The sequence below is a fragment of the Cydia amplana genome, chromosome 11 (genome assembly GCF_948474715.1).
Source record: "Cydia amplana chromosome 11, ilCydAmpl1.1, whole genome shotgun sequence".
NCBI classification, from domain to species: Eukaryota; Metazoa; Arthropoda; class Insecta; order Lepidoptera; family Tortricidae; genus Cydia; species Cydia amplana.
Window position 1 is genome coordinate 8375280 of NC_086079.1, and position 141207 is coordinate 8516486.

A 141207-nucleotide genomic window follows, 5' to 3' on the forward strand; every position below is an offset into this window, starting at 1 on the left:
CTCAAAACAAACTGGATCGACTGGTAGCATTAACAATAACTTTTCATCTAGCCCCGGCCTATTAAAACAATAGTCACTGACCTTATACTGATCGAGTAGCTCCGTAGAAAGAGGTCTCGGTCCTGTGCTTTCTCGAGATCAAATTACGATGCAAAGCACATGTATAGGTACAGTACAGGATCTCATATAGTACCTTCTTTATTTTAATAGCAAAGTCTATATCCATACTTCCATACTTACTTAATACTTAATTACTTAATAATATTATAAAAGGAAGTCTGTCTGTCTGTCTGTCTGTTACCTCTTCACGCTTAAACCGCTGAACCGATTTAGATGAAAATTGGCATAGAGATTGTTTGAGTACCGAGGAAACATAGGATAGTTTTTATCCCAGAAATCATCCCTTAAACGGGTGAAATTTTTTCTAGTGGGGAATGAACAACAACTGCATAACAAACTTTGTTGATAGGAACTGTCCAGCACCGCCCGCGCCCCGGCGCTGTTGCACATTTAGTTAAAATTTGGTAGGTATAGAGAAAGTTTGAGTCCCGGGGAAGGACAAAGGGTAGTTTTTATCCCAGAAATCACCCTTTAAGGGAGTGAAAAGGGGGGTGGAAGTTTGTATGGGGAATCAACAAAAAGCAGAATGGATAAAATAAATAGCTACCTAAATTGCTAATTCCACGCAGACGAAGTCGCGGGCAAAAGCTAGTATAAATAGTATAAATGCGAAAGTGTCTGTCTGTCTGTCTGTTACCTCTTCACGCTTAAACCGCTGAACCGATTTAGTTGTAATTTGGTATGGAGATACCTATAGTTTGAATCCCGGGGAAGGACATACAGGACGAGTAGTTTTTATCCCAGAAATCACCATTTAAGGGGGTGAAAAGGGGGGTGGTATATGGGAAATCGATAAAAAGCAGATTCGGTAAAAATAAACTACCCAAATTACTAATTCCACGCAGACGAAGTCGCGGTCAAAAGCTAGTGTATAATAAGTGGCAGCCCTTATACAAAATATTTGAAGCTTATTTAAATCAGAACAAATAATTATGATAATTACGCTATACTCTAGTAACGGTACTAATCAAAATTCTGCGGCAGCGGAATTACAATTGATCTCAAAGCAAAACAAAAGCCGAGCGCAAAAGGCAATTTTTTTTTAACGCCCGTTGTATGTTGGAGAACATGAAAACGTAATGGACGGACTATTTTTTACAAAAAAAAACGCATTTAAAAGTTTCATACTTCTCATCGTTTCCCTGACTTTATAATATTACTTTGGGTTGAATCCCAGCACCTCCACCATGTCCCGAACGCCCCGACTTGGCCCCGACCGTAAACACATACAGTGTGTTTAAATTAGGGATGTACCGACTAGTCGGGAAAGCCCACTAATCGGCCACAATTGTAGTCGGCGATTAGTCGGCGACTAGTCGGCAAAAAAGGCCGATTAGTCGGCCTATTGTTAATTACAGAAATCATGAGATAAATAAAATAATATGCCAATATTCATCAAATGTTACATGCCCGTTTTACTCAAATACGTATTTAGGATACAAAATGAGCTTGTGTTCATATTAAATTCATGTATAGGTAATGGTACATATTAATTACAAACACAATGGAGAAAAAAAACTAAACGTTAAAATTAAAACTAAAATAAAACAAATCTTAAACAAAACTTATAAGTAAAAAATGCTCCCCAGGTCACCTTCATCATGCGATATGGTGCCCAGAAGGCTGGCAGCGTTACCTTTTTGGATGGCCAGGCTTATCCTCTGTCCGAGGTAGCTGCCAGCCCTCCGATCACCTGAGGTGTCAATGAGACGCTGGGACATTTCCTTAAAAAAGCTTTTTGCGCTAGGCCCCCACGGTCCCAGAGTCTCTACGCCAAACGGCGCAAATATGTAGCCCTCGCCGAGGACAGCATATTTGCGCCGCTTGCTAATAGGTATAGGTAATCGAACGAGCGAGCGAAGCGAAGCGAAGTTCTTACATTCAACTTTGAACACGCGGCTGGCTAGCGGCACGTCCCGGCATTTCGATGTTTTTAAGCTGAACTGTCAGAAGATAGTTTGATACACAATAACTTAAGTAAATTTGTTGTAATTTAAATGAAATTGGGTAAACGTGTAGTCGAGGGCATTATATTTTAGTCATTAAATTATGAGCAGGCTCGATCAAAGGGTTATTGAGCTAGAAGAGCTTAGAAGGCCAAAAAGCTGTTTGTGAGGTGTCTTGCTATTCTGGTCATTTTATTTGCAAGAAAGTATGGTCGAGTTTGGTATCAAATGAAAGTGCTCGGCTTACACTTTTATAATATCGTTTTTAAATTTACCATTTTGAAATAGTTAGCAAGATAAAAATAAAATAAAATAAACATAATATAGGTATTTGACATTTGACAGGAAATATTTCGGCTTACCACAGATACAGTATCAGTTAAGGGCTCCACAGACCTTGAAAAAAATCGTACGCGGTTTTCAATCCTTTGACGACTGCATTCAATTGATATTTTTGGCGAACCGCGAGTTCTCAGTTCGGGGCGAACTACTAGTTATGTGGGTTTATCGTCGCAGTAGCACGGAACATTTTTCAGTTGATATTGAAAGCGCGACGATGCAAGGAGCAAAAAAAATGTTTTTCTAATGCATCCGAACTTGTATAAAGTTACTACAGTTACCATACGAATATAATCTTTATCGGGAAGTAACGATTATGAACTTGGCCGACTAGCCGACTAATCGGCCATCCGAGCGCCGATTAGTCGGTTAGTCGGCCAAAACCATAGTCGGTACATCACTAGTTTAAATCCAACACGGGCGAATATTTAAACGGTTCCCACCGTTACCTCGCATAGGACCTAAGAAGTACATTGAAATAGATTTAGCTTCGAAATAAAATAAAAATATTAACCATACAAAATAATTCGTCTCGCAAAGTAAGGGCTGATTTAGACGGCGCGCGAACTCGCATGCGATTTCAGTTATGGCTCCTCTACACGATGGGCCAACACCAGCCACTCCAAGGGACGCATTTATGCGTTAGAGGGAGCAAGTGGTATTGCTATCTCATTCTACCGCATGGCTGCGTCCCTTGGAGTGGCCGGCGCTGGCCCATCGTGTAGAGGAGCCATTACATTGCGGACTGTTGGTTACGTCCAATTCAACCGACCGATCAAAACCCGTAATGTAATGACACTCGCATGCGAGTTCTCGTAAAAAAATACACTTCTAAAAACTATTGTTTTATTGTAGGGTTCCAAGTATTTCGCTTTCCAAAAGGGTTCCGTCAAAAAAAAAAGATTGAGAACCGCTGGTCTAAATGAACCCTTATACCTTGGAGGAGCCTTATACACACCACAAAGCTACGGGATACGAGCTTTTTAAAGTAAATGTCAACGCTTGTCTACAAAAATAATGTAATAATAAGCGATGTGTTAATAAACCCTCTGAGTGCCCTAGGGTCATTATTTGATTTGGTGTAAATTGGCATGTCCACGGTAAAAATTTGGTCAACCAGATCTTGACAGTAGAAAAGGCGGCAAATTTGAAAAATGTAGGCGTGGAGGGATATCGTCCCATAGAAAATTTGAATTTCGCGCCTTTTTTTACTGACAAGATTTGGTTGACCAGCTATATCTGTAGGACTGTTTTGTTTATGGTGCGGCGATGGTGCGACGCACCAAGGTCGCGGTGCGGTGCGGTAGTCTGTTACGGTTATACATATTGCATCTATGCCACCATCTGTCAAAAATGTCAGTAAGCGAAAGTAACAGCTATACTTACTTTACTCTTTGGTAACAGCTTTTCGCATTTGTCGGTTTCTGTGATTTACGGCGGTTAACTGTTTTCTGCAGGGTTTATCCACAAAATAAACTTATCTAGGCATTTATGAGGCTACCCTAAGCCTTTATACTTCAATTACATTCAAAAACGTTGTAATATACGACGAACAGCTGCAAAGAACCTCGAAAATGCGTTTAAGTTAAACAACCAATTTGTCGAAGTATTTTAACAGTAAACATAACAAATAAAAGAAGCATGGCAAAGTGGAAATTATGTCGTCATATGTTTGGCACAGAGGAGTTTACTTTGGAGGAAGACACAAAAATATCAATTGGAAGAGGATACGACAATAAAATAACGTTGTCGAGCATAGTAATATCGAGAAATCATTGTGTTCTAGAAGCACAAAAAGACCGCATTTTAATTACAGACTTAAAAGTAAGTACAAACGTACTTTTTTGTTATACTTTGTCTTCATATTTGATATTAGAGTAAATATATTTATTCTAAAATCATTAACCTGTCCCACGAGAATTGACTTAAAATGATAGTTGCTTTAATAATGTACGTATGGCCCTATCCATTTTTGACCCAGATTTTGAGCCTTGGGAGAGGACAGGTTAAGTAACATACATTGTAACAAGTATTTACTCAAAAGAAACATATTTCAATGCATGACTAGTTTAAAATACATACAAGTCCTCAAGCGGCGCAAGTATGCAACCATAGATAGTGGTTGCATATTTGAGCCGTTTGGGGTTGAGACAATGGGGCCTTGGGGAAAAAGCGCCCACAAGGTTTGTAACTAATGCAGCCGCAGATTCGTTGAATTGACGCGTGACCAGAAGGCTGGGTCATATCTAGCACAGCGGATCAGCATTACCATACAATGTGGCAATGATGCCAGCCTTCTGGGCTATTAAATTTTTTATTTATAGTTTAGGCTTAGGTTTTAATTTTAGTTATAATTTTTATTATTATTTATAGGGTTTTTATTATTTGTTACTTGTTTTAATCTTTAGTAAAAAGGTATGTCAATTTGTGAGCGCCTACATACATAGTTGTAGCAGACAAAGGAAATACCTAAATTAAAACCAAAGTTTTTATAGTTATTAGAACAGTTAAGTATATAACTAACAGACAATAAGTATTATGAACAAAAATCACATTAACATGTTTTATTCCCTTTTCTTAGTTTTTAAACTATGTACATATATGGCAGGTAGGGGGGAACAAAATATGAATATTACTTCCATTGCTTTATTGTAATAAATTCATATTAATTACCTACTTAACATCATGTTTAAATTGAGCTGTTTGCGGATCTTTATAACTCCATATGTGTTGTTTCCTGGCAAAAAGTCCCCCTTTGCCTCTCTAATCTGGCAGATCTGTGCAACATTTTAAATTCTTCTTTTGGTTCTGGAAATGTTTCGATTATTTTTTCAGAGCTCTAATGGCACCTACATTGGAAGTAAAAAAATACTGGTTGGAGCTACATTATCTGCAAAGCATAATGATTTGATAGGTTTTGGATGGACCACTGTGGTCAGCTCGCTTCCGTCCATCACTGACAATGACAAGCATGTTTATAAACTAGTCAACGAAAACTACAATGAAACTGTGTTCAACAGAGAACCTACATCTAGCAGAATACAATATCTTAGTGACAGTGATGATAACCTAGAATCGAAAATTTCTTCCATGGATGCAGGGGAGGCCAATGCTAAAGAACTTGTATCTAATAAAGTAAAAGCAGAGTCTAAGTCCTTGAAAAGAAAATCACTTGATAAAATTGATGCTGGTAGTACAAAAATTAAAAAAGATGATAATCTAACTGATTCTAGTTTATACAATCAAATAACAAAAAAAGAAGAGGACCTTCTTAAACAAAGCACAAATGTCATCAACCTTTTATCAGATAGTGATAGTGAAGTGACAACCAAAGATTCTAAAAAGAGCTTACATGACACTAAGAAAGTTAAAATGGATCCTATCTTAGAGGAACAGCCAAAACATGAAACTAAGAATATTGAAAAAAATCCAATTTTGGAGGAACAACCAAAATGTGACACTAAGAAAATTAAAATGGATCCAATTATAGAGGAACAACCAAAATTAACAGTCAAAGAAGAAGTAATGAATACTGAAAATGAAATATCTGATTATGAAGTGTTTGATGTAAAGCAAGAGTATTTAGGATTTGACGATAATGAACCCATTCAAATAGAAGATAGTGATACTGATAGTGAATCAGAACAATGGCTACTAAGACTTTCCCAAAGCTCGCCTGGCAAACCATTCCTGAGACGCAGCAGTGACATAGTTCCTCAGCAAGAAAACACATCATACAGTCAGATCGATCCTATTATTGACTTAGACAATGATGAAGAATTCTATGATGATATAATAAGTATTCCGCCGCCTCCACAACCTAAAGAATCGGAAAATAAGATAAGTCCTAATAAAACGAAAGATGATATAGCTGCGAAAAATAAGGAGTTTTTTGGGGAAATAACTGATGAAGAAGACTTTTTGAATGATATGATAAGCCTCAGTGCACCAAAAACTCCCACTGCACATGAGGATTTGGAGAAAGGTGAAGACATAGTAGATGGTTGTTCTACAGTTCCACCCAAACCTGCTACTGAGAATCAAAATGAGATTGGAAAGAAAACACAAATGATTGAACCGCTTGTGCAGTTGCCAAAGAGGAAATCACACTATGCCACTAGTCCTGAAGGTACATAGTATTCATATATTTTTTATGATCTTTTATTTAATTTAAATTGATATTCATTTTTTACACATTTCTTTATTTTATTTTTTATGTAAATCAATCGTTTTTTTATAGGTAAATCAAAAGTTGCTACATCATCAAGAAGTACTTCTGTAAAACCATCTTCATCTTCTTCCTCAAAGAGGAGTAAGTCATCAAAACACACCTCATCTAAAAATCAGATTAGTGTGGCACTAAAAGAAGAACGTAGAAAGAAATTAAGGGAGATTGCTACAAAAGATAAGCAAACAGAACTAAATTCTAGTAAAACTGATATTTTGGACAATCAATCCAATAAAGCAAAGGTTAATGTTAAACAAACGTCTTCCAACCGGGGGGCATTCTTGACAGAGGAACAAGTAGCGCAAGCAGTTGTAAAACCTACGGCAAGAAAAACTAGTCCAGAAAAATCTCATAAAACGAAAAGCAAGAAAACAGAGACATCTCGAAAAAGTTCACATAGCCGGGAGGCGCGTTCCGAAGACATTGAGAACTCAAACAAAAGAAAAGAAAAAGATACTAAAGAGCCAGAAAAAAATGAAACCAAAACGACTAAGAAACCATCTGAGCAACGGGTACCACTTAAGAGCCTTAAACCACTGTCGGAAAGTGAAGAAACAAAGAAACCAATATTAAAAGTAGATCCCATGCCCCCTAAAAAAGCAAAGAAATCGGTCCGTTTTTCTGATGCACCTCCTCAAATTGTCGAATTCGAAATAGAGCCAGGAAACAAACTGATTAAAACTGGCTCTATAAAAACTGCACTAGTAGACACTGCTCTACGTATGCCGGCATTCTCTTTAGAAAAATTAACTTTAATTAAAATTCTGAGGTGGAATCCACATTGGCTACATGAGCAAATTAATAATAATGACCCGCCTCCGATATTAGGACATAATAATATTCCCTTAAATATTTTCCAAGCATTTGATAATCATGATCAATATGTTGGGTAAGTTAATGAAAATTTGTTTAATAATAATCAAACATTTAGCTGCCCTGAAATAAGATGGATGTATGTGTATGAGCAACTAATAATAATTGACTTAAGCGTTTTCGAAGATCTCCGTTTTAAGTCGGGCATTTTGCTTTCGGATGTTCGATCCAGTTATTTTTTTTATATGAAAATTGGCATAAAGGACTTAAGTAGCAGTCATCACTGCTAGCAGTCATCTTATGAGTATAATACAACTGCTTTATTTTTTTTAAAGATACAAGTTCCGATCATCTTGATTGAAAGAGGTATGTTTTCATTTACAATAATAACTCTTTTTTTTTTAAATAATAACTCAATTTTTTTTAAATAATAACTCTTTTTTTTTAATAATAACTCTTTTTTTTTGCTGCAGCTGTAATAGAAAAAGTAATGTATGCAACAGCTCATAATTGGTTCTTAAAATTCTCGGGTCTTTTTTTACAAAACTCGACTACGTCTCGTTTTGTAACTTCGACCCTTGAATTTTAAGAACCCTTATTATATCACTGTTGCATAAACTACTATTGTATCCTCAATCAATGTATATAACGTTTACAGGCAAGTTGGTGACCTGCTTTTGATGGAGATCTGGGAATGTGTAACGCAGGGCTACATGAGGGTAAGGGATCAGAACACCGGTATCCCCATGAAAATTACTTCACTACCACCTCCACCACCCCAGGAACGCGTACACGACTTATTCAATATTACTGTAGAAAGTAAGTGAAATTCCTAAAAGGTAGATTTTTGAAAAATGAACTTGTATCAGGATTTAGGTTGTCTGCTATTAAATTTATTTCATTGTCGAAGGCGAGGCGATTATAGCCCTTTAGAGATGTAAGAATTATTAATTGTGTAAGAAGTGTTAAGTGTAAGAAAAATTTGTGTACCCTAGTTTGAGCGCCATAAATTTTAAGGTCACTGGATTATCAGAGGTCAACTTTTGACCACCAAAGTTACCGCCTCATGTACAGCGCCATCTGCATCAGCGAACTAGAAGCATGAATTTATCTTAAATGTACAATTCGTAAATTTTTACAAAAGTACATACGGATATACACATTTCAACCTACTAACTATTGGGGTAGCAATTAACAAACGATTTACCCTACCAGATAAGAATCATATAACATTGTGATTAATTTCAGTTGCTGTGCCAAGGTCTGAAACTAGAAATGTACCAAGAATGGGAGACATAATGATTGTCTATTTCGGACCAGAAAATGCAAAGAATTCAAGATTTCTCTATGTGACTAATGTCCAACAACCAAGTAAGTACTGTAATTATCGGATAGCATCATGGACTTTTCTTAGAATTGAAATTATCAACAACACGTCGGAATGAACTCAAAACAAAAACGGCCGTTTTAACTTTAGACGCATAGATTGACGAATCCAGCAACATATGTAAAAACTAGTTTGATATATTCAAAAGGTACTTTAATATAAGATACAGTACGTAGCGGCCTTTTTTAAATATCTTTCGTTAAATTTTCTAATTTATATTTATTTATTTATTTTTTTATTTTGTGATTATTCTTAATCACGGTTATTTAGCAGTAGCGCTAGTGTGCACGTTGATGGGCTCTTAATATATTGTAGAGCGCGGACAAGTGGTGATTTGCCATAGGACGTAGTGCGTGTTTTAGGCACAACTTAAAACGTGGTCGCAAATTAAATTAGGCCCTAGCCATAGATGGAACGAACAGGCGTACGAGCTGTGCAACCAGTTCAGGGCAGTCCGAGTTCCCCGTAAGACATTAGTATGACCGTAATAGGTACTAATGCATTCTATAACCTGCAACTAATTTTCCTAATTAATTATTTCACCTTTCAGATAACAGACGACCTTGTTTCACAGTAAATCTGCATGCAATTTTCACTGACAAGATGAGGTCAATGCACCCTGGCGAAGTGATGATCGGGAAGACCCTAGCGTATATTCAGAAAGAACTGACCCTGTTTGAAGCCATGGCGTACCTGGCGGGGTCGCCACTTAGCGAGGCCATCTTAAGACCGGAGCCACAACACTTCCCGGAAGTACCACACCATCCGGAATGTAATATGAACTCAAGGGTGTGTTTTTTTTTATCTTTCCAAAGTTAATAATTTATACATTAAAATCCCCTTTCTTCCTAATCAGTGGGATTGTAAATTCTCTACCGTAATATGTTGTACATATAAAAAAAAATGCAAATCATCCGATAACCTTTCAGGTACAATCCCAATTTAACTGCCTATCGTTACCATACTATATACGTATCTTAAATATTTTATAATTATTTTGGACATTTTTATTTTTTATATTCTTAATTAATTTGACTGATTTTTACTTTACTGTTTACTCATTTCTATTTTATAGAAAGTGGTCGTTGTATATTATATTATTGTTTTATTTTTTAGATTATTATTCTATTAATTATTATTATTGATATTGTGTTGTGACGATCTTTTTGTGAATGCATTTTATTTTGACATGTAAAATTTAATGTACATTTTCAATAAGAAATAAATTAATCTAATCTAATCTACTACGGGTTCTCAGCTCTAAATAAAGTTCATTTTTTTTGTATCTACATGAGCGTGTATGCTAAGTTAGATTCATGCTTTCGTCCGGATGGGACTATGCTTTTCAATTTTGATGGTTGCTTTAGCTAGCGCTGCACGCCGCTGCACCACACGATGTGTAGTGCCTGGATTGTCAAATGTTCCAAGATGCACCTTCCGCATTCCCATCTCGGAAATACAGAAGCTCCTACGAGTACTCGGAATGTACGTGTATTATAAGTAATTTGCCTAATATGTAATATTGTGTGTTTGTAGTGGGTACAGGGTCTAAACGACAGCCAAAAGGCGGCCATAAGCGCGTCCGTGTCGGCGGCGCTCGGAGACCGGCCGCGCATACAGATGGTGCAGGGACCTCCTGGCACAGGTGACTAATGAAATTCAATATCCTTTATTATTAGGCGCATAAGGCTCATCGATACATACCTTAAAACTATACTTATTACAAACATATTTAAGTTACAAATATAAACACCTAGGACTGCAATTTGTCACCCAACACCCTACCAATTTTATAGAGATCCATTATCCAGGCTATGGAGTTATTTTATTGATTATATAAAAGTAGTAGCCTGAGAAAAAATATGCTTCGAATTTGACAGCTCATTACTTATTTGGTAACTCCGGATGGAAAATTGGAGTTTGACATTTACCACAACATTTTTGAACAGAGCGCCATTTATTTCAATTCTATATTCTATTTTTGTCTTAGAATTTGTAAATCTAATAACTCGTTCATAGCGGTAACGAAGGTGTAACAAGATAATTCGATACACATATAAATAAATAAATAAATAAAACGTTTATTCAGAAATCTTGCTTACAACTAATTATATTATCCAGGCTATGGAGTTATTTTATTGATTATATAAAAGTAGTAGCCTGAGAAAAAATATGCTTCGAATTTGACAGCTCATTACTTATTTGGTAACTCCGGATGGAAAATTGGAGTTTGACATTTACCACAACATTTTTGAACAGAGCGCCATTTATTTCAATTCTATATTCTATTTTTGTCTTAGAATTTGTAAATCTAATAACTCGTTCATAGCGGTAACGAAGGTGTAACAAGATAATTCGATACACATATAAATAAATAAATAAATAAATAAAACGTTTATTCAGAAATCTTGCTTACAACTAATTATATTCTTCTGACAAACCACAGAGGCTCCTTTATGTTTATGCAAGCTAGGTAGTTGATATGTAACTTAAACTTAGGTATCTACTTAACCCTTTACCGCAAGCGCAGCCCTATATGGCAACTATCAAAGTTCATTTTAAACAAATATTTTTTATTTATGACATGAAGTAAGGGCTTAACTCTATATTCTTAGCGTACAGAATAAAATGTAATGTATTATGTATAGTTTATATAGGTTGTATTTGACTTTTTATTTTGTTTAATAAAAAAATTGCTTAGTTTCTTTTTAACCCTTAAATACATGATTTTTTCGTTTTGCCCGAAATTAATATATATATCACATAATTGTTTGCCGTTTCTAGGAAAAATAGTAAAAAAAATATATCATCGATTTTCACTGGGAAATCAGTGTTAAAAGTTGCATAGTCTAAATCATATTTTTGGAAATATATAGCTATTAGTAAGGGGTATAGGAAAAATCTTAACTGCCAACAGAAAGGTACACTATTTGTGATGTTCCTATGATAAAATTTGTAAATATAAAATAATTACAAACCCCGAAAAATCTGCCCAAAATCACATACTAAAAATCATCAACTTCCAGGTTTTTCCAAGTTTTCCGACATTTCGTCTATAAACAAATGTAACTTTTGTAAATTAAAATACTGCGTAAATTTATGTAATAATTCGGAAAATTTATTAGTTTTACTATTGAAATTGTCGAGCGTAGACTGTAGCTTTTTTCTTTATATTTGTTCTCCGAAGTGAAGAAACGCAAGTCAGGAACGCGCCGGCCGCTATGTTGCCCAGAAGTCCGCTTTACCTCCAATTTACCACCAATTACCGGGATGTGTTTATGTGGAATAAAAACACATATTTAACTTTAATAATACTGGAGAGTGTTCAAGCAAAGTGCTTGGGTGGGTGAGTAAAACTCTCTGAATAAGCAACCAAGATCGGGGTTTATATAGGCAGAATATCCCGTCGTAGGTACTTTTCCAGCAACTAGGGAGTGTTACATGGAGAGTCAGTTTTATTTATTTCGACCAATCACCTTAATCTAATACATTTTATTAAATACAGTGATACAAGACTTAAAACTAGGCACATAACATTCCACACAATACATTAACATGATATAAACGGTAAAAAACACATAAAAGTAAAATTACACGAAATTACACGTAAAATCAAGATTAAACTAAAACATGCATGATTAAGAGCTATTCACGACAGTCTCCCCCACGTGTGCCAACACCGTCTTCATGTGAGGAGTGGATGGGTATAAGCCGGGAAACTGGGCGGCGGACGTCACCTGCGCGGGTGCGAACAATGGCCACTCTTACATGGCCATCCGGGCCGGAAAAGAGCTGGACGATTACGCCTCTGGGCCACGTTCCTCGTGGCATGGAGCAGTCGCTTATTATGACGCTGTCGCCTACGTGAAATCTCTGTATGTTGTGATGAGCGTCGGGTATATTCGTAGCTGCAGCGTTAGATGATAGTGGATTCGTTCGAGGCCTTTCTAATGGTAAGTCGCCCACGGGAACCTTGAGGTTGGCCCCGCGACAGGTTCGACACCATTGGCGCTTACCTGATCGATAACGAATACTACCGCGCAGTCCGACTATGTGATATTTTTGTTTTAACTCGCTTATCACTGTCGAGTGGTTGCCGTTGTACAGAGCGTGAAAATGATGAATTCTTCGAAGTCTTCTTTAGCGTGTAAGACGGGTACTTGCTTACTTCCGCCGTCTGTCACGATGACTCCGTATTCGTCAAGTTTTACTGCTATTCTGCGTAGCGGAGATTTTTTCGGTAGCGCATGCCCAGCTTCCAGGGACTTTACTTCCTCTGGATAGGCTTCATATTGGCTCCGTTTGATTAGCGATATCTCAGCTAAAATCAAATTCCCCTTGATCATTTCTGTGTCTGTATTCTTATATGGCAACTTGGCGTTATTTACCTCGGTGGCAACCAGAACTCTAGCCGTGGCCCTAACTAAATGCGTATATTCGGAAAAACTGTTTACCTTAGGTAGGTACTCGAATTTACTTTTAGTTTTCTTATTTGAGCGCACGGATTTTGACGCGCGTCGTCGTGTATGACACGTCGCGGCGTTGTCGGCGACGGGCGCGAGCGTTACAATTATTGACGATCGCGGCTTATGGTCGCTTTTAGGTTCGGGTTCTACAGCCCACCGGGAGGTTGCTCCTACTTGAGCAGGTTTGCCTCGGTCAAACGTCGACGCGGGCCGCGTTGTGGCCAATATCTGCGCGGTGGGCACGTCTTTGGGCGGGCTTAGAGAGCTTTCGCTCCCCCCGACGAAAGACGTGTTGCCTTTTCTACCTACGCTAGATGTTATCGCGGACTTGTTTGACGTGAAGCTAACTGTGTTTACGGCTCGTGCCCAGCTAACCTTAGTAGCAGACGAGGCCGTGTGCAATCCGTGCAGCAGTCTATGATGACTTGCTTCGCATTCGCCTACGCCGCATGCTACGTATTTGCATGTATTCGGCTGATGAGGCGCGGATTTTAAACACTTAAAACACAGCCGCGCACCCTTTGCTAGTTCCCATCTATCAGAAATCGTTGCCGCCATAAACTGTGCGCACGTGCTAACGAAGTGATCCTCATTACAAATGGGGCACGTATTGCGCGGCGGGACAGAAATGGACGATTCCTGATCGAATCTAGCTCCGGTTGACGCGGGTTTTTTTCTACTATTACTATCGCGGTGCTTTACCTGTGCGATAGATAGACTTACTGCGTGAACTACTTTTCGAATCGCGTAAGTAAGTTTCGTGGGAATCCGTGCTAGAGTCGCTGGAGGACGCGGGGGCGCGGGACCTAGCGAGAGCTTTGCTCGATCGTCTGGGTTCGCGCTCAGAAGAAACCGTGTTCCCTACATTTCGCGATCTATTTCCCGTATCACGTGTGTATGTTTCGTGGGAATCTGACTCCGAATCCGAACTATATTCACGGTAGAACGCGGGGGCGCGAGACCCAGAGAGAGCTTGGCTCGATCGTCTCGGCTCGCGCTCAGAGGACGCCGCATTCACTGCATTCCGTGATTTCGAATCCGACCTACAGTCACGGAAGAACGCGGGGACGCGAGACCCAGAGAGAGCTTGGCTCGATCGTCTCGGTTCGCGCACAGAGGAAACCGCATTCACTGCATTCCGTGATTTCGAATCCGACCTATAGTCACGGTAGAACGCGGGGGCACGAGACCCAGAGAGAGCACGGCTCGATCGTCTCGGTTCGCGCACAGAGGAAACCGCATTCACTGCATTCCGTGATCTATTGGACGGCTTATGTCGGTTTACGCGCTTGGCCGCAGTGCTAATTTCGTTAAGAAACTCGGATATCGCAACTAACCCGGGTGATTCTACGTTAGACTGCCTGTATTTGGCCCATTCATAGCGCACTATCAGATTTAACTTATCCACGATTTTATTCACAAGCTCAGGCGCGTGTAAATAGTTTTCTTGACGCAACGATCGAATGGTGGCGACGGCGTTCGCGATATGCGCGGCAAATGAGGCGATATTCGCATTGTCTTCGGACAAACGCGGCATGCGTTTGATGTTATGTATTTCCGTAAGAACAATTTCCTCAGGGTCGCCGAACTGCCGTTCTAGCGCTTCCATTATTTCGTACGGATCCTGAACCGTATACATGATTGATTTTACGGCGGTCCGAGCTTCGCCCTTAAGCGCGCGCCTAATCCGACTCACGTTATTAACGGCACTAAACATGGGCGACGTATCCTCGAACTCTGCCCTAAATGATATCCACTCGGTGATATCTCCGCCGAATGCGGGTAATTCTGGCGGTTTATGGTACATTGGCGCGTAGGTACCGTGCGGTACCTCTAAAAAGCGCGGTTGAGGTCTGCTAGCCCGATCGGTGGCTGCACGCGGCGCGGTCTCTTTCGGCGGCGGGATTTTAACGTTTTCACTCGCGATCTCGCGCTGTAACCTAGCTTGTCGTTCTACCCAACTTCTAGTCCGTTCTTCGACGGTCGCGTCACTGCTGCCGACAGACTGCGCCTTCAGTTGCGCAACCTGCAGCCTTAACTTTGCAGTGTCGGACTCTGCCTTAGCAACGGTTAGAGTGGCTTTATGAACCTCGAGCTCGGCCATTAGCACGGCTAATTTTTTATCGCGTTCCCTATTTACCGATTCGCGATTTCTTTTTGACGATTCGCGATCAGACGGCGCCCTCGACGGCGGCGCGACATCGGTGTCTTTATGCACTAGCGTATTTGACCTACTGCGAACTACTACCGTATTGTCGAACGCTTCCGAGTGTACCGACTCGTTCTCACCGGTAGTGTTCCGGTTGCCACTGGTGCCCTTGCTCCACGTATTGGTCTCGCCGGACGTAGTCTTTCCGGACGAGGGGGTAGGGGTGTCCATGTTCGGTGCGGGGGCAGGCTGGCCCCTGGTGCGCGAGCGAAGGCTTCGTGCTCCCTTTTCGGACATCTTCTTCTTGGAACCACTTCACTTTACACTTTACACACGCGGGGGGGTCCCTAACTATATACCTGCCTACGCCTATGATCTGACGTTACTGAGCGCAACGTCGATGCCCTAAGCGTGGATCCCTCGTGGCACTGAGTCTCCCGCAATGGCAAAGTGCAATGCCTAGAGCGTTTGAAAGCAGTGTGTTGGTATCAACCATGTGACACATGCAACGAAAGTTGCCAGGACACGTGAGCGGAGGTAAACCTACAACACTGCACGGTCCGTCCGGCAAGCCGGTAATTGGGGTATGGAAAGGTTATTGGGGTAGGGTCTGAACCGAAGCGAACTTCTAGGCTCAGCGCGTACTTTATTCTTTCTTGCCGTCTGAGTTAAGCAATAGTTCGCTTGAAACTCAGCGCGTACGTGTTTCTTTCTTCATTCGGCAGCGAAGGACCAAACTGTCGAGCGTAGACTGTAGCTTTTTTCTTTATATTTGTTCTCCGAAGTGAAGAAACGCAAGTCAGGAACGCGCCGGCCGCTATGTTGCCCAGAAGTCCGCTTTACCTCCAATTTACCACCAATTACCGGGATGTGTTTATGTGGAATAAAAACACATATTTAACTTTAATAATACTGGAGAGTGTTCAAGCAAAGTGCTTGGGTGGGTGAGTAAAACTCTCTGAATAAGCAACCAAGATCGGGGTTTATATAGGCAGAATATCCCGTCGTAGGTACTTTTCCAGCAACTAGGGAGTGTTACATGGAGAGTCAGTTTTATTTATTTCGACCAATCACCTTAATCTAATACATTTTATTAAATACAGTGATACAAGACTTAAAACTAGGCACATAACATTCCACACAATACATTAACATGATATAAACGGTAAAAAACACATAAAAGTAAAATTACACGAAATTACACGTAAAATCAAGATTAAACTAAAACATGCATGATTAAGAGCTATTCACGACAGAAATAATATACAAGAACAAATAGAATTTGTTTAATAATGCATAACATTTGATGTTTATGTTGTGTGTATAAATGCATCACTATGCATTTAAGGGTTAAATGTGTGAATCCGCAACCTGTCCGGCAGGCAAGTCGGTGGTGATCACGGCCATGGTGATGGCGTACTTCTACGACCCGGCGGAGCGGCGGCTGCAGAAGCGCGGCAAGATCCTCATCTGCGCCACCAGCAACGCCGCCGTCGACGAGCTCGTCTGCCGGCTGTTGAACATCAGGCAGACGCTGCCCAAGAGTATGTCTTACTTACATTTTTTTTGTTAACCTCCGACGCAAACAGAGGGTAAGTTTAACATGTCTATCTGTCTGTGGTATCGTAGCTCCCAAACGGATGAACCGATTTTCGTTTAGTTTTTTTTGTGTCATAGATAATTTTATCCCGAGTGTTCTTAGCCATGTTTCATGAAAATCTGTTCAGCCGTTTGAAGATCATCAGCTCTTATAAACAATGATCGGAATAGGTAGTGCCATTTGGGGTGAATGACCTCAAACATTGTACTTAACATGGATAAGGCTCGGGATTCCAAGACTCTTTATTTTTAGGGTTCCGTACCTCAAAAGGAAAAAACGGAATCCTAATAGGATTAGGATCACTCGTGCGTCTGTCTGTCCGTCCGTCTGTCACAGTCAATTTTCTCCGAAACTACTGGACCAATTAAGATGAAATTTGGCACACATATGTAAGTTTGTGACGTGTAACGTAAATAAATGAATTTTAAATATGGAGGCCATTTTTGGGGGGTAAATGAGAAAATTAAAAAATAATGTTTTTCAAACTATATCGCGTTACATATCAAATGAAAGAGCTCATTGTAAGGATTTCAAATATATATAGGTATTTTTTTTAATTTTAGGAATAATAGTTTAGCAGTTATTCAAGAAAATAGTCAAAAAATGACTATCCCCCCCCCCCCCCCCTTATCTCCGAAACTACTGGGTCTAAAATTTTGAAAAAAATACACAAAATAGTTCTTTACCTATAGATGACAGGAAAACCTATTAGAAATGTGCAGTCAAGCGTGAGTCGGACTTAATGTACGGAACCCTTGGAACGTGAGTCCGACTCGCACTTGGCCGGTTTTTTTCACAAAAATATTTCTTGGCATGTCTTTAATTAAAGTAGGTAATATGAAATCCCGGGGTGAAAAGGTATATCCATACTAAGCTTACGCACCGAAGTCCCGTGAAATGGCACTACCAATTCCGATCACTGCTTATAAATCTTATATTCGGGGGGTTTTGTTGATTTTTAATTTTGGTTAGGTTAGGTTAGTCATAATAAGGTACTTGCACTTGGCGTCATAAAGCAATTGTAAAATCCTACATGAAAATAAATAATATGATGATGACTTGTAAAAACCTCTCTTATTCGAATCGAAATCGTGTATTGGCAATGTGCGAAGTCGGTGGAAGGGGAAGTGGCGCTGATCATCACAAACACAAGTAATCTTATGGAATGTCCGATATTAGTACTAGCGGCACCCGCTTGAACAAATTTTACTCCATAAGATTTAACGTAGAAAGTCCGATAAAATGAGGACAGCACCAGTCGTGCACGTGGCGAATACCTACTACCTATAGGTATAGGGACGGTGGGAGGCTGATACAACTTTTCAACCGAAGCTATATCATGACGGTGGGAAAGGCAGTTGAGGGATCAATCGTTCGAAATGCTCACATATAATAGAAGTATAGTTCGAATTTAGCTAGGGGGACTGATGTGTTTTTTTAATTGCCTCGCAATAACTTTATGATAAAAAATATTGGCTCCTGAATTTTTATTTTCTTCGATTAATTGGAGTCGTTTATCTCGTATTCCAGACGAGCGGTTCCGCATGGTGCGCGTGGGCCGCGCCGAGGCCATGAACCCGCGCGCGCGCGACGTCAGCTCGCAGGTGCTGGCGCAGCGCGACGCGCGAGTGCGCCCCGACCCGCAGGCGCCCGCGCTCAAGGAAGAGGTATTATTGACCGAAGCGTAAGCGAAGGTCTACGTTTTGACTCGGGCATTTTGCTTTTGTATGTCCCGATGTTCTCCTCTACAGGTCACAATTCTCAACCGATTCTTGTGAAATTTTGTGACCAGATTCTATGAGTAAATAATTTTTTTTTTGTCGATCCCGTTTTTGGAAATTTTCAAAAATGGAGGAGTTGTGATACCTCGCGCTTAAACAAATAGTCGTATCGATATCATAAGAGTATTTTCTTTTTGAGACATATTTACATAGTAAATGGCAAAAAATGCAGAAAAATTGTATTGCTGGTTTAGGCGGTATTTAGATATTTAGTTTGTACTCGAGAATGAGTAGCCGAATTTCGTCAGCTTAGCTAAGAACTATCATGGCGCATTTTGTAAACAATCGCTTTTTTTGTTAGCACACAGAAAGTCTGGGTTCGATCCCCAGTAAGACATAACTTTTTGTATTTTTTTTTTCACTTAAACTTCGTATTTTTTTTTTAATAAATTAAAATCTTTGTATTGTTGATTGATCAAACCGCTGTGTGGCGCTGTCATCGTGCACGGTTCCAATAAGCTATGCTCGCGAGGTCTACAGCTCACAGAGCCACTAGTAACTCACAGGCGAGCGGCTCCGGGTGGTGACTCCTTGGAACACAGACAAGACTGAGCATAATAGCGCTACCCCCTCTGCCACAAATATACAGTAGTTTTACTCCATTTTCGAGTCAAAGTGTTTTTGTGTGACGTCCGTGTCTTTGAACGGACCAATTACGGCACTCACCTCGTCCCCCGCACCCCAGTATTTTTGGCAGCATCGGGTTCATGGAATAATTGCTCTAAACTCCGTCTAGAGGATTCCTAGTTGCCTTGGAATCTCCATCATACATCTCCAAGCCGAGCGGCCAACGGAATGTTCGACAGGGTAGGCAACGTGGTAGAGGGATTTATGCAGGATTTTAAGGAGAAAAGGCCCCGGGCTCTGTAAATGTTATGATAAGGGCATGGACAAAATGAGTCTCTGAGCTCGGACCCTTTAAAGCATATATCCACACTTCTTTTTTCTAGTTCATTCAACTGTCGCGAGCGTTGAAACGCATTCAACTAACCTTTCACATGAATAGTTATTGACCATTTTTTTTAAACCGAAACTTTAACAAATAACATAAATACTGACATGACAAGTATGACTCGCACGCCATGTTAACTGCGCTACGGTTCATGTCTTTTTTGAACAAACCGGGCCAGGAATAGAAACATATTTATTGTATATCTTTTTGTTGCAAATTTTGTCCGCTTAGCGGGTGTGGATATAGCTGTAAAGTGATTGTAGCCTTTCTGCGATTCTACGTGTCATCGCGTTTAGACACACTTCTTACTTTGACAGCTAGCCCCGAGCACATTCGCCTTATTTGCTCTGTCTCTTACACTTTTCAGTCTGGTATTAGTCCGACTTTAATAGGGATGTTGACAATTTTTTGGAACTGGTTTCATTTTGTAGATAGACACGTAATAATTCTGAAAAAAATAAAAAAAAATATATATATTCATTAATTTTGAATAAAAAAACATGTATAATAAGTTTCGTGTTTAAATTTTGCGCCTAAACGCTCCAAACTGTCACGTGACCTTGATGACGTAACGGCGTTTTAAACAAACTGCTGTCAGTCATTTTTTTTATTCTTTATATGGCAACTGACAAATTTTTTTTAAAGCCTTAACACACTACCGCATCGGACAGCGACCTTCTTTCTCGCTCTAACTTATAGCTGCGTCCTTAACGCACCACCTTACACACTATCGATTCGTGCGCCGCTCCGCACCAAGATCGCGTTTCGGTACGATAATCTGTAGACACTTAGGCAGGTTTTATAACTTGTCTTTGGTGATTCCACTGTGATTACGTCACGCGCTCCGATTGGCGTTTGCAGTCACGTGATACTGGCCATTATTTTAAATACTTTTGATTATTTTTAATTAATTTATTACGCATATTTACACTTGCAAAATATGATTTTTAGCGTTCTAATATTCCCTGCTATGGTAAAAACATAACATGTTATATATTCGCGATTCATGTCAACATCCCTATTAACCCAGGAAAGTAAACGTTAATTAACGTCCTCACAAGTTATTCCAATAGTTGAATTAGAATCCGTAAGTTTAATCCGCTGATAAGTATTTTAACTATAATTCGACGCCGAGACGCTGGTAAAAATTAGCGTCCCGAATCGTTTCAGCTCGTTTTTATAGTTAACTTAAGCCATCAATGTCCCTAGATATCAAGACTGACTGCCAAAATCAACAAGTGGAAGAGCGCGAGCCGCGACGCCAAGGACCCGTCCCGCATCGCCTACTGCGAGGAGCGCGTCAAGCACTTCACGCTCAAGAGAACACAGGTAACTGAACCAACGAATCTCTTTATAATCTAACTAGCGACCCGCCCTAGCTTCGCACGGCTTAACAAATTATACATAAACCTTCCTCTTGAATCACTCTTATTTATTAAAAAAAACCGCATCAAAATCCGTTGCGTAGTTTTAAAGATCTAAGCATACATAGGGATAGACAGACAGCGGGAAGCGACTTTGTTTTATACTATGTAGTAGTGACAAACACTTGTCGCTGTAGAGCGAACTGAGGCACCAATTCCTGTAGCATGCGACCTCTTTGATTTTAGGTATGATATTAACATTTTACAACCTTACTAACAAGTTGTCACACATTCTTTAGAACATTATATTATCATTAACACATTCATTGCCACCCAGTCAAACAAGACATCCGCGCCAGGCGACAAAAAAACCGTCATATAAAACTGTAGTACCACGATCCCGACTATCGGGTCGTCCGGCCTGGTGTAATGTGGCAAATGTCCACTTTCCGTGTTTAACAGTAACAGTTTGGTTTACTGCGACATAAACGCATATTGCTTGTATCAGCGACAATCTACTTGTATAAAATAGGACGTTTTACTAATAAAGAGGTTCACTACTTAAACTGCGCTGGTAGTTATCATTTAAACTACGCAATACCCCGATTCTGCCCGTCCTACGCTCCGCAACCATCAAGATAGTAGGTTTCACATTACACTGGGAACGAAATCATAAAATACCCGATAGTCGGGTTTTCGGCACTGAATGTGTTTATCCGCATTTTATTTGGTACATACTTTACATTTTTGGTCATACTTCTGGCGATCCTGGGTTCACATCCCGGCAAGCAGGCATATATTTGTGTGTTGGGCATAAATTAATTACGTTTTTTTTATACATTATTTCTTTAGATATAGGTACGCACATTATTGCCTACTTACTACTACATCCATCAACATTTTGTTTTGTCTATTAGAATACAAACTCGTTAATTTAATGGCCAATCAATTTTTACTTTATTAACAAGAAATTGGTATATTTTTGTTGAGATTAAATCGGCGCTTTATCCTCATTAGATCCAGTGTGGCTATCGTTGGATAGGTCTTTCAAAACGAATAGGGGTCTTGTGTCCCCCCTCTAACTTATGAACCATGGGTCCAAAAAATATGAAAAAAAAATCGTAGAAACAGAGCTTAAAAAAAAAACCGGCCAAGTGCGAGTCGGACTCGCGCACGGAGGGTTCCGCACCATCAACAAAAAATAGAGCAAAACAAGCAAAAAAACGGTCACCCATCCAAGTACTGACCCCGCCCGACGTTGCTTAACTTCGGTCAAAAATCACGTTTGTTGTATGGGAGCCCCACTTAAATCTTTATTTTATTCTGTTTTTAGTATTTGTTGTTATAGCGGCAACAGTAATACATCATCTGTGAAAATTTCAACTGTCTAGCTATCACGGTTCGTGAGATACAGCCTGGTGACAGACGGACGGACGGACGGACAGACAGACGGACGGACGGACGGACGGACAGCGGAGTCTTAGTAATAGGGTCCCGTTTTTACCCGTACGGAACCCTAAAAAGACGTTAAATGAAAACTATAGCGAACATGATCACATTAGCCGTTTTTGAGTTATTAAAAATCTCCTCTTAGTAAAAATTCGTACAAAGTGCTGCGAAAGTACTGTCATCCTCATTATGATGAGTGTTCCAGTTGGGCGGGGCGGGCCCGGGCTCGGGCGGCGAGGAGCCGCGGCCCGAGGACGTGGCGCGCGCCGAGCGGCGCATCATCGAGTACGCCGACATCGTGCTCACCACGCTCGCCTCCGCCATCAACCAGAAGATGCGCGGGTAACTGCAGCTACACTCTTAACTAACTAACTAAGGCCCTGGTCTCCTATTTTATGCTATACGCGGCGTCTGACGTTAGCGTCAACGTTCCTGACCAAAAAAGACGTCAACGTCGACGTGTGAAAGAGACCACACCAATACATCTCTATAGTAAGTATTATGACGCAGACGCCGTAAGCGGCCGATAGCGTTTATAGGAGACCAGGACCTTACTAACTATTACGGCTCAGCGACCCAAAGAGGATCTTGGCCTCCGAAACGAGAGCACACCATTTTTCCCGATCCTGCGCCGTTTCCTGCCAATTATCGGCTTGAAGCTGACGCAGATCCGCTTCCACACTGTCTCCCCAGCGGTATCTGGGCCGACCTACCGGGCGGCCACCAGTCGGCCTTCCCAGGTACGCCCTCTTGGCAGCTCGGTCACAAAATAGATACAGTACAGAAATCAATCTACATACAAAGTGCGCTCGAGCAACGCACACATAGACACTGCTCACGGACACGATATCTCGGACCGGTTGGGACCAGTGCGAGCGCGAGTGCCATCCGCTTGAGACACGCGTCTGTGAGCTTTTTTGTGCAATAATGGAGAAACAAAAAAAAATGCGGCCAAGTGCGAGTCGGACTCGCCCATGAAGGGTTCCGTATTTAGGCGATTTATGACGTGTTAAAAAAAAAACTACTTGCTAGATCTCGTTCAAACCAATTTTTGGTGGAAGTTTACATGGTAATGTACATCATATATTTTTTTTAGTTTTATCATTCTCTTATTTTAGAAGTTACAGGGGGGGGGACACACATTTTACCACTTTGGAAGTGTCTCTCGCGCAAACTATTCAGTTTAGAAAAAAATGATATTAGAAACCTCAATATCATTTTTGAAGACCTATCCATAGATACCCCACACGTATGGGTTTGATGAAAAAAAAAATTTGAGTTTCAGTTCGAAGTATGGGGAACCCCAAAAATTTATTGTTTTTTTTCTATTTTTGTGTGAAAATCTTAATGCGGTTCACAGAATACATCTACTTACCAAGTTTCAACAGTATAGTTCTTATAGTTTCGGAGAAAAGTGGCTGTGACATACGGACGGACAGACAGACGGACAGACAGACAGACAGACATGACGAATCTATAAGGGTTCCGTTTTTTGCCATTTGGCTACGGAACCCTAAAAAGTTATTATAACTGTTCAGTGGACGGTTATTTAAATTCAACATTAAACGGTGAATTGTCGTTTTTTAAGCTACCAGTGGTTTCAGAGAGGTAAGTAGGTATCTGCTTGTATTTCGATGGTTCGTTTTAACGTTAAACAGAACAGTTAGGTAGGTAGATATGCACCCCGCCCCGGCCACTACTAGATACGAGTGCCACTATCACGATAGTTTTTTGTGCATAAATCATAGTTGACAACCCTAGAACGACCGCCGAGCGTAGGTATGAAAAGTGAAGTACATACATGTGATTGACTTCTGTACTGTATCTATTTTGTGGCTCGGTCCTCTCCCATTCTCAATAGGAGCCAGAACCAGCGAAGTCTGTGGGATTTCGTTTCGCCGATGATATTGGGTCCGGCCACCAACTCCTCGATTTCGAGGATCCAGCTGTGGAGCTGCTACTTTTTTTTTATTTGTTTATTTATTTCTTTAATCCATAAAATCGAGAGTACAGTGTTATAAAAGCACTTATCTGCCAATCTGCAGAACAGTTTGTTGGCAGAAAACTAAGTCTACCCTCCACCATATACTAGTATAATACATTACATAAGATCTACATAATAAAATTATGCTATATTGAACCTTAACGAGTGGAGTCTGTTATTGGACACAGGTCATTCTATTCTATCTCAAGTTAACAATAACTAGTTTTGTTTGATGCTTTGTGGTTCGTGTGGTTGTTTAGTTGTCGTTCCTCGTAACTGCGCTTTTAGGTGACACTCCAAGCTCCGGCCTTACGCGGAACTCGACCTTCGAAGCATCGACGCTTCGCTTATCAAAACAACTTGGGTCAAGCGTTCTAGCTTGGCCCTATACTCTCGCAGCTCGGCCTTCGGTCTCGCTTTAAACTACTTGAATGACACGCTTGGGAGCTCCGGGTGAAGGCTCCAGCTGCAGATAGTAATATGTCTGCAGTTAGTCATTCAAGTTGATTAAATTAAAATTAAAATACGGGATAAAGAATATAATGTTGACTGATATTGTGCGCAGGTTAAAAAGACGTATCGCGTTGTGCATCGTGGACGAGGCGGGGCAGGCGATCGAGCCGGAGGCGCTGATCCCGCTCACGCTCGACGTCACGCGGCTCACGCTCATCGGCGACCCGCAGCAGCTGCCCGGCTACATCTGCTCACAGGTCACTATACATATACAACACACTGATAGTTATGCATCGTGGACGAGGCGGGGCAGGCGATCGAGCCGGAGGCGCTGATCCCGCTCACGCTCGACGTCACGCGGCTCACGCTCATCGGCGACCCGCAGCAGCTGCCCGGCTACATCTGCTCACTGGTCACTATACATATACAACACACTGATAGTTATGCATCGTGGACGAGGCGGGGCAGGCGATCGAGCCGGAGGCGCTGATCCCGCTCACGCTCGACGTCACGCGGCTCACGCTCATCGGCGACCCGCAGCAGCTGCCCGGCTACATCTGCTCACAGGTCACTATACATATACAACACACTGATAGTTATGCATCGTGGACGAGGCGGGGCAGGCGATCGAGCCGGAGGCGCTGATCCCGCTCACGCTCGACGTCACGCGGCTCACGCTCATCGGCGACCCGCAGCAGCTGCCCGGCTACATCTGCTCACAGGTCACTATACATATACAACACACTGATAGTTATGCATCGTGGACGAGGCGGGGCAGGCGATCGAGCCGGAGGCGCTGATCCCGCTCACGCTCGACGTCACGCGGCTCACGCTCATCGGCGACCCGCAGCAGCTGCCCGGCTACATCTGCTCACAGGTCACTATACATATACAACACACTGATAGTTATGCATCGTGGACGAGGCGGGGCAGGCGATCGAGCCGGAGGCGCTGATCCCGCTCACGCTCGACGTCACGCGGCTCACGCTCATCGGCGACCCGCAGCAGCTGCCCGGCTACATCTGCTCACAGGTCACTATACATATACAACACACTGATAGTTATGCATCGTGGACGAGGCGGGGCAGGCGATCGAGCCGGAGGCGCTGATCCCGCTCACGCTCGACGTCACGCGGCTCACGCTCATCGGCGACCCGCAGCAGCTGCCCGGCTACATCTGCTCACAGGTCACTATACATATACAACACACTGATAGTTATGCATCGTGGACGAGGCGGGGCAGGCGATCGAGCCGGAGGCGCTGATCCCGCTCACGCTCGACGTCACGCGGCTCACGCTCATCGGCGACCCGCAGCAGCTGCCCGGCTACATCTGCTCACAGGTCACTATACATATACAACACACTGATAGTTATGCATCGTGGACGAGGCGGGGCAGGCGATCGAGCCGGAGGCGCTGATCCCGCTCACGCTCGACGTCACGCGGCTCACGCTCATCGGCGACCCGCAGCAGCTGCCCGGCTACATCTGCTCACAGGTCACTATACATATACAACACACTGATAGTTATGCATCGTGGACGAGGCGGGGCAGGCGATCGAGCCGGAGGCGCTGATCCCGCTCACGCTCGACGTCACGCGGCTCACGCTCATCGGCGACCCGCAGCAGCTGCCCGGCTACATCTGCTCACAGGTCACTATACATATACAACACACTGATAGTTATGCATCGTGGACGAGGCGGGGCAGGCGATCGAGCCGGAGGCGCTGATCCCGCTCACGCTCGACGTCACGCGGCTCACGCTCATCGGCGACCCGCAGCAGCTGCCCGGCTACATCTGCTCACAGGTCACTATACATATACAACACACTGATAGTTATGCATCGTGGACGAGGCGGGGCAGGCGATCGAGCCGGAGGCGCTGATCCCGCTCACGCTCGACGTCACGCGGCTCACGCTCATCGGCGACCCGCAGCAGCTGCCCGGCTACATCTGCTCACAGGTCACTATACATATACAACACACTGATAGTTATGCATCGTGGACGAGGCGGGGCAGGCGATCGAGCCGGAGGCGCTGATCCCGCTCACGCTCGACGTCACGCGGCTCACGCTCATCGGCGACCCGCAGCAGCTGCCCGGCTACATCTGCTCACAGGTCACTATACATATACAACACACTGATAGTTATGCATCGTGGACGAGGCGGGGCAGGCGATCGAGCCGGAGGCGCTGATCCCGCTCACGCTCGACGTCACGCGGCTCACGCTCATCGGCGACCCGCAGCAGCTGCCCGGCTACATCTGCTCACAGGTCACTATACATATACAACACACTGATAGTTATGCATCGTGGACGAGGCGGGGCAGGCGATCGAGCCGGAGGCGCTGATCCCGCTCACGCTCGACGTCACGCGGCTCACGCTCATCGGCGACCCGCAGCAGCTGCCCGGCTACATCTGCTCACAGGTCACTACACTATACAACAATGGTCGGCAACCTGCGGCCCGCGAACCTGTCACTTGCGGCCCGCGAGCCTCCCTGGATATTTTGTATGTAATATTGACAAACAAATGCTATGTGGCCCTTGGCTGCTAAAAGGTTGCCGACCGCTGCTATACAACAACAACACACTGATACTTATTCAATATCCGGATGATTGTATCTCGCGCTGACGCTCAACGCAGTGCAAAAGTCGCAATAGGTATGAAAAAAATTAAGAAACGTTCTTTTTTATCTTGACATCATAAAACTTCGTTGTGTACCGGGTACGTCTTTACGCTGATGTGATATGACGCCTTTGGATCAATATCAGTCTTTATGCCACCAATTACTATGGACTTTTTTTGGCGAAGTGGTTGCCTGATAAAAGTCCCTGCTTATCAAAATCGTCCAAAAAAAAAATTGGCGTTCAAAACCCGGCCCTTTAACTTAATTTAAAACTTTATTTGAACTGTTTTATAACAGCGCGCGAAACGTCACGGCCTAGGCGAGAGCCTGTTCTCCCGCCTCTCGGGCAGCGCGGAGATGTGGCCGCGGTCGCCGGTGGTGCTGCTGGACACGCAGTACCGCATGCAGCGCGCCATCGCCGAGTACCCGGTGCGCACGTTCTACGCGGGCCGCGTCGCCTGCGCGCCCGCGCCGCGCCCGCCGCTGCCCGTGCCGCCCTACTGCTTGCTCGCCGTGGCCAGCGGCGACAAGGGGCAGGGTGAGTGTTCTACACTACTAATACTAGTAGTTCGCCCCGAACTGAGAACTCGCGGTTCGCCAAAATGTTAGATCATTATTTTAAAATTGTAAATTTAAACTTTTACTTTCTTTTGATACCAAACTCGACCATATTTTCTTGCAAAAAAGATGACCAGAATAGCAAGACCCCTCACAAATAGCTTTTAGCCTTCTAAGCTCTTCTAGCTCAATAACCCCTTGATCGAGTCTGCTCATAATTTAATGGCTAAAATATAATGCCCTCGACTACACGTTTACCCAATTTCATTTAAATTAGAACAAATTTACTTAAGTTATTGTGTATCAAACTATCCTCTGATAGTTCAGCTTAAAAACATCGAAATGCCGGGATGTGCCCCTAGCCAGCCGTGTGCTCCAAGTTGAATGTAAGAACTTCACTTCGCTTCGCTCGCTCGTTCGACTAAGTACCCGGATCAATCAAAAGACAGCTTTTAACACTGAAGACTACATTTTCTCTTCACCACATACTATAAAAACAGAGTCGCTTCCCGCTGTCTGTCCCTATGTATGCTTAGATCTTTAAAGCTACGCAACGGATTTTGATGCGGTTTTTTAAATAGAAGTGATTCAAGAGGAAGGTTTATGTATAATTTGTTAACCCGTGCAAAGCCGGGGCGGGTCGCTAGTATTAAAATATTACACAGACGGATGTTAACCGTGGGAGTTGACGAAAAAGAAAGATTGAACGCGTGAATGATATAAGAGTTAAACTATTAGGTCTTAAGTGAGGTTCTCACTAACACATATAGATGGTCAAACCAATTTGTCAGTAAATAGAAACAAAAAAACTATACTCAACCTTTTCTTTTGGGTGCTAGTGCTAGTGTAAGACAAGGATAGTATGACTCTCTCTGTATATGTTTGAAATAAGACAGTCCTTTGACACACTATATTTCTAAAATTAGTGAATTCTTTTTTTGTTTTATCTTCTGCGGATCGCTCCTCTTTTCAAAATGTCGTCCCCTAACCTAATCGTATTATATCCAGGTGCATCGGGCAGCAACGACATGGAAGCGTGGGGCGTCAGTCGCCTCGCAATCGCACTGAGTGAGGTAGCGCGGCGCCTGAACCTCAACATGGCCATCATCACTCCCTACAACGCGCACAAGGAACTCATCAAGAGGAACCTCAAAGCACTGCAGCAGGATCAGTAAGTATAGGACATTCTTATAGGACATTTTTACACAGATTGACAGTATATTTTCTATTAACACATTCAGTGCAGAAAACCCGACTATCGGGTATTTTATGATTTCGTTCCCAGGCCGAACGACCCGATACTACTATACTACTATACTTTACGGTACTATAGCTTTATGACGATTTTTTTGTGGCCTGGCGCGAATGTCTTGTTTGGCTGGGTGGCAATGAATGTGTTAAATTTGAACTCGCATTGTACTTACAAAGTATTTGAACACTACTATCGGCTGCTCGTATCTAATTTGCTTACCTAAATACGGGCTGGTTTTGTACCCTCTCCTCTTGTGCCAAAATGAAAAATGCAGTTAGAGATTTGATAGAAAAATAATGATCTGAAAGTTTAATTGTATATAAACCGCTTGTACAGCGAGATACAAAATTGAATGGGCACATTATGAAACGAACTCATTAATAAAGTGGTCATGCAATTTTGAAGCTGGGTGTACGTTTAAGTACGTACTACGTTGTAACACGAAACAGAAGTAACTAGCTTACGTGATCTAAAGAAAAACTAGAGTCATAATGGTGTCTACTATTATTGTAACTCGTTATTTCCTCAGATCGGAACCAGTGGAGGTTAACACGGTGGACAGCTTCCAAGGGCAAGAGCGAGACATCATAATCGTGTCTCTTGCTCGCTCGCACGGCGTGGGGTTCCTGACGGACGCGGGGCGCCTCAACGTGATGCTGACGCGCGCCAAGCACGCGCTAGTCATCGCGCTCAACCCGCATGCTTTCATGGTGAGAATGTTTGTTTATACCATTGAGGTATATAAAAGAGACGACATCTCGAACAAAATGTTTCCGCACCTCAGAGAAGTGCATGCATGCATGCGAAGCCGAAAATTGTTAATAAAGACGCCACGAGTATTTTTTGACCAGGTTTTGACTCAGTTAAACAACGTTGCATTGCATACAATACTTTTTCTACGAACAAACATTTACTTTGAAAACTAAATAATAGTAAATCAACAGTTATTCCATTGCTTACCGGTGAAATGTTATTCTATCCCTTTTATTATATTTTCTTGTGCTATTGTTGCAACTTTTTAACACGCACGAAGGCATTTTTTAATTATTATTTTTTCTGTACATGTGTGGCATCGCGTCAATGGTCGGTGACGTACTAAAAGCAAAGAAGTGCATGCACTTCTCTGAGGTGCGGAAACATTTTGTTCGAGATATCGTCTCTTGTATACCTCAATGGTTTATACAGTAGGCAGCGTTCAAGAGCGAGACATAGTCGTGTCGCTAACTCGCTCGCACGTTTCGAGGTTTCTTTTGAAACGTGGGCTTCTAGCTATAATTGCTAAAATTGTTTTTCGTCTACTTCAAAATAGACTAAATTTTATCGTCCACAACATGAGGAAATTAATGATGTTCACATACAAAACTCTGATTGTGTAACATAAATCGATGTTTGACAACGAATCACGTTGTCCTTTTCTGAGCAGTGATCAAACGAGTGCGCCCAAACAATTGAGTGAAAAACTACTGGCAAAGTAGTACTTTCATGACGCGGATATGCATCATTCGCACTCAACAATTTTCATAATTCATAATTTATTTTTGCGCTTTCCTATTCATTTTATAGGTATATTATTTTTTTGATTGCAGAGAAACGAGCAGTGGCGTACTTTGGTCGAAGATGCGCAAAGTCGACGACTTCTACGACAGCTGCCGAACAAAATGTGCCAACCGCTCGCCCCGGGACAACCAGTCGAGGAAATCCTGCAGTACATAAACTAACAGTTATTTTATATCCATTTATATGTATAATAGACAAGGGATAGATTTACCCTTGTCGATGTAAACTAAAACCGTCTTTTATATATCTGAAACGCTCGCATGAAAACTTACTGACGAGCGATGGAAATAAAGCCTTAGAGCTTTTTTCACTAGCTACTTTGAAAACGCTTAACCATTTTCTGTTTAGTATAGGCACAGTTTGCTTTTTGTTTTTTTTTTTTCAACGGAAAGAAAACGTTAAGTTAAATAAGTTTTTGTTTCTCGAAACACACCTAAATCTTGTGACTCGTGTCATTTTAACGATTCAAACATTAATTGTAATCTGGTTAGTTATGACACAATTGCTATACATAATTCAAAACAATATTTACCAAAACCTAGAAGCCCCATTTATTAGACAGATCTATGAATCTGATGTAATAAAATGTGTAATCTAGGTTTCACTCTTTGTTAAACTGACTGTTAATATTTCGCCTTGTAATCAATGCATTAATATAGCAAATTGTTTCATTTTTATTACGTTACGTATGTCAAGAGGTCGTTTTGCGACATGCAGCAATGTAAGATTTTGTATTTATTTTGTGTGAAAAATAATGAAAAAATCTTCATTGTAAAACGTACCACTGTCAGTATAATATAGATAGCTTAATGCAGTAAAATAAGGTCGACTAATGTTCGTTTGAATTTGTTGCTGTTAGAATTATGCCATTTGCATCAGCAATAATCGAATGAATAGTTAGAATAGTAATTAGCTAAAACAATTAAAATAGTAAATAAACTGCAATTGGAGGGATATCGATCCCCGTAATTACATTTATTCGCCAATTATGCACAGACTTACATTTATACAAAAACGTTTTAAATAGGTAAAAGTGTAATGGCATACTTTATTTATTTGAAAATGAATTATGGCATTAAATCACGCCAACGTTTAACTAAAATAAAAAGTTTCAATGGACTTCATTTACAACTTCTCTTTGTCTTGTATTGGAAGCAAAATGCCGTTTAGAAGCATCTACAAATCATTTTTATTTAGGAATTTATTAGTGGTTTTTACTAGTTTTCGCCATATCCGCGTAAAATGCATGATTTATATGATCTTGATCACCATAAGTAGGGAGGAATACTGAAGATTACCAGTGAAGAGGAAGATTTACCTAATGTTTGGGCGCCATCATTACTAGTCAATTAGCGACGAAAAACTATATCACGTGCCGTTCTATAGGTATGTGGTCACGTGAATGTTAGAGGAAGCGCGTAACGTAGACCAAGGCTGAGTAGATAAGAGGAAGTATACATTTATATGGTGCCAATTTTCAGGTATAAAAGTATAACTTGTAGATTTATAGTGGACCAAGTGATATTATTCTTGGTGTAAATGTTTTAACATGGTGATAATGACTTATTGAATAAGTGATTTGAACTGTCGAGTGCAACTTATCTACTATTAGTGATTAGACTGATTGGTGCGAGTAGCAGGCATATTTTTTTCTTTCTTACTACACTACTTATTATTATAACTTATTATTTTATTGCTATTTTGCAGCTGAAAATGGAATATGACGTTCAACTTGCCATTCGAATATTTTTGTTATATTTTGAATTACATTGTGTACCTAAATCTAAATATCTATTCATTTACCAAGTTAGAATGCTGTCAAAATATAACTTTAATCGAATGTAGTTCGAATATAGTAATTTAACCTTTTGGACGCCAATGACCGATATATCCGCACCGTAGGTTCAACGCCAAAGACGGTAATCGGTCACAGACCACAGAGCAACATCGACCTACGTGCATATACATAAAGTTCAACTTCAGTTTTGACACTTCAATGATGTGGCGTCGGAGTGACAGCTTTTGTGTTTGACACGGCGTGGAAAAGGTTAATAATAATACTTATACATATCAATGTTCGTAATATGCACCGTAAGCCGTACCTGCCTCAGGGTTGATTTGATAGACAAATTGTATTCCATCTACGACTTGTATGAGAGCTTAACGCCTGTGCATCAGAATGCAGTCCGTTTGCTTCGACGCTAAGATCATTCGCCCGGTGGGCTACCGCGAATATCGAAATTAGAAGTGTCTATTTACGACCGTCACTCAAAACATTTTAAATACGATAGAGACGAGGGATACATACTTCTTTCGACTTTCGCGGTAACTATCCTAATTCTGCCACGTGCACGCTTTTGTTCACTTTTGTTTATTGCTATTTCTTTAGATACCTACTTGTCTTATATCGTTACGAGCACAAAACAAGTTAGAATGGCGATGCGAGCAGGGTACGTGTCGCCGCCGGTTTTGAGCAAACGCTCGCATGCTACTCGCCCGCACTGACCGAAAAACGAAGTAAACATGCCTTTTGCGCCACAATAACCTTCAGATTAATAAGCCAGACATCAAATCTGTCTAAAGGAGGCGTATCCATTCACCACGCACACAAGTTTTTACTACCGTTGCGCGAGTGTTAGTAAATGTGGAGAGGAACGAGCGGCGACACCGGTTCCGATACTAACTGCGCGCGATAGCCATTCTAACCTCTTTAATATGTTCTGTGGTTACGAATATTATGCTGTTATCGATTATTCGTATCTAGGGACCGTTGTAAATATTATATACGTATCATTTGTATAAAATAAAACTATGTTATTTTTGTATTAATCATTGTTTCATGTTAAATCCAATCCGACTTTACAGTTTTCTAAAGTTTTACCACTTTCTAACGCCCTGGAAGTTGAAACGAATAGTAGCCTTATCTCCGAAATCGTTATCAAATGTCAATATCGTAAACCTACCCAAGTAAAATGTATTCGGGTATTTCCGATTGAACGAAAGTGGCGGATAATTCCAAAAGCTGACTCTTACTACAACGGAATATGAGTGATTTTACAATGATTTTCGGAATTACCCGAATAAACCTTATAGTCCAAAATCTCCACTACGGTCCAGAACTATCTAAATTTTTAGGGTTCCGTACCCAAAGGGTAAAAAACGGGACCCTATTACTAAGACTTCGCTGTCCGTCCGTCCGTCCCTCTGTCACCAGGCTGTATATCATGAACCGCGATAGCCAGACAGTTGAAATTTTCACAAATGATGTACCTCTGTTGCTGCTATAACAACAAATACTAAAAATATAATTTAAGGGGGGCTACCATACAACAGACACGATTTTTATTTGCTCTATTTTTTGTTGATGATGCGGAACCCTCCGTGCGCGAGTCCGACTCGCACTTTGTCGGTTTTTTTTGTATAGGTAAGTGTAACTAATAATTTTAAAGTTACAAGGTAAAAAAGGTATTAAAACACATTAGTTATAAGTTATTTTTTACTCATTTACGCGTTGCAATGAATATTACAAAATGTTTAACTCTAGCCGACATTGATATAATCATACAAACGCCTTGTTTTTCATTCTAAAATTGAGGTCAAATTAAGATTCGACTACCTAGCTACAACATTAAGGGCCAGTTGCACCAAATGATCTGCGGTCATTCAGCGGTGTATGATATTTCTCATAGAAGAATATTTCGCGAACGCTTTTACGGTGACAAGACGATTTGGTGCATCCGACCCTGAGGTATACATGCCTGACAAGAATGTTGTCAGTAGTATACCCTCATACAACACACATGTTTCTTCAACCCTACTTTGTCATATTGTGTGAGGTGATTAAGTTAGTCATCACACCGTTCCTATAGGACCAACTCAGAAAAAGGTAAAATTAAAACAATTAACTATTTCACAGATGATCAGATGTCTGTAACAGTCAGATTTTTCGCAATTTCAGGGTAGGTTCCGCGATTAGTTTATTTTTATAATTCACCTCTATTATTATTATCACCTCGTAGAATATGAGTAAGAATTGCAAAAACACCCTGAAAGTTAACCTCTTAGTGTGTATGATAATTTTTAATCATTTTTTTCTGCTCTATACAGCACAACCGAGGTTTGAACCCACGATTTTTGGCCTCCATACACACCTGAAAGGTTAAAAGGTTTCACCCAATTACCTAACACTGTTACATTTAAAAGCAGTCCCATGTACTGGCCTCCGTTGACACGCGACCTTATTTTTTATTATTTTATTTTAGGTTATGATTTTATTTTCTAAATGTGCGTGCAACGTTTTTTTTGGATTGGAGTTTTTATCGATAATTATAACAGAGCGAGAGCAATACACCAGACATGGCTATACACAAAAAGAAACAATGGACTGGCCAAGTTGAAAGAATAAACACAAGTAATGTTGTTGCATTTAATTAGTTTATTTTGCCACGCTGTGCAATCACCGCGTATATACTTTTATTTTTCACACTAGGGCTACGTCAAGTATTCCAAATACGTCAAAAACATACCTAAAGCTCTGAATAAAAAAAATACGCACAAAGGAAACATCTCTACTTGAGACTGAAAATAAATACATATTTAAGGGTGTTCGGTACTTTTGTATATGTACGCACAAATACTACGTATTTTCGTTCATTATTTTCAAATCGATTAATACTTAATCGACTAGCATATTCCAAACGGGATAAGCCTAAAACGGAACGCTTTTCTAAAAGCGCGCAACACTGGAAGCTCGAGTGTTACCATACTCTTCTCAACGATCTCAAAATCGAAACGCGCCGTATCTGCTCGCTCCGTCGAAAGCTTGAGCTTTTAAACCCAAAATCAAACCTACAAGTGTCCAGCACAAATAGAAGTCGTCTGCCGACGCCAGCCTATGAGATTTCTACATTTCATCATCGAAGGAACCAGACCAGGGGCCCCTAAGGAAACAGCATACCAGATTCCAGGTCAGTCCCCACGGTCTATGCTAGTCAATTTACCCAACATAATTGTGTTCGAGCCGGATATTACTATCTGGTATCGGTTTATATGCGTATTATTTGTGCTGTACCAAAGTAATTTCAAGTAAATTCCTATTCCTTTGTTCGTAAGTTAGCGAGAACCTACCTCCGCTTACAATTGTAAATATCGAGTTTCCGACAACGTCGTGCAATATTTCTCAAAAATACTGATACGTACAGTTAGATCTCAACGAGATCGTTCTAATTATATATAGTTTTATATGGTTTTGAGCACTTTTTGCGAAATTACATTCGTCTATAATTTCCGAGAACCGGGCGGTAGATATTACAGCGGCGCGCGTGGAGTCATTGCCTAGTACTAATACCTAGGTCTAAATATAGTTTGTCGCAACCAATTTCTTTATTTTGTACAACGTACATTACATTACATTTAGTATTTACGTACTTAAGTGTATTTTTAAGGTTCAGGTATTACATACCGGAAAACCAAGTTATCGGTTGCTGTCATAATTACAGTATCGAGTAAACTGTCGCTCGTATTGCGTACGGCACAGAGTTCAAATTTCTTTAGCTCGGGTTCTACCGACGGGAAATATTATCTTTGTAATTGACATTGCATGTTAAATTACAACTTACTTTTAACTTGCGACAAATTATATAACTATTTTATTAACAAACTAACTATTTGCTAGTACCTAGCCATTTTTAGAGATCTTATAACTTAACATAACGTATATACCTACTATACAGATTCACAAGTTCAATCATCTGAATCATCTCTTATCTCGTGATAACGTTATTATTTTACACAGTAAAATAACTCAATTTCTTACAAAATGACCGCTAAGGAGATTGAACCATTGACATTCGAACGTGATTTAGCGATTAATAATATTCAAAAAATTGTAGACTGTTCGGATAATGTAGCCGAATTTCGAGTTCGAGTTAAAGAATTAGCCTCAATCAAAAAATCATTTTTCCAAGTTCAAGCGAAAATTGAAAAGTTATCGGCAAAGAATGAGTCATTCAACCGCGATGATAATTTAGCTGTGAGAAACCAATTCGATTCTTTGTACTTTAAGGTCCAAGTTGCCTTGGATACGCTTAAGGAGGAGCGTAAACAAAGTATTGCGTCATTTACGTCTGCCTGCGGCGGACTTAATGGGGTGTCACATGCAAATTGCTGCGCTCAGCAATCAAATCAATCGCATATTCGTTTACCGCGCTTATCGCTTCAAACATTCGCTGGTGTTCTAACTGAATGGAATGCTTTCTATGATTTATTTAAATCACTTGTACATGACAACGTCACTTTAACAAATGTCGAACGCTTCCGGTATTTGTTATTGTTTTTAAAAGATGAACCGTATAATCTTATCAAATCGATTCCTGTTACGGATTCTAATTACGAAAATGCCTTACAGGTATTAATTTCGCGTTATGAAAACAAACGAATTATTTCAACAAAACACTTTGACAACATTTTTGACTGTGAGTCAGTTAACGAGAAAAATGTTGAATCAAGTTTACGTAACTTGATGAATTGTTATCACGAGAATATTACTGCTTTAAAATCATTAGGTTTACCAGTTGACGACTGGAGTTTCGTACTTTTAAATATTTTGCTACGCAAAATTACACCTCATATTCGTAGGCGTTTTGAATTATCATTAAAAACTTCATGTGAAATTCCTGACGTGACCGAATTACTCGATTTCCTCGATAAGGAACTAGCGGCATCCGAAGTGATGACCGCGTCCGCACGTACTTCAAGTACATCCGCGGGGCCTGCGCAGCGCGCGGCGCCCGCGCTCGCTGCTGCTGGCGGTACGGCCGGCTCGGCCCGGTCAGCTGCGGTGACGTCATCGCGCCATGCTTTGGCGGGAAAGCGTGCGATGTCGCTTACTCGCGCGCACTCCGACGTGCAATATAATGCACCGCGCAATAATAACTCTTCGTTTGCGCGTAACTCGCGTACTATGAGTGTACATGCTACAACTGCGGTGGATTATTTAAATAAATTTAAATGCGCGTATTGTAAGGACAATTCACATCCTTTATATAAATGTGAGAAGTTTAATACGCTCACTTTAAAGGAACGGAAACATTTCGTGGAACAAAATAAACTTTGTACCAATTGTTTATTTAGTGGTCACGAATCTAAAGACTGCAAGTCGCGCCATGCTTGCCGCGTCTGCACTCAAAGGCATCATTCTTCATTACATGAAGATGCGCCGCCTCCAAACGTCTTACTGACTACGGAGTCTTCTTCTTCCCCTGAGTTGCGCTCAGTAGCGGAAACCTTCACGCCCACTCCATTACATGGAGCTACGGGGCATCCTTCTAGTAAGAACTGTACGGTCTTACTCACGACTGCGCTTGTAAACTTACGACCCTGGAACCAAGGGCCTTACACGCCGCGGTCCGTTCGCACCCTTGTGGATCAAGGTGCGCAGACCACGCTCATTTCTGAGTCGTGCGTCCAACGTCTCGGCCTGCTGCGGTACTCCGCGCCGCCGGGCACCACTCTCACCGGCATTGGTGGCGAAGTCCAACCACGTGGTTACGTGTTGTGCGAGGTCACACCTCACAACAAACCCGAGCCGAAGCTTCACATCGAAGCTTATATCTTGTCTGACTTGACAAGCTACATAAATTATATTCCTCAATCAATTGGGAATATTCGGAAGTTTCAACACCTTCAAAATCTTGATCTAGCGGACCCAGAACTGCGCTCAACACGGCCTGTTGAACTGCTAATGGGATCCGATTATCTGGATAGCATACTGCTACTGGATAATATCAAGGGCCCACCGGGCACACCCGTGGCCATCAATAGCATTTTTGGTTATTTGATAGGTGGTAGAATTTCATATGAAAGTATGAAACGACTAAGTGTCAACTTGAACACTTGCCAACTTGACATGAAACTTCAAAGGTTCTGGGAGTTGGAATCCCTACCAGAACATCCACATCTTACAAAAGATGAATTACGCTGTGAGTCGATCTTCGTCGATACTCACACACGAGATGCAAATGGGAAATATACAGTTTCTCTGCCCTTCAAGGAGAACGCTCCGCCCTTGGGCGATTCTCGTGCTATAGCTCTCTCGCGTTTAACTAAACTAGAGGCACGCCTGTCTCGCGACCCTGCCTTACGTGAGAACTATAACAAAGGTATCCAAGAATACTTAGACTTGGGACATATGGAGCCGGTCACTGACTCAACGAGTCCTGGCACTCCCCCCTACTATCTACCCCACCACATTGTGGTGAAGAGTTCCACATCCACTACGATTACTACGAAGCATCGTATTGTGTATGACGCTTCATGCAAGACTACATCTGGTCGTTCTCTTAACGATAATCTTCTCACTGGTCAGAAATTGCACCAAGACATTTCTGAAATTTTACTGAAGTACAGACTTCATAAAATCGTCTTTACGGCTGATCTCAAAATGATGTATCGCTACATCGGTCTTTGTAAAGAACACCGTGACTTCCATCGGATTCTTTGGAGATTCTCTCCCCATGATCCCGTAAAGGAATATCGTATGTGCTCTGTCACATTCGGCGTCGCTTCCGCGCCTTTTCTCGCTTTGCGAACACTTCGTCAATTAGCAATTGATGAAGCTGCCAACTTCCCACTTGCCTCGCAAGTACTTCTTAACGAAGTATTTGTTGATGATGTCGTTACTGGAGTTGATACGGTTGAAGATGCTATCACTCTTCAGCATCAGCTAACTTCCATTTGCAAGGCAGGAACCTTTGAACTCCGCAAATGGACCAGTAATAGTTCCGAGTTTTTATCGCATTTAAACGATGATGCTTCCAGTCATGATGACGCTCTTATTCTGTCAGCACTTGACACTGACACTTCCGTCAAAGTCTTAGGGCTCAAGTGGAACCCTAAATCTGACGTTTTTTCCTATCAAACGGATGGAGTAGCTAATTCACGCAAATGTACAAAACGTATAATGTTAGCAGAAATCGCTAAGATTTACGATCCCCTCGGATTTCTAAGTCCAGTGACTGTATTCGTGAAGCATTTAATCCAACTTTTATGGGTATCAGGCTCAGGTTGGGATGCTGCCCCTCCACAGGGTATCTGTGACTTGTGGTTTCGGTTCATCGACGAACTGCCGTTGCTACAAGATATTGCGTTACCTCGTCATGTGCTTCCTAGCACACATCAAGTGTCACTTCATGGTTTTTCAGACGCATCTGAAAAGGCGTACGCCGCCTGCGTCTACATTCGTGTCGTTGACTCGAACGGTGCCATTAGCACTCACCTTCTCATAGGGAAAACAAAAGTTGCGCCTTTGAAACGGCTTACTATCCCTCGATTGGAGCTATGCGGTGCTCATCTACTGTCAAAATTGATAAAAAAGGTCCTCACTGCTTACAGCAGTAGATTGTCTTTCGACCAAGTTTACGCTTGGTCCGATTCCACTATAACTCTTGCCTGGTTACGTTCGTCTCCAGACAAGTGGCGGACATATGTGTCTAACCGCATAGCGGAGACAACAAGCAACGTGCCTGCCTCGCAGTGGCACCACGTTCAATCCGCAGACAACCCCGCAGACCCCGCGTCTCGTGGTGTTCTCCCATCACAGTTGAACCATCAACTGTGGTTCACGGGACCTGCTTGGCTCAGTAAAGATGAGTCAGAGTGGCCTAAGACTAACGTCGTATGTCACACCGACGAAGAACGTCGCAAGCATGTTCTTCTCACACAAACCAATGAACCTAAAAGCTTAGAGTTCATTGAGCGATTCTCATCGCTTCCAAGGATGCTACGCGTCATTTCGTATATGTTACGATTCATAAACAAATGTCGTAAAGCCAATAGTCCTACGACTAAACATGTCACAGTTCCTGAGACAAAACAAGCTCTCAGTCGAATTATATCACTTGTCCAAAGTGAATGCTTTTCTGAAGACATCTCGCGTCTCAAGGACGACGATAGATGTACAAAACATCTTCAGAAACTGAAACCTTTCTTGGACGATGCCGGACTCCTCAGGGTCGGCGGCAGAATAAATCGGGCCAACGTACCGTATGATGCCAAGCATCAAATTCTGTTACCCAAGAAACACCATTTCACGAATCTTCTCATTGATTACTATCATAAAACACATTTACATGTGGGACCTCAAACTTTGCAGTTTGCCCTCGCACAGACCTACTGGATCCTGTGTGCTCGCGATGCTGTGCGTATGCGCACACGACGCTGCGTATCTTGTGTTCGTGCACGACCTGTCGCACCACAGCCATCAATGGCTCAATTACCTACTACTAGGGTTCGATCACTTCGTCCCTTCTTAAATACTTCCGTTGACTTTGCGGGACACTTCTTTCTCAAAATAAGTAAACGTCGTAACGCGAAAGTTTATAAATCATACGTATGCGTATTCGTTTGCCAATCAACGAAAGCAATCCATTTGGAATTAGTTCCCGATCTTTCAACCGAATCTTTTCTAAACGCATTGCGTAGGTTCATATCCCGACGCGGGTATTGCAAAACGATCCGTTCTGACTGCGGACGGAATTTCGTAGGTTGTGACAGGTATCTTTCCGAACTTTACACGTTTCTGCGAAACGAGTCAAATCAGACTGCTATAAACAACCAGCTGACAAACATGCAAATCACCTGGCAGTTTAATCCTCCATATGCTTCGCATTTTGCCGGTCTCGTCGAACGAGCCGTAGGTAGTCTGAAACGACACTTGCATCGTGTCATAGGTACACTAAAACTAACTCAGGACGAATTTAACACTTTGATATGTCAAATTGAAGCGGTCTGTAATTCAAGACCTCTCTGTCTACTTAGTAATGATCCTACTGATCCATTACCCCTTACTCCTGGACATTTCCTCATCGGGGAACCATTAACGTCTTTACCTGAATTTGACTTGTCTAACGACAATCCAAACCGCCTCGCTAGATGGCAGGTTATTCAACAAGCTGTTCAACATTTTTGGAAACGCTGGAGCGTAGAATATTTACACCAGCTACAACCAAGAGGTAAATGGTTCCACGACAATACTAACACACCCCTTCGGGAGGGCTCTGTAGTAGTGTTGTTAGACAACACACTGCCACCACTGCAATGGCGTCTCGCGCGCGTGCATCAACTGCATCCCGGCGCCGACGGTATTACCAGAGTCGTAACTGTACGCATCGGTAATACTCTTACTAAGCGACCTGTAGTTAAGGTCTGCCCCCTGCCTGTTGAATAGGCACCCCTTAGGTATAGCATTACCTACATGTTTTAGTCCTAAGTTAGTATAGCATTCTGTATGATAGTTCTTAGATAAAATAAGCATTATTTTATGGCCGGCGGCATGTTCGGTACTTTTGTATATGTACGCACAAATACTACGTATTTTCGTTCATTATTTTCAAATCGATTAATACTTAATCGACTAGCATATTCCAAACGGGATAAGCCTAAAACGGAACGCTTTTCTAAAAGCGCGCAACACTGGAAGCTCGAGTGTTACCATACTCTTCTCAACGATCTCAAAATCGAAACGCGCCGTATCTGCTCGCTCCGTCGAAAGCTTGAGCTTTTAAACCCAAAATCAAACCTACAAGTGTCCAGCACAAATAGAAGTCGTCTGCCGACGCCAGCCTATGAGATTTCTACATTTCATCATCGAAGGAACCAGACCAGGGGCCCCTAAGGAAACAGCATACCAGATTCCAGGTCAGTCCCCACGGTCTATGCTAGTCAATTTACCCAACAAAGGGGAAAAAACGGGTTATTCCCACTAGTTACCACCAAGTTGTTACCAGTGGTAACTACTGGGAATTTTTTTTCCCACCTTTTACCACTGGTAACTACTGGGAAAAATTATTCCCAGTAGTTACCACCAAAATTTTGTTAGAGTTAAATACTAATAAAAACAGTATAAAATAGTATAGTATAAATATAGTGATTTTGAGTTACCGAATAAAATCACTTAAAAATAATCTAAATGGATTATTAAATTTATCCTAGCATATATTATAGTTTTTGTACTAGTATCGGTTAAACTGTTTCAATATTTTATCGTCACTTTTAAGGCAGTTTACTAAAACACTAATCGACTTAATAATGATTTATTAAATCACACTATATTCATTTTTTATTTTTTTATACTGTTTTTATTAGTATTTAACTCTAACAAAATTTTGGTGGTAACTACTGGGAATTATTTTTCCCAGTAGTTACCAGTGGTAAAAGGTGGGAAAAAAAATCCCAGTAGTTACCACTGGTAAGAACTTGGTGGTAACTAGTGGGAATAACCCGAAAAAACGAGCATATCACACTGTACCTACTGCAATAATAAGGCTAAATGTGGTCGAGGATGTGTTGTACCGTCGATACGGTAGACTAACCATTAGTAACTCTTATTACAACGAAATAAGGTCTACCAATGGTTTGTAAAGTAAGGACGCCAAGCACAAAGAATTTCGTACATTGACCCGCCTGTTCCTATCTCTATCGCACTCGCGTAATTATAATATTGATGTCCTACCCATGATGCCGGCGGTTAATGACACTACGAGCGGAACAGCAATATAATTATGAGCGTGCGATAGAGATAGGAACTGGCGGGTCAATTTACGAAATGATTCGTCATGACTTTAGTGTTGTTGTTACTACAGTGTGTTATGCATTGAGTATATACATAAATGCAAACCTACGTTTTCTTATAAGGTACTGGAGGGACAACGCATTTGGCTGTTATATAAAATGTTTACTATTGCCACATTTCGAATTAACATTCATCAAACCATTCACGCTAACTCCGAAAAAGCTCAGTTCTTCACTATTTACAAAGATCGACAACCTTTAAGGCGACTCGTAAGGCTGCCTATGAATTTGCCTAACAAGCTTTTGCTTACCACAAGAACCTCAACATCGATACGCCCCTAAGTATTCACAGACTCCTTCGAATATGGTCTGAATACAATAAACAAGTTCGAATATTTGATAGAAAAACAAATGTATGTACAGAATAAGCAAATCGCGTCAACCAAAATTCCGTCAATCTCAATCAAAACAAGCGCACGTTTCTATAGGAGAAAATATTCAACTTGATGGCTATTCGCGTTGGTATACACATGCTTAGATTACATAATTATTTTTTATTAAATTTTATTACGTTAACTCTTTACAAAGGTAAATAATAATTATGCTTAATATTGAACCATACGCTGTCCGTTTTATACAATAAAAATACTCTTCAGTCCGGTTGAGTTTCAGACACCGACACGTCTCGCAAAGGAATCTCAAGACGTTTGTCTCGTAAAAGTGCACTATTTATTCCAAAAGGTAACAATCAACTTAAGGATTTAACAATTAATTATTGCATGGTATATACTGATAAAAAATAGTATGTCTATTCGATCAATTAGTAATCGCTAATAACTGTTGAGGCAAAATCATTATTTTAATGAATATCGACTACAACTATAATATGTCATTGGATACATAGAAGATTTTCAGATAGTTTTCTTATAAGGCTGACTCTGGCAGTTGACTATTGCTTTCGATTTAGATAAAATCTTTTCTCAAAAATGGACGGCAAAGTCGACGTTGCCGGTTAAAAAATAGGTCTCGAAGTGCGTAGTTTATGGTCATTCAAAAAATTAAAAAGTTAAAAACATTGCAGTCTCGATTTCGGGACTGCAATGTCGCATACAAATTCCATTATTTAACGAGTTCCAAACTTTTTAAAACTTCAAATGGCCATATCAAATGAAGGCATAGGTCCCTTAAACAGCCAAACAGATGATCAGCACTTATTATTATAAAGCCTATAACAGACTATCGCACCGCACCGCGACCTTGGAGCGTCGCACCCATAAGTGAGAGCGAGAAACAGATATCTCTTTCTCGCTCTCACTTATGGGTGCGACGCTCCAAGGTCGCGGTGCGGTGCGATAGTCTGTTACAGGCTTAATGTTGGTACCGCGACTATTTAGGTGTCTCAAATAGGTTGGCGTATTTTCAGCAGAAAAATACACTTTTTTTTTTTAAGTCGGCAAGCTAATTTTTTTAATGGTTGTATTTTTTTCTGTGAAAATTAATGGAAAATTAGAACGTTGCTTCTGTAAGTTCTGTAAAATATTTCTATTTCTTGCACTATTTTTGAGAAAAGCACTATATATGACTCGGCTGGAAGGCTACTTGCTGGCTTCGGATTCAATTAAACGGACTCCCAAGGTCGTCCGTTTAAAACGAATCCTCAGCCTGCAAGTAGCTACTTCCGAACCTCGACAATAATGTACTATTGCATTCTACAATAGTTTTATGAATCTAGTGGCAGCGCAACATTTTTATGTTCAAGTGTATTTTACACTATAAACTAGTGTATTTTCATAGGTTAATACCAGAGATCGGCGGGGGTGAGCTATTTTCCTTATAATATGACGTAAGACTTGTCAAATTATAAGACAAATAGCTCACCCCCGCCGATCTCTGGTTATTACTAAATGTAAATAAACTGAACAAGGTATTTTATATCTATCTATCTGTAATAAGTATAACGTACGTTTCGTTAAGGTTTGTTTACACTTAGTTGAGAGACCTATAGAAACACGGTACAGTGGGGACTTAGAATAAGTTAAACTAGGAATTAAATTTACGCTATATGTACATGGTGAAGCACAAGCTGACCAGCCGGGGTCAATGGTGCCGCGGGTAGTGGTGCCCGTTGTACCTGCAACAAATAAACCATACACCTTCAATAACTGCACTAACCTTATGAGAGTTAGTTATATGTTTTACAAGAGGGCAAAGTTGTTGTTTAACTGCTCGTGCTAATATTGATACCCGAGCAAACAAAAGATTCCAAAATTGCGAATGATTGGAAAAATGGAATCTTGAGCGTTGCGAGGGTTAAACAAATTTTGCCCCGGAGTGAAACACAGCATTTTTCACCACATCAACCCGAAGAAAATATTAACTGTAAGATATCTAACAAAATCAAATTCAAGTGAAACGTCATTAAATATTTTTAATTCAAAATCATCATTTAAAAGTCAATTCTACCAGCTCTTCACAAAAGAAAATCTTACCGTAAAAAAAGATTCATGTGAAGAGGCATTCCCCTACCTGGAAGTGATTTTAGGAAACAAGCCTATTATCAGTATCTAATACCTTTAAATGAGCAATTCTTGTTTATATATATATATATATATATCAGCAATCTCGGAAACGGCTCTAACGATTTCGATGAAATTTGGTATATAGGGGGTTTCGGGGGCGAAAAATCGATCTAGCTTGGTCTTATCTCTGGGAAAACGCTGGTTTTTGAGTTTTTATATGTTTTCCGAGCAATGCTCGGTCTCCCAGATATTGATAGTAATGATAGCAAGCAACTGTTAGTAGTTACCTATTGAATCGCTTGTACTTGTTGTTGTGGTGTTTGTTGAAGTGGTGCGGCCGGCGGTCGGCGCGGTACTTGAACCCGCCACCGCCGCCACCGCCCCAGTGGGGCTTGTTTTGCTTTTCCTGGAAAAATTACATTTTATTATTTTAATATCAGTCTGAAGACAAATATAATTTAATTTTTAACAAGCAGAAACGTCGGCGACCGATGCTATTAAGCTTAGAATAAATTCAAGTGGAAAAATTACTGTTTTGGGTGAGACGAACACACGGCCAGTGCGCTGCTGGAGTATCGATTAAAGAAAAATATGTTTTAAAGTGCCGTCCCCCTTAGTACTGCCGCGCTGTATTTCAGCATTAATGTCAGCCTTTTAGAGAAAGGATGCTTAGCATGAGAAATTTCGTATGACTATTGCAATTGCATGCGCATAAATATTGATGTCCCGCCCATGAAGCTGGCGGCCAATGCCACTGCGAGCTTTCTTTAAACTTTTTATCCCAAAATGCATTTCGGAACAAAAAGTACCCCATGTCTCATTTGGTTGTTTTTGCATAACTTGGCGAACGCACTTCCAAGACCGAGCTGCGAGGCAGTTACCTCGTTAGGTACAGACACGCTTGTTGAGAAAATAGCATCTAAACAACAATATACAACCATTTATAATATTACTATACTAAAGCTTTGGATTCCTCCGAAAACGGTGCCGTAATATGACGGCCGTCATATAGCGGCCGAAAAAGACGGCCGTCTTTACGGTGACGACATGTGGAAAGTACCACGGCGTCATAACACACCGTCAGCCACCAAAGTCAAAGCGGCAAATTTGAAAAATGTAGGCGCGAAGGGATAACGTCCCATAGAACATTTGATTTTCGCGCCTTTTTCTACTGACAAGATTTGCTTGACCATCTATAATTTACTTGGAGGATGAAATTTAGCGAATGCTTGGCGGTTTGGTGCAACCGACCCTTAAGGTGCTGCGATATTAGTGTGGCACTGACCTGGAAGGGGTTGTAGGAGTTGCGGTTGTTGAACCGGTTGTAGGGGTGGAAGGGCTTGACCTTCTTGGTGCGGCCGCGGTCCATCTCGTCCGCGCCCTCGTGCGCGCGCTTGCGCTCCTCGCGCCGCTCCTCGAACACCTGCAACCGCGTATTCGTCGGAATTTAATGGTGCAGGACGGTTTTAAGGGAGCGTTATTTTATTTAGGGGGGTATTTTTATATCTTTTTTTTTTAAATCTATCCGCAGAAAAAAATACCAATAGATTTTATATCACAATTTAATTATAGTATTTTATGAAACCGTTGTTTAAGAGAGGTCAAAAAAGGCGAGTGGCGTGAGTAACAATTTGAGGCGAAGCCGAAAATTGTTAATAAAGACGCCACGAGTATTTTTTGACTCAGTTAAACAACGTTGCATACAATACTTTTTCTACGACCAAGCACTTACTTTGAAATAAATTTGTAAATTTAACAAAAATGGAGGGTACGGGCGGGAAAAGAATGAATGAATGAATGAAATTAAAAAAAACATATTTATGGTTCACTTATTTGTCAGAGATGACATAAAAATAAGATTGGCAACACTGTATTTCATTCAATATTTTTTAAGTGGTCATTACATGAAGTATCGTAAAATCGCTAAAAAGATACTGCGTGTGCACAAATACTTTTTTGGGGAATAGACTAAAGACTTGTCTTGACAACTTTAAGATAGGGTTTTAAAGACGTGTGCACGACCCTTTAAATGACAAATAAAAGTACGGGAGTAGAAAAAATAAATAACGAACGCCGGGCAAATCGTACCTACAGGGTGGTTTATCAAAAACGCGGTACATTCGACTCTCGAGGTGTAGCATCGAACGTACCTGGCGGGACATGGCGCTGTGCGCGCCGTGCCACGTGTCGACGGGCGCGCCGTACCCGCGGTGCGAGAGCGCGTGCAGCTGCCGCGCGGCGTGCGCCGCGGCCAGCGGGGCGGGGGCGGGCGCGGGCGCGGGCGCCGGCGCGGCGGCGGGCGAGCTGCGGTCCGACAGCGGCGACATGCTGCTCACGCTCGTGTGCGGGCTCGGCTCGTTCTCCGCGCGCCTCTCTTCCGCCTCTTTTGCTCTGTCGAACCGATTCATTACATTTAGCCCCGTCTCCATATCGCGCGGCAAACCATCGAACATTGGCGCGGCTGCCGCGCGAGCCAATATTCGATGGTTTGCCGCGCGATATGGAGACGAGGCTTTAGGCCTCATTCGCACGAGCGCTTTTTCGACGCGCGTTAAAAAAGCGTTTCAATGACACAAATGGACACATGTGTTTTTATTCACATGGTGGCGGTGGCGCTTTTCATCAAGCGTTGATGGATTTTCGACTTTAAGCCATCGTTGTTAAATCGAATTTAGCGTGCGGACAAATTCTAGCGGTTTTTAACGCGCGTTGAAACAGCGCTCGTCCGAATGGGGCCTTAATGTTTGGACCGCCGGCGTCTACAATAGATGTTTTCTATACGTTTTCTCCGTGCTTTTTAGCTTAATCCGATCTGGGGCCGATTAGCTCGACCGACATTAGACTAATATTATTAGTCTACGAACTGTCAAATCGTATGGGTTGTCATGACAACGCACTAATAATATTAGACTAGTATCGTTCGAGAAATGGGCCCCTGAGCATCAAAGTGTGTGTGAATCTTTGGTGTCATAGTTTAATACAAACTCGTATGAATTGACCCAAACTAACAAAATTTGTTACAAAGGAACTTTTATAATGTTGGCCCGGCGTTATTGGCCTTCACAGAAAACTTGTTTTTATTCAAGGTCGAATCCATTTTATTACTTATCTAAATAATTTTTAAATGTAAAACATGATTTTATTAACACTTTTCGAACGCTCTAACGAATTATTTTATTAATTTATTACTAAGTCAAAACATTCAACACCTTTCTTTACTTTACAGAAACTTTAGCGTGTGTTAAATAGTTGGAAATGTTGGAACCATGCATTTCTTTTTTAACAAACTGTAACCTTCTACTTACTTTTTAATGGTGTCGCCGTTCAAGCTAGGACTGAGCAGCGGGCCGCCCGTCTCGCTGGAGACGGTCCACACGCCCTTGGTGCCGAGCACGCCGGGCGCGGCGCGGCGCGGCCTGCCCTCGTCCTCCTTGTCCGAGCCCCGCTCGTCCCCGCTCGACTCCGAATCGTAAGGAACCAGCTTCGAATTCCCGTTTCTCGGAATCTGGTTGGAGAAGTCGTTCTTATTCATCTGCTCCTCTAATTTCTCTAGGGGCGATTTCGAAGGCCTGACCAGTTTACTCGTGGAGGCGGGGGACTTGTCGGGGGTGGTTCTAATTATAGGAACGGACCTGAGGTCCGGGTCGCTCTTCGACTTGTGCCGCCGCGTCGCGGAGTCCTCGTCGCCGTTTTGACTCTTCACGACGAAGCTTATTCTGTTGGGGCCCGTCTTGTCTATCGTGATTTTGGGGGGTTGTGCTACTTTTTCCACCTCCCCGTTCTGCTTGAGCACCCAAGGTTCGGTGTTGGAGTCCGAGGTTTCCGCTTTGCTCAGGGTGCTGTTTAGGATGATAGGCCGGTCGAGCTTGGGTTCGGTGGAGGTGCTGTTGGGTTTGTTGTCGCGGTAGAGGGTGAGCTTGAGGGGGCTCTTGTCCCGGTCGGCGGGTGTCTGAGGCCCGTAGGGCGCGTCGTCCTTCTCGAAGAACATGATGTAGGCGTTGGTGGCGAGCACGGCGGACAGCGGCAGCGCGCGCACGGAGCTGTCGTCGAACTGCCAGTACTGGCCGCCCGGCGCCTGCCCGAGCGCCGTGTAGTGCCCGCAGTTCTGCCCGGGGCCCAGGTGCGTCACCAGGCTCACCAGCTTGTATGACTGCAAAATAACAACAGTTGTTTGCTAAGTGCCACTTGCACCATTCCACTAACCCGGGGTTAACCTGGAGTTACCATGGTTACCAGTACAATTTGACATTGGGTTAACGGTTTAACCGTTTAACCCCGTGTTAGTGGGATGGTGCAAGTGGCCTTAAATTAAATAAAATGCTAAACTTATAATCCTAATGTAAATTAATAATACTTATATGTATGGATGATGGATGGGCCACTGTAAAGTCTCCGAACTGCTAGTTAAAAGTATGAGTCACATATGACTAACTTTCACTTAGTTTATCTTAGGTCCTGACATTAAATTGAATTTTCACCTCAGCAGCTCAATAAAGGGTGCTTCATTGCTCAAAAACGGTTCGCAAAATTCGATTTTGCAAACAAAAATCTCACAGATAATAAAGTTAACTCACCAATTGTTGATGGTTATTCTTGTTGAACATGTATTTGTTGAGGGATATCTTCTTCCGAAATTGCACATGTTTAGATAATTTTCCCCCTGCTAAGGAGAATCTCTTCAAGGCAATGCACAGCACCATCGGTGCACGCTCAACGAAAAATTGTTTTGTTGCTGATACCTAAAATAAAACAATTACACTGACATTCTTATTTCATCAATTCAAGGTTTTTTTTATTGACCAAGCGTAAGGGAAGGTCTCCATTTGTTTGGCCAAAACAAATTTCATATATCTGGCTCTTCTTACTCATCAGGTCGTTTTTCTCAAGCGATTTTCATAAAATTTTGTGAGCAGATTTGATAGTTACGCAGTTTTTGGTTTTGTTGTTTCATTTGAAAAATGTTCAAAACAAAGTGTATTTAATTTTTAATTTTTTTAAGTTTACCGTGAGGTGTACAGCTCACAGAATAGTCTTATTTAGAAGATTATTTAAAGTGTTACCTTTTTATTACATGCTTCACATTTATACCCTAAGTCTTCAAGCCTTTCTCTTGAGAAAAATGAATCTAGTGCCTCATCTAACGTAGAATGCTTCCTTATATCTAATAACAGGTCCTGAAATCAATACAAAACAATAATTAGTATAAATGTATATTAAAAATTAGAATATCTTTTAACTTGTAACAGAGTATGACTAAAATTGTGGCTTTCCATGCAAGAACAGTCCTTATGCACATGTAATATAAGGGCCCTTCTCTGATGGAAGCCACAAATGTATATGCTTATAGTTTGTTTTTTTTTAGCATTAAAAAAAGGTAAACAATCTTGATGTGTCTTTTAATTGAAAAACACATTTTAAAAATAAGTCACGGCAAATATGTAACAATTATTAATCTAAAGCCTTGTCTTAATACGATCTGGGACGGGTCTTAATACAATCATTATTCTTCAGCTCTCATAAACAATAGTTACTGATTTTCAAAAAGTGTTTTTCAATTAAAAGACATGTCAAGATCGCTTACCTTCTTTCTAATGTTAAAAAAAACGAACTATAGATCAACTAAAAGTAAAAATGACATGCTGATCCCACCTGAAAATGCTGATAAGTTGTCGAGAGGTGATGGCATGCAAGACACCGCACTGTGGAGCGCAGATATCCACCAAGGATTTGATTTAAGGGAGTTGTCTCCTTACTGTACTGGTCAAGTTTGTCAGAGTTGATAAACCGTGACAGGTAACATTTCTCCATGGCTTCCACCAGATATCTGGAACACAGTTAATTTGTTTATAATGATCTGCATTAGCATATTAAAAGTACTGGGTGACAGTGATCATCTTTAAACAATTAAGTGCAAACCTCATACTGCTATTTTAAGTACATTAGGGATTTGGTACTTTAGCCAACAATACCAATATGAAACACTGGCATGTAACGTTACAATCAAATTACCTACTCTTTATAGTTTTATATGGGTTTAAAAATAGAAATTGTGTCTAAAAATAACTGCAGTCTATGTTTCTCTATTAATCTTCTGGTGCTTTATTTCATGCATAGATTTATTTTAAATACAGTCAAATACATTACTTTTATAAAATACAAGTTTCCTGTTTGTATATCCTTTGTAAATAAGGAGCAAGAAACGACTTCTAAATGTTGATGAATGCACCAATAAACTGATTTGGCTTGATAATAAGAATAAAACAAATGAACAAGTGATAGTTACAGAACTTACCTGAGGAACTCATGAGCATCTTCCTGTCTGCCAGGTGTCAGGTGCCGGCAAATTATTCTCAGTTTGGAATAAACCTGCCACGGTTTGATGGGGGCTCCGCCACTCTTCTGTGTGGCTATCAATGTCGCGCGCATGCCGCAAATGACACAAGCTTCTGAAATAGAATATTCTTTTTTATATTTATTTCTCATATAAAGGTTACAAACAAGCAACCATGTTATGGTAATACACTCTTAAATTCTATAATATTACAAAACATTTCTTTAGTGAAACACCTGGTAAAACCACATTGAAATAATATATATGTAAATTACTCAGCAAACTTTCACTACACAATAAGAATGTTATAGTTATGAACATAGTAAAATTGGTGTCTTACCTTGTTGATTACATTTTTCTGCATGAGCTCCTTCAGAAATAAGCCAGTTGGCAAAAGCAGGAACATGAAAGAGTGCTTGTAGGGTGGAGTTCAGGTAGCAGGTGTTCCCAACATTTTGCATGCCGGCGCCTGCTGACCAGGAACCCTGCCATCCCAATTGGAGCTTCTCGACAGGAAACAATACACGTTTTGGCTTTGGTAAGCCATCTTCACTTTTGTTTCCTTCTAAAAATAAATAAACATATCAGATTTTATTTATTTTCTTTTAAACTCTTATCTAAATTGAATATTTACTGTAAATAACAGATGAACAATATCAGTAGACTCGTCACTGGTACAAGTTTGACACCAATCACAAAATATAACCTCAACGTCGTTCTTATCATTATCACACATGCAGATTACAAACATTCCTATTGACAAATTCTGTATCAAATCGATTGAGAAGTAATTACCTGATGCCTGGTTCGTTGCATTTCCGTCTTTTTTAAGTAGTTTACTGTCCAACACTGGTTTTTTAGGTCGTATGACCACGTATTTAGATTTCAGTCCATCGAGAACGTTGCTCTGATAATCGCCTGATTCTTCGAATTCTATCTTTGAGAGGAGCACACTTTTTGCAGAAGAATACAGTCTACTGTCCAGCAAAGACGAACCCTGGGATTCATCTGCGGCGAGAGACAAACGCAATGCGCTTGATACAGGGTCGCAAATGGAAGCGGGCATTTTACCTCCAAAATTGCACTATCACTTCACTTACATATAACGCAGCACATTATATCTTAACCATATTCGCAAACAGTTTTCCACGTAGGATGATAGTGTACACTTTGAGAATTAATATAAACATATGTATTTCAAAATAAAAAGTAGTACTGAAAGCGGAAAGCAAATGAACAACCCAACGTCATTTGTCACACGCGCACGAAAGAAAGCATAGGGCCGAGATTGGCCAAGAGGAGCGCAACCGCGAGCGATGAAACAAACCAATCGCATGCCCGCTTCACCCCGCCGGCTGAGTACTTTCGATTTCCATGCTGCCGCCTCTCGCCACTGAATTGCACTGAATTCCCTGTGAAATTATGTAAAACATAATATAAAAAAACCCACCAAACAATAAAAATATAAATTAAAAAACGATTGTTAGACGTAAAAATACATAAAGCTTTTAAATAAAGCTGGTCAAGCAAATCTTGTCAGTAAAAAAAGGCGCGAAATTCAAATTTTCTATGGGACGATATCCCTTCGCGCCTACATTTTTCAAATTTGCCGCCTTTTTCTACTGACAAGATCTGCTTGACCAGCTATAATTTGTTTTAGCCCAATTATGTCTCACAGTGGACGGCAACCGTTATAAAATCGTCTTCACGTATGATGGGGTCCTTTAAGCTTATGTCTACATAACTGTGTTTCGCTCTCGCTCGCTTTCGTGAGGCAACGTACCCGGTGTGGCAATATAAAAAAATGTTTACCGGAAACTATTTTTTTAATACTGGCCAAACCTCTTCAGTAATCCATAGACTAAAGAGTTTTCTGTAGTGACATTTGTCAAAGTCAGCAAAAATTGCTTCCCGTCACCCTATTCTTTTCTTTGATTGGGGAATTATTAGGATATTCATGGAAATATTTTCCACCATTAAAATAATATTATAAATTACCCAATTCCTTCAAAAAATAATACTGGATTCAGTATAGTAAATGCGGAAGTATTAAATACGCAACCAAAGAAGCTGTATCAGTAGTGCGCGCCGGTGAAATTTGTGATCATGGCGAATCCGTCATCAGGCGTTGGTATGAATTTAGTTTATTTTTACTACTTTAGTCCTTAATCATCTGATTCATTGGATTGGATTTTTTGTATTTTGTTCAAATAACACTTCATGTTGGCGTTATTAAGTAATAATAAATATTTTTTAAACAGTGGTACCACGGAACTTTCGTCTTCTAGAAGAACTTGAGCAAGGTCAGAAGGGAGTGGGCGATGGAACGATTTCTTGGGGACTCGAAAGCGATGATGATATGACTCTTACCCACTGGACTGGCATGATAATTGGACCCCCTAGGGTAATTTTTTTATTTAGTTTATGTAATCTAAATTAAAATATTGTTCATTAAAAATGCTATGTTATGTACAATACGACTATTTACAATAATATAACATTATAATTATAAGTTTGTATAATGAAAAATCTTAGACTGTTGCTAAGCAATACTCCCTTGGTTTGAGGTTATGGTGTATTATTGATATATTTATAAATGGTAACAATTTACTTAACATACGGTCTGGCAACCATATATTTTTGATACATACATAACAACATAACATACAAATTCAATTTGAAAAGTAATTCAATTATTCCTTTAGCTAGGTATTGATTACTGATGAGTCATGTATTTTATTATTACTTAACTGTACAACACTTATAGTTCGTTTTATTTAGCATTAGAAAGAAGGTAAGCGATTTTGATTGACATGTCTTTTAATTGAAAAACGCTTTTTAAAAATTAGTAACTATTACTTATGAAAGCAGATGAATATAAATGTTCAAATTAGATTCATAATTGTTACATATTTGCCATTATTTATTTTTAAAACGTGTTTTTCAATAAAAAGACAATACCTTATTTCTAATGCTAAAAAAACTAACTATAATATTAACTATGGATCAAGAACATTTTTATGACATAAAAACCTGGCACCCTGTTCCAAATATGTTCTTACTTTGCAGACTCCATATGAAAATAGGATGTACTCACTCAAAGTTGAATGTGGCACTCGGTACCCGGATGAACCTCCAACTGCTAGATTTATCTCTAGGATCAACATGAATTGTGTCAATAGCCAGACTGGACTTGTAAGTATACTTTATCATACCAACTACAGCCTGTAGCAAAATAGCTGAAGGGGAACATAACCTTCTTTACACCAAGCTTGAATGGTTATTCTTCTCGGCAGCTGAGTATACTTTTTATATTTTAGTTGGTACTAAGAATCAAACACTGTTGACATTTTAAAATCATTTTAGCATCTATTTAATAACATTATAAGTGTATGTAACAGTTTGACCAAAAGTCTGAGTGAGTAGTCAGTCCTAATCAATAATTAATCTTTAAAATACATTTGTATATTATATCATATCATATCAAATGAAAGCTTATTTTATAAGTTATCTAACTGTCAATTAATCAATCAATATTTTTATTTGTTAAACATCTTAGGTATGTACATAGGTGTTGTAATTAATTACTTATCACTATGTCTAACCAGCATTAGGCATACAAATTTATTTGTATTGGTAAGTTTAACAATAAACTGCCTGCATAAATCTTACCTTACTCTAAAAATTAAATAATTTTCAAATAGATAATAGGTTCCCTTGTTAGAAAGTTGGTGTAATCCATGTTTGCATAGCTAGATTAATAAAATTGCGGAATTTAACTAGGCAACCTACTTGCAATGTGTCAATGTGAATATTATCTATCATTTCTTTCTTATCACAAATAAATAACAGATGAGATATTATGTATCTCCTACTATTAGTTGTCTTAAAAGTTTCAGACAAGATTATAATTATGACATATGTCTTACAAACTTATTGGGCTTATTTAGCATATTTTTGCAGGTGGATAATAGACAAGTACCTATTCTGGCGCGGTGGCAGCGTGAGTACACCATTAAGACAGTGCTGCAGGAGCTGCGGCGCCTCATGACACTCAAGGAGAACATGAAGCTCTCACAGCCCCCAGAGGGCAGCACCTTCTAGTTCCTCACTAACCGTGCCGCGTCTCAACATACATACCCAATCTACTCTGTACCACTCTTTACATTTCATAGGTTAAATGTTTCATAAGGAACCTTACCGATGTGGTTAAATTAATAATTATGTTGTGTTTGAAGAGTTAAGTCAGTTTATGCTAAGAGTTATTCATTCAGATTCAGTGTTTTGTGCATTTATTTAATATGCGATTTAATTTACCTTCATCAAGGTAGATTGGGTGAATAGAACTTCTAAGGATCATTTTTAAGAACCCCTTGGCTCTTAAAAACCCATGTAACGGGTAACACCCATTTATTTATCATATTACCTAAATTATTGTGGCCTTTAAAAAGTTAAACTTGCTTTGGTATTGTTAAGGCTAGTTTTACCATCGGTACTTTAGGTATGTGATTTTTATTCCTTTGTTTATGAACAGAGGATAAACAAGGCGTAGTAATACAATAACTTTATTTATCACTGTTCATAGAGGAAGGAAAGACCTAGACTTGCTTTTCTATTCTCATGTCGTATTTAAAATTAATTAGTTTAATTTCCCTTTTGGAAAATAATATCTTGTAACAGGAATTCTGGATGAAGAAATAGCATTTTTTTCTTGTAATTTTAACATGATCAAGTGTAAAATATTTAAGAAAATGATTTATTTCTTAGGCACATAAGATAAAGTACTACTGGTTAATTATAAAGCTTTGCATATTTTAAATATTACTTTAAATATACACGAGCATTATTGTAATAGGTACCGGCGCCTGGACGGCGGGCCCCACTCGGCTGTCAGCTTGTGAACTTAAGTAAATCCACACATCCAATTTATCCATTATTCATGAACTAATTGTGACAACCAAATGCTAAGTCAAATTGTTTCATAGCATTAATATTTTTACCAATGTATAACTAGCAAGGGTAAATAAATCAAAACTGTCATATTTTGAGACTTTTTTTAATACCCAGACTGCCCAGATCGACCTCAACATTCCAGAGTAGGTGCTTTTGAAATAGCAAGTTTGCATCTATCCTCATAATAAAAGTTTTATATATTTTTAAAATTATCGTTTATCGTATATTAAAAAAAATCATGACAGAATTGTTAAAAAAATGTGAAGTTGAATAATTGTCGATAGAGAAGAGTTTATAACGGCCATTTAAGGAACAATATGCGGTAAAGAGAGTTCCCTTTACCAGGCTGCACCAATGAATATACAAGGTTTTTACAATTAATCCAGCTTTGATGATTCCTTTCAAAATAGTCGCATTTCCCGAAAGTGCAATGTAATTTGAACCTTAAATTTGAATGCGAAAGTTGAAATTCTATTGGCACGTATAAATTGTCCTGGCTAGAAAAGGGTTAACACTCAGTTCGATTAGTTCCAGTTATACGGATCCACATGCCACTCCGGTGTGTGAGCGCCATGAGCAGCATCCAATGTGAAGACCGTCTGAATTCTTATATACCATCAAGAACCTTTGGAACCTAGATCGTAAAAAGAGGTAAGAGGTTTTTTTAGATTTGGCTTTCAAGAATTTCAATCCAAGTCACCTACAGACGGACTCGGACGAATCGACTACAGAAAGCAGAGGGGCTACCGTGAAAACCAAATTTTCCAAATTGCGAGCATTTTTCTCAGTCACTCTAATCACGCCTGTATTTGAGTAAAAGAGAAAGATTCCCGCAATTTGCGAAATTCGGTTTTCGCGGTAGCACCTCTGATTTGTTAGGTACCTACCTAATCAAACTAATAGGTACCTATATTCGAGACCAATGATACGATACGAATCATCCGTATCTGGGGGCACTGCCGGGCCCCGGCAAGACAACACAAAAGGATACCTATTGATATTAACTCACATTTGTGTTCAAAACGCGAGTTTTAAATATTATATATGACAAAAGGACACTCACTGCCTGCCTTTTCTCAACGCGTTTGTAGTATTTTCGAACCCTCATAATTTCGGTTTGGATACAAATAGGTACAACTTGGCTATCATGGACTTACTTAGCTTTATTAGCTTTTTCTAAGTAGGAACTAAAGTCCACTCCAGACGGGATGATCTAATCGTTCGATTTGATCAGAAAAGAAATCGGTGTCAATCTCCAATTTTAGATTTATGGTGATATTTGAGCGCTCTAAATTTCAATAAATGCCTCCAAACGCGAATACTGGCGTTACTAATTGGTATTCTTACGTCCGCGCCTCTATTTTATCGGTCATAATCGGCGAGCCAAATTGGCGTTTGCACCCACACCACTTAATTTGATCGGACAATTTAATCAGATTGGCGAAAAAATTATCCCGCCTGGGGGCCGAATTTTGAATTTCGAATTTAAAAGCGAATGGTCGAAAATAATCGTACACGAAAATTTGTCACGATTTTTTTCGCATGATCCTAATAATACTATTTTTGAAAGTCACCATTCGACCGTGTAGTGAATGACTTTCGATAGTAAGGACTTCAAAAATATTTATATTTCAATCAAAAACTAGCTAATCTAATAAACACATAAAATCTAATAAATTAATTCCTTTAAGATATTTTTTTATTAGCGGCATATAATACAAATATGTGACTAAAATTGTGGATTCCTACTTTCTATTGATAGAATTGAATACGAGTGGTCAACACCACTCGATTCTCAAATTCTATCAGTAGAATTTCAAATATAGCATTCACTGATTTTCGAGTGACGAAATCGAATGGTCGAGATTCAAAAATCGGTCCCCTGGACTTGCCTTTACGAAACTCTAAACCCCCTCTAAACACGTGCATGGTCTGGAGCCCTGGAGGGGGCTCTACGTCTGACCGGCGATGAGAAACCGTCCGGATACTTTTAGGTGTAGATGTGTATCATGTGGAAATAGAAAAGTCAGAGTAAGTATTATATTAATTTATCGCTGCCCTACGCTGCACTACGCCGGTCGGACAGTTAACTAAACGCACACGAAGGCCTCATCCAGAGAACTAATAGATACATAAAACGCGCGGAGCATGTACTTCGAGAGAGTAAGGCTGCGTTTCCACCAGAGATATATGCGAGGATGCGTAGAGGGATGCATTTGTTAAGAACTAAAAACCAATAGAATCACTTATTTTACCTATCTTCGCTCAGCACAACTCTAGCCTTACGAGTATATTAAAAGCTAATACGCCCAAGAAAGTGGTGTCAAAATATGTAGTTATTTGTTTTACAAGTGCCATATACCAATATACCACGTAAGATACGTGAAGCGATCGAGATTGGGCGGCGCCCTAATTTCAATCGGGATAGCGGCTGGGCTGTGCCGCCAGCATGGAAGCCTGTGATTCCTCAGCAGAATACCAGTGAGTGGTGTGACAGTGTAGTGGACATAGTGAGTTCGTGCTGTGTATCGCTACAAGTGTTAGGTGACCAAAGCCCAAACACACCACTATGCCCGCCTACAATGACAGCGGAAGACCTCCCCCAAGCGGTTTTCTCGGCGCGCGCGCAGCGTGCGACGCGGCGTGCCGCAGTACGCGATACACGGCCGTCGTGAACGCTGCTCGCACTGTTAGTGCTTGAGAAAGGAGACCTAGGCTCTCCGAAACATGTCGCGCGAGTGACTTAAAACAAGTGAGTCTAAACCGTAAAATTATTCAATGTTAGCATGTCTCACAACAGTTTAAATTCGATTATTATTGCCTTTGAAACCCTCGCAACACTCAAGGACTCAAGATTCCACTTTTCAAACCACACGCTACGCTCGTGGTTCAATTTTGGAATCTTTCGCTTGCTCGGGTATCAATATTAGCAGCGATTAAACAACAACTTTGCCACCGAGTGAAACAACTTTTTTCACCACACAATACGAGGAAAATTCTAACCGTAAAATATGAAACAAAATCAAATACAAATGAACGTTACGTTATGTCCAAAAAAAATGAACGTTATTAAATATTTATCATTCAAAGAGTTAATTCTACTAGCCAACATAAGGAAACAACTCAAAATTTGCCTCACATGTGGATAAAATGCAACTTATCCGTTTTTGAACAATCAAGAGAGCCTTTACCCGTTGGTGTGGTGAAAAGCTATTTGAATCCGTCGATAGTCCTCTATACGATCTTAACCCACAAGATAGGTATCTTTAACCGCCTTTTGTTGTCGGTGAAGGTGCTCAATTACACAACTCTATAAAACATATACCATAAAACAAGGTGTTCGACACAAATACATTTAATAAATAATATTACACACAATACTGCAAATAAATTTCGTCTAAAAGGGCCTCTGGCAAGAAAACTGTACAAGAGGGCGGTCATTTATATCCCTCCATGAGGAGGCTTACTTAAATTAAATTTAAAGCTACATTTGTAATATTATGGAAGATTATATTATGACGTTTTAATTTATTGAAGAGGTATTTCATAGTTAGAAACCAAAATAATTCAGGGATTCAGCTGGGTGGAGGGTCATACACGATTTCGCCCTTTAAGTGAAATCAAATATAACTACCTACCTAATATAAAATCTCCCGCAAATGAACGATTCTACAAATAAAACTTAATCATATTGTGATAAATTTACTGATTGATACATAAATACATACAAGTCCTATTTACTACAAGTCGTGGACAATTTGCAAAAGCCTAATTAACGCCAAATACAGATGGCAACCAGGTACACAGTTATTAGAATATCAGTTTAAAACGCCTTAAGCTATCGACTTTCACTCGTATAAATTTAATATAAATGTATAAATTCAAAGCTCGGATAATATCTGTATTATTGCACTGAAAACCCCATTGTTCTAATTGCGTCGGCAATAGAAAACATACCATACGTATCCATTTCACATGCAATAAATAAAAATGAAATACATTACAAATAAATATGGCAATGAGCACTGTAGAAAAATATACATTTTAAAAATCAGAAATCGGCAGATTATCTATAGAAATATATGTATAAGATTTACAATGCCTGCAGAAATAATATATATATAGCAATAAATACAAATAATCAGCGTTCCCAAACTGCCACTAGGTACTACACACGTATAGGTACCACGACACCAATGCGCCAGTCCCCATGCAGGGACACTATGCTGACGGTCCTATGACATCTATGTTATGAGAATAAAGTGCAATCAAAAGCTTATTAAGATAGAGAAGTAAGTACTATATTTGATGAATCAGCCAATAAATTACGCAATCGTACATCGACAATGAAATAATCGTAAGGCATTCAGAACTTCACAGCAAACCACAAAGTTAATGTAATAATGAGTATGTTAGTAATTTTGTTCATGGTGCTACACTATCTTATGTATATAAGTAGTAGATATAGGTACGTATAGGTAATTCGATTAAATACACTCCTTCACTTCACTGCAGTTTCTATAAATATAATTTAGTTTATTTTACATTTAGAAATCATCCTGTATAAAGTTAAAATAACAAGCACCAATAAAAAGTCCAATCTCAAAAGTACATTATATTATGAAAGATTTAAACAAATCGTAAATTGTATAGACATTGGCACCGACCAGGACAAAGTGCTGTTAGTTAACAAACAATTTATTAATCTTTGGTCTTGTTATTTTATTGCATTATCAATATTATCATGTTATCAAAGCACCCTGAGGTACACAGAAGTCAAATATTTCATACTTCTAAGTCCAACATAGCAAGCCGCAAAATGTAGATCAATAATGTATGTAAAATATGTAAATGAAACAACAGTTACCGTTAGCACACATGATGACCTCTTATTAGAACCCTAAAAGACAACTACCAAAACTATATAAGGGTCAGATCACACAACAGAAAAATCTGCATCACAAAATTTAGGGCATTTCAGCGAAAATTTACCCTAATAACACTTAACACTTCTTTGACAACCATACAAAGTACAAAATGTAATCCTGAAGTCCATATCAATATTTTGTATGCATTCTTAACAATTTTTTCCGCTGTGCGACGTCTAGAAATTTGGATCAGACCCACAATTTTATAAACAACTTAACGATATATTCAACTCGCAATGGAAATGTATCTGTATGAATACTGGGATACAATTAATTATTGATAGACGTTTCGAAATGCACCATATAGCAATTAGAGGTTCACGGAACCTGATATTGGCATCACATCACTGCGAGCGAAACATATCGGCACCGATGTTAATAGAGGCTCGCAAGCTGTGACCCGTGGATTCGATGGCGGAGTTTAAAAAGCTGGACCTCTGTTAGCTGGTAGTCAACCATATCAAATTTAAAACAGTTCTAATGAATAACCAAAATTAATCACAAAATGAACGTTTCATTTTTGTGACCCCAACAGATCTTTTTTGGACCAACTTGTCTGGACTCAGCCATGGGCCCAAGTCGAACTCGAGCTTTGTAATAAAACGATAATGTTCCACCAAACTAAACGAAATAATCTGTACTTATTTTAACGTTATATTTGAAATAGACTATTTATTTACAACAATTTAATATTTATGTACACAGATAGTATGTTATACATTAAACATTTTTTCATAGTTAACATTCCCATTTTAAGACACATACAATTTACAAAACCAATCAACCTAACAAAAAACACATCTAATTTAACTAACATGTAGGAAATGCCACAGTTTCATACTAAACAAACTAGCTACCATCAGTTTTCGGAAGTTGAAAATATTCTAAACAATAAAAACGACTGTAATCCTACGAGCGAGTTATAAATGCGAGGGGTGAGCAGTCTAACCCGATAAGTCGAGATATGTTTTCATCAAATTAGAACTTGTGTCGTGTGTGGAGTTATTATTTGAAAAAAAAAATATCTCAACTTATCGGGTTTGACTGCATACCCCTCGAATGTATCTTTGATTATTGGTCTATGTTTATGCTCAGCACTTTTTTATGAATTGTCACTACTTATTCCATGTGTGATGACGATGAGGTTCAATTCCTACCCCTGAAATGAAATGGAGTAACCCTGTTTACCTATGAACCATCTCAGTTATAATAGGGCAATGTTTCCTTATGTCGGCGTTACCGTCACAGTTCTCATGAGCGACGAGGAGCCGGCTGAACATAAGAAATTTAATACACTCATCAGCATCACGTTTTAATCAACTTCGATATCACATTTAGTCAAGACATCCTTCTGACGATAATTATTATTTTTTAATTAACGCACCGACATAATCGTCCTAGCAGAAATGTAATTTTTTAGATATGTCTAACAATTATAACGCATCGATTATTCACTAAGTCGACAACGCTACGGGGATGCATAATTGAAATTATTAAAATATAAAGTTTAATTTATTGCTTTGTTCAAGACGGTAGTTCCGCACCGGACAATCGTTAGATTAAACTAAAACTTCCTTAACTAGAACTATCTTTTGGCGGCGCGCGGAGCGAGTGGCGGGCGATACGACCGACACAGTTACCGTATCATGTAGCGAGGGCGAGTCGCCGCAGGAGCGCGCGACCGTCAAACTCGCAAGCTCGGCTCCAACCGATCCTCCGGGGGCCGCACCGCCCCCGCGGCAGCCGCGTCGAGCGCCACCAGCGCGAGGAGACGGCTCAGGCACGAGTCGTCGGTCGTCCTCGGAGCGTCCTCGCCGTAACAGTCCACCGGGAACGCTCGGCTCGCTCTCGACAGGGGAGCGGGGTCCCGGCGGCGGCGGCGCTAGCACAGGCCGTGCAGGCGGCGCTGCGCCGGCTGCGGGCGCGCGGCCGCCAGCAGGCGCAGCAGCGGCCGCCCGCAGAAGGCCACCAGCCCGCCGGCGCCCGCCCAGCGCGCCGCCGCCGCCTCCTCCACCTCCGCGATGCGGTTGAGCGAGCGCGACTCGCGCAGCCGGGACTCCTTGCGGGCCGCGCGGCGCCGCCGGCCGGTGCCGGCGCCCTGCGGCTGGCGCGCGTCGCCGGCCGCGCCGCCGCCCGCGGCCGCGCCGGCGCCGGGCGCGCCCTGCGGCGCCGCTCGGGCGGCGGGCCGGGCGCCGCGGCCGCCGGCGCCGGCGCCGCGCTCCTGGCTGTCGCTGGAGTCGTCGTGCGAGTCGCGGCGCGCGCGCTCGGGCGGCGCGTCGCTCTGCTCCGCGGCGCGCTTCTTCTTCTCGGAGTCGTCGTCGGAGAGGTCGGAGGAGGAGCAGGAGCCGGCGCGGGGCCGGCGGCGGCGCACGTCGAGGCGCTGGCGGCGCGCGGGCGGCGGCGCGGGCGGCACGCGCGGCGGCGCCTCGCCGCTCTCCGCCGGCGCCGCCTCCGACCTCTCCGCCGGGGCCGAGGGAGCATCCGGCGGGTTATCTTCTAGATTCACCTGAAGAGATAAGTTTACATTAACTGGAAACATATACCTACGTTAAATACCTCCTGATAAATTGATAGTTTAATAGTGACTACGATAGTAGCTACACTCGACTAATCTCATTCCTTGTCTTACTTCTCGGGCATAAAAAGGACTCATTCATTCTTGCAGTGGCCACCGCGGCTTTGCGTCGGGAGGCTGCCCGCAAGTATATTGTACCCACTGTAGGTGGGCACGGCGCGCGTTACATACGGACCCTCGTGAGCGTGACGGCGAGCGCGGCGGGCGGGCGCGCGAGGCGCAGGCGGCCCTCGGAGCGCGAGCCGCGGCGCGCGTCCGCCGCGCGGGCGCCGGGGCTGCTCTCCTCGTCGTCTTCCTCTTCGCGGACTATGCTGCACTTTCGTGACCTCTGTGAAACGTAAAAGGGTTAGAATATCCTTAATTACGAGTATGAGCTCATCAAGCATTTGTAGACGGTCCAAATATTCAATAACCTACACCTCTACGCGCGATTTTTTTTTATGCCAAAGTTTTTGGACAAAGTTTGAATGTTTAAAATGTGCCAATTTAATGTCTATACATATATCTGTCAATTAATCTGGTAAGTTTCATGGGAATAGAATTCTTACTCTTGAAATTATGGTCAATCGAGAAAAACGACGTCGCGAAACTGTAAGTATATAATTTCTACAGGGCATATTCCCTATAGCCGAAACAGAAGATAATGGAAGTAGCGGAACATTGTGTAGGAACAGGTGAGAGCTGAAGCTCTGTTCATAATAGGTAAGAACGCAAAGTTCTTTTTCTTTACAAAAACTACTGCTGCAAAGCCTACTTCAGGGAAAGTTCGTGCGAGGTGCGGTAGCTGTGCTGATGGGTTTGAACGGGACCCGCCTCGCGACACACCACCTCAGGCCTTCGGGCCGCTTCCCTCTTGCCTGAGCGAAGCTACATTGCTGGATGTGATACTTACGGGGGGAGCATCCTGTGGTGTGCGGGGCGCGGTGGGGAGCGTCGGCGGCGCCAGCAGATTGTTAGAACGGGACCCTCCTCGCGACACACTCAGCACCTCGGGCCTTCGGGCCAAATTTTCTTCTTGTCTGAACAAATAAAAATCTTGTTTGGAAAAGATGATTGCACGAATAGCGGGAACGACTGCGGGAGATTTTATCGGGGTTTGGTTTCAATCGTTATGCCTTAACCCATTCATGGCCACGAACCGCCGAGCGTACACAATACGCCAGGCCACCATACAAATCGTTTTTAGCTAAAACGCATGACTCAGCTTATGGGTCTCGAGCCTGGCGCGAACGGTAAATAAATCGCCGCTTATGAAGCCGGCCAGTTAGACAGCATTATGCAACATTTTTACTAACCACCGATTTTCTGTGCCTATCAAAAAAGACTAATTATTGCAGTTTGTAGGAGTGAATATTTTTACTTTCTACAAGCGTTTAATGTCTGACCAAGCTAAGTTGGTAGCAAATTTTATAGCCCAGCCTGTGCAAGTGTTAATTTAAACGTCATAATTTCATATAAGTATGACATTTAAATTACACTTAGGTACTCAGCCTGTGCTATCAAAATCGCTGCCAACTTAGCTTAGTCTGATTCTATTTAACTTGCCGTGTTTTTTGTTGTTGTTTTTTGGGGCAAATCTTGGAAGTTAAATTAGAACAGTTTCCCGATTTAGATGAAATTCAACAAAGGTGAGTTCAGGGTTCCAGAATTCGTAGCCAGGTCATTCGGATGAAGCAGGTTCGGGGTCCAGTTCATAGCACAGTCGGTCAGGTTAGGCGGGTTCAAATTCCGGTAATCCATAGCCATGGTCACAAAATACGAAATCACTAAACAGCACAGGAGGAGTATAAAGTCGCCAACGAATAAATCGTGACTAAATAATATTTTCCATGTTACTCCAAAATACATCTCTAATAGGGGGGATGGGATGAATCACATCTTGAACTCTTGTGACAAATACCACATGAAAGATAATACCGCCGCCGCCGTTCGGATGCATTCCTTGTTTATTGTCCAAGTGTGTCCGATAAGCTTACACCTGGTCGGTCATTATCTTTGTTTTGGTAAACGCCATTATATTAGTAACAATAGAGAACTTAAAATGTATTATAGTACTTACTTTCTAATCTGCCGTAGAAACCACGATGTTTGAAAAAACTTGTAAATATTTGTCACAAACTATTTGTTATACAATACATATTAGTTAGTGGTGACTGTTTCAACCGCCTTGTTCTATATTGAAACGAAAACAAATTAACTTTAACATCATTGCCTAAGATACAATACAACGATCACCAAATATTATGACATAAAAGTACAGTGGGAAAAAATCCTCGTTGCCTTACCCCTCATACAAAACAAAATATTATTATACTACGGCTTGGTTCCTACAAATTGTTGCTTACCATCATCCAAACAGTAATCAGTTGTAAAATGGTACAATATCAAACAGCTTCAACATGAAATAAGCTTTAAAACCAGCCAATAAAGTTTATTTTAGCCTGCTACGGAAACATTAGCAGTTTTTACAAGTAGCGCCAGGCCACGGTGACCCATACCTTGGGCCCTGTCAATAAATATTGTAAATAATATATATATATTTTTTGTATTTTTCAATATAGATTTTTCTGTTTGCTTGCATCGCATTATGTATCTAGAATTTCAGTATATTTACTATATTGCACGGATAGTAAACCAAACTTGAATATTCGAGACCCTGTTTTCATTAAAAAAAAAACGTGTTTATAATTTTTATCCTAATATGCCTTATAGAAATGATTGTTACCTTATATGTTACTTACGTTATTACATCAAATTACGTTTCGTTTAAGTTTAAATCAGAATTTATTCAGGACTCACATGTGAGTCACTGGCCCTGCGGAACTGTTTGAGCATGACCCATACGCTGAGTCGCTGGCCCTGAATGGGTTAATAACAATCTTTCGAAGGCTAAAGAGAAGAGTACCTACTCAAAACAATAGCAGAAGTTACTCCACCGACAAGAACTGGGATCTTAAATATATGACGATGGAAGGCGGTGTTTGAGTTGATGATCAATGTTGTCCCACCCTTTACTGGTCTTAAGCGACCATTTGAGACACGCTCCGGTTTGAAAAAAGAAGTACCTACCGTAAAATGGGGTGAGTAGGGTCAAAACATTTTATTTTTACATATGAAAACTGAATGGTGATGTTGTCCCACCCTTTACTGGTCTTAAGCGACCATTTGAGACACGCTCCGGTTTGAAAAAAGAAGTACCTACCGTAAAATGGGGTGAGTAGGGTCAAAACATTTTATTTTTACATATGAAAACTGAATGGTGTATATCAGGGATGTTGCGAACATCCGCATCCGCATCCGCAACCGCGGAACTTCCGCATTCTTTTCAACATCCGCATCTGCATCCGCATCCGCATAAAATCGATGCGGAGCTTATGCGGATGCGGATGTCGAACAAATCGGTACAGGAGCGTCTTAGCGGCGGCGTAAGTGCTAGGTAATTTTGTAATTACCTATAACGAAATCGTCTAGATCCAGAAAAGTCGGCCAAGTTACTGTTTATTAAATATAACGCACCTATATTCTTGCTCAAATAGGTACTAAACGTTTCGTTTTTTTAAATAAAAAAATACTAAAAATGTAATATTTGACGTTTTCTAAGTACCTAATCTTGACATCCGCATCCGCATCCGCATCCGCGGATGTGAGCATTTAAAAATCCGCATCCGCGGATGTCAAAAAATCGGCATCCGCAACATCCCTGGTGTATATCAGCGGTCGGCAACCCGCGGCCCGTGAATCTGTCACTTGCGGCCCGCCAGTCTCCCTGGATATTTTGTATATAATATTGACAAACGATAATGTCTGATAAAGTCATAAATATTAACAAAGTGCGGCCCGCGTCAACTTCGTTAACTACTATGTGGCCTTTGGCTGCTAAAAGGTTGCCGACCGCTGGTGTATTTAATAAGTGTTCCGGACGTTTGTATTTTAGTTTATATTTTATTTTGGGTAGTTCCATTTCATAACTTTGACGATAAAGAGGAAGACCCACCTCACCCCGTAGTGCCTCGTATTTGGGGTGAGAGGGGTTTTCATACAAAGGTGATTTTGGAAGATTGTTGGATCGATTTTTTTATTATGCGTATTACTATAGCTCCATTTTAAATTGGAATACATTATTTTTGTAGCAGTAGCCTTAAAATCCCTTCTCACCCCCCTCTCAAACCTTCTCTCCCCATTCATAACCCACCTCTCCCCGCGAAACCTACTCACCCCGTTTTACGGTATAGGTTTAACCCTTTGAACACCTAGCATAGCATAATATGTATGTTTAAAACGTAAAAATGAGCGGGATCTCGCCAACAAACTGTTGTGGCGCGTCTTCGTGAACCTTAGTGGAATGAACTATTTAATATTAGGCTGTAGCCGCGATCGTTTAAGTTAAAGTTTATTATTTCTACTCTTCTAATAGTTCTTATAACGAAAAAACAAAGCAAATGACTGAACTTTAAACATAAACCTACCTTTTAGCTCTAAGCTTCCTCTCAGCCAACAAATAATAGGTAGCAGTTATATGATTGTATTCATTCTTCTCCAGTGCCTCCTGTATCTGTTCCTTGGTCGCCACGCTGGCCATTCTCTGCATGATGTTGGCGCGATCCTCCTCGGACAGTTGTTCGCGAGCCACGAGGGGAGTGTCGCACTCGTGCGATGGGGCGGACTCGCCGCCCGTCACCCAAGGGTCGGCCGATATCTCCGCTAGCGTGGCGCGCTTCTCGGGCTCGCGGACTAGCATACGTCCAATTAGCCTGGGGGAAATGGAAATTAGAGACCAAAAATGTGATTTGTAATTTGACAGATAGTGGATTAAACGATGCTTTCAGACTATGTATTAATTACCTCGAAATTTCGCAACTCTTACGATCGGCAGCGGCAGCGGTCGGCAACCTGCGGCCCGTGAACGTGTCACTTGCGGCCCGCGAGCCTCCCTGGCTATTGTATGTAATATTGACAAACGACAATGTCTGATAAAGTCATAAATATTAACAAAGTTCTTTGTGGCCCTTGGCTGCTAAAACGTTGCCGACCGCTGCTATAAGAGATCAAGCCACGTCCGAAACGTCAACGTTTCGGTAAAAAAGTATGTAAGAATTTAATACAGCTTCATAAGAAAGTGTTGATAATATTGATGAAATTACAGGCAATTTAAATACATTATCCTAGCCTAAGTAAAATTATTGTCCACGTTGACAATGGATCGCGTGATTGGCGTGATTATAGCCACTTATGCCATTAGAAAATCGCTAATCTCATGCTTTACTTACTTTTTACAACCTGTTGATATATGCGGTGGAATTGTGTATTTACAGTCCATAATCATCGTTAGCGTTTCACTGTCATTGGCTTCTTGGAATGGAGCTTGCCCGCACACGAGCATGTATAGGATAACCCCGAGCGACCACACGTCCACGGCGGGCGCGTCGTACGAGTCCCCTAAGAGAATCTCAGGGGCCGAATAAGCTAAGGAACCACAGGAAGTCTCTAGTTTTTGTCCGGGACAAAATTTATTGCTAAAACCAAAGTCAGTCAATTTCACTACACCTAATCTTTCGAAGAAAACTACGTTTTCAGGTTTCAGGTCTCGATGCACGACATGTAACCTGCAATAAAGACAATAACACCGATTAATGGCCTGACGTAAACCTTGTAATGATCAGTAATCATTTGTGTACTTTGTCTTCCCGTCAAACCCATAATCAACGAGCCTTTTAAGTAGTTAAAAATAACCACATTGTTGGGCATGAATGGCAAAAACGTGACTTTAAGTTAGCATTTTAAATCGTGATTTTATCTAAGAATACTCAATAATAAAGAGTCAAAGAAATAATAAATGGTGGTGGTAGGTATTTCTAAATGGTGATTTCACTCCACTTCCTAATTTGACAGCACCAGCTCAGCTACAAAATTCAAATCATAAATTTAAATATGGTAGATTCATCAATATCCCCACAAATCTAATCAGCAGTGCGTTGACAAAGACAATTCTTGTATCAATTTTTTTTTATAACCTAACGAAAAGAAGGAAACCATGCATTTACGAACATTATATATAGGTACACTGTACACTTTCCTGAACATCAGTAACTTTTTTATTAGCATCACAAGTTTCGAAATTTTTACGCATGTGTAAACTTATGACTTCATGAGTAGAATTGGTGCTACATATTTGTTTAAAATTCTATGGCATAGGGACCCGTAACTACGCCATCTAGATATTGAAGAAACTGTTTCCTAAACCTACTACACTGCTTTTTAGGGTTCCGTACCTCAAAAGGAAAAAACCGAAGTCGGAATCCTTATAGGATCACTCGTGCTTCTGTGTGTCTGTCTGTCCGACCATCCCCCCCCCCCCCAAATTTATCTCAGAAACTATTTGCTCTAAAATTTTGAAAAAATACACAATAGTTCTTTACCTATAGATGACAGGAAAACCATTAGAAATGCGCAGTCAAGCGTGAGTCGGACTTAATTTACGGAACCCTTGGAACGCGAGTCCGACTCGCACTTGGCCGGTTTTTAACAAGCTTTTATTAGGTCGACCTGTATGTAACATGTAATGGAATCTAAGGTAACTAATTTAACCATCTTCCAAGGATTGTAGCGTCATGAAAATTGGCAGCTGTATGTAGTTCTGATGACAATACAATAATATGGTACTGTCGAACTGATCTGATGATGGAGACAGGAGGTGGCCATAGGAACTCTGTGATGAAACAACGCAACCTAATTGTGTTAGGGGTTTTTAGAATTGTCTCGATGAGTATTAGTTTTCTGTCGTAAGAAAAGTAGTCAGCGACAAAAGCTTGTACCAAAAATGAAATTTTTGCCAAAAACTTATTTTTGTTATATTCACCTGTGGCAGTATGAGATTGCACGAACTATTTGGCGAAAATAATTGCGGGCCAGAGTTTCTGACAAGCCAGACTCATGCCTCATGATGTAGTCATACAAGTCGCCGCCGTCGCCCAGCTCCAGGATCAAGTACAATTTGGTTTGCGTGTTTATTACTTCATATAATCTTACTACATTAGGATGTTGGACTAATTTCATGCAGTGAACCTGAAACAATATATTTAAACTTTACAAACCCCACCAAACACAACCCTAAGGACAGGTCTTTGACATAATTTTGACACAATTCTTGGTTTTTTTAGAATTAAATTAATTAAATACTTCATCCACCAGCTGTAATATACTGGATGTAATACAGTGTTGAATCCATAACTCAATATAGTATAAAAGGCTAATAAGATTACAAGGATACTACCAGAGGAACTACCCTTCAGCTATCAATGAATCCAATCTTAAAATGTGAACTTGAAAGACTAATAAATGGGAGAAAATCCAGGACCTTGACACATTTCTTGGAGATAACAAATAAAAAACTTAGTACAACTACCAAGCTAATAGATTAAAAACGCGAATTCTCTACTAAAGCTAATAAACATGAAAGGATTACATTACACATAATAAGATTAGAAGATTAAGTAGATTACAACCCTCGTCACATATGTATGCGTATGTGCGTATGTACTTATGCACTACAATTGGAAACCACCCAGAAGCAGATTCGCCACATGGCAAAAGTAGCAAATACCACGGGCACCGCGCACCTACACATTTTGACCGTAAACAACCTAGTTTCACTTTGTCCGAAAATTAAAACAATCCATGGGCCATAGAATTTGCTGGGTTAATCCGGCACTGAAACGGCCTGCCCATTCCCAGAGCACAGCAAAAGTACCAATACGAGAGATGTCTAAAGAAGGAAGCTGAGGCATGTACAGAAAAAGAGGTATGTAGATAGAGGCATGCTAACTTTATCTGCATCCGCCAAGTCGAGCAAAACAAAGAGGCACGGCCCTACCATCCTTTTCTCGAAGCGGTTCAGGCCATTTTAGACGTCCTGTAATTTTGTGCTGGCTAAAGCTAGAACCCTGAATTTTCAGTGACGTATAGGGCTCAACATGTTTTAGATATATTCTCAAAAACGTTAAATTTGAACTTGTAGTTTAAGAATTATTGTATATCAAAGTTCCTTATTTTCGACACTGACACATTCACTCACCTACGATCATCATAATTCTAAGGTACTTTTAGCATACCCACAAGATTCAAATTTTAAACATAAGTAGTTTTCAGCTTATCAAGCCATAGTAAACCTAAAAATACTGAAATATCAGTCACGTTTTAAAGATTTAAGAATTGCATAAGTAAGTTTGTAATCCCATATAAATACATGCTATTACAAAGTTACTGTTGCAGTTCCTACAAATAGTAGGTAAAGTCTGTGATGTACGATGTGAGTATGAAGATGTGTATAGTATGAGTATGCTATGGCTATGAGTATGGTAAGGATATGAATATGGCATAGGTATGAGTGCAGGTATGGTGTGGGAGTTGTGGGATGGGTTGGGGTTATGAATATTGTATTCTGAGTACAAGTATAGTTTGGTATGGCCATGAGTGTTGTATAGGTATGAATACGAGTATAATGTGGGATGGGTATGAGTATGAGCTTTGAGAAGTGGTCGCTGACGTACAAGAAGTAGTAGGTACCCGAAAAGAAGGACTACCTACAAAAAGTGATCTGAATGAGATCCCATCAAAAACATTACATGTAAAAAGATGCAAGTCTCGCAACACAATTCTACAACTACAAAAAAGTTTTAAGATGTAATGTGAAACCAAGTCGGTTATTTTAGTCAGTGCCAGGGGGTGTTAAAACCGTATCAATAAGATATCTTTAATTTTTAATACATATAATGACTTGGCAATGGCACATAATGCTTTACTCGTGCCGTAATCGTAAATATGTATAATGCTCAAACTGCATGTGATTAGCGCTAGCGATATGTTCGATTAGAATTATTTTTAAGTAGTAGCCGTGCGATGGCAAAGTCATTATATGTATTAAAAATTAAAGATATCTTATTGATACGGTTTTAACACCCCCTGGCACTGACTAAAATAACCGAATTGGTTTCACATTACATCTCAAAACTCTTTTGTAGTTGTAGAATTGCGTTGCGACTTGCATCTTTTTACATGTAATGTTTTTGATCACAAATAACTACTATTCTTCTACTAGGGATCTCCTCATTAATTAAGGTATCCTGCACCCACCTTCCTGGCTTGTTTGCGCTCACTGGGTAGGAGCTCTTCAATAATAAAATATTAAATATGGAGAAAAAAAATCTTACCTCTTGAAATAAATGTGATGTAGAAACATCATCTAATTTGCTCTTGTCTATAACTTTCACAGCAACTTTTTCTCCAGTGAAGACATGCCGAGCCAGCTTGACCACAGCAAAATGCCCGGAGCCCAGGGTATCCAGGAGGTCATACAACCCGGCAATTTTGGTTTCATATGGACCTCCTGCCGTCCCCACTCCACCTCCAGCTCCTCCTCCATTGTTATTCATTTTATTTCTTAAACAAACATACACATTACAATTCAATTTGGTAGTATAAGTGAGTAAGGTATCCTTTTTAGTATTCAAACCAACCAACTAGATATTTATTTGTTATAAAAGTTAAGTCAAAAGCAATGTATAATCTAAAATCATAACAATATATTCATGAATATTAAGTACCTAATACTTTCTAGTATTTAAATGAACAATAATAAGCACTATCTAAGCTTTACCCCTTAATTGAAAACATCAACATGCTAAATTATCACCTGAATGAAATATTTCAAAATTCTGATTGCAATAAAATACAAATAAATATTTACATAATACGGTTGTACTGTTGTTGATAAGTTCATGTTTATCAAAAAAATATGGGGGATGAAGGCAGGCATTACTCATGACCTAGTTTATGATATTACTAATGTATTTAGTACACAAATGGACTTATATTATAAAATGAAATAGATATAGAATTACTATCTATATATATAAAATACTTGCTTACCTACGTGGAAAATTGTATTATTTTATAATAAGCAGAGAACCAACACTAGGGTAGAATCCCCATCAACTTCCTTCACGTGTCATAGTTTATGATTTCAGAGCCACACTAATGTAATTTGAAATAGTAATTAGTCTTTGAAACAACAAAATCGCATTATTTAGTTATAAAACCGTAATATCGAACGTAAGTAAAAATTGATTGAAGTCACAATTTCGCCATTTCACAAAACCAGTTCAGAAACGCTATGCTAGTAGTAGAAGTACTATGCTATGCTTGGTTTCGTTTGGGACCCTAGCCAGCAGATTTTTGAACGTTTTGAGCTTATTGCACACTACCTTGCTGGAGGACGGAAGTCAAAATTTGACTGTCATTCTCTGACTTTGATTTGAAGAAACCGTTGCACCTGTCGTTAGACATGGCACCATTGAACAATATAATGCATTTTATTCCAATATGTTTGCAAATTACCATAGAAGGTAAATATAGAAGTGGTCTACGCGTGCCTCCGTGAGGGACAAAACATATAAATTCGACCAATCATAGCGTCGCATTGCGCCGCTATGATTGGTCGAATTTATTTGTTATGGTGGGCAACAAATGAATTCGACCAATCACGGTGGTCTATTTACGATGGGGAATAAAACAAGATGTGAGACTGTGACAAGGACAAACAATAATAGCTCTTTCGCTGCTACTCCTACTGAAAGATACATAAGACTATCCCGTTCTGTCAGTTATCCCCACCACTCATGCCCAATCCAGTTATACTAGATTCATGCAAATTACACAAGCTTGGTGACGTTAACTTGATAGTGTACAACAGCCTTAACACAGAACACTTTAGTAAATTTAACTGTGGCAACAATTTGTAGTCACTGTCATTTTGACACTTCTGACATGATATGAATGACATTAGAACATCATTAGAACAACGGCGGTTCTTTTTCTCATTCCGGCGGATCGAATATAATATATTAAAGTGATTATAATAAATAATATAACCACATTCCAGGTGAACTATCCAGGATGGTGCTGGGTCACAATGTATATCAAGGACAGAGAACGCAGGATGTGAAAATAGCTCAGGACATAACATTCGAAACAATGCTTTTGAGTAACACTACTTTGGAAGGTTTAAAAAACTCCGGTTTTCATAAGCCTTCTCCAATTCAGTTGCATGGCATACCTTTAGGGAAATGTGGATTTGGTAAGTAGATCTTAGACAGGATTTCACTCAAAAATACCTTTGTTTTTTTCATTTATATGCGGTTAAACTTTTGCAAGTTTTTCTAACAAGTAACCTTATTATTTTCAGATTTATTATTAGAAGCTAAATCAGGAACAGGAAAAACTGCTGTATTTACAGTAATAGCTCTGGAAAAAATAAATGTAAATAATGGGCTGCAAGCAGTAATTCTGGCACCAACTAGAGAAATAGCTGCCCAAATTTGTGATGTGATTAAGCAAATTGGAGGACAATACACAGGTGAAGTATTAGTACTTTAGGTACCTACAGGTATCATGAGTTAGGTAATTTGGGATATGGTGGATCATGTGATAAAATATATTATATGAATTTTAGTTATACAAGTGAAGTTTCCATATTTTTGTTTCATCATGTTATGTATTATCAAGTACAAATTTTCAATTCAGAAGATCTCAAATTAGTATTAAATGAACATAAATTATATTAAGAAATAGAATTATTTGCTGTCATTCAATATAGATTGTCCACAACTATCTTCTGGATTCCTAGAAATCTAGTAAGTAGAGCCAATAGCTTGGCCAAAATTCCTGTCTGTAGAAAAATAGATACTTCAAGAAGTAACATCCACAACTAGAATCCATAATAATGTTTTTTTTTTTAATTTATGTTTGTCTTAAAGGTCTCACAATTGAAGTTGTTATGGGTGGCCTACCAGTGAAGGAAGACATCACGAAATTCAAAAAGAAAGTTCACATAGTAGTTGGCAGCCCCGGAAGACTGCATCACCTCATCAGAGATAACCACATTAATGTATCCACAGTCAGACTTTTAGTTTTGGATGAAGCAGACAAACTAATGGAAAAAAGTTTCAGGGCAGACATTGAATATATATTTTCTGCTTTACCACTACAGAAGCAAATTATTTTCAGCAGTGCTACATTCCCAGAAGAGTCTAAAGCTTTCATTAATGAATACGTCCAGGTTTCTCAGCATGTTTGCCCAGACAGTAATAGTGTCCTATTGGGAATTTCACAGAAAGTGACCGCAGTCAAACATAATTCAAATATTATTAAACAAACACAACATAGATTTGAAGAACTCCATAACATACTATCAAAGCGAGAGTTTAAACAATGTCTGATCTTCTGCAACTACCAAGCTAGAGTAACAGATGTATACAAAATGTTGAAGAAGGCCAAGTGGCCTGCAGAGAAGCTGTATGGCCAACAGGAGCAGTTGGACCGTTTAGAAGCATTAAAAACTTTACAGGAATATAAATGCAGGATACTGATAGCAACAGATCTAGCAGCCAGGGGCCTCGACTCTTCTCATGTAGACCTAGTTGTTAACTTTGAGATGCCTCATGATTGGCAGACATACTTACACAGGATAGGCAGAGCTGGGAGATTTGGAGCTTATGGTGTAGCTGTCACTATTATCAGTCACCAAGAGGAAACAAAATTCAAAGAGTTATTGAAATCTATGCATTTCCAATTAGACATAAGGAACTTTTGGAATGATGAAGAGTTTAAATATAATGAAGATGATTCTAAGACACCCATATTCATACCGTTAGAACACACCATGAGCTTGTTGAACATAGATGATGATGAAACACCCCATAAGGAAATATGTGAAATATGGAATACATTAGTAGGTGAAACAACATGTAATGATAATGCCATAGAAACATTTGATATGCTATGCTCATCATTCTTGGAAACAAAAGATACAATTTCAACATTTACAGACTTGTTAGATTCCTTTCAAAATAATGAAGAAGAATGTATTGAAGATACCAACAAATACCAATGTCTTGCTGAGAAAATCTCAATAGCAAAATATAAACAACATAGAAAACAAAATAGCTGTCTTCAAGACAATCATGTAAAGACAGAATTGGAATTTGAGGCAACTTCTTCAGAAGAAATCACTCAAGATTATAATGAACCTAAATCGGAAATAACTAGAAGGTTATCAAATGGCACAAATAATAGAAACAAAAAATTAGAAAACTCACAAAGAAAATCATACCCAAAACGTGTATATTCAGAAGAAATACAATTCGAAAGCTCACAAAGTAAAACATGCCCCAAAAGTGATAGATATGTACCTTCAAGACAGAATTCACATAGAAAATCTTATACCAAAAATGAACAATATGTTTCTTCTGAAGAAAGTGATGACAATGGATATAATACAGCATCATATGATTTAAAAAAATCTCAATGTAACTCTGCAAATATTCAATACAATACACATTACACTAGAAATAACAAACCAAGAAGACACAATGAACATCTATATCAACTTACTGATGAGTATGTCCAATGGTACAACACATTAAAATTAAGAACCCAGCAAATTGAAATGGCTGTATATCTAAATGAAATGTCGCAATTGTAAGTTATTACGAAACCTACCAAGATCTAATTTTATAAGTAAAACAATTATATTTGTAAAGATTTCTTTATTAATTACAGTTTGAATAAAGTTTTTTTGTTTTAATACAAATAAATACGTTGAAACACATCACACTTAATAATAAATGCAAATAAGGCCTAGACTCAATATACCTAATGGTTGTTCGATATTAACACAGGGTATTCTTACTTATATTTCACTACATTAAGATCGCAAATAAAATTATATGTATAAAAAGATTTAGTTTATTGCCAAAAATAGGAATGGTGAAATAAAATAACAACTAAGTATAAATAAAAACTATCAATACATATATGGTTCTCAATATATCTTACAGAAAACCTAGTCAACCTAGGATAGGAGCCATCCAAATTTCTTTATACGCCTTTCTATCGCTTTTTCATATTCGAACGATAGAAAGGCAACTAGATGGATGAGCGAACAAAGTGGTCCCGGTAGGGCCGCCCTCCGGTCACAAACTAAACTAACCTAATGATAGTAATGACAGGCGTGGCTCACTCCGCGATTTCGTCGCTTTGCTACAGGTAGCTAAAAGTACATCCGTTCGGCCCCAATTTTGGGGAAAGCCATAAGCCGCGCGTGGCGCTGTCGCCACCTAGCGGCCATATCTGTGCTGATCGTAACAGACGCGTTTTGTTAGAGAGTGAGTCTTCTGTACTTAGTACTATTATTTATTCTGTGGTAATGATTCAAGTCACAATCACAAACCTATCATCGTCAACACTGCCCATTCTGCAACCTTATTGTAACGAGATAGGCGGTTATCACACTGGATGCGATTCGCACGTCGCTCCGATGTCTCCGATGTTTGAGCGGGACGACGCTAAGCGCGTATTACAGCGACTATCCCGCTCGCACATCAGAGCGACGTACGAATCGCATCCAGTGTGATAACATTGATAACCGCTATAAGGTCTAGTTAATGGTCAGCTTTATAAGGCAGAGGGAATATATTTCCACCTGATTTTCAACATTATTTTAAAGTTCAATAGGGTTCAATTTTGCATAATTTATGCGTTTAATGGGTTAAGTAAAAACATTTTTTTTACCAGAAGTCATTGGAACATTAGGTGTTAATTTTGTGTTAATTATATACCTTCATGTTTCAAGACTGTCACCATACCTACGAGGGGTGTTCAAAATATTCTCGGTATGAGAATGAAAACAAACAAGTACGAAAAGTTTGATATTTTTATTTTTCAATATACTCCCCCCCTATGTTCATACACTTAAAAGATCGATCAATTATTTTTTTTAATCCCTCGTAAAAATATTTTTTATCTTTCGTGTAAAAATGCGCCTCCACTGCCGCCTTCAATGCTTCATCGTCAGAAAATTTATTTCCACGCAGATCCTTTTTAAGATTGGGGAGCAAAAAGAAGTCGCTGAGGGCTAAGTCCGGACTATACGGTGGGTGAGTAACAGTTTTAAACCCACATTCAACAATAGCTGCCTTGGCAATATGAGCAGTATGGACGGGGGCGTTGTCATGCAGAAGCAGAATACCTTTGGTTAACTTTCCTCGCCTCTTTTCTTTAATTACATCCTTTAATTGACGTAGAATGTTAGCGTAGTACTGTCCTGTGATATTTACACCTTTTTCTTTATAATCGATTAGTAATACTCCTTCACAATCCCAAAATATCGTGGCCATGACCTTGCCAGCTGAAGGGATGACCTTGAACTTCTTGGGATGAGCTGAACCCTTAATGTGCCACTGCATGGACTCTTGTTTACTCTCTGGGTCATAATGATGAACCCAGGTTTCATCTCCAGTAACTATTCTTTGCAGCACCTCATCAGGATTTTCACCGCACAGGTCAATAAAATCGGAACAACAAGCTACACGCATGTCTTTTTGAAGCCGAGTCAGCATTCGCGGAACCCACCTTGCACTTACTTTTGACATATTAAGATGGTCATGTATAATATCATGTACGGTACCAATAGAGAGATTGGTTACTTGTGCTATAGATTTTACCTTCACTCGACCATCTTCCAATATAAGTTTTTCCACTTTATCAATATTTTCTTGTGAAGTAGCTACTACAGGCCGGCCAGGTCTAGGGTCATCTTCAATACTCTCCCTTCCGCGTTTAAACTCGCTTGACCACTTTTGAATGGTAGATAAAGAAGGAGCAGACTCACGGTAAACACAATCCATTTCCTCTTTTATGGTTTTTTGATTTTTACCCTGTTTTGTCAAGAATTTTATCACGCATCGATGTTCTAATTTAGTTAACATTGTCAATTCGCACATGATGTTCATGTTTGTTCAGCAATTGCAGAAAAACAAAAGACCATCTCGGTTCGAATTATACTTTTTTTTAATGTCAATGAATAAACCTTAGCGGCCAGTAACGAAAGAAATTTTAGAAGAGGTCGTAAGATATCAATACCGAGAATATTTTGAACGCCCCTCGTACTATTGATATTAAAACGGTCCCTTTTGGAGTAGTGTTAATTTTATTTTTTTACGCTGCAAAACTTACCAACGATTTTATGGCACTTGGCTAATTATGCTGACTCATAATACATATATCTTGTCAAGTGCAAGTCACGCTTTTAAACCTACTTGTTGACTACTATGTTCTGAAAAAAACACTGATGGTGAACCATTTTGGATGGATTTTATAATAATTTACTTGATGCAAAGACACATTTTATTTGAAATCATAATCTGTTCTTTAAAAAGAAAATTTCACGACTAGGTAAAGAAAAAAAGATGAGCTAGTTTTACTTACATACAATTAGCATAATTATTATATTTATGAGGTCTCTATTTGAATACCGCTCAATGCCTTCAAATTTAATATGTAATTGGCAACATGAATAATTCTTATGGACAAATACCTACATAACAAAATATTTCTTTCTAAAATGACGCATATTTAATTAAAATTATCTACATATACAATACAAATAGTTAAAGACAATTACATTTCGGATTGTAGAAAAACGAGTTTTTGTGAATAAGTAATGAAAACCATTTTTCGATACTTAAAAAAAATATTCTTATTCTATTATTTTATAAGCCTTTGTTTCACTGTTACTTGGACTACCCATCCGGATGAGTCTAGTGGTGTTCCTACGCTAGCAGTTGACTGGGACAACATTATAACACTATCAATACTATCATGGTGTCCCTGTCACACTATGTTACATAACGTTATATAACTGCCAGTGTGGGAGCACCATAAGGATACAAAACTAGGTGTTTATGTTTGGCTTATCTTAATAAAGAGTTGCTCTGGCCTTATCTGGTCTCAACTGCATCATAAGACGAGATAGTTGCTACTATAGCTGGTCAACCAAATCTTGTCAGTAAAAAAAGGCGCGAAATTCAATTTTCTATGGGCCGCTATCCCTTCGCGCCTACATTTTTCAAATTTGCCGCCTTTTTCTACTGTCAAGATCTGGTTGACCGAGTATATAAAATTAACTTGTCACCAAAATACTGGATTAAGTCAGGTGAAGTAAAAAAAAACTTGTAAAAATCATACATGATTGCGTAAAATACTCTTACATGTCTAAATAAAACTTAATACACATCAAAAACATAGCCACAAGATAAATAAATATTCAATACTCATTTACAATACAACACATGTATAAATCTATCATTAAAAATACTTTGGTACAACGAAAACTCAGTAAGTATTACGCCGTGAAACTACATCATTTTATTTTTACTGACTTAGTTGCCTTATTTTACTATGAAGTGATGGATAGGGAACGTGCATGAACTGTAGGGGGCAGCATTGATTATTGGCGCAAAGTTAAAGTTAAGTTTCTGATTTAGGCCACAAGATGGCACCCCCAACGTGCACGTTCCCTATATAAACGAGATTTTGACGGTAGGTATTATCGTTATCGCCAGGAAATGGCTGGTTATAACAAAACAACAATCTCCGGCAAATAAATAAATAGGTCCTAGATTCGGATATTAAAAGCAGCAAATACTTAATCCTTTTTTTCATGAGTTTCTGAAACAAAAATATAAAAACAATAAATATACACATCATTAGTTATTATTTACCTACATGATTGTTAGAAAAGGTGGATTTTTAAATGTGGCACTGTATTACCATTTGTTCCCGCCCCACCTGACCGCCGCCATACACGATGCGGGAACAAATAGGAATGATTTATATGTAGCGCCTATTCCCATCTGTTCCCGGTGCACAGTGGGGAAATATCGGAATACATCACTGAGCGCAGCTACCCGATGGCATACTGCTACACGAAAATGATGTTAGGAGACCTTCCGCTTAAGCTTTGGTTTCCTCCGAAAGCGGTGCCGTCATATAGCGGCCGTCTCCATACAAATACTACGACATCCATATTTAGCCGTATTATTTAGTATGGAGACGGCCGCTATATGACGGCACCGCTATCCTAGGAAAACCGATCTTTACATATTTTGTAAAAAAAAACATGTACCTACCCACAGTCAAAGACAAAATCGTTCATTTGAACTAATTTTTTTTTTTGTGAAATGAAAATATTTATTTTCAGGCAACTATTGACCCATTGATAAATACCTTAAAAACTAGCATACCTACATATTATACAACATATTTTAAAAACTAAAACACACACTATAGCTACGACGCATTTCGCAACCCCATCTTCTTATGCCATTCTATTCCTTTTCTGTTCAGAATCAAAAGCTAGGTTATATAAATTACATCTGGGCAGGCGTGTCTCACTTCGCGATTTCGTCGCTTTGCTACAGGTAGCTAAAAGTACATCCGTTCGGCCCCAATTTTGGAGAAAGCCATAAGCCGCGCGTGGCGCTGTCGCCACCTAGCGGCCATATCTGTGCTGATCGTAACAGACGCGTTTTGTTAGAGAGTGAGTCTTCTGTACTTAGTACTATTATTTATTCTGTGATCTGGGTTAGGGTACTAGAAAAGTCGGCAAACCTACCTGTGAGCTCCTCCTCGTCGGCGTCTAATATGTCGGCGCAGCACACCGAGTAGCAGATGAGGGACAGGAAGCCGAGCGGCAGGCCGAACACGAGCGTCGTCAGCACGGGGTTGCCGCGCCACATGCTGGACAGCGTGCTGCGCGCCTCGAACAGCGCGCGGTACACGCGCACCCACCACCCGTTGCCCCCGTAAGTCTGACACATTTAATTTGGGTTCAATATTAACCTTTTAACCGCCAGCAATTTTTGACCGAGCGTGCTCGTGTCGCCACCGACAGTAATTGTACCACGCAGAGTAAGGTTGGCATAGTTACGGGAGTTATAAATGTGCTGTAAAAACCAAATCAGATCTTTGTCTTATTTATCAAACTGTGGCGAAATGAGCTGGATATGTAATGTCTTATATATCAGACTCTGGCGTTTAAAGGGTTAAACCTACGTTACAAAGATTTAATCTAACTTGGGTCAAGCAGTACAAACAGCATCACTCTTAACTGTACATAGGTGGACCCCGTGGACCTTATTACAAAAGGCATAAGGTCCACCGATGTCAACAGTGTGGGCGATGGTAAAACCGCGCTAATACAAAATAGTACAATTAAGCTAAGAGTAGACGCCAAGAGAGCCTTTACTCTTTAACCTTTTGGACGCCAATGACCGATATATACGCACCGCAGGTCCAACGCCAAAGACGTATTAATCGGTCATAGACCACAGAGCAAGATAGACCTAGGTGCATTATGCATAAAGTTCAATTTCAGTTTTGACACTACGGTGACGTGGCGTCTGAGAGACAGCTTTTGTGTTTGACACGGCGTGGAAAAGGTTAATGCACACCTCACATAGCTTACAATAACCGTACAGTAACAAAGACAATTTGATATCCACTCCTCGTCGTGTGTGTCTCATCGTTCGTTTGCCGAGCACTCGTCAAAAGTGCATTGATTTGGCTGATCCTAAAATTAAGGCTTCATTACACTGGAGTAGGGCGCACAACCCGTTTCGATCCCATCGCACCTATGTAAGGCTCTATTTCCATTGGGCTTGGTGCTACGAATGCAAGGAATCTGTGTGTGCAAGCTCCGACATGCATGCATATACACGTACCGGCGCCAGCTGGTTGTGTATCTGGTCGAGGAACACGAGCACGGCCTCCGGCGTCATGAGCACGGGGTCGTCGTCGGGCATGTGGTGGTGGCTGGTGGTGGAGTTGAGCACCAGCAGGTGCGGCGCGGTCAGCTCAGACATGGCGATGGAGTTGGCTAGCTCGAGGGACCCCATCCAGCCGAATTGGAAACGAGCATGGAGTGTCTTCTTCTTTTTCCTGTAACAATATTTACATTATATTACTTACCTTACCGGATGCAAAATTCGTTGGGTTAACAAGCCCCGTGTCCATATCGCGCGGCAAACCATCGAACATTGGCTCGCGCGGCAGCCGCGCGCAATGGATACCGGGCTGCCGCGCGAGCGAACTCGATGCGCCCGGTATCCATTGCGCGCGGCTGCCGCGCCAGCCAATGTTCGATGGTTTGCCGCGCAATATGGAGACGGGCTTAATAATATGACGAATGGCCTAATGGGCGGTGCCTGAGAACAGACTAATAAACACATTGTAGATAGCTCTATCTTGAGGTGGACCAACGATCTTGGTGTCTGACACAAATCATATAGTTGTGGTACCTATTAGACAAGCGAATTTGAACCTTATTTATATATTCAACTCGACTCCCTGACACCAAAACATTACCCTACATAAATGCAAACATACCCTTACTTACTTAATAATATCTTCAACCATGTCTTTAAAGTCCCTTTCAGTTTGACTTATCTCACTCAGCTTATTCTCAGAAACCACGGCAATCACTATGTATTTCTCCGTGTCCATGAGGTGATGAATGTTGGATCTAGTGATTTTAGGAAAGAAACCAAATCTTTCTGAGTTGATCCATTTGTCTAGGGTAGTGTTTAAGGCTTCTGTGTCCTCTATCACATGATGACCTGAGAAGAGAATGGAATACAAAATAATTAGAATACGGAACTTTTGAAAGTTGATTTATTTAATAACTATTAAATTTTTATGACCAAGTCATATAAAATAGATGTTGGGTATTGTTACAATTAATTGACACAGAAAATGTAGGTCAAATGTTTTTTAAAACGTTATCAGACTAAAAAAATTCAGAGAATATTACATTTGCTTACCATCAAAGAAATATGCTTCATCTTCTTTGTAACAGAACACTGCAGAGTCATTCGGTGGGTTGATATCATTCTTGACCGTCTCATGGGACATGGCATAAAACCAACTATGGGGTTGGTACTTATCGGCGTGCCTAATAAACATTTCCTTGAAAAAAAAACATGGTTTAAAATTAATTAAATACAGTTTGACTCACGTTTTTTAGGCAATCGCTATTAAGCTGTTACGATTAAATTAGCTTAATGCTTGTATGCGGTATGCTTAAATTGCTTCACAACTGTTTAAATTCGATGGTTTTTAAATCTTTATAAGTGATGCAGATTCAGGAATTTGAATCCTGGCAGACTTAGGGGGTCTACATTGGCCTCGAGAGAGTGGGACATAAATCAAGTTTTAACTTTGCACAGTGAAATTTTGAGACAGGAGAGAAGAGGGATTTGATTTCCAGTCTGTCATGCTATTTTCTATTTTACATTAAATAATATGAAAGATCTTTTTAATCATTTTAATTACCCATAATGGTCCCTGCTGTTTCCCAACAAACCCGAAGAACACTGGATGAGCCTCCTTAAGATATCCCAAGCTGTCAGCTTGTGTCAACCTCTGTACCGCAGGCTGGGACATGCGCACCGCATAGTTCACCATGTCCTCTTTCATCCGCTCGCCATTGTACTCATGGTGTTGGGAGCCTTTAATGCTGTGAATATAAAAAAGACTTCTAATATACATCTAGGGGTGTATGCTGCTTTAAACATTTCCTGATTGGGTCTAGGAAATCAGTGGCGACCCCCCCTTCCTGACTTTATACTCAGGTGACCCCATCTGACTATAAAGCTGGAACCCTTGAAAGAAGGAAGCCAAATTAGAGTGTGTGCGGAAAGAGACAAGTCGTAGAATTTAAGGGGTCCCATACATTCTACGACTGTTAAATAAGTGCACTTACAACAATATGGTAGGATAGGCTCGAACTTTGAAATGTGTTGCAACTGCAGGGAACCTTGTGCAGTCAACCTTAGCAACTTTAATCTGGCTGTTGTAGAGTGACTGCGCGACGTGGGCCCAGATAGGCTCAATGCGACGGCAGTGTGCACACCATGGTGCATAGAACTTGACAAACCATATGCCTTCATTGCTGATATCTATGAATCTATCACTCAGCTCTAACACTCTAGAGCAAGATACTCCATACACAGCTGAAAGAACAAAACTCAATTTGATATCACCCCTAGCAAAATACTTTTTTACTCATGTAGTAGGCGGTAAATAATACAAACAGTGGTGTACGCAATTATCAATACTAATTTCATTGTTATCATAAGGATTTGCATTAATTGGTAGTTTTTGTCACTATTCTCTAACATTGTGTAGTGACTATACAAAAATATGTATTGTAATATTATTGAGCATAGTAAAGTGATACAAATTTATGTAATACGTTTCGTAAATGTAAAATTTAACAACATTTATTAATAATATAAGTGAATATTATTTAGAAATACATATGTTATAGTGTTTAATTGATACTAATACTAACCTGTGAAAACTAACAAACAAAGCTTAATGAAATTACACATTTCAATAGCTTGCTCTTAGCAATAGCAATAGCAAAGATATAAGTAGAATTAGCTATTTAGAATATTTTGTACTGTTATTTAATACTAGTTTACTTAACATTAACCTAATAAGCTTAAAATCAATACACTATAAACTTTAGATCAGCATACTACGGGAGTATACCTGTCCAAAGTTGAATTTTTTGAATGCCTTTCTTCACAGCCTTTCTTTTGCCCCGATTATAAGAACTAAAATCGAATGTATTGCTTTTGTTTGCCCACTGTACTATGACAGCTGTCAATTTAATGTGAAGTGTGTTCCAACTACTTATAAAAACGTGGAAAGATTCTGAAAGACAGAATCGACGAGCTAATATAAGCGTCGTAACACACTATCGCACCGCACCGAGACCTTGCCTTGGTGCGTCCACAGACAAGACATCCTCTAGACTGAGCATATACTTGGTCAACCAGATCTTGACAGTAGAAAAAGGGGGCAAATTTGAAAAATGTAGGCGCGAAGGGATATCGTCCCATAGAAAATTTGAATTTCGCACCTTTTGTTTCTGACAAGATTTTATTGACCAGCTATAGTAACGCTACCCCCTCTGCCACTATATACGGTAGTTTTACTCCATCTTCGAATCAGTGTCAGAATCCCGTGCCGTGATTGGTCCGTGTCTTTGAACGGACCAATCACGGCACGGGATTCGCTCACCTCGTCCCCCCGAACCCCCGTATTTTTGGCAGCATCGGTTTCATGAAATAATTGCTCTAAACTCCGTCTAGAGGATTCCTAGTCTATGGGTGCGTCGCAGCCATAAGTGAGAGCGAGAAAGAGATTTCTTGCTCTCACTTATGGGTGCGGCGCACCGTGACCTTGTGCTATGGCTTTAATGTAGTGTGTCAAAGATCTGTTTGATTTCAAACATAGACAGAGAGAATCATATTATCTTTGTCTAACACTAGTACTAGCACTCAAAAGAAAAGGATGAGTATAGTTTTTTATGTTCCTATTTACTGACAAGATTTGGTTGACCCAGTATATAAATAAAATAAATATAAAATAAACTAGTATAAAGATGACATAAAGCGTAAAATATATTTTATCATTACTATTATTAAAATATTTTTAAAATGGATTGTTAAATTAATCTTACCCTAAAACACATGATTTGAATTTTGATTCCAACCGGACTCAATTGGTGTCAATTGGTCGTGTTCAAAAAGATGTCAAAAAGAAGTCAAAAAGTGATAATGTATTTCAATTTCATTCATTTCATTCATTATCTATTCCGTTCCATTTCCGTTCCGTCATATCATATGTCAAAAAACTAACCATTTTCATTCACCAATAGTTTAACCTCAAAAAATATACCCATCTTTCCTTTCATCAAACCAACATAAATATTAAATTGCTTACACGTCTATCTATTGAGTAACTTTCACTTTCAACGTCACTCCGTTAACCGCTTTCCATGACGCTACGGTTACTACGCGTCATACGTAATTCATTTGCATTTCGTTCAGAAAATTGCATTACTTTGAATCGCCATTGCAAGTTGTTACGTACGAGCGAATACCGTTATTCGGAGTGGGGGCAGAGAGTAGGACGCGCGCGGGGGGCACGTATTGGAGGCGCGGGAGCGCAGCGAGTTCACTCTGTCACTCGGTCATTACGGTATTTTTCTGTAGCGCGTCCCACATTTACGATCGTGAAAGAAAAAGTGACAATGCCCGAAAACAAACCGTTTCAACGCCTTCCGAAGAATGTCGAACCTAAACATTACGATCTAGAACTGGTGCCAGATCTCGAGAAACTAACGTTTACGGGAAAGACGGCAGTGAAAGTATCGGTAAGAGGGAATTTCATCATTGGTAGGTCCGGTCGCCGCAAATTATCTCGTTTCAACATGACGTATTCACTTTCAGATCGTCAATCCTACCAAAGAGATAGTGCTCAACTGTTTGGACTTGGATTTGAAGAGCGTTAAGTTACAGTACGAGAATGGAGAACCTCTGTCGCCGGTGGAAGTGCGGCTCAGCGCAGCCGAGGAGACGGCCACGATCGCGTTCGCGGAGACGCTGCCGGCCGGTGATGCCGCTCTGCAGTGCGAGTTCACCGGCGAGATCAATGACAAGATGAAGGGGCTGTACCGCAGCAAATACCTGACGCCGAGCGGCGAGGAGCGCCACGCGGCCGTGACGCAGTTCGAGGCGACGGACGCGCGCCGCTGCTTCCCGTGCTGGGACGAGCCCGCCATTAAGGCGACCTTCGACATTTCCCTGCGCGTTCCCGCCGACCGTGTCGCGCTCTCCAACATGCCCGTGAAGGAGGAACAGATAACTGACAACACGCGATTCGTGAGGTTCGACACGACTCCAATCATGTCCACATATCTGGTAGCTGTTGTAGTGGGCGAGTATGACTACGTGGAGAAGACATCGCGCGACGGCGTCTTGGTGCGCGTGTACACGCCTGTGGGCAAAAGCAAGCAGGGCATGTTTGCACTGGAAGTGGCAGCCCGGGTACTGCCTTACTACAAGGAGTACTTTGACATAGCCTATCCATTGCCTAAAATAGATCTGATTGCTATAGCAGATTTTTCGGCCGGTGCTATGGAAAACTGGGGCCTAGTGACATACAGAGAGACATGCTTGTTGGTGGATGAGGAACACACGTCTGCTGTGAGACGGCAGTGGATAGCCCTTGTAGTTGGCCATGAGTTGGCTCATCAGTGGTTTGGCAACCTGGTCACTATGGAATGGTGGACTCATCTCTGGTTGAATGAGGGCTACGCTTCATTTGTGGAATTCTTGTGTGTCAACCATCTGTTCCCTGAGTACGATATTTGGACTCAGTTTGTTACTGAAACTTACATTAGGTATGTAAATAAATATTCCTGGTGTATGTATATGTGACTTAAAGTGCATATTTCTATACATGTTAATGTGCATTCTTGGCATGATCTACACAATTTATAATATCTTTGTGTAAAAGAAAGTGCTAACTTGGCATATGGCCAATGCATATGAACATAAGCCATGAATAAATAGTGCCAAGTCATCACCTTTTGTTGTTCCTATGCACACAGTTTTATCAGTAGTTAACATTCTTTTGAATTAATGTTTCTGAGAATGTATTTTTTCTACATTTTATTTCCATTAACAATTTTTTTTTTATATGAAACATTTGGAGAATCATGGATTCTAACTCAAAATTGTATGCTTTGTGCCTCCACTAAACTAATATTAATGTACGATTTCAGGGCTTTAGAGCTAGATTGTTTGAAAAACTCACACCCTATTGAAGTGCCAGTAGGCCACCCATCTGAGATTGATGAGATATTTGATGACATCTCGTACAACAAGGGTGCTTCTGTCATTCGCATGCTGCATAGATATATTGGTGATGATGATTTCCGTAAAGGAATGAACATCTACCTTACTAGACATCAGGTGAATTTCTTTGTTTTTTACTTCATATTCTTTATAATCTATTAAGCCTATATACAAAAGGGCTTAATAGATAGATAGATAGATTCTTTATAAAGCATATTTTTTTTCTATTAATTCAAATTCCACCAGCTTGAAACAAGTCAGCTAGAAGTGACCTTGAAATTTTAAATTAAGTTTTGAGGCTCTGGCAATCCAATATCAAGTTAGTGGAAGTTTAGGTTGAGGATTGATCAATTAACAAAATGTTGTATGTGATAGGATCAACTTCCATTACACAGATTAAACATTTATATTTATATGTTGTAAATATAGTCTTCCTTGATACAAGTGATACAACATCATAAAGTAGGAGTGTGTTGTCCTTACTAATTCTTGGTAATACAGAATTATTATCACAAGTCTCATTTATCAGTATCACTGATTAAACAGAAATGTAATAATGTACCTACAATACCTAGAAATATGCAGAGCATTTTATTGCATGAAATATACAACTTTGTTGCTTTAAGATACCTTCTATAGACCAAGATAGCAAAAGTCATATCTGAATGTCGAAACAAACTAAATATTTTATACTTTAGCATTTTTATGAGTGGTTTTTTTTTTTTTCATTTCAGTACAAAAACACTTTTACTGAAGACCTATGGGCCGCTTTGGAGGAAGCATCAAACAAGCCTGTTGGGGCTGTGATGTCCACATGGACTAAGCAGATGGGATTCCCAGTTGTCCAGGTTTGTTGAGTTGTTGGGTCACATGTAATACAAATAAAGGTGGGAAACTAGAATATGTGGCCTCGTCTGTCAATGGTTTCGAAACTAAACCTATGCATATCCTTGTCTCTTTTTCCTCTTTTTCTCTTTTTCCTTATTTTCTCGTAATGCATGTTAATTATAAGATGTAATTTTTTTTTTTAAAAGATGTGTCCCGCCGAGTTTGTTGCCGGTCCCATATTGGGATACCCTCCTCCAATTGAGGGGGGATTTAAATCTTCTCGGAGCAGAGGTGTAGCGTTGGAGCAGAGGTGTAGGGTTGGAGCCGGTCTACCTAGCTTTATTTGACGTTCATAAGCGCATTGTAATTATGCCTACTTTAAGAAACTATCTTTTATCTTTTTATCTATCTTTAAGTACTTACCTAGTGTTAAAATTATAATAACAAATGACACCACATATTTGAAGACGCTATTTTAATAACAATGGGCCTTAATCATAATAAGTCCTTCAATTCGATTGTCTTCCTTTAAGTGAGTACATTAAATTCATTGCCTATTGTGAGGACAGACAATAGTCCTAATGAAGTTAATATAAACATGTTTAAAATATACATGGTGTGTGGTTGGCAGGTAAACTCGAAACAAAGGGGCAATGATCGCGTGTTGACGATGACTCAGCAGAAATTTACCGCGGATGGTAGCCAGGACCCTCATGATATCCTATGGATGGTGCCCATTACTATTTCTACACAGGAATTTCCTGCTAAGGTAAGATACTGATATCTGATCTGATGATTTTAACCATAAATGACGTAATAAGCCACTCTTAAACAAAAACAAAAATCTTCCTTGTCATCATATTTAATATTTTTGTACCAATTTGTATCTTGCAAGCGAAAATGAACGTTAATTACATAAGTCCTGAGCAGAAATCACTTTGCGAGGAACTCGCATAGCATATCAATTGCATTGGTTCGTGTACAACCGGTAGAAGCGCGCGGTAATAATAATGCGACAGGAACTTGTTTGTTTTTTAAGTTTGGCGCCGGTGGCTCGGAGGCCTACCGTGACCTTCGAAAACCGAAATTTGTATTGAGTTAGACCAAATTAACGCAACGATTTTCACAGCACATACTATGCAAGTGTTATTTTATACGTCATAATTTCATCGCTGTAGACTTATATTGGTCTAACTCTATGTTATCTCTCACACTCCAATAGTACAAGAGCAATAGAGATGGGATAGCCGATCTTCGAATGTCGATATTCGCAGTAGCCTTTACCTACAGTCACTCCAGATAGATTATCTTGTCATCTTAGATCAAAATCTATCAATCTTATCTGCAACCTTGCAAGAGAAGAGTTGCACATTGACCTAAATATTGATCTTGATTTCCTTATTGATAGTGCTTCACTTCCTTATTCAATAAAAGTGTCAATACTGAATGATTTGCAGCTTCCACAATGTGCGTATTGTTCCTTATCACATAACCAGCGTTCAGATGAAGATTGCTGCAGTGGCGGGCATTGTAGGATAAATAAAGACATTGAAGTAATAATATTTATTGATTTATGGCCCAGCGGTCGGCAACCTGCGGCCCGTGAACCTGTCACTTGCGGCCCGCGAGCCTCCCTGACTATTTTGTATGTAATATTGACAAACGACAATGTCTGATAAAGTCATAAATATTAACAAAGTACGGCCCGCGTCAACTTCGTTAACTATTATGTGGCCCTTGGCTGCTAAAAGGTTGCCGACCGGTGATTTATGCTGTTGTTAGTTTAATGTAATTAGCTCGATGTGTACGGAAATGTACTTCGGAATAGCGACAACTTATGTATAGGTAGGTATTGAATGAGAATTGCAACAGATCTAGATTTCACAGGTACAGGAAACTCGGCAAGGGTAGACCAGATTTAAACAGCGCGCCATTTAAAAACGCTTTCAATTATATCTATAAGTATGCAACACACTCAACTAAACAAAAGTTAGTACTTTTGACGTGTTTGTATGTGTTATTCTATATAACTTAAGATGTAGGCCAATAGTTGTCTAGAAGAGAGTTATAAGACAGTCTGGTGTGTAACCTAGTTCATTTACACATTAATGTATGAGGTGTTGTTATTTAAAGAGTGCGATAAAGTTATTGTATTGGAGGCAATTGCGTGGTGCTTTAAATGGTTTATCTTTACCTCATCTGTAATATTTTCAATTTTCCCAAATACATTGTAGGTACATATTAAATTAACAAGCCATGTCTTGTTTTTAATTAGGTAGGCTTCATAAAGAACTCAATAACTAGTCTCAATTCAAATGTAAGTACTTAGTGTACATGATGTTTTAACAATGGATGTTTTGTTCCCAGGTGGCATTGTCTACAGTTTTGGACAAACGAACCCAAGAAGTTGTCCTAGAAAATGTTTCAGAGACTTCATGGGTTAAATTAAACCCTGGCACAGTAAGTTTATTAATATACTTGTATATGTATGGAGCGTGCATGAATTATAGGGGGCAGCATAAGAGCCGTCAGATTTTTGGCGCGACGCGTAAATGTGTATGCTTCCGATGTAGCCCACAAGATGGCATAACCTACTATGCACAAGAAAACGTACGAGAACGGTAGATGGTAGCACGAGCTTTGGCAATGGACATGTTTATGTTTCCGATTAAGGCCACAAGATGACAGACCCTCTAACGCGCACGGGGCCTATATATTTTTTACAGTACATATGGGGCTACTTTTCCTCACTAGTGCGTAAAATAGCACTTTTCGTGCATATGTCGAAACTTTAAAGTGCCATATGTACTGTAAAACGTTGTTCGATACACGTGCGAATAGGTAATTCGCAACTCGTGACGATTTAAAAGACTTCCTTCGGTCGTGTTTTAATTTATCGCCACTCGTTTCGAATTTCCTCTTTTTCGCACTTGTATCGAAAATAACTATTTTACAGTACATATGGTGCTATTTTCCGGAACTAGTGCGGGAAAGAGCACTTAATACCGTGCGTATGTCGAAAGTTTAAAGTGCCATATGTACTGTAAAACGTACGATGCACGTGCGAATAGGAAATTTGCAACTCGTGTCGAATTAAAACACTCCCTTCGGTAGTGTTTTAATTTATGGCCACTCGTTTCGCATTTCCTCTTTTCCGCACTTGTATCGTAAATCTTATACCTTTAAACGAGCAATTCTTGTTTATTTATTTATTTATATATATATTTCGACGATCTCAGAAACGGCTCTAACGATTTCGATGAAATTTGGTATATGGGGGTTTTCGGGGACAAGAAATCGATCTAGCTAGGTCTTATCTCTGGGAAAACGCTAATTTTTGAGATTTTATATGTTTTCCGAGCAAAGCTCGGTCTCCCAGATATTTACTATTAATACACAGACAATCCAACCTCTAGACATAGCATAGTCGCGCTACCCCCTCTGCCACACATACGGTAGCGTTACTCCATCTTCGAGTCAATCCCGCGCCGTGATTGGTCCGTGTCTTTGAACGGACCAATCACGGCACGGGATTCGCTCACCTCGTCCCCCCGCACCCCCGTATTTTTGGCAGCATCGGTTTCATGAAATAATTGGCCTAAGCTCAGTCTAGAGGTTGGATTGTCAGTGTATTAATATAAACAATTGTGACAGGTGGGTTACTACCGGACTCGGTATGAGCCGGGCATGCTGGCGCAGCTGGTGGGCGCGGTGCGCGACGGGTCGCTGCCGCCGCTCGACCGGCTCGGGCTGCTCGACGACTGCTTCGCGCTGGTGCAGGCCGGACACACGCACACACACGAGGTGAGCAAACACCATATGAACTGAGCATCCGGGCCATAAATCATAATGCATAAGGGTGAATCAACTTTTTCTTGTCACTCGTTGCCATGGTTACGTTCTCCTGGGTCACTCTTTAAAACCTGATTTGTATGCATTTAAATTCACCAAACACGCTTTTTGGTGATACTTATAAACCCTTTACATTGAGGGTCGTCTACCAAGCGTGTCAGAAGAAGGTGGTGTACAATGTCTTCTAACAAACTAGGCTACTATTGTCTCTTGGCTGACCGGACAGAATAACAACAAGAAATAGTTGATCTACTCATAATCATCATAATGTGTTTTTTAGTGTTTAGTTGTATTTTTATAATAATATGTATGCTAGTTTTTAAGGTAATTTATGTATGGGCCACTAGTTGCCTGAAATAAAAGATTTCATTCATTCATAAAACCCACTGTCAACAAGGAGGCGCAACAACACGTGCTTATCGATGGATTACTACCTGCGTTGGAAATCTCTCTTTTTTATCGAAATTTGTTTACCCATTTTTTAATAGTAGCTAGAGTCTGTGCGGAAAGAGGAGAGTCGTGGAATGTATGGGGCCCAATACATTCTACGACTCTTCTCTTTCCGAACAGACTCTAACGCGTTTTTGACCGAGTGAGCGAGAAGTACGAGCAAAGCGTCTCTGTTTCAGCATGGGCAAAAATGCTTTCATATTTCCGGTTGTTCTCCTCTATATCGCATTTCTCAGCACCCGTTGAGAAACTCCATACATTTTACGAGACTATTCTCGTGTTTTTTTTAGTGGTGAATTTGCACTCGCGCGAGAAATACAGCTTAAAAAACCACAAATTATTAACTTATTTGGTATAATACATATAACAGCCATCCCACAGCAGCACGCACAAAATTCAACCATTTATTTTGAGAGTATTCCTCTAGCCTTTGACACGCACGCTATGCACATCGTCGCTATACTTACTCAATCTCATATATGCAACAATCATTTCATGGAAATGTCGCTTTTCTTTGATTCGGAATACGGGTGTTTTTGTCATCAAATGAGTGTTGCATATACGAGGTTGAGTAAGTATAGCGGCGATATTTTATACAGTTATGGAGAGTTCACGCGCAAAAACTAACACGCCAATGTTATCCAGCCCGAGGCGCGGAAAATGGCCTACCAAGTTGAACTTTCGCTTATAATTTATTTATTTTATAGTCCACTTCCCTTGTGTAAGTGGAAATACCATATATGGGTAGGTATATAATGAGCGAAAAAAACTACTTTGCATTCTGCCAGACGGCTAGCCGGCTCATTTACTACATGCTTAAAAATATTAACTTTCCAGGCGTATGTATGCAAATTAAGCAGTATCAACAGGAACAAACTTTAGAAATCATACTCTTAGGGCTGATTTAGACGGCGCGCGAACTCGCATACGATTTTAGTTACATTGCGGACTGTTGGTTACGTCCAATTCAACTGACCGATCAAAACCCGCAATGTAATGAAACTCGCATGCGAGTTCTCGCATCGTCTAAATGAGCCCTTACTCAAATGTATCACTCGACACTTGTTACAGTCCCTGAAACTAATGGAGGCATTCAACAACGAAAACAACTTCACCGTCTGGTCGTCGATATCCAACTGCATGTCCAAGCTGAGCGCGCTTTTCTCGCACACGGCACTAGACAAGCCGCTTAAGAACTATGGGCGGCAGTTGTTCGGGCCGGTCACTAAGCGCCTGGGCTGGGACGCAGACGATACGGAGAGCCATCTGGACACCCTGTTGAGGAGTCTCGTGCTCAACAAAATGATAAGCTTTGAGGACCCTGACACCATCAAGGAGGCTAAGAATCGGTAAGTTGCCTCATTTATTGTGTTCATCAGTTAATATTATCAGTATTATTTTTCTTCAAGCTTTAATACGTCTTTTTAAAAGGGATAAATAAAGTGTCTTCGTTTTTTAAATCACGTGGGAATACAAAAGTTATAACGATAGTTTAATAAGATGCGTCATATATACATTTCCTTGAGTTTATTTATTCGAGTTCTCGCATAAATAAATAATGTTATGAATATCCCTAAATGTAATCTACTACTGGCTAAATAGTTATTTTCGATACAAGTGCGAAATAGAGGAAATTCGAGTTGCGAATTACCTATTCGCACTTGTATCGAACAACGTTTTACAGTACATATGGGCCATATGGCACTTTAAAGTTTCGACATACGCACGAAAAGTGCTATTTTACGCACTAGTGCGGAAAAGTAGCCCCATATGTACTGTAATAGTTATTTTCGATACAAGTGCGAAAAAGAGGAAATTCGAAACGAGTGGCGATAAATTAAAACACGACCGAAGGGAGTGTTTTAAATCGACACGAGTTGCGAATTACCTATTCGCACGTGTATCGAACAACGTTTTACAGTACATATGGCACTTTAAAGTTTCGACATACGCACGAAAAGTGCTATTTTACGCACTAGTGCGGAAAAGTAGCCCCATATGTGCTGTAAAATATATTTAATATTGCTACAGATTGTTAACTGACTCATTTGGTTAAATATAGTTAATACTTGCATTGTGGGATATCCTCTTAGTGATAATGATAACTAAAGTAAATAAAGCCACTTGACTGTTATTCATTGCAATAGATAACGAAATTGGTTCAACCACAACACTTTTTCCTTGTGGTTTTATGCAGTTTATTCTTGCATAAGTAAGTTATACCTACCAAAAAAATATAATATAACTGTGTATATTTAATTACCTATAGCTAAATATAATGTTGCGTTTATTCTGTTAGTTTGTATTACAAACTGTAAATTTACAAATTGTAAATAAAGTGAATAAACTTTATACCTATTATTAGCTTTTAAGAAGTACCGTCGTCTTTCGGTAACCTAATATATGTTGACACATATAGGTATTTGATTGCTGTTACGCTCTTTAGGAATAGTTTCCATACGCCGGGTCAATGCAAGTGCATTGCCACAAGTGTAGTGCTTCGTTTTGATAACGTTTGCGGCTTTTCAATCATTAGAAAATTTACTACTCATTGATTGGTTTCTTGGTAGCAAATTTCGCATAACTTGTGTATTTTAACATGTAAATTAAAATATTTCCAGTAATTTAATCGAGTTTAGCAGTTTTTGGATCAAATAGGTTGGCGTATTTTCAGCAGAAAAATACACTTCCTTTTTTTTAAAGGCGGCAAGCAAATTTTTTTAATGTTTGTATTTTTTTCTGTGAAAATTAGAACGTTGCTTCTGTAAGTTCTGTAAAATATTTCTATTTCTTGCACCATTTTTGAGAAAAGCACTATATATGACTCGGCTGGAAGGCTACTTGCTGGCTTCGGATTCAATAAAACGAATCCTCAGCCTGCAAGTAGCTACTTCCGAACCTCGACAATAATGTACTATAGCTGGTCAACCAAATCTTGTCAGTAAAAAAAGGCGCAAAATTCAAATTTTCTATGGGATGATATCCCTTCGCGCCTACATTTTTCAAATTTGCCGCCTTTTTCTACTGTCAAGATTTGGTTGACCAAGTATACTTAATGTTCGTATGCCCAGATTCGAGAAACACGTCTCTGGGGCGGCCATACTGCCAGCGGACCTGCGCTCGGCGTGCTACCGCGCCGTGCTCGCGGACGCGGACGAGGCTACCTTCCAGCGGTTCCTGGAGCTGTACCGCTCCGCAGACCTGCACGAGGAGAAGGACCGCATCAGCCGCGCGCTGGGAGCGGTCAAGGACCCGGAGCTTCTGAAGCGTGTGTTGGACTTCGCTGTCTCCGTGAGTCTGAAGCACAGACAATGCAACCTCTAGACATAGCATAGTCGCGCTACCCCCTCTGCCACACATACAGTAGCGTTACTCCATCTTCGAGTCAATCCCGTGCCATGATTGGTCCGTGTCTTTGAACGGACCAATCACGGCACGGGATTCGCTCACCTCGTCCCCCCGCACCCCCGTATTTTTGGCAGCATCGGTTTCATGAAAGAATTGGCCTAAGCTCAGTCTAGAGGTTGGATTGTCAGTGGTCTGAAGTAACATGGCCTACACTTCCGCCGATCAAAAGTTAAAGAGTATTAGTTAGCCCAGTAATCTACGGCTGCGATCAAAAGGAGATGCGATTGGCAACGCACTCTGTAGCCAGCCTTCTCGTCAACCTCATCAAGTGACTACCGAGATTATCAGAGCTTGCATGAAGAAACAGTTAGAAAGAGCAAATATAAAAGACCCTGAGCATAAATTTGAAGCGCGTGTTGGACATTACTATGTATCTGGGTCTCTCATGTAGTAATTATTTATTGGCTAATAGCGGTTAGATTGAGTTGAATTCAATGATTTCCCCTCTTGTTTCGCCACATTCAGCAGGTATTTTTTTTTTATTAAAAGAGAACTTACATAATTATTGTTACTTATCAGCCAAACTGCATAGCAGTTTGTTAGCAGAAAACTTATTCTACCTTCCACCATCGTAAAGTAAGTTATTTCTTACTTAATTTATAGTCGTTCGAGTGCGATTATTTCGCCCATCACTACAGTGATCTCACTCTGTTCATTCTGCGTAGTGAGAGAGTTAAAGATTAATCCAGTGTTTTTTAATTGTAGGACGAAGTGCGCGCCCAAGACACAGTGTTCGTGATCGTGTCGGTGGCCGTCAGCAGGAACGGCCGCGACCACGCGTGGCAGTTCTTCAAGGACCACTGGCAGGACTTCATGAATCGCTACCAGGTTAATATTTGGTCCCTTTATCCTGTTTCGGCAGCGAGAAAACGATTCGACTCGTGCAAGTAACAGGGTCCTCCCCTCATTCCCTCATGAGGAATCTTGTGTGGCTATCAAAAACTTGCTGTTGAAATATGTACTGACCTAGAAGTTTAATTGCGGCGTTCAAAAAGAGAAAAGTTGCCCGATTCAGGAATCGCTACTGCGCAGGGAATAAGTGTAAATGTAGATCCCGTCCTATACATATTTTACTGTTTACAGGGCGGCTTCCTGTTGGCGCGGCTAGTGAAGTCCACCACCGAGAATTTCGCCTCCGAGTCGGCCGCTCAAGAAATAGAGGAGTTTTTCCGCACGCACCACTCGCCGGGCACCGAGCGCTCCGTGCAGCAGGCGCTGGAGACCGTGCGGCTCAACGCGGCCTGGCTGCGCCGCGACCTCGCCTCCACCACCACCTACCTGCAGTCCTACCACTGACGGTAACTACTTTCCTCACTCACACCCACAGACAAGACATCCTCCAGACTGAGCATAGTAGCGCTACCCCCTCTGCTACAAATATACGGTAGTTTTACTCCATTTTCGAGTCAAAGTGTCTTTGTGTGACGTCCGTGTCTTTGAACGGACCAATCACGGCACGGGACTCGCTCACCTCGTGCCCCGCACCCCAGTATTTTTGGCAGCATCGGTTTCATGAAATAATTGCTCTAAACTCCGTCTAGAGGATTCCTAGTCTATGCTCACACCACTCCCCGGCACCGACTACACTGGTAGCCCGTTTATGAATGGGGCCACACACCAAATTACTATTTACATGTAAACTTTTGACTTTATGCATTGTTTTCTTTTGTTTCAGGACCAAATGACACAAGACTGAAACTACAACGAAGTCCAGTTAACGTTTCAATAGATCTTTATCCACGAGCTGAGCTGCTAGCATTTTGAGTTATTTATTTTCCAGTGACATCGTTATATGTTAACCGTGACATTGAAAAAGAGTATTTTAAATGTTGTTAATATGTTTATCGTATTTTAAACCTGATATAGCCGAATTAAATTAAACAACACTAACAGGGGGAGCATAAGATGGAAGAAGTATATTTCAATTTGTTGTTTTATAATATTCCTGCCTGTTCATTTCATTTGTTTCAAATTATACGACCACTGTCCATCGCCATGTCAAATCTTAGTCTTAACTAAATAATAAAAATATCGTAAATGTATAGGTCTTAACAGAACTATCCTTACCTTTTATGAAGTATACTGCAAAAAAGCCGAAATAGAAAATATTTACTCACGAGTTTGCTATAAACTTGAGTACATTAAAATCAAAATTTTGGATTTAGATCGGACTTACCTATATAATAATCCAATGGGAATTACTATAGGTACACTATAAACGCATACATGGCAGTCTGTTATCAAAAGGTATCACAAGCATGTTAGAAAAAATCTCTTATGCATTTAGACCGATTGTGCTCGCTAATATTCGCATTTATGTTAGTACAATGATGACACTAGTCACAAGCGCCTAACTAGATTTCCGCAGCGGCAAAGGAGCCAAGACAAGTCTTATCATAATTTAACAAATACTGCCCATTGTTACAACACTTCAGTACTCTGCAGAGTTTCAATGGTCCATTGTTAGAGAAGCTATACTTACAGGATTTAACATGTATTATAATGTGTAAAATATTATTTTAATTTATGTTTAGATTATGTTACGAGTTTTGTAATATTGGTGCTGAGAGCATTATTTTTGTTTTATTTCTTTATTCTGGGGAAAGTACAATTTGTTTCTAACATTAGTGTAAACTGTATACTGACACAACAAACCTTAGTAGCGTATTTAATTTTATTCACCAGTGTGCAATAGTTTCTTACGCCCACCACAGAGAGAGAGAGGTGACCCCCCCTGCATAGAAGTTTGTATGCAGGGGTGGTACCTTTTCTCTGCAGCTGACTGTACCAGTCGACTTGCACACATATAATTTTAATTAAGTACCTACATTTAGCAAATTAATCGTTTAGGGGCGTGCAAGTTCAGTCAAAATTTTTGTGATCTTAAAATAATGAAATGAAGTTACCATCGTATATTAGTGTCTTATCGCTGTCATTGCTGAATTGTTTTGTAAGACTGTGTTATTGCAATAAATGGTACAAGAACATAATAGTTTTACTTGTTGTTGTAAGCTCTAATAATACACCAAGCTAAATACATAAATGGTTCACCTGTGATCGGCGCTTACGTTACGTAGCACCGCATTAGTATTGGTGCGTCGTTAAGCCATTAATATTATGATTTTTTACTTTGTTTCAAAGTGATAGGGTTCCATTTTGCATAATTTCTAACACCCTTAACAATAGCGTAAGCACCAGCCAACATAAGGTACTTTTACCCGTGGTCAACTGAAAAAGGCGCGTAATTCATAATTACCCAACAAACAATTAGGCGACACTTAGCACCTATTTTATAACCTTAAGACATAGAACGGCGGTACAATAGCTGCATAGTCTTAGCCTACAGGCTGAGGTGATATAAAAGTGTTTAAGAGGTTTAGCTATAGCTTTAAGAGCCACAATAACTATTTTAACCGCTATAATGCATGCTAAGCAGCTAGTGTTATAGCTCAAAGTGAATTTTATAACCTTAGAATCTATATGAGTTATAAGCAGCTGCAATTTGCACTTAAGGTTCTAAACAGGCGATAAAAAGTCTCTTATAGCTCCTTGTATCGCTAACGTTACTTAACTCCCTTGTATCACTTACAGTAGAATAGAGAAGTTATTAGTCGCTATTATAGATCACGTAGTCGCAGATGAGCGTTATCCAGTACCATAATATATCTTATACTGTTATTAGAGACTAACTTACAAGCTAAGCCTATAGCGCCATGTTAAGATGGCTGATGAATCAATGAGCAAATCAAAAACTATAAATTAGAACGTAAATACTGAATAAAAATGCATAGCTTTACTCAATATTGACCTAATGTTAGTATTAGTATACTTAAAACCGGAGTTCACGGATAATGTAAAATTTTTCGAAAATTAAATATGATGGACCACAATTAAAGAACTATTGCATTTTGATAAATATGCCAAGGATCAGAGGCCCTTTAAAATTTTGTTAATAATACATACAGTAATTGACAGTGTAATTAATTTCGCCGTCATAAATCTGCAGATAGCGCTGGTACCAATGTACTATAATAATATTTCCTTTTACTTATCCGCCATTAGATTTCAATTCAAGCTGTCACAAGGTAAGCTTACGAACAATAATACAAAAATGTTAACATCTACAACCAAAGAAGATAGTGACAAAGGAAAATAATGTGCATTTACCTTCTTGAGTGTTACAAATGTTGGCCAGAAATGCCAATATACCATCTAAAGCTGAAAGTATCATCTATATAGACCCATACTACTACTCAAAAAGGTAATAGTCACTTATATGGCACCCCTTTACATCCTAAGTACTTAATAAATGCTATTATAGCACTACTATAGCGCTCTGCTACCTCTTATTTCAACCTGTAACCCCGTTGTAGCGCCATTTTGCAACCTCAGGTGTTAAAATTTGTGCCCAATCCGGGGATATTACGGGGTTATAGCCGGCTATAACTCCTATTTTTAGAACATCAATAGAACCAAAGGAGCGATCTTTTACCTCTTATATTTAGCGCCTAATGTTAGTTGGGTAGTATGGGAAATTGATTTTTCGCACCAATATTACTCAAATTTGCCGCCTTTTTTACTACAAAGCTGGCTTGCCAGAGTGAAGTATAGTTCTTAACACTTTCAATGTTGGCCATCAAAAATTCGGTCTATCCAAAGAGCCGGAAAGCAGATCGATTACGATCGAAGTAACGTTTGGCCACGAAGGTACACTGGGAGCGTCTTTGGTTATGAGATACCCTTTAACCCTGTATATTGTATAATGTCTAAGTATATAAGATGTTTGTAGCTTCTGTGGAACCTCTTTCTGAATAAAGTCAGTTAGTCGTCACAAGGTGAAGGACGTCGTTGGCATTGGGGAAAAATGATGATAGAGGATTGTTGGTATAGGATGGAAGATAAATAAAAAATAAATTTGGTAAAACAATACATCTATATTGCACTATAACATCTCACTTGGGTATTGTACAAATCGGGTGTAGTTTCGAATTCACTAAATACAATATATCAAAGGGAGATACACAGATGCCAATAAAATTCTAGCAGGTGCATTAAACATACGGAAAATAGTTGTCCATTTACAACTCAGGGGTAAAGTACTATAAAGTAGACAGAATGTTGTCTACAGGGAACATTATTTATTCGAGCAAAACACATCTTCTTATGACTAATTGAAGATTTGAAGCTGTACAAAAATATCTCCGGCATTCATTTTATAATATACAATTCTTACAGCTTAGCGATGCTTACAGACAAGAAATATTACAGGCACGGAACTTTAAATTTAAAACCAAGAATTATTAGGTAGATAACTTTTAATAGTTATTGCTTTTTTAAGATTTCATTACAACCGTTATAAAGCAATGGAGAAGGAATCTCGTCTCGTCAACAATGTGAGATTTATATACGTAACACACTATATTATTTTACTAATTTAATTGTTTATATACAAAACACGCCGTATTTGCCTACATATATCATCCATGGTCCAGTTATCCAAGTACTGGGGCCCATTTCTCAAAAGCTTGTAGCTTGCAATACAAGCGGATGTCACTTTTTGACAGCTTTTGTCAGAAAGGGACTTCCACTTGTATTACAAGTTACAAGCTTTTGAGAAACTGGCCCCAGATCACAATAAAACTGACTCATCATGTGTCATTTTCCTTTAAAAACTTTTAGTTCCTTTTATAATATTCCGGTTTAGAATATATGGTAGTTTCAATCGACAATAGGAGTTGCTCAAATGAAATTTGAACTAAGTAGATGTAAGAGATAGTAAATGTAAGACTAGGTACCTATATCGAAGACGTTCTGGCACGTTTATAGTGTAAATGAGTTCAAATTACAATTGACATATTCCACCACAGATGATACGACACTCTAAAAGGCAACTTCAAACCAATATTTCCTTTCAATTACGTATCTACTATAAATTTTGTTTGTTACTATGAATTATATTAGGTATCTATTTTAATTTTACTCACGCGCCGCAAGTCAATGCAAACTGTTTGACATTATCGTGACTGAAACCTCCCTAATTTTCGATCCTTGACCTTCAAAAACGTAAAAATCACATTCTTTGATTTTTCTATTCTTGGATGATTGCAAATTAATGTAAAGTAAACCTTAATTGAAAGCATTAAGGGTTATATTGAAATTATACGCCATAGTAAATTATTATACAAATATAATATATATATAGTAAATTATATAAGATATTGTAGCTTTGTGGATACAATATCTAACGATATCTTTAGGTGTAATTGGCGTTCATAGGATGAAAAAAAAAAACAAGTCCACAATGGGCCATTGCCGGCCACTCCAAGGGACGCAGCCATGCGGTAGAATGAGATAGCAATATCACTTGCTCCCTCTAACGCATAAATGCGTCCCTTGGAGTGGCCGGCGATGGCCCATTGTATACTGGGGACTTTAGATGTCTCCTGGTGTCACTTACTAAAGTAAGGAAACTGAGCACGAAGAAGTTCGTACATTGACCTGGCTGTTCCTTTCCCTATTACACGTGCATAGTTATATTGCCGTCCCGCTTGCACAGTGTCATTGACCGCCGGTATCATGGGCGGGATAGCAATATAATTACGCGCGTCCGATAGAGATAGGAACAGGCGGGTCAATGTACGAAATTCTCCGTGCTCTGCGTCCTTACTTTAAGTAAACAACAATGTTTACTGTCCCAGTTTGTATTGACTTGACGATACAGTACAGTAGTAAGTATATAAATCTATTAACAGTCTGTCTACGTGAATCCCCAGTCTATATTGTTATTGCAAATCTTTTTTAAACACACTACACGCGTTAAGGATACATACTTTTCATGTTCTCGTTAGTCATTACACACTACCTACTTTAAAACTGTCACAGGATTACCTAATAGGAAATGCTAACTACATTGTGTTTACGTAGGTATAAATAATTCCATGACTAGAAAAATCCAAACCGATACAGCAATATGGTCGAAAGTTATGTAGTAAAGTAAAGTACGATTCCCACCGAACGGGCAGAGTTGGCGCGGCTGCTCGCGGATGCGGACGGCTCCGGTCGGATTCCGTCGCTACTGCCATACATAATGTAGTTACATTGAAAATGCGCTCCGGAGCGGCCCGACTCCAGCCGGTCGGTGGGAATAGTATATTAGTTAGACGATACGTCAGGCATTGACATCTACTGCTAATAATATTGCTATGGGAACTGACAATTTTACCACAAAGCAACGGTTATGGCTGTCGCCCACTAGCGGCAACGAATTTATAAATGCAAACAATAATGAAACTTAAAGTAATGAAGATACCTGGAGCTGTCAAAGCGCCTTATAGAGGCTTCTGGTGACCAGAGGGCTGGCCAATATTTTGCCCAGCGGATCAGCATTGCCATCCAGCGGGGCAATGCGGACAGTCTTCTGGGTACCCTACCGAGCGACCACGACCTAGGCCAAATTTTTTATTTATAAGGTTTTATTTTAAGTGTTTTTATTAGTTTATTTTCTGTGTATGTGATTGCAAATGAATACATGATGTTAAGTTTAAAAAAAAAATGAAGATACATGTGTAATTTCAATCTCCACCTTGAGCATTTTCATTGTCATTTAAATTGTAACTTTAACTTCATTATATTAAGTTTCATAATTGTTCGTCTCTAAAATATCCCCAATGTTTAAGTAGTCATCGGCCATGACCGGTGAAACACCTTGTTATTGTACATTACTAATATATTACGATACTATGGCTGAAAAAACAACTGGTTAAACTTCGAGAGAACTTCTTTCTCATTCTATTTGCAAAGCATATATTTATTATGATACACATCAACCTTCTGACTTGTCTTCTAAAAGGAAAAATCGTGACAATATAGTACAAGTTGCCGTCGAAAAATTAGGCTTAAGATTAAATGCATCGTTTGTTTTAGAGAAACGTGCCATTCATAAATATTATGCTTGGTGTTTTAGTCTAGGATACGACTCGTCTGTGCAGACTATCGCAACTTAACTAATAATCTAAGGCCGAATACACACGAACATTTGGAAGCGTTACCTTGGAAAGTAGGGTCTCTAACCTCTAACACATACAAGGTATCTTTCAAGCATTTCTGTCGTATGGATACGAACTTAGGTGTTCACACAGGCACACGCACACTCAAACTCCCAACTTCGGACGGTATAGCGACAAATTAAAAATATTGTACGCTCATTTCTTTATAAATAAAATAGCCAAAACATGTAAATACTGAAATGTACGTTACAACACATATAAGTCACTGAAAAACAATGTGCAATTTATTTATACGCTGGCGTAATACTGTCAAATAAATAAATGCAAGAAGTATAATACGTAACTATTTTAAAAATACTTTTTTAATAAAGTAAAGCAATCTTGTCAATGTAAGTTTCAGCTGCTTTAGAAACCGATAATTTATTCTACCTTAAATAAAAAGTAGATGTAAAGAAACACCAACTAGTTACGGGTTAATTGAAATTCATAATTTGCCTCGTTGATTTTACTTTAAATGTATTGAACTTCCTAAAATGTTGACTAGATTTTAAATACGAAAATGATTATAAAAGTCTTTAGTTTATTGTATGTAATATCCGCACAAACTTATTTCCGGTTCCGTTGAGTTGAGTGAATGAAATAGTTTTATGTAGAAATGTAGAGGACGAAGTTTAAAAAGACAAATGGAAACTTTCTCTAAGAAATTGATACAATTACGGAAAGTAGATTATGTTACAAATGTGTGTTATGTTACAACATGTTTCAGGAAAAGGAATCTTGGTGTGGTCTTACGCTTACGCTATCATTAACGTTTCGAGACCTATGCGCTTACCAAATTCAGTTCCCTCTGAGAAGAGCACAAAAAATTATATTTTATGAACTGAGAAAACAGTGCTACACACCAAAATCGGAAAAAAGAGTCTTAATATTATCATATAATTATTCAGTATTATATACTATACATTGAGGCCTTTTCTGAAGTCTCACGGCTCTATGGGTATAATATGTCCACCGATAATGCAGATCTTATTTACAAAGATGTAATAGGTACATATTATATCAACTGTACCAATTTAAAAGGCGAAATTCTAAAGGAGGTTATTTAGAATTTAATACAAAGGAAATACACATCGGTACATCATGATACCTACTTAATATTTATGTATTGGTATAGAAGAAAAATACACGGGTCAAAACGGTTAAAATACATGATTAAATTTAGGCTCTTTTAAGACTGCATTTCAGTATTTTCATTATATAATCTGCGAAAAATCACGCAAATAATATACTTATGTACTTTTTTAAATTATCCGATTTTAATTTTAATATGTACAAGCTGATTAGTAAATCATTACATAAATACTTTTATAATATTCTTTTCAGACGCAGTTTCCGACATAACATTTAAAACAATTTGAGCAAACAGTTAGAACTTGTTCATATTGTGTGTTTTGCATAGGTAGGTGTTCTGAACTGTTCAGCAATGCAAAACGATCAATACAAACAGTTCTAGAAGAAATATTTTACCATTTATGTAAACATAATAACACATCTAAATAATTACCCAAACTAAACAATTGACTTATCCTTATTTTCTATAAGTATACCTTAATAATATAAAAACAAAATATGTATCATTATATTGCCATTCAATCCAAAGATGAGCAATAACATAACTCAATAATAAAAGGACCAGAAACACTAGCTTATAAAATAATACGTGCGTCGTAAAATTATAAATACTTTCTTTTTGTATTGTTTGGTTGTTTTTGGCGGATTTAGACCAAACAAACAAAAAAGCACATCTGCAATAGATTGCTAAGAATAATTAACATATCGTGCTGGAGCCTTTTTTCGTTTGTTTGGCCAAAATCCACAAATAGATGCCGCCATTTTGCCATTACTGTAGATCAAATCGAGGTCTATGAGTGTCTGCAAGCTGGCGCTAAAATAAATGAGTCAAAATTATTTTCGTTGCAATCTTCCCCCTTATAGGTAATCTGTAATATCTGTATACTTAATAGTAATTATAATGAAAATTTATATCGTCACCCACGATTCATCATTCGCTGCTAATTTAATTGAAACGTTTTCAAATAGTTTAAATGATACAGATGAACCGAATTATTCGGCCAGATATTCGGTTCGCTAAGATCTGACCGAACATTCGGCCTCTTTAAAAATAAATTTGTCATGTTCAACCAAAAGGGTACTATTGTCGGTTATCAATAAGACGCTATTTCAATATAACTCCAATTTAAAATCAACCTTATCGACAACGACAAATACTGATCAAACGGCATCATACAATATGACGTACAGTCAGCAGCAGAAGTTGCTAAGCGGGCGAGGTGTGCAAAATGATCTTGACGCGACTTTATTGTTAAGAGAATAAGAGCGCGTCAAGGTAATTTTGAACACCTCGCGCGCTTAGCAACTTCTGCTGCTGACTGTACTACAGTAGTTGAAAGTACTGAGTGCAACGACAATAATTTGACTAGTACCTGTTGAATGTACGTGGTTTAAGTTACCTATCAACTACCTAGCTTGCAAATACATAAAGGAGCCTCGTCTGCCAACAAACCACTCTGTGGTTTGGCAGAAGAATATATGTAATTAGTTATAAGAAAGATCTCTGAATAAACGTTTTATTTATTTATTTATTTATTTTTTTTTTACTCTATGATGGTGCACCGCGGCAGATGCTCGTGCAGATAGTCGAAGAGCTCGGGCGAGGCGCCGGGGCAGTTCGTCAGCTCGAGCTCGCGCAGCTGCCGGAGTTGGATCAGGCTCGAGAGACCGCCTGACGTCAGCAGCGGGCAACCTATTCAAATTATATAGGTATATTCTTGTGACTTTTATCAAATATTTGATATTTACCAGTCGCTTTTCGGCGAAGGAAAACATCGTGACACAGAATAAGTAATAGTATTATCATACAGAACGGACACGCACCGCCCCGCCCCGATTCGGATTACCTCGCCCGCGACAGGCCGCGACATGAATGTGTGCGTAAGTCGATCTACTGAGAACATGTCAGGATTCCGTCAGAAACTCAATGACGCGTGTACAGACGTGCCGCGCACACATATAAACGCAAATCATTTCTGATGTATGGCGTGTCCGCCCTGTGATCGTGACGAAACCGGACTAATCCCAATAAGGCCTAGTTTCCCCTATGGGTTGGAAGGTCAGATGGCAGTCGCTTTCGTAAAAACTAATGCCCCACGCCAATTCCTGGGATTAGTTGCCAAGCGGACCCCAGGCTCCCATGAGCCGTGGCAAAATGCCGGGACAACGCGAGGAAGACGAAATACGGTTAGTATTTAATTATTCATAAAACTTTCCGGACCTGATTTAGTTACATTATGTTTTGTCCCTTTCTTACAAATACATAAGTCAAAATGACAGATAAGGACAAACGATTATTAGCTAATTGAGGTTTGTAGCGCGTTTATGAACAAGGGGGTTAAACTATTCCGTTACTAATAAAACCTTCTTCCATACTACCTACTGCGCCAATCATACAAAGATTAAAACACACCCTGATTTTTTTGAAATTCCTAGGGATTAAGTTGAAGCGGCACTCAGAGATGTATAGTCAGCAGCAATAGTTGCTAAGCGGGCGAGGTGTTCAAAATGATCTTGACGCGACTTTATTGTTTAGAGAATAAGAGCGCGTCAAAGCAATTTTGAACACCTCGCCCGCTTAGCAACTTCTGCTGCTGACTGTACGGGTGCCACCCTGACACGTGAACAGTGTTACTATACTTGGTCAACCAGATCTTGACAGTAGAAAAAGGCGGCAAATTTGAAAAATGTAGGCGCAAAGGGATACCATCCCATAGAAAATTTGAATTTAGCGCCTTTTTTTACTGACAAGATTTGGTTGACCAGCTATAATAACTGCATCGTACTGATATGTCCCACGTTTATGTATGTGTGCACGTGCATGCGCCCAATGACGGTAGATAACGTAACGTGTATAAAGATCCCGGCCACCGGTCAGTGACATCAGCTAGAGCGCCCGCATCTCACAGAGGCGTTGCACGCTAAGGTCACGCAACTGCGAGCATCAGCGCAAGAACAGCGGCACCAACTACTGCGTCGTACTGATGTGACCCACTCCTGTTTATTTTTACTTTGTACAGTCAAAGTCAGATATTATAAGTTTCTTCTATGGCAAGTATATTGACGAGCAGAGTCGGGTGAGGAGTTAGTGGAAGTCAAACACCTTATGTGTGATAGTATAAGAACATTCTGAACGTTTATTCTCTAAATGCCTATTGTTTTATACACGTTAGGTTGCGCTGACACAAGCAATATGCGTTTATGTCGCAGTAAACCAAAGCGTTACTGCTAAACACGGAAAGTGGACATTTGCCACATTACAAAAGTATTAAATATCAATACGGACAAGGTGACAAAATTATGTTCACATGATCTTACTGTTCGGGCAATAAAGTTTTGTATACATCATTTTGGCACTTTGCCCGTGTAGATGTTTAATATAGCTGGTCAAGCAAATCTTGTCAGTAAAAAAAGGCGCGAAATTAAAATTTTCTATGAGACGATATCCCTTCGCGCCTACATTTTTCAAATTTGCCGCCTTTTTCTACTGACAATATCTGCTTGACCAAGTATACCTTGAACTGTACAATACATGTGCGTCCAATGACCACAGAAAAGGTAACGAATATAAACTTGGTCAACCAGATCTTGACAGTAGAAAAAGGCGGCAAATTTGAAAAATGTAGGCGCGAAGGGATATCGTCCCATAGAAAATTTGAATTTCGCGCCTTTTTTTACTGACAAGATTTGGTTGACCAGCTATAAAGTTGTTACCTGCCAGTGACAACAGCTGCAGCGACCGCATGCCGCAAAGGTGTTGCACGCCAAAGTCACGGAGCTGCGAGCACCAGCGCAGGAACAGCGCCACTAACGATTGCATCGTACTGATGTAACCCACGCCTATATCCGTTATGTGCACGCAACTGTAATTAGACAAGTTTGAATTTGAAACTTCGTCAAGCGTTCGAGGTTGTTTTATTGTATTGTAAGGTCTTTGCTAGAAAAGCTCGATCAGTCAATATTGACACACTTTATATTTACTCCACAATAAGAAACAACATCAATAAATTAATATAATAATTATTAATAATAAATTGACAAATTATATAATACGTACAATTTACCATTTAATAATATATTGGTGACGTATTATATTCCTAGACTTAGTATTAATTAAGCTTTGTCGTCATTTTTTTTAATTTAAATTATTACTATATATATATATATATAGTTATCCATGCCGTAATCGGCAACGGCGACCCTAGCTAATTACGAGCGTGAGCTCTGATATGGCTGGCAAAGCCGAACTTACTTTTAAAAACTCTATCGCAGGTGGGGCAGTAAAGTTGACCAGAATTATTGTACGTATAATTATAGGAGGGTTTTGGCCGGGATTTACGTATCTGACGTTTCGCATCAAGATCAGTGAGACGAGCGTCTTCAAAGTTCTTTACGCTCAACTTAACGCGAGAACGCCATTCTGGCCGCTGAGAAGCAAGCTTCTCCCATTTGTCAGGTGGTATACCGCAGGCAGTTAGGTGGCGCTTAAGCACATCCTTGTAACGTAGGTGCTGCCCACCTTGCTTCCGTTTACCAGCTGATAGCTGGGAGTAGAAAACGGCTTTCGGTAGTCTGCAATCACTCATACGCCAAACATGCCCACACCATCTTAGCTGACCCTTCATCAAGAGCGCCTCCATGCCAGGCATCTTGCAGCGACGAAGTACTTCAGTGTTGGGAACGCGATCTTGCCATTTTATACGCAGAATGGAACGTAGACAACGCAAGTGGAACGTGTCTAGCAAGCGAATGTCGCCTTTGTACAAACACCATGTTTCCGAAGCATACAAAAGAATCGGAAGAACCATGGCTCTGTACACCGACAACTTCGTCCGCAGCTTTAGATCATGCGATCCCCAGACACGATGCGTTAACCGACCGAAAGTGGACGCAGCCTTAGCAATCCTAGATGGGATCTCGGAGGCTAGTCTGTTATCCTTTCTGATCTGGCTCCCAAGATACTTGAAAGAGGACACTTCGGTTAGGGGTTTCCCTTCTATAGTTAGGTCGGAAGTGTCCGCTTCGCAATTACGGGCTGGTTGTTTAAGCACTTGAGTCTTGGATATGCTTATTACTAAGCCAAATCTAAGGCACGACCTTTGCAGAGCATCCATGTAGGACTGAAGCGCCTCCATGCTATCGGCCATCAAGCAAACGTCGTCGGCATAGAGAATCTCGAGAACGGAGAGCTCTGTGGTTTTCGTTTTAGACTTAAATCGAGACAGGTCGAATACACTTCTGTCAGAACGGACGCTAAGTTGTATTTGTCCAGAGCACGCAAGAAGTGAGTCCTCAAGCACTGTGGAGAAATACAACGCAAAAAGAGTTGGAGCCATCACACAACCCTCAGCGAGTTTTCGGAACATTTTCCAGTCACCAGCGGTGTCAAATTATTACTAATAAGTAAATGTTCATATGTTACCTTATGGACTAGCCTAGAATAGAATATAATAATGATATTATTGTGTGCCCTTACAGGGTGTCATGATACTCATGATCTGACTTTTTATAATGTGACATCTACTGTACATGACAATACAATATTGAACAAATGAAATGAAATGAAATGAAATTGGAGGGGCTCGTAGGTCAGGAAAGAAACATACCGGTCTAGAGTGAGTTCCTCCAGATGGTTGAGGTCGCAGGCGATGTACTCGAGCGCGTTGTCGGTGACGCGCGGACACCAGCTCAGGCCGAGACAGCGGAGCCGCGGCAGGTTCTCGGCGAGGAGCTCTACGCCCTCATCCGTCACTTTGCTGCACCCGCTTAGTGACAATACTGTCAGGTTTGGAAGAAACATACCGGTCTAGAGTCAATTCCTCCAGGTGGTTGAGGTCGCAGGCGATGTACTCGAGCGCGTTGTCGGTGACGCGCGGACACCAGCTCAGGTCGAGGCAGCGGAGCCGCGGCAAGTTCTCGGCCAGGAGCTCTACGCCCTCGTCCGTCACTTTGCTGCACCCGCTCAGTGACAATACTGTCAGGTTTGGAAGGGAATGCACTGCGGGAAAAGAACAAAATGTTACATTTTATTTTAAAGTCAGCTCAACCACATGAGTCACTTTTTTTGAGTAAATTGTTTTCAGATTTACATGTTTTTTTATGTTAATACGTTTTGTTTGCAAACTTATGTACATGTAGATCTACAGTTTTGAATTTGCTATTGCTACAACACAACTGTTTTAAACGAAGGCGAAATTAATTTAAAAGCGCCAGCGAATGCGTTTTATTAGTCATACATAATAATTAATCCACACATCGATTGAAACCCCTTTTCTACCCTACCTATGTATTATCTACCCCTTTGCCTATGTATTATGATTGTTATATTTATTTTAATAACTATTCAATTAAATTACTGTACTAGTAAAAAAAAATTGACACGTAATACTTATTTTACTCTTTGGTTGCAATTGTTGCAACTTGCAACGTGAAGTATATATGTAGGTTTAACTTAGTTCATATTTCGTAGATTGTAATAGTACATTACAATACAAATGCGAAAAGTAGGAAATACGCACGGGTATTGTACAACGTTTTACAGTACATATGGCTCTTTAAATTTTCGTGATAGGCACGTGTATTCGTAAATATTTAGCATACATTTTAGGATGTTAATCTAATTTTATTCATTTCTGAACTAAAAGTAGCTAATGGAAATTCGCGATCGAATATTAACGTTATGCCCAAGCAAATTGGATAGGTATGTACGGTAATTTTAACTTTGCAAACTTGCCAAATTAGTTGAAACGCCTAAGGCATACAGCGGCGTAGAAAAATATTTTTCACATTCAGCGTAGGCGGACTATGTATCGATTCTCATATCCTGCGGTAAAAAAGTGATTACGTCACTGAGCCCATATTTACGAGCAACGTCGTAAAGAGTTCGATGAATGCTAACACATTTCAGGGCAACGATCTAGTTTGACTGTCGCGTTATGAGGTCGCAAATGAATAATATTTACGAGGTTTTTGCGACATCGAGTATTCACCCTGCGGTAAGTCGTTTGGGCGAAACCATAAAGGTTTTGCTTGAACGCTACTTGTAAATGCTTAATATGCAATACTCGAATATTGCACATATGTATTATCTTGTAAAACAAAGTACCCCGCCGTATCTCTCCGTCTGTATACTGTATGTATGTATGTTCGCGATAAACTCATAAGTCATAAACTACTGAATAGATTTTCATGCGGTTTTCACCTATTAATAGATAATAGATTGACTCTTAAGGAAGGTTAGGTATACAATTTGTTAAGGTTTACCCGTGCGAAGCCGGGGCGGGTCGCTAGTATTAAAATATATTAGGAATAATCTAATTTAACAAATTATAATTAGTTACCTACGTCCGGAGGTAAAGCGATTTTTAGGAATATTTACGTATTCCACTGCGGCTACTTTTGAATGCATATTTAAAAAGAACCGGTCGCTCGTGCAGATAACAAAGAGACATTTCGAGCCGTTTAATTATTTGTTTTACGCACTACGCCAACTCTTGGTCAGTGTAACTATAGCTCTTATAACCTAGCAGTTAGGTTTAAGATGGGCTAAAGCGTGTTACAATACGTATGCCAAGCATTTATTTAACTAAAGTATTGTAGGCATGCGAGAGCGGGCACAATTCTAAGATCGGTCTCTTGACACGGAAACACGAATACATGTGGATGTAGAGCACTCAGTTGCACTAATTGGAAGCTCTCTGTTATGCTCTTTGAACATGTTAAGTATAGGTACCTATTTCTATTTCAGGTTCAGGCTCCATATATTTTTATAGACATTTAATAAACTTGCCTGGATGATGTATGGCACGTGTGGGTTGTTAAAATAGGTATTTTCGATACAAGTGCGAAAAAGAGGAAATTCGAAACGAGTGGCGATAAATTAAAACACGACGGAAGGGAGTGTTTTAAATCGACACGAGTTGCGAATTACCTATTCGCACATGTGTCGAACAACGTTTTACAGTACATATGGCACTTTAAAGTTTCGACATACGCACGAAAAGTGCTATTTTACGCACTAGTGCGGAAAAGTAGCCCCATATGTACTGTAAAAATATTTTAGGTGTCCTTTTTACTAATGAATACAGTTTGCGTAAACTTAAACTGCTCAACCGGATCACATTCTAAATAGTCAATTACTCTTTACTTTCATGTTTTTCATATTTTTTGACCCATCACGGTGCATAAGTTACAGCGGCGGTTTTTTTTCCAGATCTTTGGAGCGATTATTTATGAAAATAATCAATACAAAATCAAAAAAAGGTTTTTTGAAACCCCTATTATTTTTGATAGAGAGAAAAGTATGGGATGTTTCTTATAATTTATTTTTCTTTCTAATAGTAGTAACGAATGATCACAAAGCTAAACCGCGGACGAACCGACAGACAGACGGTCGGGTGTCATGTAGCTACTACTCAACTTAATTAGCTACTAAGCTAATGCTCAGCATGGCACTCTGTATAGGTGGTAGCCACTGACTATTAGTGAACTCCTAGTCGCATTGGATAATACTCACCAATTTTGACCAGGCCTTGATTGGTGAGCGCCCAGCAGCTCTGCAAACTCAGCACGCTGTGAGGCGGTCTGTTTGAGTGGTAACTATACTTGGCTTCTAACTCGTATAGTATAACACTCACCAATATTGACGACGCCGTGATTGGTGAGCTCCCAGCAACTGTGCAACCTCAGCACGCTGAGCGAGGCGCTCTGTTTGGGCGAGAAGTAGCCGAGCGCCGCGTCCGTTACATGGTACGCTTGCAGGGAGAATTCGTATAGGGACGGCAGGAGTTGCGCCACTGCTCCTACCTGTATTTAAAAAAAACCTATCAGATGCCGAAACCAGGAAGAACAGTACAGCGGATTGAGCTTTACGATCAAAAATTAGAGTTGAACTAGAGCATTGCATTTCGTTTTGATTATGGTATATATTTGAAAAGAATACCTACCGTCATCTCTAGTCTCTTGTGATCTCATCACCTGTCATGCTAGGTGACACTCTGATATGGTATCAAACGTACAAATACTATCCACTTTAAGTACAATTCTATGGGCAAAATTTGTATAGATGAGTGTAAAAAAACGAGGTACCATTTATAAAAAACCGGCCAAGTGCGAGTCGGACTCGCGTTCCAAGGGTCCCGTACATTAAGTCCGACTCACGCTTCACCGCACATTTTCAATAGGTTTTCCTGACATCTATAGGTAAAGAACTATTTTGTGTATTATTTTCAAACTTTTAGACCCAGTAGTTTCGGAGATAAAGGGGGGGGGGGAATGGTCGGACCGACAGACAGACGCACGAGTGATCCTATAAGGGTTCCGTTTTTTCCTTTTGAGGTACGGAAGCCTAAAAAACGCAAGATAATATTAATTTAAGTACCAAGATTCTAGGGTAAAAAAACCGTCAAAGATATAATACCCTCACTTCTTAAGGCTCGAAGACCTTCCGTGAAGTTTTACACGATCACAGCCATGGAAGTAATTCTCGATTGAATCCAATTAGTTTGAAAATTAATCCGTGGTTTTGAAAATACTTACGGCTTCGTCAGCAATGTTAATGCAGTCAGTAAGCGTGAGTGAGACAATTCGTGGAGTTAGACATGCCCATAAACCAGCTTCTGTTATTTCATTGCAACCAGTTAGTTCTAGTTCAAACAGAACCTAAAAAGTGAAGAAATCGATTAAATATCACCTTACATCAATAAAGGAATATGCATTTCAGTATTAAATAATAAATCTGTCTTTATTTCAGAATTTGTAGATCTGTTACGATGTTAGTAAACTGACCTGTAGGTGATCCAGGATCGCTTCAAGCCCTCTATCTGTTATCGTGCATCCTTTTAGGCTAATAGCGTGGACGTGGTGAGCCGACAAGGGAAACTGCCTTATAAATTCATTAATATCATCATCACTAGCCGAAACTAACACAACCCCGCGGATTCCTCTTCTAACTAAGGAGTTATAGAACCTCTGCATGCAGAAGCCGGCGGCCGAGCGAAGCTCGCGGCAGTCGAGGACCGCCACTAGGCCGGTCCACCACCGCGGCGACGAGTACAGCACGTCGCGCCACTTGGTGCAGACTTGAGCCAACGTCCGTCGCTCGTTGGAGTTGAAATACAGGAAGAACTTTTCGAGGAAGCGTTCCTCCTGGACGTACTGGGTCCAGACGAGGGGGCGCGGGGACGGGCGCCGGCGGCGGGGCACGCGGGGCGCGGCGGCGGCGGGCCCGCACAGCGCGTTGGCCACGCGCTCCACCACGCCCGGCGAGCGCCGCCGCCCGCGCAGCCCCAGCCCCGTGATGCGGCGCGACAGCTCGGCCGACGCGCGCTCCACCACGCCCTGCGCCGACACCGACGACATCTTCACCTTCACGCGCCGGATCGTGTCTGCGCCGCGCCCCGCCGCGCCCCCGCCCCCGCCCCCGCCCGCGCCGTGCTCGCAACCCGCCACCGCGATACTGTACACAACCAAACGAGGGATTTCACGAGGCACTTCTAGGTAGTCCAGAACAGAAGATTAAAAATTAGCATGATTTGGGTATATTCCGCGATAACGTTGGTTGGTACTTGGTTGGTAGCGTCTAGCATACCATGGTACTTGATGGTACTAATGGAGTCGCTGTTTACACATTCTCAAGCATCTCTCTCTACTAACCATTTAGATTTGGAATATCACTACATAGTATAAATCAAAGTCGTTTTCGCTGTCTATCTGTCTGTATGTATCCTTGGATCTTTAAAACTACGCAACGGATTTTGATGCGTTTTTTTTTAAATAGATATAGTGATTCAAGAGGAAAGTTTATGTATAATTGGTTAAACCGTGCGAAGCCGGGGCGTGTCGCTAGTTGATTATAACAATAACTAGTAGAGGGTTGCACTAAGCAAATAGTGGCCTAGTTAAAACATCCCTGTTACATCTAGGTGCATGATATATTCAGCATGCATGGGCTTCTTTATTTCTATTTATAATATGAAAATAACTTAATATACAATAAACATACAATCATTAACTGACTTCAAAATTCCGAAAGGAGGTTCTCAATTCAGTTGCTTGGTGTTTTTTTTATGTTTATTAACTCAAAACTCAGTTATTTCTTAACTGCTTTGAATTTTTTGTATTGAAAGGGTTGGACTGTAGCAAAGGGGGCTGTTTCTGGGACTTAAAAATATTTCAGTGTGATATTTTTATCCCAACCTAACACCAATTTTTTATTACTTTAACATGTAGGAAAATTTACATTTTATTAATTATCTTTTGTCATGTAACATTTTTCTTTTTTCTATTTTTTATGGAGAAAATGTAAGTTACATAGTCAAGATAGGTGCAACAATGAGCGAAGTGAGGAGGAGCGTGTTAGGTTGACTGTGATCAAACAGCACCAGAACCAACTTATTTTATTATACTAAGTAGTTGGCTTAAAGTGCTTAAACTGTCTAAGTCCCAAATGACTTTAAAAATTGTCGATTACAACCTCGCCTATCTCCATAATTCTATGTATCTATTAAGCCCTTTTATTCTGAGTTTAGAGTATGTCTCTTAACTCCATGTGCTGCTTTGCAAAGGCCTCCTCTAGCTCTTTCCATTAGGGTCTGTTGTGGGTCAATATTCTCCAGCTCGGGCCCGCTGGCCCGCCATAATTACTGATCTTAGAGATAAATGTTACATGACAAAAGATTCTTAATTTAAAATTTCCTGCAAAATAAAGCATAAAAAGTTGGTGTTAGGTTGGGAAAACATATCACACTGAAATTTTCTAAATAATATTTGGAAATGGTATTATGATACTTCAGTTATAATTTTATGTATATAGAATAATAACCAAAAAATACTTCAATGTAATGGTAATAAAAATAATGAATCGCAAAATCGCATAAAATTGTGAGTTATGCAACAAAAACAAACTTCAACACTAGGTGATGAGCTTGTTCCATTAAAAATAACGAGAGTAAAATGAAAATATGACCTCAATAAAAAACCTTAATATCTATGTGAATTATTGAAGTATACCTTTTTTTTTGTTTTTTATTTTTCATAATATAACGCAAGCTAAAAATCAACAGTTTCTACCTTTGTTACAGTTTTCACCATTACATTTTTACATTAATAGGCAGATTAATAATCAGGAGTTGATTTATGAATTAATAAAATATACTGTTGGCATTTTACTTTACCCTTGTAATATCACATAAATCTATCGAATGGAATACTTATGTGTAATTCCCATTTTAATTAATACATAATTTTAAAGTAGCTCTCAATAAGCGAAATAAACAAAAAAATCGATGCAACTTCATACAGACCTATATTTGATTTAGTAGACATAAAAACACCATTATCACGTTTATGTCAGCATATTTGATTTGTTTTAATTTAACACTATGCACCATTAGCGAATGTTATGCAGTATTTTGCAAAAATTAAAATAATAAGAAGCTCAAATTAGTTTCGCTCAGCACCTTGGAAGAAAAATTAATCGACTAAATAAGAAAGTTAATGTTGACAGTCAAAGTTGTGAAGTTTCAAGTATTCTTAAATTATTCGGCTATTCTTGACGTTTCCTACGCGTTTTCTTGTCTATTATCATAGTCGTCAATATTGTTTAAGCTCATGGTTTAAGCCCTTGCTACACGGTCGCCGACAAGCCCCCAGACCGCGTGGCCTTGGTCCGTCCCGGACCGTGTAGACAGTTGTTTACAACAAAATTTGACCAAAACTGACCAAGGACAGACCAAGGTCAGACGGTTAGAAGGCTTGTCGGCGACCGTGTAGCAAGGGCTTAAAGCACTGTTTAATAATAAAGTTAGTATCTATGGTATGGTAGTATGCAAATTGGTGATTAAATTGTGTACGTGTGGACGCTAGATGAGATTGGCGCCAATTATTTTCCTGATCAAATCGGTCGATTTGCCCAGCTCGTCTGGATATGCTTTTACCGATAAAACCGGCCAAGTGCGAGTCGGACTAGCGTTCCAAGGGTTCATTCAAGGGTTCGTTCAAGGGTACATTAAGTCCGACTCACGCTTGACTGCACTTTTCTCATATTAGGTTTTCCTGTCATCTATAGGTGAAGAACTACGAGTATTTAGTGTATTTTTTTCAAAATTTTAGACCCAGTAGTTTCGGAGATAAGGGGGGGGGGATGGTCATTTTTAGTGATGGGTAGGACATCAATTTAAAATGAGTTTGTATGAGTACCTCATTTTCTAAAATGAGGTGTTACAATGTCTTACTTCAAATGAGGTGAGGTACTAGCATATTTTTAGCGTCAACTATTCCATTAATTCCAACAGCGACAATTTTTTTAAGATGTATGAAAGCTTGCAGCGCTTACGCTTGTGTCTTTCGTGTTTAATTGTTAACGTATTTTCGGTGGTGACGCGAAGCGATATTGAAGTACGTCGCGTGTCGGTCTCACTCCCTCTTTGGGTATTTCTAATTCATTGTTTCATTTTGAAAGGATTTTGAGGGGTTCATGTCACAGAGAGGCGGTGAGTGGTACAAACTCAACGCATTTCTCGGTGGACCTTTTGTCGTTGCAATAAGGTTTGTAGTTCGGCAGTTGACAGTGTGGATCATTACTCGTTTCTTCATTTGAGACATTTGAGTTTTGAGTGTCGGCGAGCAGGCGAGCACCTAGCGCCTCGCGCGATCCAGGGACTCTGTTGCGAGTTGTGAGGAGTGTATGAGTTTTGAGGGTCGCGAGACTCGCGAGTGAATTTGAACGGATAAGAGTTTTTTTGAAATTTGAAGTGTGTGAATGATTTATGTGGCAAGAGGTGTTTGTGATGCGCGCGAGTAAATGAGTAAAATGAATAGAGGAGTGAAGTAAGACATTTTTGCGGTACGAAGTACTGCGACAAGTTAACAAAATGAGTGGTACAAATGAGGTGCCTCAGCCTCACGAGTGAGCGACTCAACACTAGTCATTTTTTGCCTATTTTCTTGAATAACTGCTAAACCATTTATCATAAAATTATAAAAAAATATAATTTTGAGATTCTTACAATGAGCTCTTTCATTTGATATGTACACTTGGTCAACCAGATCTTGACAGTAGCAAAAGGCGGCAAATTTGAAAAATGTAGGCGCGAAGAGATATCGTCCCATAGAAAATTTGAATTTCGCGCCTTTTTCTACTGACAAGATTTGTTTGACCAGCTATAACACGATATAGTTTGAAAAACTTTATTTTTAAATTTTCTCATTTACCCCCCAAAAATGGCCTCCATATTTAAAATTTATTTATTTACGTTATACGTCCATCTTTGGGTCACAAACTTACATATGTGTGCCAAATGTCAACTTAATTGGTCCAGTAGTTTCGGAGAAAATAGGCTATGACAGACGGACCGACAGACAGACACACAAGTGATCCTATTAGATTCCGTTTTTTCCTTTTGAGGTACGGAACCCTAAAAATGGGGTGCGGACGCAAGAATACCAATTTGTGACGCTAGTATTTTCGTTTTGGAGCATTTTTTTTAACTTAGGAGGGCTCAAATATCACCATAAATCTTAAATTGGTGATTAAATTGGAGATTGACGCCAATTATTTTCCTGATCAAATCGGTCGATTTGCCCAGCTCGTCTGGATATAGCTTAAAAAAAATAGCTGTCACTGTCACCTAATCCATATTTGTCGTTGATCATTTGTTTTGTTTTGGGACTTTTGGGTTTGCCATTTTGTCTTGCATTTGCTTTGCTTGCTGAGCTCAAAGAGAATATTATAACCACTACGTGCTGAGCATTAGCGTGGCTTTTGCCGTTGCTGAAGTCAAGCTCAAGAAGTAAAGTAAGCAAACAAGAACACGATTTGTTTTGATAGGTGTTTTATTGACGTCTTGGATTGTAATTTGTGGTTTATGCGGTGTTTGTAAAACTTTGTCTACCTTTGCAGATTTCACAAAGTTTTAATTTAAAAATTCCATTCAGCAGTCGTCATAATGCGGCGTGTAACTCTGCTACTGTCGGGTGTACCTCAATATGTAAGTTATGAAACTTTAATTTGAATTATAATTATAAGACCAAGTAACTTTTTGTAATAGCAGATTAGCAGACATCAACACGTATATAATTATTGTATAAGTTGAATAAACATGTTATTCATGGCAATCTAACCTTCACTTTCAGGTAAATCTTCCGGATTTAAGTTACAACTTAGATCGTTTATTTAACACGAATGAGATTGGGACGTTTACGATACGCGATTTACCTAATCACCCACAAACCAACAGGCGGCAAATAGCTCTAGACTTTTTATCAAGTTTTGATGCTATGGTCGCACAAGAAAAGTTAGAGGGTTATGAGTATGCAATGGAAGACGGCCGGCAGTACACACTGCGGGCTAAAATCAATAAATCTGAGGAATATATGTGCAAGAATTCCCACAGTCCAGAACAATGTGGCAGCAGCTGGAACGGAGCAGACTGGCAGACTTTGGCATTGCTACCCAATTTGGACGGAGAAATGTACCATAGAGCTAATGCTCGACTTGATGTAAGAACTGTTCATTTCCTCTTTCTGTAGTATATTTTTTTTACATTTGCTCTTTAATAAGAGTACAACATGAATATTGTACAAAAGTTATTTTATAATCTTTTATACCTACCTATTCATGTTGAATTCAATATTGCTATAAAATGTTGTATTTATATATATAAAGTAAGCATAAGCACACATTGTTTATATCATAAGTACCTATTTCATGTCAGTAGGTCGCATAAGTGGCTTATTATTTTTAGTGCTTACTAAACATAAAACATAATTATGAAAGCAAGTAGGTATGGCCTTAACTTCAGAGATGTGACTTATTTGAAATACTTGTATTTAAAATGCAAATACAAAATGGAAAATACCTATTTTGTATTTTGTATTTAAATACCTTTTGAAGAAAACTATTTTGTATTTTATTTGAAATAGTTTTTGGGACCTATTTTCTATTTTCAAAATACAAAATACTTTATAGTAGGTAATGTTGGTAGGAGTTACAATCTCTTCTGATCTTACAATCCTGGCAACTCTCTCATTCTTTTAACATGGAACTGTTGAATCTGTTTAGTAAGGTGGCACATGATCACAAGCGTAGCGAGTGGTTAAAAAAGTGGAATCTTGAGTGTTACGAGTTTAAATACAAATTCAAAAACTATTTTGTACTTTGCATTTGAAATAGTATATCAAGGAAGTATTTGTATTTTGTATTTAAATACTTTTTATAAAGTATTTTTCACATCTCTGCTTAACTTAAAATTTAATGTATAATTCTAATCTCACAAAATTAATTTTAAACACCTTCACCCTGGCATAGGATCTATTCGACCCAATGTGGGTAAGGTTGATTGCGATGTTAACTATAGTTCGTTTTTTTTAGCATTAGAAAGAACTTGAAAGAAGGTAAGCGATATTGACATGTCTTTTAATTGAAAAACGCTTTTTAAAAATCAGTAACTATTATTTATGAAAGCAGAAGAATATAAATGATCATATTAGATTCATAATTGTTACATATTTGCAGTAAATTATTTTTAAAATGTGTTTTTCAATTAAAAGACACATCAAGATTGTTTACCTTATTTCTAATGCTAAAAAAACGAACTATAGTTGCCCTAGGAAACATGTAAAAAAATAACTAATACTGGTATGTATTCAACTTGTACTACATATAATATTATGAAGAATATTTTTTAAAATTAATAAGATTATAAAATGCTCTTTCATGCCAAAAACAAACCCTCAAATACATATTTATTCATAGATACAATACTTGACATACAAAAAAAATTATAATAATGCTACATAAAGTCTATTTTTTTATTTGGTAGACTGAAATGACATTTCATAGTATGAACATAAAATGTCATTTCATACTATGATATGTCATTTTACTCTACCGAATAAAAAATAGACTTTAGTTGTTTAACTTTCTGTAACTATGTCATAACAGCGTAGATGACCTATTACTAATTTTAGTCACACTTTTAATTTTTATACTAAAGGATCTAAGTTGGGATCTAAGGTTTGTTTATCACATGATTAAGATACTACAAAATATCATGCCTGTCTGTTTTCCAGGCCCAACTTGATTTGTTGAAAAAACAGCAGCTAGTAATAGAAAAAGAGAAAGAAATACTAAGAGAGAAAAGGAGACTGAAGCGGGAGTATGGTAGTATGGTTAGTTCTTTCTGTCAGTATGAGATTCCTTCCCGGCTGTGGATGGAGCAACCTTACCAGTATATTGAGGTAAATAGTCATATAAATAATTCTCATGGACAAGCTTCCTGGCTGTAACACCTGCTTGGTAATTGGGATTATTATTATTATTAAAGCCTTTCTTATACGAACTGTTAATATTTCATTTAACCATTATATGTGTATATAATGGTTAATTGGGATTACTACAACATTAATATTACACCTGAGAACATTTGCCTTTCAATCGTTTTGAAACATTGTAGCTCCTACCATTGGTTGCTTGGTTAAATAATATTTACAGTACAAATGGTGCTACTTTACTGCACATTACCGATAATGGGGTTGGCAACTGTCAAAGGTTTGCATAGGTGGCAAAATCATAGAAAAAGAGGCAAGATTATCATAGCTTGCCCCTTTTTCTATAAGATTTGGCTTAAAGGGCTGGCATCCAGGGCATTAAAAAAACAAAAATTTGACACAATTCTAGGGATTGACAGGGCAAGCTATGATGGCGCCATCTGCTAAATATTTCGACCGGCCAACCCCATTAGCACATTACGTAACGATTTCTAAAACTTAAATTGCCGTATGTACTGTAAAACGTCCGATTCACAACTTTAGGAACAGATCCTTCGATCAACATGGAATGGATACGGCATTCGCACTATTTCCCCTCTGCCTAGGTACAAGATCAACTGATCTAGCGCGGGTAATAAAACTAGCTAGTTGCGCTCGGATTTTTAACTAGACCGAGTCCAGTCGCGCGAGTGAACACAGCAGCAGAAAAAATGCCGAATTGCTCGGTTTTTTGTTGTAAAAAGAGGTTGGGGACATGAAATTTACAAAAAGAAGGTGTTACATTTCACATGTAATATTTTTTTTACATATTATACGTTTAATTACATTTAAACACAATAATTATATTTTAGTCTCATGTAATTGCTGGATTTAGATTTTGCTCGCCCAGTACAAATTGTGCAAAATGCCCCCCGCGGAAAATGGCAGAATGACTTGTATGTTAAGATATCGCCTGGGCCTATCCCTTCCGACGTATCGGAAGCCCGTGTTGATCGAAGAACAGATCAAATTATATTATTAAATATTTTGATTGTTGAAGTATTTATTGATATTCCAGCATGCATATGATGAAAGTGAAGCGTCATCTTCGAAACGCTCGCGTTCCCGATCGCGGGACCGTCGCTCCAGCTCTTGGCGCAGGTCGAGCTCACGAGAGAGACCTCACCATGATTCCAGACGCAAATCGTAATATTTTCATATTATTTATTTTACTAGATGTAGATGTAGATGTAGTGCAGGGTACGCCCTGTCGGAGACAGGCAGCTGTCGATCGCTTGGTGCATTCTTTCAGCCCAATTCCTGGAGTGGGAGCTGCAGGTTACTGTGCTGGTGGCATTCCCACACCAGGGACGTTGCGGATGCCGATTTTTTGACATCCGCGGACGCGGATGCGGATTTTTAAAGGCTCACATCCGCGGATGCGGATGTCAAGATAGGTACATAAAAACCTTCAAATATTACATTTTAGTGATTTTTATTTCAAAAAACCGGCCAAGTGCGAGTCGGACTTGCGTGCCAAGGGTTCCGTACATTAAGTCCCACTCACGCTTGACTGCTCATTTCTAATAGGTTTTTTGGTTAATGACTAAATTACCTAGCAGTCTAGCACTTACGCCGATGCTAAGACGTTCCTGTACCGACCTGTTCCACATCCGCATCCGCATTAAACTCCGCATCGATTTTATGCGGATGCGGATGCAGATGCGGATGTTGAAAATAATGCGGAAGTTCCGCGGTTGCGGATGCGGATATTCGCAACATTGCTCCCCCACACTATAGTTCGTTTTTTTAGCATTAGAAAGAAGGTAAGCGATCTTGACATGTCTTTTAATTGAAAAACTCTTTTTAAAAATCAGTAACTATTACTTATGAAAGCAAAAGAATATAAATGATCGTATTAGATTCATAATTGTTACATATTTGCCATTAGTCGTGTCCAATGCGCGCAGCGACATAGACGCATTGATGTGTAATTAAACTATTAATTGCGAAATTAGCGCGGCTCGGCCGCCGCTGGTAAATTGACGCGATGAGTGACTCCGAACAGAGTCAACCCGTCGTGAATGAGTTCCTCGCCTTTCTGCAACTAAAAAACAAGCTGGTGCAGGAAGGAGCGATGGATGCGGCGACTGCTGTCCAGATGAATTCGCGTGCGTCGAGTTTCACCGTGGAAGACATCTGTAAAGCGAAGGAAGTGCTGTGCCAGTCCCTTGGGATCGCCGGCACATATGTACCTCACCGGAGAGGGGATGAAGCCGGGAAGAAGTCCCTTGAGGATATCATGAAAATCCTGAGGGAAAACAAGGATCGGATTCCGGAATTTGTGGCGACGGGTGCCCTAATCCTGCCGTCGTGTGCTCCGGATAATATCGACGTTCGCGTCTTGTATGAGGAAATCGTGGCCCTAAATACAAGATTAGCCGAAGTTATTATGAAGTTAGCCTAGTCACTATCGCCGAGTTACGCGACGAAATCGCATGTTTGCGGAATGCTCCAACTCGGTCGGCGGTTTCAAATTTCAAGAGTGATTATCGACTTGACACTGGTGTCGAGTCGGTTAGTTTACGTGGTGCTGACACAGTAAAATGTGCCGCACGCGCCGTTGTACCGCCCGCGCGCCCCCCGCGCGAGCGACCGCCCCCTGTCACCTCGAAGTCACGTCAGCGTGCTTATGCTGACGTCGCCGGTCAGCCTGTCGCAGCTAACCGGGTCAACGCGCCTTCTAAGGCGTGTGAATCACGGGCTCCCCTTTTGGAGAAGTCCTCCCGCACCAATGTGGATAAGGAGGGATTCACACTGGTGGAAAGGAAGAACAAGGCGCGCAGGGCGCCTCGTAAGACTCTGTGTGGCACTGCGGAGCCGGTTAATTCTGGTCTACGGATTGCGACATCGAGTAAGGCGCTCTACGTGTCTCGCCTGCATTACTCTGCCGTGGCCGACGAGGTGGTGGAGTACGTCCGTCGGAAGACTGGCTACACGCTGAGGGTGCACCAGCTACAGTCGCGTCACTATGTGCACTTCAGTTCATTTGTGGTGCGCGTGCCGCGGCCGCTGCAGGAACGGTTCCGGGGCAACCTGCCGAACCCTACACCAAGTCAGACGACGCAACGGAGCCACGCTGTTATGTCGTCGCCCAAATCTAGCATTTAAATAATTCGTTTTTCTTGTTTTTTAGTTTCACAGTGCATTGGTTTTACTGTAATGCTGTGACACTTATTTGAGTAAATAAAATAAATAAATAAATCAATTATTTATTTTTAAAACGTGTTCTTCAAAAAAAGACACGTCAAGATTATTTACCTTATTTCTAATGCTAAAAAAACGAACTATAGTATTCTCAAATGCCTATGCCCACAAGTAGGTAGGTATAACAATGCAGACTATAGGTAGACAGGATAAGTATTTCAAAAACAATCAAAAATTTTGTATTATCATTTTCAGATGAGAATAAATTATAATTTGCTTTTCCTTTCAGATCTAAAGACCGTGAATTTATATTACCACAAATCGAGTGGCACGACGAAGAGCGAGCAAAAAGAAGTGATCTTAGGTCACGCTCCAAAGATAGGTCCAAGTCATATGAAGCGCGGACCAGAGATCAAAAATCCGGATCAAGCGAGCATGAAAACCCAGGCCCTCGAAAAGGGTCTAGACAGAGGACAAGGTCAAAAGAGCGTCAGGACGACCATGGATCTTCTCGAAACAGAATTTGTAGATACCAAAGATCTAAATCAAGAGAGTGGGTTCACAGAGAAAGCTCGAAAGAAAATATGACGCGGTCATACGAAGAGCGTTATAAAAATAAGAGATCCTCACGGGAGAGAAATTACAGAGACCTACGATCTACATTAAAAGAACGAAGGGCATCGAGAGATGGGAGGTCGCGATCGAAAGAGCGGTGGTCAAGGTCAGATGAACGGGGCCATGCATACCGGCGGAGGTCTTGTTCGAGAGAAAGAGCTTATAGAAACCTAAGGTCTACATCGAGAGAACGAGATTACAGAACGCAAAGGTTAGCAAGTTATTTTTTTATTTTTTTAACCCAAAAATGGTCGATAATCCATTAACAGCAATAAATAAACACATGTATCTGTCGTTTTGAAAGTTACCCTATTGTCGGTAGGTAATTAAAGCGCAGGAGGGTAACCCCAATATGGGACCGGCAACAAACTCGGCGGGACACATGCATCTTTACAAAAAATTACATCTTATAATTATCATACATTAGGAGTATATAAAAAAAAATACAATTTAAATTACTATGTATAGAATTCATTCAATTATACACAGAATAAAATATATGTATATGGAATCATACAGATACGTAGCTCTTTCAGAAAACATATCAAATTCTTACAAAAGGAATAGAAAATAACATATTATATAAATCTGATTGATTGTTATTTTTTTAGGTCAATAGTTCCATATGAAGATGATTATACATCAATAGATAAAATGAAAAGTAAAAATGTTGTTCAGGTTGAGAAAGAATTTATAAAAGTAGAAAATGACGGCGAAAATACAGTCCTGGCAGAAGCTACACCTGCAAACAAAACATGTAACATTACGGAAGATAACAAACAGAAAAACAAGGAAGCACAAAGGATAGCTAAATTCAATAGTAAAGTAAAAAAGGCGGAGATGTTAGAAGCTAGAGTTAAAGAATTTACCAAAGATGTTATGATCCTACTCATCATATTACTTGAAGAATTGATGAATAAGGATAAATTTAGATTATCAGCCGCTAACAAAGTGCTATTGCTAAAAAAGCTACAAACAGTAGTGGAAGAAAGAGTCGAACCGTTAGCGAGGTCGAAAAAGAGCACAGATGTTGAAGTGCTGAGGAAATATAGGCAGCTATATCCAAGGGAAGTTGATTTATTGTTGATCAACCAAATGCTCGATAAGATCCCTAAAATACAAGTGCTTGAACCGCAATCGACTGTAACTGGTATGTCTGTCCAATTCATTGTTGTAGTGAGTTAGTATGAAGATAGATATGAAAAATTATTTTTACTTTGATATTATAGGTATATACCTACTATATACCTACCTTGATAATGGTGTTTTAAAGCTAAAGCTTGGAACGGATCTCGTGGAGGAAAAGGAGGTGGGAATAGTAGTTTGTGTTACAAGGGATCAAAATGATATATTTCCGTCAAGGGCGTACATTGAATCCTGAATGAAGCGATGGTTTCTACAATATAATCCCGAACGTAGTGAGAGATTCTAAAGTAGAATCCTGAGCGTAATAAGGGATTCAAGTGTTAACGTCTAAGACCAAATAATTTTGATACCGTGTGACACATACTGCTTTTCACATCAACTATAAGGAAAATAAAAAAATCTTAGTGTTGACACAATCTGATGCTTAAACAGATTATTTAAGCTAAAGAAATAATTTTGATCCCTCCTAGCAGGGAGGAAAAGTGCCACTTTGATCCCTCCTAGCAGGGAAGAAAAAGCTCCTTTCCGAATAGGTGGTGTAAAAAGGTATATTATAGCTCTGCAATGGTAAACTTCAGAGGAAATTTTATCATTGCTAGGGTTCCATACCGCAAAAGGAAAAAACGGAACCCTTATAGGACACTTTGTTGTCCGTTCCCTCCGTCTGTCTGTCTCTCGGGAACGCATGGAGGTATCGACTTGAAATTATAACATTTATAACCATATACCATTGATATAGAAGTCACTGCCATATATTTATTTATATCACACATTCGGATTATTCGGAATGAACATTTCAATTGGATTTGTGTAAAAATGAGTATGAAATTAAAATGGTTTTACAATTGATGTCACAACATGTACTTACACGAATGAATTAAATAGCAACAATTAATCACATTTGCAATCAGCAGCACTACAGAAGCTAATCATCGGTGTCCCCTCAAATTGTTACTAATTACTTGTATTGACCTGTACATAAACATTCATATAACTCCATATAAAGAAAAAAACATTTTCACAGCTCACATAGTTAATGATGTCGAGAAATTCTTTAGCAAAATTTCAAAATATTTACAAATGCAACTTGTAACGTTTGCATCCGAGTTAATTATAATCAGAAATTAGGACTCTGGTATACTCAGGTCTACAGCCCCTTGAAGCTGTGAAAAAATCAATCTTCAAAGTTAATGTAAAAAAAAGTTACGCCGTTTAAATATGCCGCAAACGTATAGGTATTTCGACACTCTAGAGCACAGAAAAGTTTGTGCTCTCAAGGGAATCGAAATTTATAAAGTATTCCAGTTGATTAGAACTGTGGAATTTGGCAAGTAATATCTTCTTACACTACATACAGGAAAAGTCTGAACACTACACATTTGTAAAAAAAAATTGTACTGAACTGGTGGGTGAGTCCGACTTGCCGGTTTTTTTTGTCACAAATTCCCTTATCAAAGATTTTCTTTTTTTAGTTTCTTCCGAACATTTGGTGCCACACACGACGGATCCCGTGATGATGACAGTGGAAGAGCAACAAGTATGTATAACAGCAACAAGTACCTTTAAATTGGATTACAGTTTTAGGGCGTTATTCATAAACGCCTGTAGGCCTAGCACATGATTGGCGCAACCCGTCTTTTTCTAACTATGTTAATAAAAGAGGGACGGGTAGTTTATCTCGCCGCGAGATACTATCGCGCCAATAATGTGCGAGTCCAGCTGTTAAGTCTAACAAGCTCTTGATTATCGTTTGTCCTTAAATCCGTCATTTTGACATTTGTGTGTATTAGAAAGGTAAAAATAAGCTAATTTGGACGGAAGCGCTTACGGGTACCTACTTATTGGATAGTATAGAGTCGAAACATACAAAGTGTCAGCATCATTTTGAACTAAGAATTTCTATCTCCAGGATGCCTTGTCTTTACCTATTTTTGATTTCGTTTAATAATTTTTACGGTTCCGTACCCAAAGGGTAAAAACGGGACCCTATTACTAAGACTCCGCTATCCGTCTGTCCATCCTCCGTCTGCCTGTTACCAGGCTGTTACTCATGAACCGTGACAGCTAGACTGTTAAAATTTTCACAGATGATGTAGGTATTTCTGTTGACACTATAACAACAAATACTAAAAACAAAATAAAATCAATATGTAGGTAAGTGGGGCTCCCATACAACAAACGTGATTTTTTTGCGTAATGGTACGAAACCCTTCGTGCGCGAGTTCGACTTGCACTTGGCCGGTTTTTTTTTTGTCAGAGGTGGAGGTAATGCTCATTGGATACTGTCAGCCATTTTATTTAATCATTTTGTTTCATTCTTCACTCAGGAAATTTTAAGTAATAAATACTTATATTAACTTATTTACCTCGAGACAGGCGTGGCTCACTCCGCGATTTCGTCGCATTGCTACAGGTAGCTAAAAGCACATCCGTTCCACACCAATTTTGGTGGCTAGCCATAAGCCGCGCGTGGCGCTGTCGCCACCTAGCGGCCATATCTGTGCTGATCGTAACAGACGCGTTTTTTAGACCCGTTGACCCGTCCATGATGCCAACGGTCAATGCCACTGTGCGAGCGGGACAGCAATATAATTATGCGCGTGCGATAGAGATAGGTACAGGCGGGTCAATATACGAAATTCTTCGTGCTTAGCGTCCTTACTTTAAGCTACTGTTAGTAATTTCTTGTGGACCTTATGTCTTTGTTATAAGGCTTACTTTGTCATGGTCATTAAATAACTCATTTAATAATGACGAGGATGATGGTAGATGGTGCTTTATTTTTTTAAGATACCTACAGAGGGAACACTACCAAACTGTCGCATTATATATTTGGTTTACCATTTTAGGACAACATGAATAATTTGACACAGTCTGAAAATGAAATACCATTTAGAAGTGTAAACGAAAACTTATCCCACATCAAACAAGAACCAATGATAATTGATTTAGACAGTGAAACATCTTCACCGAGAATTAAAAAAGAAGTCGAGGAAAAGCCTGTAATTATCGACATAGACAGCGCCGAAAAACCAGTACCAAGGCATCCTCAGTTTGTCGTCGTCATCAAAAGCCTGGTTAAGAAAATGAACAAAGTGGGGCTACGTCAACTTTTGCATGGCAATAATCTTCAAATTAAACATTTTATTTTAGCCCTGAGGCATATTTTGAGACATATGTTGAAAGGGCAAGGTAAGTTATATTATTTTATTATGGTCACCGTACATCAACCAGTTAACGTTAGCCTCGTAAGGCCCAATGTGTATTGTAATGTACACTCTGTTTCAATCAAATTCGAACCTTTCAAAAACTGCATAAAGTAACCTTTATTTTGTTTCATTGTTCTCAAACAAACGAAAGTCACCCTAATCTACTATACAATAAAAATAGGGAATCTTTATATGGTGGGCCTTACGAGCTAGAGCAGATACACTATAATTTCCTTTTTACAGGATACAGACCCAGACTAGAAATTATTTCAAAATTCCGAGAAGTGTACCCATTGGGGAATGATGAGGAATTTGTGAAAGATGTCATCAAAAACATTAAAGGTGGAAAGTATCCTGGATGTATGGACGTAGTTGAAGTCGTGATAGGTATAATGTCGCTATTTACTATACACGTTCAGTAAAAATAATTTAATCATCGAAATCCGGCCCGGATTAATGAGTTGCTTAGAACTTTAGTACGAAATAGCGTTTGGTATTTACCAACTTTCTAATCCCCTCTAGGGTGAGAGTTATCAATTCTTCGAATTAGCTTGATGAGCGGATCCCAAACTCTTAGCAAGCCTTAAGGCTTGTCCAGACGAAGACAATTTTTCGCCAATCTGATTAAATTGTCCGATCAAATCAGGACGTGCGGACGCAATTGCCAATTTGGCCACTTTCACCAATTTTAAATGTATGGTGATACTGATATTTGACGGCTCTAAATTAAGAAAATGCCCCTAACCGAATACTAGCGTTACAAATTGGTATTCTTGCGTCCGCGTCCCATTTTATCGGTAGTATTGGTCATCATCTGCGGTCGATTTCGGCGAGCCAAATTGGAGTTTGTGTCCACAGTGTCCACACGTCCTGATTTGATCGGACAATTTAATCAGATTGGCGAAAAATTGTTCTCGTCTGGACAGGCCTTACTAAAAAAATTGGGTCAACTCTAGGAAGAGATGATTCAATTTAATGAAATATTTTATTTCGTTTTTAGATAGTGATAATGACAACAATGACGGTCCTGGTGACGTGGTTCTCATAGAACCACCTCAAGTTCTTGTTACTGTGCCAGATAGTGATGGTAAGTCTACATTATTGTTTAAGTAAGTACTTTTTTGCAGAGTGATTTTCATTATGAAATTCCATTCGCCCAACAGCACAGAATAAATCGTCGGGTGACAAGTAAAAGTCACTATTAACTAACATCATTGAAATTATTGGACAATAAACCGTGTTACAAGTGTAATAAAGTGCATTGTTACTTTAATTTTTTGATAGTACTTAGTGACTTTTACTTGTCACCCGACGAAATAATAGTACCAACAGCTGTTTTTACAAGCTTTCATTTAGTTTCACCTGTCCCGTTATCTGTGCGTCTGTAATCAAACCTTGCAAGTTGAATTCGACCCACTTCGCCGTTTCCGATTGAGCTGAAATTTTGCATACATATGTAAGTCGGGTGACAATGCAATATTATGGTACCATCGAGCTGATCTAATTATGAAGACAGGATGTGGCCATAGAAACTCTGTGACAAAGCAACGCAACTTAATGTGTTACAGGTTTTTAGAATTGTCTGGATGAGAATTAGTTGCCCGTGGAAAGAAAAGTACGTATATACCTGCAGCGACACAGCTACTTAAAAGTCGGCAATTCCAACCACATTTCACCCAAATGTCGAGCATCATACTTCTTACTTTACTTGATTAGATTCAAATTTCCCTAACAATCATTTTTACTATTGTACAAATTAAATAGGTACTTAAATTCTAACTCATCATTGTACAACAATTTGGTCTACCTGTTTGGTATAAAGTCATTGATTAGTTTTTCAAAAACGTGCAGTTGTCTTTTTATTTTGATCTTATCTTAGCATAGCAACACTATCTGGTCTACAGTTGGTAATTTCCAGGTTGATATGGAATGGATCAATCTAATTAAATCTGTACGTATTATATTATTATTTACAGGTGAAGAGGATAACAAGCCTACACCTACACCTGGGCCAAGCCAAGCCACTGTTGCAAATCCTGGCCAAGCCGTCATCCGCTCAGTCAATGGCAACATAGACAAGCCAGCTCAAGATATGCCTAGTCTAGTCAATTCTAGTCGAGCCGAGGTAACTCGTCCCTGCCACGCTCAAGCCATGAAAGACGCAACCAATCTTGGCCTAGACACGACGGGCCTTGCAAAACTCGGTCCAACTGAACAACTGGCAAAGAAGGTAACTTAACCAACCGATATTTTTTGAGGGTTTGTAACGCTTCATTACCGTGTACTCACTTTTTAGGATTTCCCGGCATGCGGTATCTTACATTAGATACGCCATTCTTAGGCTGCGTTTCCACCAGAGATGTCCGAGGATGCGTAGCGAGGAATGTGTTTGTTAATAACCAATATAATCACTTCATTTACCTATCCTCGTTGTTACGTGTGGTGGTCACGTCGTAATTAATCTAGGAAATCTTCATTTTTATTATTAGCAAGGCTCGGAAAAACGCCCGTCATTTTGAAAACATGACCCTGTTCCGTAGAACACAGACTTCTTTATACCAATGTCAACAATTAAATATTCCCCAATGGCATCAGTAGACCACCGTAAACGAACATTTTCCACTCGTAAATGGATCCTAAACTATGATTTGTTTTTAACGGACGGGCGTGTTTCCTAGGCTTGATCATTAGGAATATTGCACATTGCATGGAAAAATCGAGGAACTGCGAACTATTAGTAGGTACTTCTATATTTTTCTAGTCCTGTGCGTTGTTTCAATGTCTAAATATTAAATATTAATTGACCCGGATTATAAATAAATTTTAATTAGGTTCATTTTGTTTTTTTTTTCTTTGCAAGTTTTTTATTAATATTCTAGTTATCGTCATGTGTTTTATTTTCTATTTCAAAACAAAATAAATGTACAATAGAGAATCATTTCATTATTTTCAGGAAAGGAATAAGACAGCGACCATCGTGGACGCGGAAGTGCACAACATAGAAAGTAAATATATAATTGACTACATTTTATTTATGGAAAGCAAGCTATTGTGCAAAATCCTAGCCCGTTACGAGATTAAAGACAAAAGAGCAGATTTCTTTCGCATTGCTGAAATAAGAATTAGATCCAGAGTAAAAACGATCTTGTTAGAAAACCCTTGTATAAATCTTAGAACTGCCATGCATTTTTATAGACGTAGCTTCCCGGTACAAAGTTACGATATATTAATTTGTGATGTCTGTGCTGCACTGGACATTAGCTTGCCAAATTGTGCTGTGAAGTAGGGGATCAGACTGGAAGGTCAAAATTGTTACTTTCTAGTTACTGTGAACTAGAGTATCGTAAAATGCGTCGTTAAGAAACGGAAAGCGTTACATTTAATAATAAGCGCTAATCACCGTTAGGGAAAAATCCCACCACAAAGGCTTAGGTATCTATATGTTTTATGTATTAAGGGAGGTAGGTAGGTATACCTTGTGCTTCATCATTTTTATTTGTGACCGAAAATCCTAGGCACTTTTTTTTGTAATAAGTACCTAATAAATTGAATTATAGTCCGATCCCTTATTTTGACTTCGGCATGCTTCCTATATTTTATTTCACAGCCTTCTTAGCTCTCCTTAATTTTCATGTACAAGAATCTATATATTTGCAATAAGGTTTACAAAATTGCCAGTTAACAGCCCAGTCAATGACTCCACAGGGCAACCTAAATTAATAAGTACCTATTCCAAATCTAGGCGAGGTCTACTGTATTCAATGTATTCATATAGGCATTTGAGATCTGACGAAACGTACGTTGCGGATGTGTGTATTATAGAATAAATATGGTCTTCATAATATTAATGAATGCCTTCTTATATATTAGAAGTAACGTTTCCACAGAAAAGATTACAAATTCTGTCAAAATTTTGTCAGTTAGGAGTATAAAATGTTCGATATTAGTTACTTCAGCTTTTGCACTACTTCGCTCGCTCATTAGTAATTACTCATTATATACTTATCTTTGTGGTAGATATAAATAAATGTACGCTTCCGTTGACGCCAACCTCGATGTTGCCTAGAACTAAGATCCTCCTTGGACGTCGGGAAAAGACACCACGAAAAAGACCACAAAAAAGACCACGAAGAAAGCGAGAGCATACTGGTAACATATCCAGAACATGGGACATACGTAGCACTAAGTAGCACGAACTTACGACACGACATAGGTACTTAATACATGGTATATAGATGTAAATAAGTTTTTTTAGATATTTTACAATAGGTATGCACAACAAACTACATAGTACAAAGTTTATAGAATTTTCACTAAGTCTGTAAAGTAGATACTGTAGACATTTTAAAATCGCATGAATTTTACCGACAACCAAGAAAAGAGTTACTTAATTAAATTCTTATTTACGGCAGGCGTACGCAGATATGTTTGCGTTCCAATTATACACCTCTTTCGCTTCAATTATGCATTACATCCTTCCAAACGCTTCGCAGCTCCAGGGTTGCCTAAAAACTATTTTCTGTTTCTATCTACGAGACGAAGCTCGCAATAGTCACATAAATCACAAATTATTAATTGTATCATTATTCGTGTAGGTGATGAAACTCGACATTCTCCAGAGCCCAGTGACAACACAATTCAATCTAGCACAGCAAGCGCAACAGTTAATCAAGTTATAGACAGTCAACATTGCGCTGAAAGGATTGAAGGAAGGACGAGTCAAACACCTAACGATAATCAGATAGAAATCAGCAATAAAACGGAAGAAAACGACAGCAGTAAATTAAAAGACGACTCAGTAAAAGACAACCTTAATGCAAAAGAAAATAAGGAAGAAAACGACAGCAATAATCTAAAAGTGACAGCGATTATTATTGTGACATCTAAAGATGATCTGCGGGCTAAAAGCACTAATGCCAATAATTCAGAAGAAGTCCCAGTCCACGATATTAAAGAAGAATTCGAATATGAGGAAGATAGACTTGATGATTCTTGTCTGCAGCTTGTGCCAGATGGTGGTCCTGTAGTAACATCCATTACTAAAATGACGTCAGATGCCGAGTTATATTCAATAGGCCAAGATGGTCATAAAAAAGTTGACGAAATTAAGAATGAAGAAGAAGACGCTGACGAAATTTTACTTAATGAGATTGAAAGAGACATTAATAATGATAAGTTTAGCTTAGAAATTAACAGAGAGTATGATAATTTTAATAATAGTATACAAACGGGTACTCTAGAAAGTCTAGAACATAACTTTAGTGTGATAAATTCAGAATTTACTAGTGATACTACAATTATCGTTCAAGAGAGCAGAACAGAAGATGATGATGAAACTATAGAGTCTATCAGCAGATTTGTGGCATCTATGATACCTTGACGTAAAATCGTAATATGTAATAGTCATTAGTAGGTGATACATTCGGAATTTACTAGTGATTATACAATTATCGCTCAAGCGAGCAGAACAGAAGATGATGAAACTATAGAGTCTATCAGCAGATTTGTGGCATCTATGTATTAAAATACCTTGACGTAAAATCGTAATATGTAATAGTCATTAGTAGGTGATACATTCGGAATTTACTAGTGATAATACAATTATCGCTCAAGAGAGCAGAACAGAAGATTATGTTGAAACTATAGAGTCTATCAGCAGATTTGTGGCATCTATGTATCAAAATACCTTGGCGTAAAATCGTAATAAGTGTGTAATAGTCATTAGGTGATAAATTCTGAATTTACTAGTGATAATACAATTATCGCTCAAGAGAGCAGAACAGAAGATGATGATGAAACTAATAGAAAATAACTATTTTTCATAAAAAGGGACCTATTCGGAATAAAATCTAATAGGTACAAGTTTATTGGGATATCTTATCTCGTGTTTCTATTGTATACATTTTTGTCCTTTTTGAATAGATCTGGGTATTTTTACTAACTATTTTTTTAAAACTGCTGCCTCGAATATGTACATGCAATTTAATGTCAAAATTTCATGTTTTTCGAATACCCAACGGCTTACAATTACATGATTCCCGTACTATAATCACTTCAGTAGTAAAAAAGATAAATGTGATATTAAAACTTTAACCTATATCATGCCTATATCTTTCTAAATGTTTTTTTACATACCTACCTATGATACCTACTACCTACCCCTTTTTATAAATACATATAATATAAGTATGAAAGGAATGCAAGAAAATGCTTCATGTTTTATAATAGATTCTCATAGTTATAAGTTACTCTCAAGTTACTCTATATTCTTTGCAACTTCCAGGCATAATAATTAGCACTATTATAGCCTTGGAGTCCTTGGAGTAACAGCGACAGTTGCAAGAGAGAGCAACGTCATGGATCATTTAAGTTTCTACAACCACGAGAGACGATCATTAGTCTCAAACAAAAATTAATTTTTCACCACACCAGCTCGGAAAGGCTTACTTTGCACTTCAAAAACGGATAGCAAAGTTATCCGTAATCAGTAATTCACCTGTGAGGCAAAGTAATCAAATGCAAATTTTGAGTCGTTTTCTTATGTTTCCTGGTAGAATTGACTTTTAAATGATGATTTTGGATGATAAATATTTAATACTCGTGTTTCACTCGTGGGCAAATTTTGGAACCACGAGCGTAGCGAGTGGTTCGAAAAATGGAATTTTGAGCGTTGCGAAGTTAAAGTTTAAACAACAACTTTGCCCCCTTGTAAAACAAATAATTATTCCTGTAGGTGTTATCTCTTCGCGCCTATAATTTTCAAATTTGCCGCCTTTTGTAACTGGCAGAAACGGATTGGTGTGGGTGCGCGCCGAACATTACTAGATTCATGGCGTCGCACGATTTCTTGTCTATAGCCACCTACAGAAAAAAGCTGGTCAAGTTAATCTTGTCAGTAAAAAAAGGCGCGAAATTCATATTTTCTATGGGACGATAGAGTCTGGCTAACCAAAAATTGTTGACAGATATTTCGTGGTTCCCAGTTCCAGTAAGTTGACCCCAAAGAAACTATTGATACTGGATAGGAATGGAATCGATTGGCATACAAAAATAGCATATGAAATATAAAAGTTTTCATTTTGATACAAATTGTATGGGAAAAGTTTTCCTCGATTTGTGGCTTTTCTAGCCGGATTTTTTTTTTTGGTTCCGTACAAGCTTTTGATCCTCAATAGGAATGGGATCGATTGGCATCAAAAAAAAGTTTGTCAAAAATGACCTTTTTCTCGCACCCTGTATGTTTTTTTCCAAAATCTGTAAAAGCCAATCTTCATTAATTTGAAATCGAGGGAAGGTCTACTAAGACCGTTTTCTCGTAGCAGCACGGGATCTGGTAGAGTCAGACCGAGAAAAGTCTGCAGCGATTTTGATAGCCCGCGCAGTGCAAGTGTCATTTTAAACGTCAAACTTCTATGAATTTATGACGTGTAAATAACACTTGCACTGCGTGGGCTATCAAAATCGCTGCAGACTTTTCTTGGTCTAACTCTAGCTGCCCTCACTGACCCAAAAAGAAAATCCATCTGTATGTGCCTTGGAGGATACAACTAAACGGAGTAGCCATTAACAGGCTTTCCCCTCTGTCGAAAATAGGCGGCCAAC

The 141207-nt window shown here is 39.6% G+C and overlaps 11 protein-coding genes and 1 long non-coding RNA gene across 12 annotated transcripts; 8 read left to right on the forward strand and 4 right to left on the reverse strand.

Moving 5' to 3' along the window:
- Positions 1–3961: 3961 nt before the first annotated feature.
- LOC134652023 (uncharacterized) lies at positions 3962–31220 on the forward strand. Its single transcript, XM_063507175.1, has 16 exons — positions 3962–4229; positions 5241–6534; positions 6646–7522; positions 8105–8265; positions 8695–8817; positions 9384–9622; positions 10370–10478; positions 16831–16992; positions 18579–18715; positions 20991–21110; positions 22800–22936; positions 25144–25288; positions 27957–28197; positions 29226–29388; positions 29999–30179; positions 31056–31220. Exons 1-16 carry the CDS (start codon positions 4047–4049, stop codon positions 31185–31187), a joined length of 4404 nt encoding a protein of 1467 aa, XP_063363245.1. The 5' UTR covers positions 3962–4046; the 3' UTR covers positions 31188–31220.
- A 6536-nt stretch (positions 31221–37756) lies between these two features.
- LOC134652321 (uncharacterized) lies at positions 37757–41336 on the forward strand. Its single transcript, XM_063507493.1, has 3 exons — positions 37757–37854; positions 38158–41067; positions 41177–41336. Exons 1-3 carry the CDS (start codon positions 37757–37759, stop codon positions 41334–41336), a joined length of 3168 nt encoding a protein of 1055 aa, XP_063363563.1.
- A 4194-nt stretch (positions 41337–45530) lies between these two features.
- Positions 45531–53770, reverse strand: LOC134652426 (ubiquitin carboxyl-terminal hydrolase 36). The gene is made up of 11 exons (XM_063507614.1): positions 53239–53770; positions 52784–53008; positions 52405–52558; positions 51762–51936; positions 51173–51286; positions 50687–50851; positions 49418–50262; positions 48263–48503; positions 47398–47535; positions 46400–46518; positions 45531–45724 (listed from the first exon to the last, which is right to left on the reverse strand). Exons 1-11 carry the CDS (start codon positions 53507–53509, stop codon positions 45691–45693), a joined length of 2481 nt encoding a protein of 826 aa, XP_063363684.1. The 5' UTR covers positions 53510–53770; the 3' UTR covers positions 45531–45690.
- A 544-nt stretch (positions 53771–54314) lies between these two features.
- Positions 54315–57491, forward strand: LOC134652427 (ubiquitin-conjugating enzyme E2 variant 2). Its single transcript, XM_063507615.1, has 4 exons — positions 54315–54574; positions 54705–54847; positions 55513–55638; positions 56407–57491. Exons 1-4 carry the CDS (start codon positions 54550–54552, stop codon positions 56545–56547), a joined length of 435 nt encoding a protein of 144 aa, XP_063363685.1. The 5' UTR covers positions 54315–54549; the 3' UTR covers positions 56548–57491.
- A 6080-nt stretch (positions 57492–63571) lies between these two features.
- LOC134651928 (SNF-related serine/threonine-protein kinase) lies at positions 63572–75103 on the reverse strand. The gene is made up of 8 exons (XM_063507043.1): positions 74824–75103; positions 74106–74334; positions 71756–71961; positions 70167–70502; positions 69366–69650; positions 65792–65918; positions 65075–65227; positions 63572–64830 (listed from the first exon to the last, which is right to left on the reverse strand). Exons 2-8 carry the CDS (start codon positions 74325–74327, stop codon positions 64207–64209), a joined length of 1953 nt encoding a protein of 650 aa, XP_063363113.1. The 5' UTR covers positions 74328–74334; positions 74824–75103; the 3' UTR covers positions 63572–64206.
- Positions 75104–75841: 738 nt separating this feature from the next.
- Positions 75842–78482, forward strand: LOC134652428 (uncharacterized). Its single transcript, XM_063507616.1, has 3 exons — positions 75842–76030; positions 76139–76309; positions 76710–78482. Exons 1-3 carry the CDS (start codon positions 75850–75852, stop codon positions 78434–78436), a joined length of 2079 nt encoding a protein of 692 aa, XP_063363686.1. The 5' UTR covers positions 75842–75849; the 3' UTR covers positions 78437–78482.
- A 3867-nt stretch (positions 78483–82349) lies between these two features.
- Positions 82350–87310, reverse strand: LOC134652430 (protein disulfide-isomerase TMX3). The gene is made up of 8 exons (XM_063507618.1): positions 87146–87310; positions 86555–86804; positions 86125–86308; positions 85614–85758; positions 85190–85409; positions 84516–84732; positions 83408–83603; positions 82350–82461 (listed from the first exon to the last, which is right to left on the reverse strand). The coding sequence occupies exons 1-8, from the start codon at positions 87183–87185 to the stop codon at positions 82439–82441; spliced, it is 1275 nt and encodes a 424-aa protein (XP_063363688.1). The 5' UTR covers positions 87186–87310; the 3' UTR covers positions 82350–82438.
- A 1274-nt stretch (positions 87311–88584) lies between these two features.
- Positions 88585–101012, forward strand: LOC134652429 (puromycin-sensitive aminopeptidase). The gene is made up of 12 exons (XM_063507617.1): positions 88585–89020; positions 89097–90049; positions 90434–90623; positions 91241–91354; positions 91966–92103; positions 93702–93794; positions 94989–95138; positions 96708–96985; positions 98708–98927; positions 99750–99872; positions 100128–100342; positions 100720–101012. The coding sequence occupies exons 1-11, from the start codon at positions 88643–88645 to the stop codon at positions 100338–100340; spliced, it is 2850 nt and encodes a 949-aa protein (XP_063363687.1). The 5' UTR covers positions 88585–88642; the 3' UTR covers positions 100341–100342; positions 100720–101012.
- Positions 101013–101254: 242 nt separating this feature from the next.
- Positions 101255–102034, forward strand: LOC134652188 (uncharacterized). The gene is made up of 2 exons (XR_010097170.1): positions 101255–101768; positions 101836–102034. It is a non-coding gene; the product is annotated as an uncharacterized LOC134652188 (long non-coding RNA).
- Positions 102035–109725: 7691 nt separating this feature from the next.
- Positions 109726–120745, reverse strand: LOC134652431 (F-box/LRR-repeat protein 16). The gene is made up of 7 exons (XM_063507619.1): positions 120484–120745; positions 117968–118637; positions 117719–117841; positions 116818–116986; positions 113984–114179; positions 111896–112044; positions 109726–109874 (listed from the first exon to the last, which is right to left on the reverse strand). The coding sequence occupies exons 2-7, from the start codon at positions 118538–118540 to the stop codon at positions 109726–109728; spliced, it is 1359 nt and encodes a 452-aa protein (XP_063363689.1). The 5' UTR covers positions 118541–118637; positions 120484–120745.
- A 2358-nt stretch (positions 120746–123103) lies between these two features.
- On the forward strand, positions 123104–126638 carry LOC134652267 (uncharacterized). Its single transcript, XM_063507439.1, has 4 exons — positions 123104–123168; positions 123314–123679; positions 125252–125350; positions 126507–126638. The coding sequence occupies exons 1-4, from the start codon at positions 123127–123129 to the stop codon at positions 126636–126638; spliced, it is 639 nt and encodes a 212-aa protein (XP_063363509.1). The 5' UTR covers positions 123104–123126.
- A 3232-nt stretch (positions 126639–129870) lies between these two features.
- LOC134652268 (uncharacterized) lies at positions 129871–131980 on the forward strand. Its single transcript, XM_063507440.1, has 3 exons — positions 129871–130400; positions 131869–131933; positions 131975–131980. Exons 1-3 carry the CDS (start codon positions 129905–129907, stop codon positions 131978–131980), a joined length of 567 nt encoding a protein of 188 aa, XP_063363510.1. The 5' UTR covers positions 129871–129904.
- The last annotated feature ends 9227 nt before the right edge of the window (positions 131981–141207 follow it).

What these genes read in the sequence shown, in the direction of transcription:
- LOC134652268 (XM_063507440.1), top strand. Translation starts at nt 129,905, where the DNA reads ATGAAAAGTAAAAATGTTGTTCAGGTTGAGAAAGAATTTATAAAAGTA. An exon ending in ACCGCAATCGACTGTAACTG is followed by an intron (nt 130,401 to 131,868) that starts GTATGTCTGTCC and finishes TTCTTTTTTTAG; the next exon opens with TTTCTTCCGAACATTTGGTG.
- LOC134652023 (XM_063507175.1), top strand. Translation starts at nt 4,047, where the DNA reads ATGGCAAAGTGGAAATTATGTCGTCATATGTTTGGCACAGAGGAGTTT. An exon ending in ATCAACCAGAAGATGCGCGG is followed by an intron (nt 22,937 to 25,143) that starts GTAACTGCAGCT and finishes TATTGTGCGCAG; the next exon opens with GTTAAAAAGACGTATCGCGT. An exon ending in AAAGCACTGCAGCAGGATCA is followed by an intron (nt 29,389 to 29,998) that starts GTAAGTATAGGA and finishes TTATTTCCTCAG; the next exon opens with ATCGGAACCAGTGGAGGTTA.
- LOC134652428 (XM_063507616.1), top strand. Translation starts at nt 75,850, where the DNA reads ATGGTGCTGGGTCACAATGTATATCAAGGACAGAGAACGCAGGATGTG. An exon ending in TTTAGGGAAATGTGGATTTG is followed by an intron (nt 76,031 to 76,138) that starts GTAAGTAGATCT and finishes TATTATTTTCAG; the next exon opens with ATTTATTATTAGAAGCTAAA. An exon ending in AATTGGAGGACAATACACAG is followed by an intron (nt 76,310 to 76,709) that starts GTGAAGTATTAG and finishes TTTGTCTTAAAG; the next exon opens with GTCTCACAATTGAAGTTGTT.
- LOC134652431 (XM_063507619.1), bottom strand. Translation starts at nt 118,540, where the DNA reads ATGTCGTCGGTGTCGGCGCAGGGCGTGGTGGAGCGCGCGTCGGCCGAG. An exon ending in TTAACATTGCTGACGAAGCC is followed by an intron (nt 116,987 to 117,718) that starts GTAAGTATTTTC and finishes TTTTAAATACAG; the next exon opens with GTAGGAGCAGTGGCGCAACT. An exon ending in GAGGAATTGACTCTAGACCG is followed by an intron (nt 112,045 to 113,983) that starts GTATGTTTCTTC and finishes GTCTAATTACAG; the next exon opens with TTGCGTGCACATAACGGATA.
- LOC134652427 (XM_063507615.1), top strand. Translation starts at nt 54,550, where the DNA reads ATGGCGAATCCGTCATCAGGCGTTG. An exon ending in TGATAATTGGACCCCCTAGG is followed by an intron (nt 54,848 to 55,512) that starts GTAATTTTTTTA and finishes CTTACTTTGCAG; the next exon opens with ACTCCATATGAAAATAGGAT. An exon ending in TCAATAGCCAGACTGGACTT is followed by an intron (nt 55,639 to 56,406) that starts GTAAGTATACTT and finishes ATATTTTTGCAG; the next exon opens with GTGGATAATAGACAAGTACC.
- LOC134652321 (XM_063507493.1), top strand. Translation starts at nt 37,757, where the DNA reads ATGACCGCGTCCGCACGTACTTCAAGTACATCCGCGGGGCCTGCGCAG. An exon ending in GGTACGGCCGGCTCGGCCCG is followed by an intron (nt 37,855 to 38,157) that starts GTCAGCTGCGGT and finishes TTGTTTATTTAG; the next exon opens with TGGTCACGAATCTAAAGACT. An exon ending in ATAAATCGGGCCAACGTACC is followed by an intron (nt 41,068 to 41,176) that starts GTATGATGCCAA and finishes CAAACTTTGCAG; the next exon opens with TTTGCCCTCGCACAGACCTA.
- LOC134652430 (XM_063507618.1), bottom strand. Translation starts at nt 87,185, where the DNA reads ATGTGTAATTTCATTAAGCTTTGTTTGTTAGTTTTCACAG. An exon ending in TGAAGCATATTTCTTTGATG is followed by an intron (nt 85,410 to 85,613) that starts GTAAGCAAATGT and finishes TTCTCTTCTCAG; the next exon opens with GTCATCATGTGATAGAGGAC. An exon ending in ATGGTTGAAGATATTATTAA is followed by an intron (nt 84,733 to 85,189) that starts GTAAGTAAGGGT and finishes ATATTGTTACAG; the next exon opens with GAAAAAGAAGAAGACACTCC.
- LOC134652267 (XM_063507439.1), top strand. Translation starts at nt 123,127, where the DNA reads ATGCGGCGTGTAACTCTGCTACTGTCGGGTGTACCTCAATAT. An exon ending in TGTCGGGTGTACCTCAATAT is followed by an intron (nt 123,169 to 123,313) that starts GTAAGTTATGAA and finishes CTTCACTTTCAG; the next exon opens with GTAAATCTTCCGGATTTAAG. An exon ending in GAGCTAATGCTCGACTTGAT is followed by an intron (nt 123,680 to 125,251) that starts GTAAGAACTGTT and finishes TCTGTTTTCCAG; the next exon opens with GCCCAACTTGATTTGTTGAA.
- LOC134652429 (XM_063507617.1), top strand. Translation starts at nt 88,643, where the DNA reads ATGACGCTACGGTTACTACGCGTCATACGTAATTCATTTGCATTTCGT. An exon ending in GTTACTGAAACTTACATTAG is followed by an intron (nt 90,050 to 90,433) that starts GTATGTAAATAA and finishes GTACGATTTCAG; the next exon opens with GGCTTTAGAGCTAGATTGTT. An exon ending in GACACACGCACACACACGAG is followed by an intron (nt 95,139 to 96,707) that starts GTGAGCAAACAC and finishes CACTTGTTACAG; the next exon opens with TCCCTGAAACTAATGGAGGC.
- LOC134652426 (XM_063507614.1), bottom strand. Translation starts at nt 53,509, where the DNA reads ATGCCCGCTTCCATTTGCGACCCTGTATCAAGCGCATTGCGTTTGTCT. An exon ending in GTGAAGCATGTAATAAAAAG is followed by an intron (nt 50,852 to 51,172) that starts GTAACACTTTAA and finishes GTTTTATTTTAG; the next exon opens with GTATCAGCAACAAAACAATT. An exon ending in ACAGCGCCATGTCCCGCCAG is followed by an intron (nt 47,536 to 48,262) that starts GTACGTTCGATG and finishes ACGCGGTTGCAG; the next exon opens with GTGTTCGAGGAGCGGCGCGA.
- LOC134651928 (XM_063507043.1), bottom strand. Translation starts at nt 74,327, where the DNA reads ATGAATAACAATGGAGGAGGAGCTGGAGGTGGAGTGGGGACGGCAGGA. An exon ending in AGGAAGCTTAGAGCTAAAAG is followed by an intron (nt 65,919 to 69,365) that starts GTAGGTTTATGT and finishes TTATTTGTTCAG; the next exon opens with ACAAGAAGAAAATTTGGCCC. An exon ending in CACCACAGGATGCTCCCCCC is followed by an intron (nt 65,228 to 65,791) that starts GTAAGTATCACA and finishes TACGTTTCACAG; the next exon opens with AGGTCACGAAAGTGCAGCAT.